This window comes from Haemaphysalis longicornis, unplaced genomic scaffold, assembly GCF_048455015.1.
Source record: "Haemaphysalis longicornis isolate Haplotype H1 unplaced genomic scaffold, Haemaphysalis longicornis Haplotype H1 scaffold_1, whole genome shotgun sequence".
Lineage (NCBI taxonomy): Eukaryota > Metazoa > Arthropoda > Arachnida > Ixodida > Ixodidae > Haemaphysalis > Haemaphysalis longicornis.
The window spans coordinates 133,886,736-134,030,914 of NW_027526203.1; the positions used below are offsets into that span (position 1 = coordinate 133,886,736).

Genomic DNA, 144,179 nt, shown 5'->3' on the forward strand with positions numbered 1-144,179 from the left:
AAGCGCAAATGTTTATCTACTTATCGTCTGTAACGCTACCGCTTTCTTTCTAAGGCACGTTTCACACAACGCCAGCAGCAAAGTACAACATATATGCCTTTTCAGAGATACACTGGCAAAACTAATAAAGCCTGATGTTTCATTAGTAATAATGTTGAGATGCACAATACTCACGAGGCAAAGGCGAAGAACAAGGTGGCGACGGCAACGGTCTAAATAGTGTTTCATCCAGTGACAACTGTCGGCGCGCTGTCGACTCACTGAACTCTTGCAGACGAATTGAGCTCACAACATAATTCACGCGGCTGCACACAGTCTTCATTCATTCACAGTTGTAACAGTAGGCATTTGAGAAAAATTCAAGGCTCTCATCCTGCTACACGTTTAAGCTGAACTGCGCAGAACACGCCTGAGAGTTGCACATGTTGCACTCCGAAGGTCATGACCAGTGGATTGGATTGCTCATATGATCGGGATTTATAGAACTGTCGTTTTTGCGGTCGGGCAGCTTGCGCAGAGGTTCAAACACGATTTGCAACATGCTTGCCGGAGGTGGCGACGCGCTGCGTGGTAGCAGCATAGTGGTGCACGCCGCCGTGCGTTCGCTGATCAGGCGAACACTTCCTGAGACGCAACAGAAATGTGTCATTACCGAGAAGACTACAGCTCGCGCTGCGCGCAAATTTTATATTACGGAGTATAGTAATCGTCGGTGCATTTTTTACGCCCATCCGTGCTTCTATTTTTTTTTCGCAATCATCTGATAACCGCACTACCGCCGTTAGGTCCCGACTGCGCAACTTACCAAAGGGGCATCGTTGGAGGTGAGGGGAAAAATAGTTATGAAAGAGGTGTCAGCGGTGGTGAGGAGGAGCCCCGGAGCGGCGCCGAGTAAATAGGTGACACCGGAATGAAAACTGGGGGGGGGGGGGGGAAGGGGGGTTAGAGATATTCTGCTTTGCAGTAAAAGGGGGGTAGAGTGCGGGCCGAGTCGAAGTGTATCCTTTCGGTTGTGGAGGAAAGCCTTGACGTAGTTGAAGGTTCCATGACCGCAGTGTGTAGTGGCAAGATTGTCCAGAATTGCAGAATGGTAAACGTTATCGAATGCTCCCTGCACGTTGAGAGTCATGATCATTTTGGGATGGCTGCGGCTAAGGGTTTGGATTACATGCTCTGAGTTGTAGCAGCACGTGTTGAGTGGATAGTCCGGTACGAAAGCCGAATATGGTGTTGGGATACCGTCCGGTTGTTTCAAGATGCGTGGTGAGACGTCTACGAACCAAGTGCTCAAAAATTTTGCGAACGCAAGACGTAAGAGAGATAGGTCGGAGATTGTTGAGTCCTAGGGGTTTGTGGGATTTCGGCATGAGGATGATATCCGATCTTTTCCACGGTTCAGGCAGAGTTGCGGTTTCCCAATGTTGATAGAAAAGGTCAAGAATAACTTGAATGGTTTCGTCGTCGAGATTGCGTAGTCGTCGGTTAGTTATTCGATCGTGTCCAGGGGCGCTGTTGCGTTTTAACATTTGTAGCACCTGATGGAGTTGTTCGATGGTGAACGGGGAGTCTAGCTCGGTATTGTCGTTTCCAGTATATTGCTTATAATCATTTTATGGCGGGGATTGGGATTCATGGCCAAAGATCTTCCATCGAAATGATTCTACGAGTTCCTCAGGTGTTAAGTCTGAGGTTTGTATTAGGCGGTGACTTTGGTTGGACGTAACGGTGCGCGTCTGTTCTTTGTCGATGAGAGAGCGTAGTATGTGCCATGTTTTCTTGGTGCTTAGTGTACCCTGAAGCTGGTTACAGAAAGATGCCCAGTTCTGTTTCTGTATCGTTTTGGAGTAGTCTTGGGATTGTTGGTTTAAGACAGCAATACTTTGCTTTAGGCGTTTATTGTGCTTTTGCTTACGCGACCGCCTGGTAAGACTGTCTGGTGAGCAGCCGATTTTTGTGGTGAGCAGCCGATGCCGAAGGGGATCACGTATGCCACTATCCCGGCTATCGCCTGATGCAATTGGTTGGTTTTGCCGTCAATTTTACCGACGCTCGCAGCCATGGTCAGATCCTAGCCTGTAACCGCTCCTCTGAGAATTATTGTGACGTGTCCTATCGTCAACAATGGCTACACGCAAGCCTCAAGGGCGCACTTGGCCCTCTCCGGCGGTGTGCCACCCAACTGCAGTGTGCACGTGATCGAAGGGTTGTTTGCACGAGTAAGCGGCTTGCTTTTGAATGAGCGGCATGAAGTGGTCGACAGAATACGCCACTGTTGGAGGCGGACGGGTCTCTGCGTTTCTTCTTGTGACGATCTGTGACGCGATCGTGCAGCCTACTCTCCTCCGCACCTTCCCCGTTGCACGTTCCTCCCCTCCACGACGAGGCGCCCTGTTCCTCTGGGCCCGTTTCCGTGACCAGCTTCGTCACTTCCGGCCCTTCACAGACGGGGCACTTACGCTAGCGCGTAACAGTTCGGACTTGAGCACGGAGCAGAGGCTGTTCCTCCTGGGTCAAAGAATGACAAAAGCAAGGGAGAGTAGCTTTTATTATAGTCAGAGGAGCGCTTGGTTGGCGGAGTTGCCGCAAGCAGTTCGGGGATGCGTTGGAATGACAAATGGACCACGACGGTACTACCAATGGTGGAGAGCTCTTGCCCGCGTAACTCATGGCAGGACTCCTTGGTGAAGATTCCATTCCATGTCACTTCCGGGGAGCTCGAACTGTTCCTGCGTGCAAGTAGAAAACGCGATGTTTTACGAGAAAATTCAAGCATGAACACTACCACGTCTTCTCTCTCTCACTATTAAAGGAATCAACTTGGCAGCCTGCAGTGCCGCCTGTAGTACACCACCATCGCCAGCATGTTTGTGTCTACTGCAAGACCACAGCCTCTTCATGTGTTCCTCGAACGGATTCTTTTTTGCGATGTCCCAGTCCACTTACATTCCTCCATTCGGTTAGTCGTCTCCCTCCACTTCTACTCTTATACCCCGATAGCCCACGGGTTGTCAGTTCTCGTTACAAGCCCAGCCAAAGTCCTCAGCTTCTTACTGTAAATTTGAGCCACAATGACTTCCACCGAATTTTTTTCTGTTATCTAGGATTTCTGCAATCCTCCTTTTCATTGTTCATTACGCCTGACCGAAGGTTTTCTTCAAGGTACTCAAGTAGACGCCAGTTGCCTTAACGTTTCCCATCACTATCGTGCACCTGGCTTTTCCTCATTCATCGCAATTCGACCTACTCGCAGAAAGCCAACATCCTCGTCATCATATATAGTTTCGTGCATAGGCTTTACTATATTTAACCTGTACCTCTTGCTTTGCTTGATCACAAAGCTTGCGACTATTATAGCCAATGGTATAGAATTCGGCATTCCTGCAATCTCTTCGTGTATCAAGAAACTGACCCCGAAATCCTTCCTTTCCATATAACTTCGGTAGCATAAAATACGCTTGGTTTCATCACTTATAATCACTCGCCTGTTCTGATAAACTCTGTTAATTCTGTGATATCCAATCAATCCATCCTTGAAATCTCCTTAACTAGCATAGATACGGTACCCTCCCCAGGTTCACGTTACAGAGGCTGCTTGTCCGTACCACTCAGTGTGGGTTTATTTTACCCTCTTTATTTTACCCTTACCCACAGCGCGGGTTTATTTTAACCTCTCGACATTCCACAGAAAAGGGACAAAATCTGTCGATAGCAGCCCGGGAGAATTGCATTCTCCTGTCGATAAAAATATGAATTTGAAGTCTTTCACTCCCGCAAGACTGAACACAAATCACGAGGACACCGAAGCGCACCCCTTGCGGTGCAGTGGATGCGAAAGCAATGGTGTCCAGTTGCCCAACGAGTGTCATCCTTTTTTGTCTGAGTCTTATTATCTCCGTTGCTACGGCCAAAACCCTCGGTCAATCGGACTGGTTATCCCTACTTATTGAGAACTGTAGGTACCAGTTGACGACGTTAGAGCTCAAAGCATAACCTGACGCCTAACGTCAGGCTGGCAGGTCTACACATCCGTTAGCACTGTTGGCATCATGCCATACACTCGCATGTGTTCGTGGGTGCCTCACGATAAAGCTGCATGTCAAGCAGGCATTTGCACCTGCATGGCGAACCGCATTCGCATCGCGAATGTATGTATGTATGTATGTATGTATGTATGTATGTATGTATGTATGTATGTATGTATGTATGTATGCTGTATGTATGTATGTATGTATGTATGTATGTATGTATGTACGTACGTACGTATGTAGACAAAAATAAGGGTTGGCCGTCAAGAAAACCTCGGAAAGGAAAGGGGATGTTGCGACCGTGAGGGCCGACCCGAGCCGAGCTCCGTCGCCTCCGGCATACGTGTGGTAGCGTGGTGTGACGCGAGCGGCCAGCCGCTGTTGTAGCCGTGAAGAAGTCCAGAAGCCGTAGGCTAACGTAACTGTTTACTTCATAGCGAGAGGTGAGCCGTAGCCAAAGAACAATGCCCCGACGGGCGAGGTAACAGTACAGGACTGGAGCAGAGTGACAGCAATGATTCGCTGCTCAAACAGGAATGTGTTACAGCGCTTGGGCGGCTTCTATTTATACCCAAAGCGGTAACGGTCAAAACGCCAACAAGCGGCAACACGCCACGAACGTCACAGACACACACAACGCTCTTTCCAGAGTTCGTGAGCACTCGATAGCATCGGCCCACATTGAGTCCGAGAGAGAGGAGAGAGGAGGACTCCGCTGCGATTGCGGGGCCTCTGTGTCCTTGAAGAGTGTTGAGACGAGCGTCGCCGGCAGCCGCCGAAGTTTTGAAACGTGCCGAAAGCGAAGCGTCTGGCCCGGGCTTGTCGAGGTATGAAAACATGATCACTGACAAGAGGGGACCTGTTTTCAAAGGCGCACGCAGTGGCTTCGCCGCATAGCCGAGGAGTGATGCGGGAAAGTACGGCGGCGGGCCGATTCGTAACAGCTTCTTCGCCGGGGGTCCGAGATCCCGATGGATAAGGGCCTTTAACCGTTGTCCGGAGGGATGCTTTCGACGTGAAGTGCTCGGCAGACGCTCGACTCCAGGCCTCAGCTGTACGACACCGTGCTGGAGCTTCACCGGGCCGGTCACTGGACGAGTAGTGGCTTCCCAAGAACGTCTCTGGCTTGGTCAGGCAAGCAACGAAACAACACAGGAAGGCACAACCGCATCGCCGGCAAGTGCGAAGACAAATCCTCACTGAAGATCTACCAGGCTTTTTGTTGCGAAAAATACGCTAATAACTAACTACTCTAGTTATATTCTAGCCCAGCACTACTTTAGACAAGTGCACAAACTTGAAAGGTGACATATCGTGTGATTGGAAATGTCCCTCACAAAAAGAAATGTAATCGTAAAGGGCGAAACCTGCTTCAGGAAAAACAATGAAATTGAGAACGTCAGGCGTCTACAGGCCACTTCTCACGCTGAGCTGCGATTTGAGCTCTGGTCATTGCCCTGAGCTTTCCCCTTTTTGTACCGTACTTTAGGTGCCCCCGCTCTCTGAAAGCGACTGCGACCGGTCGAGAGGACATCGGCCGTCTCCCGAGACGTGTCTCGAGCGCGCGGAGAAAACTGCCCTACTTTCCACCGCTCGAGCAAGGCGTGCGCTTTCGTTCTCGGCCGCTTCGAGGTCCGTTGAGACCCGGCGCAAACCGAGCGTGCGGCGCTGCCACTCAGCAAGCGCGCATAAGAGCTCTTGCCGCATTTGTTTGCGACACTGTCGGCAAGCGAACACCGCTGGGTGTTTTCGCTTTCCTTTCCGGCTGTCAAGGCCAAATTTCGCACGGGTGGTCCGGTCTCAGAAGACGACTCAACCCCAGGCGACACCGGAATGGCTACGTGCTGGGCTGGCCGTTGCCTGACATCGAGTATCTGAGTTTCAGGTGGAACGCTAGCGGCTCGCTCCGTTGCGGCGCCGTCACTACGCTTAGCTGCACCATGAACCTCGTTCAGTGACTCGACTGCCGGCTCTGCCCCAGCGTTGCTAGGTTCTGAACTCGCGTCCGGAGAAACACCCTTCGTTTCAACGGACTCGTGTTGCCTCCTTCCGCTAACGTCACGGTTTAGCCTTTCCCGCGGAACGCCGTTAGCCCGCGAACTGCTCGCGTTCGGGTCTACAGCCGTTTTCAAGGCCTCCCGTGAACCTGCGCACTTCGAACATGGCGACGAAACATCTCCACTCACAGTAGGGGCCTTACACACAGTGTACTTACGCTGCCCTCTGTAATGAGCCCCCGGAAATGCCCCATCATCGCTCTCTGTCTGAGTCTCGCCATTCCTCACAGAGGTGGCGATGCTATCGTTACATGAGCTCTTCGCAGCGAGCCCAGCTGGTTCTTTCCTCGGCAGTTTCTCGCAATTGTACCCTTTGTCGCGTAACAGCTGATCCGACCTGTTCGAGAATAGGTACCTGTATTCCGGAAGAAGTTGTGGGGATACTGCCGCCTGCGTGACAAGTTCACCAAACGGACCTGTGATGCTGACCTTAGCAATCGGCAGGCGCACATTTCGTGCTGCCACAGCCGGCTTTACCCAAACACACTGCCCCGTCAGCTGATCCGGTTCAATGTACGAAGGGTGGACCATGTCTACCATCGCCGCGGAGTCGCGAAGAACTCGGCATGGTTTACCGTTGAACACGAGCTCACGTACGTACGGCTCTAGAAACTGCCTGCTGTCCTCACTCTGATCTAGCACGTGAAAGACGAGTTTTCCCTTCTTGCGACTCGCAGCGAAATGTCCCGTCTCGCCGTAGTTGTAACACGCAGCCTGTCTGTGCGTTTCAAAAGCTTTCTGCGCAGCTCCTCAGCGTCTGCTCTCTTTTCGTTTTCGCGGCCAGTTTCCCTATCCCCGAAAACGACTTCCTTTGCTCCACCGTCTTCCTCGGAAGCTCTGCCTTTAGGCCCTGATATATCAGGCCTCGGCCTCAACTCTTTTTGGCCGTCTTTCGGCCCCTGCGCACCTCGACGTGCGACGAACTCGTCGGCTAGCTGAGCTGCCTGATCCACAGTATTTACCCCTGGCCTATCTTGCACCCAGAGTCTCAGGTTTTCTGGTAGACGGCGGTAAAGCTGCTCGAGACCGAAGCACTCAACTACCTTGTCGTGCTCTCCGAAAGCCTTTGCCTTTTTGAGCCACTCTTCCATATTAGCCCTCAGCTTGTAGGCGAACTCCGAGTACGACTCGCCCTTAGCTTTCTCGGCTTCACGGAACTTCTGGCGAAACACTTCTGCTGACAACCTGTACTTACGAAGGAGGCTCGACTTGACTTTCTCGTAGTCCTCCGCCTCCTTTGGCAAGCGGGCCATCACGTCGGATACCTCACCTGGCAAAAGCGTAAGCAGCTTTTGCGGCCATGGAGCTCGGCTAAACTGGGCCCTCTCACACGTACGCTCGAAGTTGACCAAAAAAAGACCGATGTCTTCTCCTACCTTGTAGGGTCGCATTAGGTCACACATTCGCAACGTAGGTCGCTCAGTCACCGCAAACTGCACGCTTCGCGCGTTGCTGTCACTCTCACGCCTAGATCCAGATGCCTCGATGTCAAGACGCTTCATTTCCAGCTCATGCGGTCGCTCCTGTTCTCGCCTTCTATCCTCGCGTTCCTCTTTCTGCCTCTCGAGCTCTTGTTGTTTTATTTCCTCGCGTTCCTGTCGCTGGCGCTCAGCCTCTGCCTCTGCAGCCTGACGATTAGCGTTCTCCCTGTCATTGATCAGCTCAATGCACTCAGACAGCTCGTAATCGTCAGCCCCAACAGCGAGTATAGCCTGTATCAACTCTGGCTTTTTCAGCGCGTCCGTAAACATCCAAGCATAACTCTTTTGCAAGCTCCAACAACTGCGGTTTTTTCAACGCCTTCAAATTCATGGTCGATCTGGAGTACTGCTTTCCCACTGCTCCAAAAATGTTTTGCGCGAATAACCCACGCGACAAAAACACACGCCCTACCAGCTATCCTCAGAAGCCTGGTAAAACTCAGTGAAGGAAAGTCCCGCACTCACCCTTGACCGCCAAGAATCCTGCGAAGTCCGAAGCCGCTATGACGTCCGTGGTGTTGGGTCTCGCACCGCTGGCTCCAGATGTTACGAAGTTGCCATTCGACCGCTGCCAACCAGTTGTTGCAACCGGGTGGGCCGACCCGAGCCGACCTCCGTCGCCTCCGGCATGCGTGTGGTAGCGTGGTGTGACGCGAGCTGCTAGCCGCTGTTGCAGCCGTGAAGAAGTCCAGAACCCGTAGGCTAACGTAACTGTTTACTTCATAGGGAGAGGTGAGCCGTAGCCAAAGAACAATGACCCGACGGGCGAGGTAACAGGAATGGGTTGCAGCGCTTGGGTGGCTTCTATTTATACCCAAAAGCGGTAACGGTCAAAACGCCAACAAGCGGCAACACGCCACGAACGTCACAGACACACACAACGCTCTTTCCAGAGTTCGTGAGCACTCGATAGCATCGGCGCAGGTTGAGTCCGAGAGAGGGGAGAGAGGAGGACTCCGCTGCGATCGCGGGGCCTCTGTGTCCTTGAAGAGCGTCGAGACAAGCCTCGCCGGCAGCCGCCGAAGTTTTGAAACGTGCCGAAAGCGAAGCGTCTTGCCCGGGCTTGTCGAGGCATGAAAACATGATCACTGACAAGAGGGCACCTGTTTTCAATGGCGCACGCAGTGGCCTCGCCGCACAGCCGAGGAGTGATGTGGGAAAGTACGGCGGCGGGCCGATTCGTAACAGGGAGTATGTGGTAGGTCATTGAAACAGACAAAGAATTTGGATGGACAGAAAGAAAGTGGAGGAAAAATGCCCGCCGGGTGGGATCCGAATCCAGGACCTCCAGAATACGCGTCTTGTGCGATGACCACTACGCTACCGGTGGGGCTATTTTCCCCTCCACTTTCTGGGGTATTTATGTTAAGGTATTTTTGTTTCCTGCACTTCGGGGTGGTAGCCAGCGCCACTCGGACTACTCGGGGTGAAGGGGACCTTTTTGGTTGTATGTATGTATGTATGTATGTATGTATGTATGTATGTATGCATGTATGCATGCATTTGTCATTAGGAAGAGAGGAAGGTCCACCAGCAGGCGTAAATTGCCTCGCCTTGAAACGGCTACTGGTGTGGGGGAGGTGTAATAGGGAGGAAAGAGTACATAGAAGCTTAACGAGGTACATGGGACATATATAAAACACATTAGGGATGTTAACAAGGATCATATATAAACGATGTGGGAACGCGACCTTAGCGCGTTCCCTTTGGTTCGGCTTCGCCACACCGCTTGCTCCTCGCGGGAACTTGCTCGGCAAGACGTCGGCGAGGGGGATCTACCTCCTCGCCGTAGAAGTGTCTTTAAGCCGGCGAGCGCGCGCGGGATGCGAGCTGCGGGGAGAGTTGGAGCTCGGGAAGCGAGGCGAGAGGACGTGCCTAGCGACCTCCTTCCTTCGAGGATCGGGCAAAAAGGAGGGCGACAATGGCTGCCATCGGCGTCCCAGCGAGGCAAAGGCGAGCGCGCTGAGGCGCCCCCGGAGATGACTGTTGTCGCGGTGAGTCGAACCTCTCGATTCCCTTAAATTGCCCGGGTGAAGAACTAGATCCTCGCCGTCAACCAGCTAGCCTGCATGCTCTTTGAATGTTTATTATCCTGTAATAAATGTCAATGAGCGCAAACACTTTTCGCTTCCTTTGTTCCGTCGAGCCACGGCCCGCCGCGGCTGGCGCGGTACAGCGCGCAGCCGCGGGGTGGGGGCAGATAGCTTGCTAGCTGGACGAAACGAGAAGACGAAGACGGATTAGTCCCTCTCGTCGCCGGTTTTGCTATTGCAGGGAAAAGTAAACCAATCTACTTTAACCCCTCTATAACCCCACAACACATACGGGAAAAAATGAGTTAACCAATTGGGCAAAGTAGCAATACAGAGAGAAACACTATATATATAAACCAAACGTGAATGTAGAGAATACAGTAGGGTGACACGTGTAAAAGGGACACAGGCACGTACCCCCCCCCTCCCCTCACACACACACGCACGCAGGCACGCACGCACACACAGAAAAGCTGCATCCGCAGCAGCACTCCACTACAATCTGGGCGGTTAGAGGGTGTTGTAGTGGAGTGCACAGTGCAGCCCCGAGCCACCAAGGTATGCACCCAGGGCCTCGAGCACTTGGTACCGCTCCATAGCACTGCCCGTGGGCCAAAGGTGTTCATCGAGTGACCGCACTTCTTGAAGCACAGCCAGCAGCTCCGCCCGCCCTGCCGCAAACTTGGGGCGCTCTTCAGTACGTGCGGCCGGGACTGCACGGGCGCTGGGCAGTGACGGCAGGCGGGGCTGGCCACCTGCCCCAGTCGGTGTTTCCGCTATCTGTCCACGCGTCCCCCATGCGGGGACGCAGAATGGCCGAGCGCAGTCGACGTGGTAGGCGTGAGGGTCGCACAGAAGGGGGGCCCCCTCAGACACGCAGCCGCGGGTCTGGATGCCACGGCATTTATCGGAAACGTACGTTGCTCCAATTCCTAAATGTTACTTTTGTAATCACCAATCTGATACAATTCATTTATGACTTAACAGACACGTCTAAAACGTGCTTTTAGTTGAAGGTCACGATGCCCACATTGACAATTTTCAGAGCATATTATAGGCACCTAAAGCCTTAACTGCTTAGTGCGTGAACTTCCGGTCTCTACTTATCACACATGTGTGTCCATATCAGGAGAGATGGTGGGCTAATAGTTGAGCGTAGCTCTAAGCTCCTCGATAGCCTTGTTCATGCCCACCCCGCCATTAAAGCTATGGTGTGCTATGAGATTTGCGCTTACGTGCTACTCCAGCATGTTATATATTGCATTTCATTAAACCGGTGTTGCAACACCGCCCAGTTCCGAGATTTATTTCCCACTGAAAGCTATTTTGAGGTAGCGTGTATGCGGCTAAGGCGTTGTGCTGCTGAGCACGAGGACGTGGGTTAGATTCCCGGCCGCGGCGGCCGCTTTTATGATTGAGGCGAAAAGCAAAAAAGCCCGTGTGTACGAGATTTCCGCGCACTTAATGATCCCCAGGTGGTCAAAATTGATTCGTAGCCCTCCACTACGCCGCGCCTCATCGCCAGCGTTGCGTCGGCGTGTTAAACCCTACAATCAATCCAGGTAGCCTGTATTCAAGAGAAGAGGAAGAGGTTGTGGTTTATGGCACAGCAACCTTTCGGTTATAATGCGCCAAACACGAGGGGAAATGTATCAGTGAAGACTAAACAAATTAAGGTATTTTGAAAATTAAAAGCGTTTTTCTAAGAACATTCAAAGATTTAGGGAGCTAAAACGGGTGTATAAGGCCAGTGTCTTCCAAAAACTAAAAAATTTTACTAAACTCCAGCATTGTTTCGTCGCGATGTAAAAACATTGTTTTTTCGCCAGAGATGGCACAGGCGTGTCCGGTCGACATCTTTAATTTTGACAAACATTTTATACATAGCTTCTTGTGCGTGGGGGAAAACATAAGTGAAGTTGTTTTGAAGAAAAAAAAAATCCCTACGTCAAAAAAAAAAAAAGGCCGCGCATCTGCTCCTTTAGTTGCAAATGACGTCGACAGGCGATAGTCGACTGATGCTCCTGCCAAGTAAAGGACTCCCTTCTCTTTCCCGCTCACCTCTCATGCTGTTCCTACCCCATCTCGTTCCTCCCAAGATAACGCGCTAGAGGTTTGCTCAAGTCAATTAAAATTTACCGAGTTCTACTGCTCCAAGCCGGGTGTCTCGATGCCAGCGCTGCCGTACGGCGAAGACGCGCGTGAATTGAGGCAACCTACTACAACATTTATAAAGCCACGATGCGCAGAACGTGGATCCCATCTAGTGGAACAGTTCGTTGCTATTGCCGTTTGATTTCTTAAATGCCGCCAGGAGGTAGCCCTGGCAACAGCAGGCGACAGTTTTCTGCCATTGATGTAGTATTTCATTTTATATCGGGAAAACAAAGCATCCATGAATTAAATAAAGGAACCCTGCAAATGTCTCTTATGTATTGATTTTCTGCCTTATATTTGCGTAATGTCTTGTTGTTCAACAATGTTGACAAGTATGAATACTGACACCGGACTTAGAGGTTTAGATTTGGCTGTGAGTATATAAGACTATTGTGCAGATTTTATTTCACTTTGGCCGGGTGGCATATTCGAGTCACAGACAGACAGACAGACGCAGAGAGACATACAGACAGACCAAAATTTCTGGGTTTAGGTACCCCAAGAAAGACTTGTCGTCTTTAAAAATTCTCAAAACCGGCTCGGGTCACGGATGTGTTGAGCGGCTCACGGAAAATTTGAAACATTTACCTTTGTAAAACAAAAACTACTGCAGCTATCGCACTAGTTATTTTTATGTAAATACTTTGCATACCTTCACATAATTTAGCATATTCGTGTTTGGCTTGCAGAGCGAATTAGTTTTAATAAAAATTCTTAAATTGGAAAAAAAGTGATTACCTCAGTAGTGGTTTTTTCTTCGGAATGTAGTTATGCTATGTATTTCAAATTTTTTGATGTTATTCTTCTGTCTTTCTTCAATTTTCGCGCGAATTTTAGTTTAGGTTCTCAAGACGATTCAATTTGAAAAAAGCACTGTACTGCAGCCAGGTAACGCATTTTGGTATATTTTGAAAGCCAATTAAAAAAAAGGACATCTTCGATTTTTTTTAGAATTTCACAACTTAAAGCCAAGGTCGCTCTCTATCACCTACATCAAAAAACTGCTGCACTATTTTTGTTGTTTGGGAGCTACGAAGCGGGAAATATGGCCTAGTTAGCTGTATTGCGGTGACACTGAAGTGGTTTGTCAGAAGCCTACGGCCGCAGTGTTAGGCGAGAAATGGCCGTTACAAAGAGAAAATCATAAAAAAAAACATTGCGGTGAGCATGCCGTGTTGAAATTAAGCGTGAGCAAAGTACCCAGCATTTTAACAAGTTGCAGAAAAGGACTTCAACTGGATCGTTCAGGCTAGCGCTCTCGCTCTTCGGTATGCATCTCTTTATGCACTGCCCACTGTTTTTGCGTGCGCTGTGTAGGCCCAGTCGCATATACCGAGTTGGTAAGATGAAATTCGGACCAATCGGGAGCGACCCACTGTTTTTCCGTGGGCTGTGTAGGCCCAGTCACATATACCAAGTTGGTAAGATGAAATTCGGACCCATCGGGAGCGACCCACTGTTTTTCCGTGGGCTGTGTAGGCCCAGTCGCACATACCGAGTTGGTAAGATGAAATGCGGACCCATCGGGAGCGACCCACTGTTTTTGCGTGGGCTGTGTAGGCCCAGTCGAGTTGGTAAGATGAAATGCGGACCCATCGGGAGCGACCCACTGTTTTTGCGTGGGCTGTGTAGGCCCAGTCGAGTTGGTAAGATGAAATTCGGACCCATCGGGAGCGACCCACTGTTTTTGCGTGGGCTGTGTAGGCCCAGTCGAGTTGGTAAGATGAAATGCGGACCCATCGGGAGCGACCCACTGTTTTTGCGTGGGCTGTGTAGGCCCAGTCGAGTTGGTAAGATGAAATTCGGACCCATCGGGAGCGACCCACTGTTTTTGCGTGGGCTGTGTAGGCCCAGTCGAGTTGGTAAGATGAAATGCGGACCCATCGGGAGCGACCCACTGTTTTTGCGTGGGCTGTGTAGGCCCAGTCGAGTTGGTAAGATGAAATGCGGACCCATCGGGAGCGACCCACTGTTTTTGCGTGGGCTGTGTAGGCCCAGTCGAGTTGGTAAGATGAAATGCGGACCCATCGGGAGCGACCCACTGTTTTTGCGTGGGCTGTGTAGGCCCAGTCGAGTTGGTAAGATGAAATTCGGACCCATCGGGAGCGACCCACTGTTTTTGCGTGGGCTGTGTAGGCCCAGTCGAGTTGGTAAGATGAAATGCGGACCCATCGGGAGCGACCCACTGTTTTTGCGTGGGCTGTGTAGGCCCAGTCGAGTTGGTAAGATGAAATTCGGACCCATCGGGAGCGACCCACTGTTTTTGCGTGGGCTGTGTAGGCCCAGTCGAGTTGGTAAGATGAAATGCGGACCCATCGGGAGCGACCCACTGTTTTTGCGTGGGCTGTGTAGGCCCAGTCGAGTTGGTAAGATGAAATGCGGACCCATCGGGAGCGACCCACTGTTTTTGCGTGGGCTGTGTAGGCCCAGTCGAGTTGGTAAGATGAAATTCGGACCCATCGGGAGCGACCCACTGTTTTTGCGTGGGCTGTGTAGGCCCAGTCGAGTTGGTAAGATGAAATTCGGACCCATCGCGAGCGACCCACTGTTTTTGCGTGGGCTGTGTAGGCCCAGTCGAGTTGGTAAGATGAAATGCGGACCCATCGGGAGCGACCCACTGTTTTTGCGTGGGCTGTGTAGGCCCAGTCGAGTTGGTAAGATGAAATTCGGACCCATCGGGAGCGACCCACTGTTTTTGCGTGGGCTGTGTAGGCCCAGTCGAGTTGGTAAGATGAAATTCGGACCCATCGGGAGCGACCCACTGTTTTTGCGTGGGCTGTGTAGGCCCAGTCGAGTTGGTAAGATGAAATTCGGGCCCATCGGGAGCGACCCACTGTTTTTGCGTGGGCTGTGTAGGCCCAGTCGAGTTGGTAAGATGAAATTCGGGCCCATCGGGAGCGACCCACTGTTTTTGCGTGGGCTGTGTAGGCCCTGTCGAGTTGGTAAGATGAAATTCGGACCCATCGGGAGCGACCCACTGTTTTTGCGTGGGCTGTGTAGGCCCAGTCGAGTTGGTAAGATGAAATTCGGACCCATCGGGAGCGACGCACTGTTTTTGCGTGGGCTGTGTAGGCCCAGTCGAGTTGGTAAGATGAAATTCGGACCCATCGGGAGCGACCCACTGTTTTTGCGTGGGCTGTGTAGGCCCAGTCGAGTTGGTAAGATGAAATTCGGACCCATCGGGAGCGACCCACTGTTTTTGCGTGGGCTGTGTAGGCCCAGTCGAGTTGGTAAGATGAAATTCGGACCCATCGGGAGCGACCCACTGTTTTTGCGTGGGCTGTGTAGGCCCAGTCGAGTTGGTAAGATGAAATTCGGACCCATTGGGAGCGACCCACTGTTTTTGCGTGGGCTGTGTAGGCCCAGTCGAGTTGGTAAGATGAAATGCGGACCCATCGGGAGCGACCCACTGTTTTTGCGTGGGCTGTGTAGGCCCAGTCGAGTTGGTAAGATGAAATTCGGCACCATCGGGAGCGACCCATTGTTTTGCGTGGGCTGTGTAGGCCCAGTCGAATTGGTAAGATGAAATTCGGACCCATCGGGAGCGACCCACTGTTTCAGTAACTCACGATGTCACCCGCGTTGTCCCGTCGTAGTCCGCACCGTCGTTGTCCGCACCCCTCCCCCTACACTATATAAAAGAAAATACTATCCGGCGCCTGGTTTCGATCCCTCGACCCTGCGGGCGGAACGCAATGTACATGGTGCTCTACCCACTGCGCCACAAAGCCGACACAGAATGGGACGCTACGAACGCGCCTTATATCGTTGACTCATTCAAATTACTGCTGACGAGCGCTCTCTCGTCAGCAGTTGCCACAAGTTCAACAACATTAACGTAACGCAAACTACTTAACGTCGTGCGCCCCCGGAAATGCTCTGCATTTGATCGTGCCCCTCGCGAGGGGGATGTTTCACTGCGTCGCCATGCGAACAGTTTGCCACGCTTTAGTTTCAGTTCTTTCTTTGCTGGGGTGCCGACGAGCGGCGCCACCTCCTCGCACTTCGCCGCGGGAGGATCCGCGGCGGGGGCGAGAGATGGCGCTGGCGTCTCCGCGGCCGCGTCTGCGGCCTCCGCGGGCATTTTGTTTTGAATTTTAAACATTCTTTGTCAGTGCCAGTTTTTATTTTCGCTAGCTATGGTAAAAACCAACAGAACGAGCTTTTTGCGTGGGCTGTGTAGGCCAAGTCGCACATACCGAGTCGGTAAGATGAAATTCGGACCCATCGGGAGCGACGCACTGTTTTTGCGTGGGCTGTGTAGGCTCAGTCGCATATACAGGGTTGGTAAGGTGAAATTCATACCCCTCGGGAGTGACCGGGGAGCACAGGCTATGCGCGAGCTGAGTCTAACTTGCAGCGTCGAAGAAAGCGTTCTGTCGGAAATAAGTAATGAAGGGTGGCCGCTGAACTTGCTGCTTAGTTTCAGTAAGATATGATCTCATGCTACCCAGAAAAACTAAAAGTATCAAAGAGAACATATAACCATGACCTTAGCCACCTCGAGCGATAACAGGAGGCGGCTTGAAAAAAACCGCCCCAGCTAGGAAGAGTTTCTGCTTGCCCATAGCCTGCTGTGATTCACACACATCAACCAGCCCAAGGAGGCTCGATGGCCCAATATTAGTGAGGAGCGCGAGCTATGTGCTGATTATTTAAGATGACATAAAAAATTGCCTCAAAATGGAACTTTCCTAGCGTGAAAGATCTCGACACTGGAACAAAAGATCACGTTCAGCTGACTAACACAGCCTGAACATCCTTGCCTGTATTTAAGAAAGACACACCTGACCACATTCCTATGGGACTTGCTATTTCATGACCAACGGGCTTAAAAAGCATCGTGTACCGATACAAAACGTTTTACAGGTATATGGAAATGTTCCTAACGGCCTAGTTTGCTTCTTTGAGAAATATATCATTTCTTCATTGAAATAAAAAATAAACAATAGACACATATTGGTTTATCAATTTTCACCGGATGGCGCTAGCTGTCTAGCAAGCGACAGTTTTGTTACTTTATTTTAGTACAGTAGTGACATATGTCCAAAATAAGCAAACTAGGCCGTTTGGAGCCTTTTCATCAATCTGGAAAACTTTTCGTATAGGTGCACGGTGGTTTTTAAGCCCGTGGTTCATGAAGTAGTCAGTCCCATAAAGAATGTTAACAGGTGAGTCCCCGTTAAGGTCACTAGACAGCTACCACCCTCGTACTTTTAGCATCTAAAACACTTTGGTTGCCGCTAACCGCTATTAGCCACTTGGATCAGCCTCACTGCCCTCTTGCTTCATGCTCAAGCGAACGACAGTAAAGACGTATGGCATCGTCGGTGCTGAGTGCTCTGCAGAAGCATATAGTGTGACAGATATCCGCGGTAACCAGTTCATATGTACTCAAATTTTCTGTAAACAGACAATTGCGCACTGGTTCTATTCCTATAATTTGAAGAAAGAAAGAGTACGAGATCAGACAACTGAAATGCATATACAGTGCTAACATAAGGATAATTTTCAGTGTTGGTTCATTAAAGACTTGTTATTATCACTCCATGACTTCGTTGGGCTTCATCCAAAATATTATGGCAATCATTTTAAGCCCAGCGGTCTTAAAAAAAGGCCACTCCTCCAATTGTATTTCAGTACTTTCAGTTTTTCAGTATTTTCAATTTTCAATATCTAAGTTTCAGTATTTAAGTGCCGTCATGCAGGTTATTTTGAGTCTCTTTACGTATGCTCCAATGTTAACATTGAGCCATATATGATGACTAAAAAATCTTGCTCACTTTGTACTGGAACAAGCATATCTCTGATTTTTATTTCAGGTTTGCTATGAATACCTCCTTTTCGCGTGGAATACACACATGTACAGCCGGTAAAACGCTTGTCTATAACAGCGATTTCAACTTCGACAAGCTACATCCGAAAACTGCCGAAACATACTCGTTCCAAACATGTCGGAGGCAAAAGCGAAGGGCTAAGACTTCAGAATTCCGCAGTATTTTTATTCAAATCCCGCTCCGGCGGGGCAGGATAGGGCTGAGAGTACGAACGCTGTGTTATAGACAAGCCTTTTACCGGCTGTACACTTCTCAGGAGTAAACCGGAAATCATTTTTCTGGACTTGCCTTTCACAGACTGAGATGTTACACGCAGAAAAAGAAATGTGCAGGTCACCGACATAAAAGAAATACAAAACAGAGCAAGGGGATAACCTTTGCCAGAGAATTCGTTTTAATGCCGAAATGTGTCACACTGAGCACACTGCCCTGACCAACTCCATTTTCCTCACTTAAATACGGGAGAGTGTATTGCCAAGCCTCACATTAAAGGTTCGTTCATTAATAAAATCTTCAAAAGAATAAAACGTTCTCCCTCCAGTTCCCATTGCAGTCATATCCTGCAAATTCTATATCGCCAAGTTGTATCATACGCTTTGTCATATCCAGAAAGATGACAATAAAGAACTAATTGTTAACGAAAGCCTCTCGTATCACAGTTTCAAGCCTAAACAGGTGGTCAGTTGTAGACCAAAACTGCTGAAAACCACATTAAAACCTATCTAAGTAACCGGAATGTTCAAGAAGGAAGACCAATCTAAAATTTACAATTCGCTCAAATGTCTTGCACATACAGCTAGTCAAAGTTATGGGTCAGTGACTTGATGAAAATTCGCGTGGCTTGCCGACTTTCAATAGTGGAATAAGAAGAATTCTTTGTCATACTTGGGGCAGACTACCTGTTTTCCAGATTTTGCTGAACAACTTAAGGAGTACTTCTAATGAGCTGTCATTTAGGTGCTGCAGAAATTCGTAGTGAATACGGTGAGGTCTGACTGCAGTAGCCTTGCACTGAGCTAATGCTCTTTTGAGTTCGCACAATGTAAATTCTTTATTATAGTCCTGAGAGTTCTGCTACTATTTTTAATCCTGAGCATTTCAGCAACAGTCTTGTGTCTCAGGAGCTCTACGGTGTACTTTGTAGCACTAGAGACTTCCGTGACGTGTGCGCTTAAAATATCCGCTTGCTTTTAACAGCGGAACTGTTGTAGCTGGCAGTAATGTGTGGCGGGTAGCGCGTTAAAAATACCAGGAAAATGCCGAGCGCTCGTGAGCACGTGCCCCGCGGCTTCCGCCGACTGTCCCAGGCACACGCACTGGCTTTAGTGAAGAAAAAAATGGCGATAACTCCGAGGAACGAGAAAATGCCCAGCGCTCGTGAGCTCGTGCCTCACTGAGACCGCCGAGCGTCCCAGGGTCGCACAGCGTCCCAGGGTCGCAAAAAAAAAAAAAAAAATCTTAGCGAGAACCTTGAGGAGCGCCTCGCGTTGCCTAGCAACCTACAGCGCCACAGCTGGCGCAACACCTGCTCCCCGGAACCTCGACGAGACTACAGGAAAGCCGCTCATGTGTCGCGCAGATACGTGCCGCCGCTGCGCCCTAGCTGTCAAGCTCTACCACGCATATACTGCGCGGAACACGACCACATCGATGCATGTGTCGATGACTATACTACTAGCACAGTTCATTGATTGTGGGGTTTAACGCGCCGACGCAACGCAGGCGATGAGGCGCGCCGTAGTGGAGGGCTCCGGATTAATTTTGACCACCTGGGGATCTTTAACGTGCGCCGAAATCTCGTACACACGGGTGTTTTTGCTTTTCGCCTCCATCAGAAAAGCGACCGCCGCGGCCGGGAATCGAACCCGCGACCTCGTGCTCAGCAGCGCAACGCCTTAGCCACTGAGCCACCGCGGCGGGTACTAGCACAGTTCAAAGCGACGACGGAAAATGTAAACAATGTCAAACCTGTACAGATGCGTGGTGATGTGTGCCTCAGTGCTCACGTAGAAAGAAATCCTTCAGCTTAGCTATGGTTCTTGCAACAAATTGCATCCATTGTCAGTAGAGAGAAGGGGTACAGTAAACCGTCTCTGGCAGCCTCTGAGTTTCCATAAATAGTCCCAAACGTTTTTTGTGATAGTGGTAGTGTTTATTATGCTTACAAAGCTTTGCTACGAGGTTCTTTTGGGGGCTTTTGCGATTTTCCTGGCAGCAGCTGGGGCGACATTAAAGATCAGAAATTTTTCCATAAGATGTCCACCCCAATGGAAGCTTGAAAAAGCAGAATGGAAAATATTTACGGAGTTTAGTGGTTTTTAAATAAACAAATAAATAAATAAATAAATAAATAAATAAATAAATAAATAAAAACCAACCAACTTCGTTAATTTTTTCCCAGTCTGCTTTTTTGAGTTTCAATCGGGGTGGACAGCTTTTGAGGGCAGAGAGAGAGGCTGCACTTGCCGCAACATGGCACGAAAGTGGTCACTTCCATATGGGTGATTCACTGCACGCCACTCGAATTCCATCTGGAGGTCTGGCGACCCAACACAAAGGTCTCATGCAGAAAAGCTTCCCGGTAACCGCAGAAAAGTGTGTCTCGTCTTCTACGTTATTGAAAACAGCAACTCTGTTAGCAGTTATCCAGCGTGCGATTAGTTGTCTCCGGCTGTCGAGTTTTAAATGCGGAGCATTTCTTAGGCTGGCGATGTCACTCGTCGATGTTGTCGGCGCCGCCCACACGCTCACTGCGCATGCGCGTCGCGTCGAGGCGCAGGTGCGCGTCTCTCCCCCGTACCCTCCTCGCTCTCAACAACAGGTGCGGCGGTGCGGGAGGAGCGCGTGTACCCCGTGCGCTCCGTCGCTCTCAACAACAGCTGCGGCGGTGCGGGGGGAGCGCGTCTGTGCGCGCATGCGTCGTAGCTACCCGTGCGCTGCGTCGCGCTCAACAGCAACGGCGGCAGGGCGTGTACACGTGATAACGGTGTGGTGGGTGCGTGGAAAGTTCGCGCGCTTGTGTACGGAAGTGTGCGCATGCGCGTCTCTCCCCCGTACTCCTCTCCCTCGAACGAGGGCGGTGTGTATATAAGCGGCGGAGCGCGCGTTCGAAATTCAGTCAAGGGCGTCTTTGCTTGGCTTTCGCTTGACTTGACGCTTTGCTTGACGGCACCAAGCAATAAAGACAGACTTTAACTTTACACTCCTTCCCTTCGCTTCTCCTTCATTCAATAAATAAGAACAATAAAGACGAAATAACAATTAAGCATTCCCAAACCATACCCAATTACGCAACATTCACGCGATACCCCCACCACTCTGCGACGCATTTACTCGAGTTCCCCCCGTGGGAAGATGCGGGCGGGTTTTTTTCACCTGCCCAGGCAGTGATGTGCCTTAAAGGGGCCATGCAGACAAAACACATGTTTGGTTCATTCGAAAGATTGACTCATTATAATCATACTGACACCACTTTTAACCCACACTTCGCTCAAATAAGCTATATAATTAGAAAAAAAAGGGAATGGCCATGCGACCCACTTGCTCATTTCCCGCAACAGAACCTATGATGTCAGACCAGCCAGCTCTGCGATTGGTGGAGGCAGGTGAAACCAAACGCAATTTAGTCAGAGCTTATAAGCTTGCCGAACGAGCTATTCGCGCTTAAATTTAGGGCACATTTTTTTTAGAAAAGTAACAATGGTGGGGTAGACAGTGGAAGTAACGAACAAACACGTAAACACTGAAGCGAGTAGTGCGGCACTTTGCCGGCTTACACTGCCTAACACAGCCGTCGGACGCGTTGCACTTGATTGATTGATTGTGGTGTTTAACGCGCCGACGCAACGTAGGCGATGAGGCGCGCCGTAGTGGAGGGCTCCGGATTAATTTTGACCACCTGGGGATCTTTAACGTGCGCCGAAATCTCGAACACACGGGCGTTTTTGCTTTTCGCCTCCATCAGAAAAGCGGCCGCCGCGGCCGGGAATCGAACCCGCGACCTCGTGCTCAGCAGCGCAACGCCTTAGCCACTGAGCCACTGCGGCGGGTCGCGTTGCACTTGAATGATAAAACACTGACCAACGGACATTAGCGTCACGGTCACTTACATGGCGATGTTTGTAGAGTCATAGCTTATGTTTTAGGAAATGATTAGTATGAACCGTAACAAAAATGCGGTAGGTATAGAAGTTCGGCCAGAGTGCGAACACTGCCACTTCAGTGGTATTTCAGCTCCATCTATGAAAGTGGGCGATAAACAAGATATGTGAGATAAACAAGTCTGTGAGATGGTAGCAGCCCTGGTCAAGGCACTGCTCTGGTACGTGATTGTCGACGTCACGAAAATACGATTTAGCGGAAAATAGAAATTTGGCTGAAAATGTTTAATTTCTCAGTGAATAAAGCATCGTTTGCTGCCGGACAAACGTTATGGGCACTATAAAACACTAAACCTTTCGAGCAAAACAAACGTGTATTTTGTCTGCATGGCTTCTTATAAATCTCTCGTAACTAACGGCGCAGGAAGTTGTTCAACACGGTCGTTCAGTTCCCCCAACGACACATTATCTGATTGTGGCAAATAAAGTGAGACAAAGGTGATCAGGTCGATGACGTAAACTTGTACCGCAACAGCCTCCAGTGTAGTGTTGAGTTGTATTGACTTTAAAATTATGCCTTGTGCCACAACTAAAGTCACAGCCCCTGAGGCACAGTTCCAGTCCTCTGTCCTTTAGGAGAAGGTGGAAATTTCGGAGAATGCTGTCAACTTTTTTTGTTAAAATTGTTTCCTGCAACGCCATTACTTGGAGTTCCTATTCGTCTAATAATGTGTGAATATCGTCTTTGTTGTGGACTAGACCGTTACAGTTGCACTGCATAAAGAAAACTGTCGTATTGGTATTGGAGTGAGTCAGTTACACTTAAATTTTTCTTGTTTACGTCACTGCGCCAAAATCAGGGCCAGTTACTCGGGGAGCTTGTGGCTTTTTGCCGCGGCCAAGACTGCCGCGCTGCTGCTCTTTGGACGACGGCGATGCAGGCTGACGTGGCGTGACATCCACGCCGTCATCTGAGTTCTACGGCGTTGACGAGATGGAGGTTTTTATACGCCCACCACGCAACGTGTTTGATGGAATGGCGGATAATCGCTGACCACCTGGGTCGAAATCTCGTGCGCCGAAACGTGCCCCGAAATCTCGTACACACCGGCGTTCGGCGCACGTTAAAGATCCCGAGGTGGTCAAAATTAATCCGGAGCACTCCACTTTGGCGCGCCTGATGGGATTGCTTTATCAGCTGAATGCATTATTAGGAAGCGTGGAAAGTTGTCTGGGTTGGTGAAGACAAGGTTGAGATTGGATTGAAAATTCTTTCGTTGCGGGCCCTTTTCGGGGCCCCATTATTTGAAGAGAGGGGTTTTGAAAATACCATGCACCATGGCCAATGAGGTCCTGGAGCTCTGTCTGGTAAACAGACAGGGAGCCCATAGTCTGGAGCTTGACCAGGGCTCCGTGGCCACCGTTCGAGGCTTCTATCATCCACGTCTCAACATATCACCATGGTTGGTCACGGCTTATCTACGGGGGTCGGGGTCCGCAGTGTCGCCAGTCACGGTCACCATGGATTACTCGTGGATGAATACTCAAGGTGCCCCGTGCGGTGTGTATGAAAGACGCCAATAGTAATGCCATTGAAACCGGTACAGGTATCCGGAGGACAGCTGTGTTGACCTAGGACCAGAGCTTTTGGCACTTTCACTTACAACACTCCCCATAGGCTTCACGTATCACAAAACGTCACTGCGACTGCTCCACTGTTTGGATTTTTCCAGAGTTCATATATGTAGTTCTAGGAGCGGGCGCTGTATAGAGGAACCCTAGACTTTTTGTATTGCGGAGCTATCGGCCTACGACACCGCAAACTATATTTTTTCACACACCACGGGGAGGAGGTAGTAACCAAGGCTGAGTGGCTCCATGGAGGAAGGAAAAGCTCGACGGCTGGCCACAGAATACCGTCAGCTGTCTCGGCAACGCACTCTGAATATATTACACAGCCCGTAGCTATTCGTCGCAGTCATAAATTTTGGTTGGAGGGACTAAGTTCGCTAGCGGTTTAAGTAAACCGAGTAGATGTGTTCAGTTTAGTTTTCATTGCCAGCAGGTCGCATCGGTCTGCCGAACTCGACGTTGCAGTTGAGGGCCTGTCCCGCCTGATGAAGCAAAGCCTTTGCATTTATTACCGTCATGTGTAGTAACGACAGATTTCCCTTCTTGGATTCCCATTTTGTTTGTCGCTTGGAATTACGTAACATGCAGAAGGGTCCATATACCCGGAACTGAATTTTAAAGCAAATCTTTCTGCCTCTACCAGCCAACGGTTCTTTCGTGGCGTGCGGGCCAAGAAACTCCCAGCGCGGCTGGGGAGGCGGAGGGCGCTTTTCACTCACGGAGCAGCGTAGGTGGCGCGGCGATAAGGCGCTATTACCCAGCGTTCCCCGTGTTCGCCCCGCGGGCGCGTCGGCGGGACCCTTCCGTCGGCTTCGTCGTCTGCTTTAGTGACGGTCGTTTTATGCCTGTTTTAGCGCAGCTTCGAATCCATTGAGCGCTTCCTTCGCATGGCTTCATTAACTTGTTCGACAGCACCTCCTGGGTAACCCGGACCAGACGGGATTAAGTGGTCGTACGGCAAAAATACGTTAAGGGTTGTTTTTCACGGTGGGAAAAGAAAATGTAGAGACAACTTACATCTGGCCGCTAGAGAAACGCCAACATTTGCGCACTGCTTGTCAGGAACAGGACTGCGTTTACTAAATAGCTGAATACCAATTCGATTGTGTTTTAACAGGTATTAAAAAAGACGAATGGAGCAATTGGTTCTCACAAATAGCCATTATAAAAGTTCCGTCAGCTTTCTCGGAATTCTCAAGCTTACGAAACTATTTAGTTTAAATCTGCATATATAGAAATCACCACGCTCACATGCCGGATTGTTTCGGTGTCTGCGCTTGTGGCGCGCGGTGGTGTAGCCCCGAGCTAGCACATCAGGATGGCTAGGTTCCGCTGTCTCATTCTTTGAAACACGCTCCTCTCCGTTTTCTTTCTTCCGGTGCACGGCCAGGCTACAGCAGCGGCGACCACCGCTCGAGCGCGGCCGTTGCCGACGCTGCTGCGTTCGGGATGGCGCCCCCGCGAATCCCAGGTAACGGCTGACAGGATCGCCGGTTTCACTCTTTCTAGAGCCACGTGTGCGAATTGAAGTGACGTCGCTTGTGGAATTGTTGTGGGGGTCATTCACAGCTTTGCTTTCCAACCACCTTCACAGCGTGGATTGGAGCCAATTTTTTTTATTTGGCTAACTCTGATAAGCATTTTCACGCCCGTATACCCTGAATTAACGAAGAAGAAGCAGGAGAATTTTGTCTTTGGTGCGGCTGTTTTTCTTGTGTGCATGTCACGCCGTGGCAATATTTATTGTTTGTGTTTTTTCAGCGTCAGAAGTTCTTATGCACGGAGCTTCAATTTAAAGCCCACTGTGGGGCCCACAGCTGTATGTTGGGCAGTATATTTAAATACCATATGCATTTTCTTGATTTATGAATGCGAGAAATACAGAATAATAGAATTAGAGCTGTGTAGTTTTAGAGAAAACAACACTAGTACTTAAGCAAAACACGCGCGGCGGCTGACATTCATCCTTATTGACTTGCCCAGATTTACTTTGAAGCGACGAAAAAGCGGAACTCCCGTTAATTGCCTGTGGAAGCGTGAGCAAACGGTCATTAATAAGACCGCCGCAACATCGTAAACGTTTTGAAAGTTATTTTACACCCGCCGTCAGCGCTCGTGACGCAGCGGCGCCGGTGCAGCCAGGAGGAGGCTGTGCGCCTTCTCAACGCCGCCTGTATCACGTCCGCTTTCGTGTCAGCCGAAAATGGCGAACAGTCGATGTCCTGATGCTCTCTTCTGCCTTTTCCTCGTTTTAGCCTCCACGCGTGCTCGTGTCTTCGGGACGTATGACAGCGCTGCTTTCCGGAAACAGGGTTTGTCCAGCCTTTGCGATATGACGCTGCTACGCCTCCATATTTTCTCGGTGTCTTCCAGTCAAATGACGGGGCAAGCTTGGCTGTCCTGGACTGGAAAGGACTTTATTCGCATCGATCCTGCAGTGGGCGGGGGTTTGTTAGGACCCCCCGTCCCGACGCGGCCCGTCGTTGCATCTTCTTCGCTACCCTACTAGGCGTAGGCTCCTTTACGGAGTCCGTGCTTTTCGAGTGCAGTAAAGACCTGCTGGATGGCCCACTCTTGCTTCGTCTTTTCTCTCGATTCGATGGCTTCCTGTAGTTACCTCGACTTGCGTTACCTTTGGCGTCGTAATCTCTCGATCCAGTATTTCGTTCGGGGCTCCTCCGTACCCCGGTTGTTTCTTGGTTTCCGTTTGCGGCATGTAGTTGGTTTTGAGCTTCTTGATCAGCTGTTCCTTGCCTAAGGACTTTTCAGCTGGAGCAGCGACGCAAGGCGGGCCGACAAAGTGTATATAGCTCCGGCAGGGAGCTATATATGCCGAATGTTTCGCGGACCTATAGGGACGCCAACTTCGGCACGCCACACCACGGATGAGCGGCTCAACCACGGAGCAAGATATAGAGGAGCGCCGACTGTGGCCCAGAAAAAATCATTTGCTCGGGCCGATAATGTCCCCGCGCCGCCAGCCGCCCAGCTTTCCCTTTGCTCTCTTCCTTCTTCGTTCGCCCTTTCGTCGCTGTGCCTCTGTACATGGCTCTTCCCTTCTTCGCTCTCCCCAGAGGAGTCTTTTCTTTCGCAACGACGTCTGTCGTATGCCTGTCCTACTATGCAGGAGGAATGCCTGCACGCGCGGAATTTAAACACCCGTGCGCAGCCGGAATAGACGGCGTAGATAATCGCACGCCACCGCATACATGGCGATCGCTTATTCCCTCCCTATCAGGGGGCATTTATTCTGACATTATGAAGACACGCTAAAAATATTGTACTAACCCAGCAGATGTAAGACGCAACTGAACGAGCACCAAAGAATGAGCAAGAGTAATATGAAACGCCGCAGCATGCAGTCTAGCGTGATTCTGCTTACGACAAATCGATGCAGCGCAAAAATTACCCTCTGTTGTTGGCCCGCTCTCCGGCCGCGTGCTTAATTATTTATGCCGCTTCTGCGCACGAACAACGCTTACAAGGGTCGCATGGAGTCTCCATCGGCAAACGGCAATGAAACACATTTCTGTGCCAATGACTGAATTGGACGGCTGCCCTGTTGTAATAAGTATACAAAAACACTGTAATCTTGATAAGGCACCCAAAAATATCAACAGCAACCTTCATTGCAACTCATACCGCAACTTACCGCCCGATGTTCACTGTCGCTCTACGGTCGTGTTATTTCGTCGATAACGCCGTGGACTCCAAATAAAATGCTGCGATTTGTATGGCTGCAATTTTGAGCCTATCAAGGTTCCCGGCGTTTTTTTTTTTTTTTCTTTAAGCGGCTGACCAGCAAAACAACCGGCTCGTCAAACCTTTTCTTTTGGCGAGTCATCACCACAGAGATATAGGGTCCGGACGAATTCAAATATCACGAAATGAAGGATTGTGAAAAGACCGCACTGTCAGGGCCTCGATGATGATGATGATGGTTGGTGTTTCATGGCGCAAGGCCAACGAGGGCAAAGAGCGCCAGAAAAGAAGTTATATAATGAAGCGAGGTGATTACCACAAAATGGTAGGTATAAAAACATGTAGACCGAACTTAGTAAAATCAATTAAAGGTAATGGTGATGGTGATGGCTGGTGTATAGGGCCAGATTTGATTATGCGTGATATGAGATAAGGTTTAAAAACTTAACATCTGACAAATACTCAAACACACGTCTCAGGGAAACCATGGCATTGTCACCAAGAAACAGCGATGGGTGTAGGGGAATATGTTGTCTGTAGAGTTCTCTGAAGTGTTTGTGTCGTGTTGTGTGAAGTGCCTTGCATGTTATTAGTATGTGTACTACGGATAGGGCCTCTCCGCACCTGCTGCACTGGGGCCTAGGAGATCCCGTCAGCAGATACGAGTGAGTTGCATGCGTGTGCCCTATCCGTAGCCTACCCAAGGCGACTTCCGTATGTCTGTTGTGTGAGTCAGATGTGTACCGTCCCAAGTGTGGCTTTATTACGTGTAGCTTGTTGTCTGTCTGTTCGTCCCAGTGTGTTTGCCATGTTCTGCGCAGGTGTTGTCTTATGTGTGGCTTGAGGTCTGTGTAGGGTATCGTTGTAATGTCTACAGTGTTCCTGAGTGCAGCAGCACCGGCCCTCTCGTCTGCCAACTCGTTCCCAGCGATCCCAGCGTGTCCTGGGACCCAGCAGAGGAGCAGCCGATGCTTCTCCGCATACACCGACATGATAGTGTGGAATACAAGATTAATTATGTGGTTTTTGGGGAGTTTATGCGATGATAATGCGCGAACAACGCTCAAAGAATCTGTGTAGATGATAGAATTGGGAATTTGATTTTCAAGGATATGTCGTACAATCAGTAAAATTTCGTACGCTTCTGCTGAAAAAATTGTTGTGTGCACGCTCATGGTTCTGGCTGCATTGAAATTTGGACCATGAGCAGCGCACGACACCATAGTGGAGGTTTTAGAAGCGTCACTGTAGAATTCAGCACGTGGGTATTTGAACTGCAAAGAAAGAAAGTGCTGAAGTATTGCAGCTCGCGGTACCCGATTTTTGTCAAGCTTTATAAAAGAAAGGTCACAGGACACAGGGCGAACTTGCCAAGGCGGTAAAATGTTTAAAGAGGATGACCTGTACACGTCTAAAAACGAAGCACTCAGATCCGAGGCTCGCTCTCTCACTCGAAGTGAAAAAGGCGGAGTAACGGACGGGCGATTTACAAATAACACAGATGTGGATGTATCGTTAAGGACCGGATAAAAAGGGTGGCTATTGTGAGATGAAATTTTAAAAGCATAAAGTAAGTCCATGTACGCTCGCTGGTTCTCAAGGCTCCACTTATTACATTCAACATATAGACTCTCGACAGGGCTAGTGCGAAAAGCACCCGACGCAAGCCGTAGCCCCAAGTGTAGTACTGGGTCAAGCATTCGCAATGCTGTTTTACTCGCCGACCCATATACCACACTGCCATAGTCCAAACGAGACCCAACCAAAGCAGTATACAAGCGAAGCAGGAGTTCTTTGTCGGAACCATACGAATGGTGGGAGAGAACCTTCAGGATATTCATTGTTTTAAGACATTTATGTTTAAGTTTCTTGATGTGTGGAATAAATGTGAGTTTCTGGTCAAACACAACACCTAAAAACTTGTGCTCCTTGTTCACAGGAAGCGACACGCCATTAAGTGTGATGTCTGGGTCTGGAAGGATCCCGCGCTTCCTAGAGAACACAACGCAGGAGCTTTTTGCAGGATTCAATTTAAAACCATTCTTGTCTGCCCAGCTGGCAAGTTTCTTGACGCCGAGCTGGACTTGACGTTCGCATATTGACATATTACAAGATTTAAACGATATCTGCACGTCATCTACATACATAGAGTAAGAAATTGTGGGCGGCAGTGCCTTCCCAAGGGAGTTCATCTTTACTATGAAGAGAGTGCAGCTTAGAACTCCACCTTGCGGCACGCCATTTTCCTGCACGTGTACCTTTGACAGCGCAGAACCAACTCTGACGCGAAAGGTTCTCTCCGACAAATAACTAATAACGGTATTTAACATGTTACCAGAGACTCCGAACGACTTAAGGTCAGTAAGTATTCCATAACGCCATGCGGTGTCATAGGCCTTCTCTATGTCAAAAAACACCGTAAGACAGAATTGTTTGTGAATGAAGGCATCCTTAATGTATGACTCTAGTGCCACAAGTTGATCGTTTGTGGATCTCCCTGCCCTGAAGCCTGCCTGGCAGCTCTCAAGAAGACCGTTGTACTCCAAAAAGTACACAAGCCTCCGGTTTATCATCTTCTCGAGAAGCTTGCACAGGCAGCTGGTCAGGGTAATGGGTCGATAGCTAGCGGGAGAAGAAGGGTCCTTCCCTTCTTTCAAAAATGCTACAACTATGGCATCCCTCCAAGACTTTGGAATGTGCCCCGAAAGCCATATCTTGTTGAAAAGGTGAAGAAGTGTTACAAGAGTGTCTGTGTGTAAGTTCTGTATCATTGTATATGTAATGTTATCTGGGCCTGGAGCTGAGGGTTTACACGTGCTCAGAGCACCCCTCAGCTCATGAAGTGTGAACTCAGAGTTATAAGAAGTGGCTGACCTGTCATTGTCATGTAAAGGCTTCTTTTCGGCCATTTGTTTGTGTTTCAGGAAAGTGTTTGTGTAGTGTGCTGAACTGGACACGTGTTGGAAGTGTTGTGCGAGTGTGTCAGCCTGGTCTTCCAGAGTGTCCCCTGTTGTACTAACCAGGGGCAGGCTGTGTGTCTGTTGTCCTTTTAGTTTTCGTATTCGTGTCCAGACTTTGTGTGTGTCAGTGTATGAGTTGATGGAAGTGAGGAAGGTGCGCCAACTCTCCCTTTTTGCCTCACGACGCACTCGCTTACCCAAAGCCTTTGCCCGTTTAAAAGAAATTAGGTTATCTGACGTGGGGTACCGGCGAAGGACACCCCACGCCTTGTTCTGGGCCTCTCGCGCCCGCCTGCAGTCCTCGTTCCACCAGGGCCTCCTTGGGTTGCGGGACGCACTGGAGGCCTGGGGCATGGACTTTTCGGCGGCGTCGACTATGTGCGCCGTGACGAGTTGGGCTGCTTCCTCCACGTGTAGGTGTTTTATGGTTGTGTGGTGTAGTTTAGATGTTTCTGTGAATGTACTCCAGTCTGCTTTTGTTTCATTAAACCTGTTATGGGCAGATGGACTGCATGGGCCTTTACCTCTGTATGTTAGGGATGTGGGGAAGTGGTCACTACCGTATGGGTCCGTGCCCACGCCCCACTCAAGACATGGAAAGAGAATTGCAGAACCAATAGCCAAGTCGAGATGTGAGTACGTATTATGTCCTAAGTTATGGTATGTAGGCTGTTTTTTGTTGAAAAGGCATGCTCCTGAAGATGTAAGAAATTTCTCTATCAGGCGACCTCGGGCATCCGTTCTGGAGGAGCCCCAAAGAGAGTTGTGCGCATTAAGGTCGCCTGTTAGGATGTATGGTTCGGGCAGCTGGTCGACCAGCGCCTCGAAATCAGAGCTCGAAAGTGCATGATCAGGAGGAATGTAAATGGAGCACACCGTTACCAACCTATTAAATATTATTGTTCGAATTGCTACAGCCTCGAGGACAGTGTTCAGAGTGATAGGGTGGCAGGCTAAGGATTTCCGGGCGACAATTGCCACACCTCCTGAAGAGTGTGTGCAGCCAACCCTGTCCTTTCTGAATACCATGTACCTATTTAAGAAATTTGTCTGTTTGGAATTGAGGTGAGTCTCTTGGAGACACATGAGACTTGGCTGATTGGCATGGAGGATATCATACACATCATCAAGATTTTTAAGGAGGCCTCTGCAGTTCCATTGAATGATGTTTTCTGTTCCCATTATTTAGGTTTAAGAATGAATGGAGTGTGTGTATGTGTTCATGTGTCGTCTTTCGGGGCTGTTACTCTGGGGTTAGGCTTTTTAGGCCTGTCTGTAGGCTTGGAAGTCGGTGGCCGCTCCTTGCGCTGCGTTGCAGGCAGGAACGGCCCGACATCCATCTCGTCGTCGGATGTCCGAGGGGTGCCCGACGGACCGGGCCCCCCGGACTTGGCCCCCCCTCGGGAGCCCTTCGTTTGAGCCGCCACCGCCGAGGGCGTCCGGGGCACCAGAGGTGGCACGGGCGGTGCGGTGACGGTGGGAGCCGGTGCGGGGCCCGTGGTGTCCATCACCTCGGTACCCTCCAACGGACTGGAGGACGGGGAGACAGAGGCGGGAGCGGCACCGGTCCCGACAGAAGTGGTTTGCACCACAACCGCTGCTGCCTCAGCAAGCGGCGTGGTGCCGGGTTGGGCTGCGTGAGGCAACCCAGCGGGGGGCGGGGGCGGGACCAGGTCAGACTCGCTGAACTGGGTCCCTGTGGAAACCAGACGCCGCTCCGCCCCCTGGCGAGCCGCGTCTGCGTACCTCCCCAGAGGGAAAGAGGCGAACCTCTTTCGCGCCTCTGGGAAGGTGATGTTCTCCGTGACCTTGATGTTAATTATCTTTTTTTCCATTTGGAATTTTTCACACTTGCGGGAGTACGCTGGATGCGGCCCCCCGCAGTTTACACAAGTGAGAGTTTCGGATGGGCAGTTCTCGCTCGGATGATCGTGCGCCGCGCATTTTGCACACGTCGTTCGGCCACGGCAAGAGTTCGTACCGTGCCCGAACCTCTGGCACTTAAAACAGCGCCGCGGGTTCGGGATGTAGGGACGGATGGAGCAACGGATGAAACCTGCGTTTATGTATTGTGGAAGAACTGCGCGGTCGAAAGTCAAGATAATGTGTTTGGTCGGAATCTCCCTGTCGTCTCTGCGGATAGTGATGCGTCTCACGGCAGTGACGCCCTGATCCTTCAAGCCGGCAAGGAGATCCGCATCCGTTTCATTCAGGAGGTCTGTCTCGGATATCACACCCTGTGAGCTGTTGAGGCTCCGATGGGGTGTGACCCGGATGTCGAGATCAGCCAGTCTAGTCTGAGCAAGAAGCTTTGCAGACTGCTGCTTGTCATTTATTTCAATTAGGAGTTCACCAGACTTTTGTTTTTTGCACTTATACGATTTTCCTACTATGGCTTCAAGATACTTGGCAATCAAGAAGACTGACTGAGATGCAAGAGGGTGGGTTGGATTGATGGATTCCATGACAAGAAATCGAGAAAAATTATCTGGTTCAGGAAATGTCAAAGATGGCAATAAAGGAAAAGATACTTCGGTGCGGCCCCTTTTCAGGGACCGATTACGTTTGGGGGGGGGGGGGGTTTAGAGAATGCCATACATCATAGTATAGAAGCAGGGGACGGGGGTTCTTTCTTCTCAAACCTTACCCTGATAGCCTGAGAGGTCCCGGAGCTCCCTGCCTGGTAAACAGACAGGGAGCCCATCCGCCGGAGCTTGACCTGGGCTCCGACGGCCACCGTTCGTGGTTTCTAACCCTCCACCTATAAACACATCGCCACGGTTGGATCCAGCTTATGTTTGGGGGCTCGGGGTCCGCGGTATCGCCAGTACCGTCACCAAGATTGCTCAAGGTGCCCCGTGCGGGGCTGTCAGGGCCTCGATCTTGTTCAGATTGCTACGTCGCGGGCAGTCGCGGGTGCTGTTATCGCGTTTCTGTTATTTTCTGATGAGCGTGTGAGTGCCGGTCTGTGTTGTAGGCACACTCTGTTTTGGACGTAAGTTGGAGAACGGCGAGAAAGTTGAGGCAACTTTTATAATCGCTAGTGATCAGAACCAGTTGCTCCTTTCGCCTTTTGTAAAACCTGTTAAAACACAGCCGAAATGGTATTCACCAATGTAGAAAACGGAGTCCGATTCGGGGCAAGCAGTGCGCAAAAGGTAGCGTTTCTGTAGAGGCCAGTTGTTTGAATGTGGTCTCTACATGTTTTCCCGCCATGCAAACCAATCCTTAACGTATCTTTGCCGTGCCGTACGACCACTCAATTCCTTCGGGTACGGCTTACCCAGAAGGTGCTGTCGAACAAGTTAATCAAGCCGTGCGAAGGAGGAGCGCAATGAACGCGAAGCGGCGCCAGCGCAGGCCCAAAGCACTCCGTGCCCAAAACTACCGTCGCCGAAGCAGACGACAAAAGCCGACGGAATGCGTTCCGCCAACGCACCCGCCGGCGCACGGGGAACGCCGGCCGCTTAGCCGTCGGAACATTCGCTGCGCCATCTACATTGTGCTCCGTGAGTGATAGACATTAAGGGCCCGCAGGAGAGAGCGAAGTCGGCGCTCCTGTTTATCTTGCTCCGTGGGCTCAACAAAGCATCCCTACTCACGGCGAGGCTTGAGCGGTGGCGCACGCACTCTCCGCTCAAGCCCAGCCACTGTTTTAATTGGAAAGCGGGTGACGCGACAGGAGGTATACAGGCGGCGTGGTTCGAACCACCATTCCTTCATATCAAATCCCAGTTTCAGCTCTGTGGTGCGCCACTGTAGTGTTGCGCAGACCCCCGAGGGGCGGAAGCTTGTGCACACGGCCATTTGTGCTCTTCGCCCCTGCCGAAGAGACCGTCGGCGCGACAGATCAATAATGGGCAACTTTGTGCCCACCTGTACAACTAATCGTCTTTGTTGTGTTCTTTTGCGACAACAGCGATAAAGGGTAGGGTTTTTAAATCTCGAAGACAAGTATTATGGTATGCACCCGTAACGGTTGAGGTGTGCGGTTCCTTTCATTTCTGTGTTCTGTATAGGCTCACTGACGTTGGCCTTATGCGATACATATGCCACTGACAGTTATTCTTTTCTCGTTTATTCTTGTGCTTCAAAATGAAATCTTTTTCACAGAAGTAAGTATGCAAGTCGCAGTTTAAAGATTTTCTTTCTGATGAATTATGTACTCTTGGCAGCTGTTCAACTGCTAGAACGCGGAGTCGTATCCTTGCAGTTCCAACTGCTCTCGGAGAGAGATATATATATTGAGCGGAGTGGCTTGAATATAGCTATTGGTGTATTCACACGGGACCGAATAATATATTGCAGAGTCCCACTATCTAAAAAAAAAATCCCCCGCCTTCCCGCGAGGGGAACACGAGTAAATGCAGAGCATTGGGGCCTCAGTACCGATTGAAGGCAGTGTTGCTTCCATCGCTTCTTCCGTGATGCTGGAGTAGCAGAAACGAGTAAACGTGGGCACGAGCGTCAACCAAGGAAGGAAGGAGCAACGCAGTGACTGAAATACGAGCGACCGCTAGCCGCTATATTTGCAGCGTGCGCAGAAGAGGGAGAGCAGTACGGGGGGGGAGAGCGCGCATGCGCAAGCAGCGCGCGCCCTTCCACGCCCCACCGCGCTGCTATCACGCACCTGTTACGCCGAGACCGCGACGGAGCGAACGGGCTGACTACGACGCATGCGCGCGCCAGCTGCTGTTGAGAGAGACGAGGGAAGGAGGAGAGGCGCACCTGCTGCGGACGCGGAACTGTTGACACCGTCCGACGCAGGAACAGGCGAGGCTAAGAAATGCTCTGCATTTAAAATTGGCTCCAATCCACGCTGTGAAGGGGGTTGGAAAGCAAAGCTGTGAACGAGCCCCCCAACAATTACACATGCGACGTCACTTGAATTGAATACGGCTTGTGGGCGTAGTGATTCCTATTTATACAGATTTAAACTACAGTTTCGTAAGTTTCCGAATTGCGAGAAAGCTGGCGGAACTTTTATAATCCCTACTTATGAGAACCAGTTGCTCCATTCGTCTTTTGTAATACGTGTTAAATCACAACCGAATTGGTAATCACCAATTTGGAAAACGAAGTCCTATCTGTGGCAAGCAGTGCGCAAATGGTGGCGTTTCTCTAGTGGGCAGATGTGAGTGGTCTCTACACTTACTTTTCCCGTCCTGAAAACCAACCCTTAACGTATCTTTGCAGTACGACCACTTAGTTCCATCGGGTGCGGGTTACCCTGGAGGGGCTGTCGAACAAGTTAATCAAGCCGTGGAAAGGAAGCGCGCAATGGACGCGAAGCTGCACCAAAACAAGCCCAAAACAACCGTCGCTAAATCTGACGACAGTGCCGTACAATAGAATCAACAGCTGGGCTAGTTGGTATCCGTCCATCCTAAATAGCGTTTAACAAAACAACGACGAGAAGAAGGTGTCTCGTCGTTGTCTTGTGTCCCTTCTTCTCGTCGTTGTTTTGTTAAGCGCTGTTTAGGATGGACAATGCCGTACCGCTGATGCCGCCGACGCCGCCGGCGAGCAGGCACTTCCATGGCGGGGAACGCTGGGTAAATTCGCAGCGCCATCTCTAGTGTGATTCATGAGTGAAACCCTCCGCCCATCTCCCTCCCCCCGTCGCCGACTCCGACGCGTTGGGAGTTTGTTGTCCCGCACGCCACGAAAGAACCGTTGGCTGGTAGAGCTAGAAAGCTTTGTTTTAAAAAGGCCCTAAGACAATTTCTTGGAGAATTTAGCAGGACTCGCCTATGACGGTGCCTGCTGAGGCGGTAGGGGCACCGCAGACACCAAATACGACTCAATTGCCTGCATCAGGTTTGCCTTGTGGGAATTGGCGGGCGCTGGAGGACAACCGCTGGGACACGAGGGCGCCGGGAGTGGAGCTGCAGGTAATGGGAAAAATAGGGCGCTGCTGCTCAATGTTATTTGGCCACTGAAGGGACATGTGTGGGAAAAAACACGTGGTTTAGAGTAACTGGCGCTGTATACGCACAATGGCATTAACCAACCTAAATAGGCCACAGCTCTTAGGAACTGAGCATGAAGAAAACGTGGCCGTCCACAAGTCTAGTGGCCTTCGCTTCTCCTGTCCGCTGTCCTGCTCTAGGTCATCAGGCAGACCTCCACCAATGCTTTTGCGACCATATTCACCGAGTGCTGTCTTCGCTTTGACATGCTTCCTTTTAGGCGTGTCTCTACTATGCCGGTGACCTTCCGTCACGGGTCTGCCACCCGGAATGGCATTCACTGGGAACATGCAGTGGCTATGACGGTATACTGCCGATTGCGAGCAAGAGCGTTCGATGCTGCCCGCATAGCAACTTCCTTCCGATATGCTGAAACGCTCGAGTGTAAAGACCTTTTGATCGCGAATGGTTTCCTCGTACATATGTTGAAACAGAGGTTTGGAGCTGCTAGCAAAAAAAAAAAAAAAAGAGTTCCCGGACGGACAGTAAACGTGAAATCAATCCCTTTGCAGTACTGAGCCCGGTTTTCTAACATTTCACCGATCAAGTGGTCCTTCAGGCACCAAGATTTTAAAAAAGAGCAATGGCGTTACTCGAAAAACACCTACTGCATAATGTTTGCAGCACTGTGGAGAAGCGGACAATATTTTTTCGGTAATGAGACTTAACTGTAATAATTATCTAACTCGAGAAGTACTGTCCTCATCACTAAATTGTCACTGAGGCACTTGTAGGTACCCACGAGAGGTACCTAACTGCGTTATTTTCTGCGACGAACTAATTGCGCATTCATTTATTCTGACTGATAAAAAACCCGCGAAATATGAAAAACACCATGTGACGACGTTCCCGCCCGCCTCTCAAAGCAGCGTCCTTAAATAAGCTGATTGACAGCAACTGCTTCGCCTGTCACCCGCCCAAAGAGACAGCGCATCGCCTTGGTAATGGCATGCAAAGAGAGCAGCAACAGCAAGTTTCGCATGGCGCGCGTGGCAGATAACATAAAGTTTTATACTAATATATACTAGAGGGAAATCTGTCGCTGCAGTCGCGGGACGCCGTGGGTGGCGCCGTTGCCGCTAGCGACTTTCCTCGCCTACTTGGCTTAGCTAGCCATATGGCTTCTTTTTTGTCTCGAAGCCAAAATCAACAAAAAAGGGGAACATTTTTGTCTTGTTCATCGTGCATGAAGCTTCTACCTAATCACTGAAAGATGAATTTTTCTGGAGGTTCAATTTTATAATAACAAAACAAATTTGATGAACCTTCTACAGTAATATATTGTTGCTTTTTGCAGCCAGAGCCAACTTTTCAGCCAGTTCATGAGCCATGTCAAGGACAAGTGGAACGTGCCCGCCCGGTACATATGACGGAACGCTCGCCGAAGCGCGGCTCCCGTAGACAGTGGCGCCAGATTTCCCTATAGTGTATATTAGTATGAAACTCTACGGCAGATAAGGCACAAACTCGGTTGCGATTTCTTTTACATTCTTGCCTTTATTTCTAACTAACTCACAGGCAGCCTGTTTGAGGGCATTGAGTTACGAGGCGGGCGGGAGCGCCGTCACGTGGTGTTTTTCATATGTTGTGGGGTTTCTTTATCAGTCAGAATAAACGAATACGAAATTAGTTTGTCGCTGAAAATACCGCTGTTGGATGCCTCTCGTGGGTACCTACAAGTGCCTCATCGACACTTTAATGATTAGGACCGTACTTTTGGCGTTAGATAATTAGTCGCAAATTATTATGCTTCATTAACGAAAAAATTACTCCTCGCTTCTCCAGAGTACTGCAAACATTATGCCCTAGGTTTTCTTCGAGTAACACCTTTGGTTTTTTTTTTAAATCTTCTTGCATGATAGCTGGCACACCCTGTATGTATCGAACAAGTGTCGGCCCGTCATAGCTAAACTTGCAAGTTTTAAAACAAAGAGCTGTGTCTTTCAAAGCGCATACACTTTAAAGAAAGTGACATAATATTATCCGAAGATTATTTATCAAGCACCCATATCGCTCGAAGAAAACTATTTGAATTCTGAAAGAACCACACCGATCGCCAGATTTTCAACTGCACTACACTAAATTGCACTTCAACCGCAAGATCTACGTTTACAATGCAGCTACAGATAGTATTGAGCAACGTCTTTGAAGTAGGCGAAGCTCTGGTCATACTGACCACGTTCTGCCAGCTTACATAAACGCGAGGGGCAGTGGCCGAGCAACGACGCCTCGTGTTTTCATGCTGTTCCCCAACATACGAAACATTTTAATCCGACACATTTTGTTATCAAGCGCAATAAACGCATGTTCTGCCCACATAATCGCACTATGTGAAACTTGGCTTCCTGCGCATTTACGCACCTCTGAAATTTTTGTAAACGCGTCGCATTTCACAGTGTATCTGAGACAGAATGGAGCTCCGAGGCTGCGGAGTCTTGCTAGCTGTTTCGAGAGATATTCATTTCTTCGTCCAGTTCAACATCTCTCGAGAAGTGGGGAGATGTTGAACTGGAAAATATTTCTGCACTCTTTTCAGAATAATTAAAGACTCAAAAAGTGCCCAAGGCCTGGGAAAACGCCAACATAATGTTTATTCATAAGAAGGGAGATCCCAAAGACCTCAAGAATTACAGACCCATCAGCCAAGTCTCAGTTGTTAAAAAGCTGTTTACCAAAGTTATAGTTAGCCGCATAGGTGACAGCCTGGATTCCCAACAACCCAGAGAGCAGGCTGGGTTTAGGAAAGGGTACTGAACCATGGATCAAATCTAAGAAAAATCCACGGTGTACACTAAACCCCTTACATGGCATGTATAGGCTATGAGAAAGCGTTTGACTCTGTTCTCAGCGGAACCTTTTTGGAGCACTAACAGATCACGAAATAGTGGAAACCTAAATAAGACTTCTAGAATACATATATAAGGGATGCACGGGCAGCATAACCCTCCACAAGCAAAGCGATAAATTTGCGATCCTTAAGAGCGTAAAACAGGGAGATACCATCCCTCCAAAACTGTTCGCAGCCTGTATGGAGGAGGTGTTGAGAAAGGCTGAATGGAGAAACACGAGGTTAAGGATAAACGGAGAATACTTCAGCCATTTGAGGTCTGCAGACAACATGGGCTTGCTAAGTGAGACTGCAGAACACGTGCAAAATACGCTTGAGGAACTACAATTAGAAAGCACAGACGCGGGGCTAAAAATAAATGACGAATAAACATGCCGAAGGGGCCCTCTTCAGAATATGTAAGGAAACGCTAGAACAAGTATAAGAATGACTGCCTCCGACAGATTGCCAGTGCTGACGTCAACCACAAGAGAGAAATCCGGAGCAGGATAAGTATGGGCTGGGGTACACGCGGGAAGTACTCACAAATGAAAAGTAAGCTATCTATATCTCTGAAAAGGGGAATATGCAACCAACGCACGCTGCCAGTGATAACTTTGAGAACATATGAAGCGGAAACTTGGCGCCCTACTCTACAACTGGAAAACAAACTTAAGTCTGCTGAACGGGCCATCGAACGAAGAATGATAGGAATAACACTTCCAGGAAACGAGCTTCCTGGATCAGGGAACAAACTTGAGTAGGAGACATCATATTTCAAGTAAAGAGAACGAAATGTACTTGGGCTACCACGTAATTAGGCGAAACAACAGCTGGCAGACCACCAGGATAGCAGAGTGTATACCAAGAGTCGGGTCTAGACGAAGGGAATGGCGAATAACATGATGGAGTGATGAAACAAGAAGATTCGAGGGCAAAGAATGGACTCGAGCAGCGCAGGACAGGGGAGGTTGGAAGTAAGTGGTAGAGGCCTTCGCCCTGCAATAGACATGGATAGGCTGGTGTTGCTGTTGAGGATGATGATGAGGAAATACGTACAGTGTGCACCTTCGCGGTGTCGGCTCTCACCGATGCGCACTACAGCAAGTTTCAGGAGTAGTCAGAGCGGCACCTACACTTGAAAAGGCAAATCTAATGGTTCATAGCACTTCGAGACTGTATGGATGCTTGTGATTTTCTTGCGCAGTCTTGCAGCGCGACCAGTGGCATCTCTTTTCTCATGTGGTGACCGAGTGTAAACCTGTTTATATTCCTGGGAAGAACCAGACAACGCAAGTCTGTAAGCCATCATGAGTCAGATGGCACGTCAAGGGGAAACAACCGAAGTTGCATTTGCCGTGCCTTAAAGCGCATATGCGAACCGTTTCGTCTTGAAGCGGCGACCGTTATTTCCCTCTGCAGTTCCGTTTCGGTCTGCTCTCGGGGTGCTAAACAATAACGAGTCGGGTTCAGTTCCGGAAAAAAATTACGGGTTCAGTTCTGTTTTTTCATTCGTGTTTGTGTGCGCTGCGACATCCTGTCTCTTCCTTTCAAGCCTATTGTTAAAGCGAAATTGATTATGTGTGAAAAATATCTTTTTATATTTTAAGGAGTAAAAAACAAGGAATAAAAGAAAAGCTTTGTGCTAGAACTACTACAGCGGGATCTTCTACCTTAACAGCAAATAAAACGGCCGAGGTAAAGAGGGCGGAAATAGCAAGGAAACGGGAAGAATTTGCTGCCGTTCAAACTATTCTGGCGTGATGGGCAGTAAGCCATCGCACCAGATGGAATGAGGAACTCTTTAGAGTCTGTGTTGTGGTATAGTAATTGTTCTGCCACAGGAAATTCTCTCCTCTTCTTTATCTTTGTATATTTTGTAAAGGGTATAGGCATGTTCCCCGTGCACGAAGTTGGGCTGCCCAGCCCGTTCACAAGCATCATTGCTTAAGTGGGCTGGAATGTAATGTGTACTTTTCCTATAATAAAGATTATTTATTATTATTATTATTATTGTTATTATATAACTTTATATATATTGAAAGGGGGTTCGGCTCGGTAGTGGGGCTCGGAGGCACACTGGGCGTGTCGTTACCGCCAGGAATGGCCGTTGGTATGGTGCGGCTGCGAAGTTCCAGGGCTGGGTCAGGGACGCCGACCGACGCGGACCGACGCGATCCTTGAGACTTGAGGAGATTGCTTCAGGAACCCAGACGGGCGTAGCTGGAGAACCGCAACATCCACCAAAATGAAAGGGGGTTTATTTGCCGGTAGATGCAGATGGTCGCAGAGGTTAGAACGTAGAACGTCTTTTTCCCAGCGGCCGCACGTTCTACGTCTTCTACGTCGTTCTACGTTCTACGTTCTACGTCTTCCCGCGGTGGTCGAGGGGCGGCGCTACGTGACCGGGCTCTGAGCAGTCGTAAATACAAAACCCCGCGCTATAGTCGAGAGAGAAGTCGCCGCGGAACTAGCTCAATGGTAGAGCACCGCACGCGTTATGCGGAGGTTGTGGGTTCGATTCCCGCTTCCGGAAAAAACGGCGCATTTTTTCTCGACTTGAATTTTCAATTATTTATTCCTGCATAATAAAAAAAATGCAATCATAGCTCATTCGGCACTATAAAACACTGTTAAAACGCCAAACAGCACTGGCAATGAGGACTGCAACTTTGATATGTGTCCTTACGGAATCCCTCGTCCCGTACGTCTCTGTTCTATATTATATATATATATATATATATATATATATATATATATATATATATATATATATATATATATATATATATATATATATATATATATATATATATATATATATATATAACACAGAAATAAGGGTTGGCAGTCGAGAAAACCTCGGAAAGCAAAGGGGAGGATGTGGTAGATCATTGAAACAGTTTGAGAATTTGGAAAGAAAGAAAGAAAGTGAAGAAAAAATGCCCGCCAGGTGGGATCCGAACCCACGACCTCACGAACCCACGACCTCACGAACCCACGAACCCACGACCTCCGAACCCACGACCTCCGGAGGTCGTGGGTTCGGATCCCACCTGGCGGGCATTTTTTCTTCACTTTCTTTCTTTCTTTCCAAATTCTCAAACTGTTTCAATGATCTACCACATCCTCCCCTTTGCTTTCCGAGGTTTTCTCGACTGCCAACCCTTATTTCTGTGTTATTTTCAACGAGCCCCTCATTTCCTATTCTGATTCGCTATATATATATATATATATATATATATATATATATATATATATATATATATATATATATATATATATATATATATATATATATATTATAACATTATAACGTTGTATAACATTATTATATTACTTTATAATAATATATATCCTATATAACCTTCACTCCGGGGAACTTGATATGTGTTGCCGTCCCCTTGGGGGGTTTTTGGCCGGGCTGTTAGCCGTGGCGCACTAACTTCATTTCGACAGAACTCGTGTTCTTCAGTTATTTTCCCCATGGGTGCGTTGTTTTCACAGAGTTTGTTCTCATTTGTTCGTATATGATGTTGGTGCTGCGGGCGTAATCGTTGTATGTACTATGACACACTTCTGTACTCAACTCTTCATACATAGTGGCTCGGGCAGGCCACAGTAACAAATGTTTCTATAACTAATCACTTTCTGTGAACAGTTACAAATATTTCCTGTACTTTGTTTCATACATTTTTGTGTAATTGATGCTTCATCCTATTGCTATGGTCATTGTACGATGTATTTTTGTAATGTACCATAATTTACAGTCTCTGTTGGTCGTGTAGTGTAGATTGGATACCACTTTTAATATTATTCTCTGCAGTGTTCCAGTTTTTTGTTCTTCACTCACCCATCTTTTTTCCTGGCTGTTTATGTATCAGCCGCTGATGTATTTCAATGCGGCCTTTTTTCCCCCTCTCAGTGCGCCAGCACGAAGGCTTCGGCTGTTCCTGGGCACTTTAATAAAGGTTGATTATTATTATTCTTATTATTCCTATTATTATTATTATTCCCGGATGGATGCCTCATTTATTTAAAACAAGAGGGCTAATTTCCTGCAATAGAGACAAATATTTCGGAGGAATCCTTCAAAAACGGGAAGGAAAGGGAGTCGAAATATTTTGAAACCCGGTTAATGGGTCTGCCTCTGCATGTATCCGTATGCGTGCCGAGGCTCGAAAATGGATACAAATGACTGCCGGAGCGTACAGTCCGGCGTAATAACAAAGCAAGCAGCGCTGGATGGCAGAAAAAACAGCTCTTACCCTTCCGAGCATTTTGCACTCTCTCTCGTGCTCCAACGAGCTCCATGCCCTCCAGGCTCTGGTGATCCAGCAAGCGGACGGAGGAATTAAGAAGCCGGTTCGTCATGGAGTCCAAGCTGCTCGCGGCCGCTTCCCCAGCGGTCGTTTGGGGCCTCGGATGGCCGGTGACGGCACAGAGAATGCTGAACAGGTGCGGGCTGCTGGGACACTTGTACATCCGCCCGTCGAAAGCACCGGCAGGCTCCTTTGGGATTTCAGGCATCCCGGACCATGGCTGAACACAACGAATCCGACAAACAGAAGCTCAAGGAAACCCCGGATGATTATTGAGCGCCTTACTGAACATAATGAACTTTTTTGATACAGCAAACTATAGAGTAAGCCAAACTGGAGCTTGGGCCTGCAGCGGAAAGCCCGCAAGGAGCGTACTGTGACGGGAATCAGCTTGCATTCAGACGAACACAAGAAGGACAGCGATTTCAATGCACAATGCTTCATTATTGGCTGGGATCGAGGCTACTCAAGCAAGTGTCTGAAGCGCAGTCAAACACTGCTGCAATGCAGCCTTGTACCGTCGCTACACCAAAACTTTTGACTGAAATGGGGTGGTCAATGGTGCAAAGCGTCCCTTAGATCTAGACCGGGCGTTCCCAAGCTTTGGCCTTTTTCGAGAGTTGCCCCTGTCTGAAGAATACCCGCGGGAACTTTGAAGCGACGCTTACTACTCCAGCAACGCTTGGTGTTGGGCTAGTTGGTATCGAGACAGGGGGAAGCACAGAGCGCTGAAGTTTACAGGACGACCACAAAATAAAAAGAAATTTTACAGTTGCTAGTTGCGGATCAACAGTTACGTTTGTCCCTTTATTCTGTGGTCGTCCTGTAAACGTCAGCGCTCTACGCTTGCTCATATTACTCCAGGTTCCCTGGAGTAATACTCCCTGGAGGCGGCTCGTTCATGGTAGCGTCAATCTGACCCACAAGTTCGGCCAAAATAAAGCCAGCGCCTCGTGCGGTTGCGCAGTGTAAGCGTTTAATGCGTCGTTAGCATCGAGGAGAAGGGTGCGGGGAGACGGATAAGGGGAAAGAGTAAGGGCGCATGCCATCAGAAAACGGTACGAGTTAGGCAGGCTGTGCTTTGTTTAGCGGTGCAACAGTGCGCGCATTCACTGCACGCTTTTGTCGACAATAACCACGGTATTGTTCAACAAACTCGGCTTCACTGCGTTCAACAACAGCAAATTTATACCTAAACTGTGTATCACCACCACCTGGTGTGCTCAAAAACTTCGCGTCCTACAAAGTGATAACAGAGATCCCAAGAGGACGCCACCTATTCTGTATTACTCTTTCGGCATTCTTTCGCTCAGGTTTGCTGTGCAGGCACGTTCACAGCTTGCGAAAAGCTGGAAACAAGCGTCAGTGATTAAAGGTGTTTTCTTGTTAGAAAATAAAAGATTGGCGATTATAATGTTACGTCTTCATTAGGTAAGGCAGAGTGTGTGGCGCGGGTTAACCACTTCACCCCATTTTACATTCGTTATGTTATTGGAGTACTTAGGTCACGCCGTACTCTCTCCTCGGCTGGCACGAGAGGTTCACGCGAAGGCTTGTAACAGCTGCGACGTGCCACCCACTTGGTGCCATGCGTTTAACCAGCGCTTTTTCATGAGCTGCCTAGCTGTGAATGTGACTAACCATTTAGAATTCACATGGTTCATCGCCTCCACCCTACACAAAAGTGTGAAGCGCTACTCAGTAGGCACGAGAGGATCGCGCGATGCTCTTGCCATTGCTGCGAGGTGTTGTGCGTAACTTTCACTTTGTAATGTCTCCTGTTACGTTCCGTGACACAGTGTCCTTCCCATAGCTTTCCGCAGGCGGAGAAGCATCAGCTTTTTTCAGCCGGTAAAGTATTGAAACTGCCTCCAAGTCTCCATCTACGATCCCCCCCCTCCGTTCATCCTGGCGACCGAATCAAGACGCTAAAGCTCCTGCCATGTTCTCGTCGCTGCCTCTCGCGTCTAAATCCGACGTTACTGTGAATCGCGGCAACGCGTTCTAGCAATCCGCGATATGACTAAACCCGCTCGCCACTCCGGAAAAAGAAAAAAAAAACTGTGGTTGATTCCTCTGTCATCGGAATCGGTAAAACAGGAAAGTGAAATGTGCAGCGAAATCTGCAGCTGAGCATGGTTTCCGTGTCGGCGGCTTCCTTATGGGTGTGCTTGGCGAGCGACGTCCTGCTGGCGGGTCCCTTCGGCAATGCTGTACTGGCGTCATTTCCGTGCCGGGTATGACATCAGTGAAATCTTGGGGTATGGCGGCATAAAACACTCTCGTGTTATAATATAAAATCAGAAAACGAACAACCGTAAGCATAACGCACTCTTTAGTACTAAAGGTTACTTCCCCGCAAGAATACCCTGCGTGCACCCTTTACAGGCCGCTTGCTTTGTTGTACTGGCGTCATTTCCGTGACGGATATGACGTTTGTGTAATTTTCGTGTATCCCGGAACAAAACACTTTCATGTTAAAAAAGCCGTCTTCATCAACAGGGGATATACTGGCCTGAAACTGTCCGAGCCTCACTGGTGTGGGTCCAGAAAGCGACTGGATGGCCGCAATCAGCGCCGCCTGTCGGGGGTCAACAGGAGTAGGCCAACATTCGCTGCGGTCGCTGCCGGCCACCGACGTAGCGGCCGCACGCGGATCACGTGGCAGAGGTGCACCTGCTTGTGGCGCGAGCTCTGGAGAAAACAGAATGGACACATAATTTTAAAGCTCCGAGCTTTAATTCGACTCCGTAACGTTAGTAATGAACTTTTTCGCTTTTAGGTGTGGAGAACCTTAGGACCGCACAATGTCCGTCCGCGTCCGTGCGCATAGCATTTACAATCGCAAAACATCACACAGGCACCGGCAGGATTTGAGCCTGTGTCTGGTAGACCAGACAGAGTTAGTGGCAGTCGTCTCACCCATTGGGCTACGACCGTGAGTTTGTCACCGAGATTCAAATGGCTTACTCCCTTGCCTGTAACGGTGCGGAGGACCTCCCAATGTCCGTCCGTGCCCATCCGTGCGCACTCCACCATCAAGCGAAAATCAAAGTAAATTCTATTTGAGCCGTGAGTTGCAGTTTCATTTAGGGAATTATCAAGGTGCAACCCACGGCTCAAATCGAATGACGGTGGGGGCGCCAATCGGATGTCACTCGGGGTGCAACTTGGATGTAATTGCGAGTCCCCGTACTCCGCACCCTCGCCATCATCCACGGAGGGAAGATGCTGCCATTTTTTCTTTCCCGCCTGACCGTACTGCAAATTATAGTTATCTCCAACACAGAACGGAACTCAGTGACTAGATCTCAGCGGCCACAACATTTTATGTGCGGAGAATATCTTGGCACACACCGAATAGGTTTTAAAGACAGTTTAGGCTATGTAAAGGCAAAGTTCCGGTATGCCAGTCAGACAGATTCAGACAGAAACGTTGCCGGTGGGTCTGCTCCCCAGTGGGTGATGGACCCACTGGCGGCAGGTGGGGATATGACTGGTGAGTGGGATAGGAGTCTAGAAGGGGAAGAGGCCTTCACTCCCCCGAGGGGAAAAGCGGGAAATAGAGGACGGGGAGTGACAATAGGATGGGAGAAGAATAGAGGGAAGGTGGTGGTGGGAGGAATGCTCAGAACGGAATAGTAAACATAAAGAGGAGGACGACTGAGAGCTGACTGGGTGAGGAGGTGAAGGGGGGAGCGAGAAATAGAGACAGTAATGGAATTCAGCGGGAGCGAAAGTAAAAAAAAATTGTAGCGGATGGGGAACGCCGGTAGGAGGAGCGCGATAATGAGTGAGAAAGGAAGAGAGGAGGAAGGAGATGAAAAAGTGCAGCGGCGGTGGCGGGGCAGAGGAAAATAAGAGAATAGGATAAGAGTGTACAGTCAAACCCGGTTATAACGAGCAGTGCAATTCAACGCGGTTTGTTCGCTGTAAAAATTAATTCGATATAACGGAACCCACTTTATAACCGAACCGATATAACCGAACAGTTAATAGGACACGCGATATGAAAGCAAGACCATGCCTCTCACCATGAATAACAATTTACTCAAATAGAAATTTATTGCAGAGAAATGCACCCCTATTCGCAGTTGGCAGTAATTTTTGTCTGAACACTGCTTTTAGCACCATCAACGAGAATGATAATGATGGTTGAGTTTTAATGGCGCACGACCAACTGGGACAAAGTGCGCCAACACAGTGGTTATATGTGATAGATGAAGACGCAAACAGTAAAACCGCTCAACAAGAACACAATTAAAATAAGTCGAAGACAATGAGGACGGCTGGTATAGAGGGCCAGGTTTTGATTACGCGTGGCATAAAATTAGGCCTAAAAACTACGTGGGATAGAAAATGACGTGTAAAAATTTGATTTCGGTAAGAAACGTAAAAGTTCGTTGTGGAGGAATCATGGGATCGTCCGCTAAAAACAATGCCGTATGTAGTAGAATGTTGTCTGTATATTTGTGGGAAGTGTTTGCGTCTTGTGTGGAGTGCTTTGCATGTAATTAGAATGTGAACTACGGATAGGCCCTCCCCACACCTGCCACACAAACTCTTGGGGATCCAGTGAGCAGGTGGGAGCGTGTAGCATAAGTGTGGCCTATCCGTAACCTAGTAACTTCAATGTGTCTGTCTGTGTGAATCAGAAGTGTATCGTACTAAGCAAAGCTTTATCTGTAACTTGAAGGTCTGTGTACTGTTTGCCATGTTTTCCGAATGTGTTTTCCGCGCGCAGCACATGACACGGCAAGGGCTGTTTTTGACACGGCACTAAAAACTTCTGCAGACTTGTATTTCTCTCGCAGAGACAAGTTCTGCTGAATTGCAGTTGTCATCACTCGTTTTTTTATCCGTTGCTACAAACGACAAGTCCCATGATACGGGGAAACGCTGCCATGGCGGTGAAAGGTCAGAAAGACATGATATCCAGGTATCTGTAAAGGTGGCGGCTAGTTCAGACGCTTCCTTCATCTTTAGCTCGGTGTGAGAATGAAGCAGGAATACATAGGCAGCTTAAAAGAATTTGGGACGTAGTGGTATCAGAGATGACAGGTTTAAAAGGAGGGTGGGCCATCGATGAAATCTTAAATGCGTATAAAAGATTCATGTATGTTCGCTGGTGATCTGACGACCATTTGTCGCATTCGACATTCAGGCTGTGTATAGGGCTAGTGCGAAATGCATCCGGTACAAGGCGAAGCCACATGTGCAGCACTGGGTCTAGCATGTTCAGCGTTTTTTTTTTGCCGGTCCGCAAACCAAACTCCTTTAATCCAAGCGAGACTCCACCAACCTGGTAAAAACTCGTAGGAGTACCTGCTTGTCCGAAGCATAAAACTGGTGTGAGAGGACTTCCAGGATGTTCATTCTTTTTAAACGTTTATGTTTAAGTTGCTTAAAGGGGCACTGACACAAAATTTTGAAGGCGAGATAACTTCGGATATAGATTGGTGGGAACACATATACATCATCTGCAAAATATCAGCGGCGAATACAGCCTAGAACATATTTAAAATCAGGACCACGCGCAATCGACATCCCGAGGATATTGTGAAAATAAACAACATCCTAACACGTCAGGAGTTTGTGTTTGCCGCTTCCGCACTGCCGGCGTTTTTCGCCGGCTCGCCCGGCTCGCCGCTCCAATCGGAGGGCCGGAGGGCGGAGCTTCTGCTTTCGAGAACCAACGACCGGATCGTTGGCGGCGGAGGCGCCATGATTTCGTCAGCTCATCGGGCAGCTGGCCGCGACCAAAGTTCTACAGCGATTCCAGGCATTCTGTTTCTGTTACTGTTTATTACCATTGGATGCGAAAACGCCCTGGAAGCACTAAAAGCCCACTGAGCTAGCCGCACGGTCGCTGTGCAGGCGGCGGCCACGGCCGCGAAGTGGCCCAGGCCGGCGCAGGTAGCTCCAGTGACAGCTTGTTACCGCTGCACGAAATTGTCCCCAAGTCCCGACCATGGTGGCTTACACGAGAAAGGAGTTAATGATGCGATGGCGGGTTGCATTATAAATTGTCATCTGCACCGCTTACGAGAGCGGCACTCGAATATCCGCCGCAGTGCTAAGCCGCACACATCTGTAGGCGGACCTGTAGGCAGACCGGCCAGCTGCTCCCAGCGCGCGTCTTGCCACTCACCGTCTTGAGCGTCGCGCGTCGTTCTTTAGCCGCGGTAGCATTTGCACTCGCAGCGCCTCGGTCCCATCCACGGTCGCTTTTTAATTAAGCGCCTCACGAGATCAGTACGTGGGGGCATTCGCAGAAACTGCCGTCGATGCGGATTCGACAGTGCTACGGCGGCTCTGCTCTGTGATATCCCTCCGACGGTCACGTGGTCAGCTTTTTTCATACAAAATCCACAAAATCCATCGTTTCGCGGCACTCGCTGAAACCGAAGCTGCGACTGGCCGCATTGAAAATGCCTCTAATTAAACAACCGTCGCACGCTGAAGCAAATGAGGTTTCTACAGGTTATAAGTAGGTCACTAGCTACTTATCGCAACAAAAAAAAAACAAGATACAAAATTTTTGTGTCAGTGCCCCTTTAATGTGAAGCATGAACGTGAGTTTTTCGTCCAGCACTACGCCTAAGAACTTTTGTTCCTTCTTTACCGGAATTGAGCCACCATTAAATTTTTGTCAGGGTCCGGCAGGATCACACGCTTCTTTGAAAATATGACGCAGGTAATTTTAGTGGGATTAAGTTTACAGCCATTTTGATCTGCCGAGCGAGCAAGGTTATTAACTCCAAGCTGCACTTGGCGTTCACAGATGGACAGATTACAAGATTTGTAGGATATTTGCACATCATCCACATACATAGAATAAGAGATTGTTGGTGGCAGTGCTTTTCCCAGTGAGTTCATCTTTACAATAAACAATGTGCAGCTCAAAACTCCCCCCTGAGGCACACCGTTTTCTTGTACGTGAGCCCGAGAAAGCGCAGAGCCTACTCTGAACCGAAATGTTTGGTAAAACATGTAGCTTTCAAGAGTATTAAAATGTTAACTGATATTCCAAAAGATTTCAAATCTCTAAGAATGCCATAACGCCATGTCATATCTTATGCTTCTTCGATATCGAAAAATACGGTCATGCAATATTTCTTATGTAAAAACGCATATTTTACGTATGATTCTAAGCTCACAAGTTGATAGTTGGTGGATCGCCCCACCCTGAAGCCTGCCTGGCAGCTGTCGAGAAGACCATTTTACTGCAAAAAGTTCACCACTCGTCTGTTTAACGCGCTGACGCTACACGGGGGATGAGGCGCGCCGTAGTGGAGCGTTCCGGATTAATTTTGATCACCTGGGGATCTTTGTAGTTGGCAACATATTGCAGAAAAAAGTCAATTTGAAGCGATTTTGATATTCACATTTTAAAAATTTAGAGTCTTTCCAATGTTGTGAAGACGTAGACCAGCGAAGCTTTATAGGTGAATAGCTATATTGAATTATATATGGTTCCTTACTATATTGATCATATGAAGACACATACTCATATTTTTTTCAAAGATACTGGGACCTGAGTTCGTATCCTGTTTCCTGCTGGAGGTTATCTGTCACCGTCAGTAGCAACCATCACCACCAGTAGCTTGCGGGTACCGCATCATCTGCTCTACATACTCATCATCATCGGCACAACCTCTTCGGCTGATCATCAGCAATGGCGCTCGGTCTCAATCTTGCTGTCTGCTGTCTCGGATTCCGAATAAAAGAGCGTGAACGTAACGGCCTGCCATCTCCGACTATCAGCCTTAGGCAGGGTTCAGACTGTTGCCGTAACTGTCGTAATAACTGTCGCAATAGAAGCACGTCATTTTATGTCTCAGCCAACCGAACTGCGTGACATGCCGTTTTTTTACGTCCATAGATCACGATATGGCTTTTGCGTCAGCAGCCTGAACATAACCTTACACTGCCTGTATTAAGTTGAGAGCTACAGAACATTGTAGCGTAGCGATTTTTTTTTTGTCAACGCTACCCGATGGACTCACGTAATTTTGGCCAAAACATTGCGCAAGACAGCTTGGGTGTAAAAGATTCCAAGATTAATCGGACTGAAACGAACTGGAATGGCGATCGGCCTACTGTCACCGAAGAAAACTACGAAAAAAAGTGCTCACCGGGTCATTCAGGAGCTGTTTACTTCTCCTCTGGTATGGTGAACAGACATGGGAGGTCAGCATGCACTGGGTATTCTATGCGAGGCTTCTTTGCGGGATGTTCCCAGTCACAAGCTTCGTCGTCGCCTTGGCCGACAGGTGTTTGCGCACTGAAGAATTGATCCATCGCTCCACAGCCACTGCGCTTCTCACCTGCCCTCAGACCCGGAGGTCTGGTAAAATCCTACTGATCCGACCTTACGGTAGTGTAAAAACTTCACGCGAAGACACCCCGCCAACAAGCACTAACAAAAAGCCCAGAAGGGAATAACTGTTCTTCTTCGGCTGCTGCTGCTGCTGCTGCTGCTGCTGATAACGCTGCTCCTATTCCTCTTATTTTTACAATAGTGGCTGATGACGGCGGGGGACTGGACTGGCTTTGAAAATGGTCTATTCAGTTAAGTAAGCTTCCTTAGGAAGAATCAAATTTAAACCGTTGGAGTTAGGGGAGACAGTAAGGGAAAGCATGTATTAACGAAGGAGTCCTCAGGTGGCTGGGAATTAATAGTGCAGCAAAGCGCAAATTTTTAGGTACCAGAGCAAGCAATTCGTAAGAAAGCCTGGCCTTCCGGAACTGAAAGGCCATAACGACCTCCTTCAAGTAGCCTCGCGGGGCTCTTGGTTTCAGTGCACTGGACCACACAACAAAGTGTGGCAAATAGTTCAACAACCTCGTGTGCACCACCATCCGTAGAAAAGGGTCTGTCTGGTCTCTCAGGAAAATAAACCTGGAAACAACCTGAGAAATCGGTGTACCAGTCCGATACCCCCTTTTTTAGCGGAAATAGAGAGATTCGTGTGGCTCATGCGCTCCCATCCTGAGCGCCAAATAAACACAGCAAAAACCTTGTGAACTATTTGCCCGTTGATCCTTGACATGCACAACGCCTGAAGCGCATACCGCATTTTAGCAACCAAAAACACGTTACAGACAAATGTGCACGAAAACATGGACGCAGCATGACCCCCCCCCCCCGCCCCCCTTATTTTTAGCGTTTCCCTCCGGACTCTTCAGTTTCTTCAGACCTGAACTCAGTGGGGTTCTGGTACCCTTGTAACTGCACACCAAGGCACTTAGTGGGCGAGGTGCTCCAACTGACGTTTGCAAATTCCTCTGCCGTGCTCTCCCAGTCTCCATGACAAGTGCTTGCCGATTGATAGCGCTTCCTGCCTCCTCACAAAATTCCGTCGCTACTCGAACCGCTCCACTACTTTATGTTTCCGTTCCTGACAGCGCTGCCTTGTGGCCGAGGGGAGCTCAGTCACAAGCCAGTGCTGTCAGGAACAGAAATATGAAGTATATGTTGTATAGCGTGTTTACTTTTTTGCTTAGTTTTAGCATTCTAAGCAGCTTAGATGACTATTTCTTGAATAAAGCTCATGAGTAAGCATTCCCCAAATTCCCCCAATTATCTCATCACTAGCGACTGCATTCCTTAGTCAGAAAAGCAATCGAAAACGTGTGGTCGTGCTTCCGACCGCTGTGCTTGTTCACCCAGCGCAAAACGTGCTTCCCGCATCTTAATTTTACCGCTTTAGAATAAAAGTTTCGGTTGACTTTGTTTCGTTACTATCTGTATTAACTTGTACAGTCAAACCCGTTTATAGCGAACTGCAATATGCACCGCGATTAGTTCCATATATCCCATAGTTCGATATAGCCGAACCCGCCTATAACGAGCTCATTGTTACGAGTTCGCAATCCGCGGGAGCGGATTGCGAACTCGTAACAGTATCAGTGAAAAAATGTCCAGAATACATATTTGCAACTTAGTAGAGGCCCTGTTTTGAACTCAGCAAGAGTTGCATATCGATGCCGGAATCAGGCAGACGAACCCGTTTTTTCGTCAGCACTTTGTTGGCAATGTTGAAGAGCCATTCTACCGAAGCGTTTGGTGGTACGGCCATGTTGTAGGTGAGGAAATGTTGGTTCAGTTCCTCGATGGTCTTTAACTGCGACCGCAGGTACTCAACTGGTACCAGCAGGTACCGCGACAGCTCATCCTGCGCCTCGGCTGGAAGGGTTCGGTTCCTGAACGAGAAGACGTCTTCGGAGCGGACGAGGAGGCAAAATCTGCTCTGGCCGGTTTGGTCACCGCACCCAGCTCTGTATTTATGTTGATGGTCGCCTGATCTCGCATAGAATTCTCTGGAATCCATGATAGCTCCAACGTTGGGATTAAGCAACTGGCCACATAGAGCTCGCGCGTTCTTTGAGATCTCCGAGCTTGCAATCTCGAACAATTCATTAGAAAAGCCGCATATTCAATCCCAGATGCTGATATTGCTTACCGCTTTTCGATCCCGGCGAGAACTTCACTTGACAGTGGGCCACAATATGTCAGTCGCTTCATGGCCTCATAGGTAATTCGCCTCTCCAGGACGGTCAGGGTGAATAGCGTGGAAGGTTGGAAGTGTCGTTTTGCGCCGCCAATTGTGGTATGGCGCGGCGCAAGTTCTCGCTTCACGCGTAGCTGAAGGGTCTGGCCGCTAAGCCTTCATGCACAGCTGGGTGAGGAACGTTCATGCGTAGACATGCCTTTTTGGGGGCGCTAAGCATTCTCCTTCGCCCCCCCTCCCCAGGGCAGTGAAGCGAAGCGAACATGCCTCAACACGCCTCGGCACAAGGGCTGCATCGGGACTCGCGGGGGTAGGCGCCCTCGAGAACCCACCTGCGCGTGCGCTCGCCGGCGTGTGCCAGCATGCTACCCGCGCTTTCAACGGACAGAATCTTTGTTTTGAGTGTATTTTGTTCGACGGCCATTAAAACTGTCTCTGGTGCCATGCTCATAACTTGGACCGTGGTTATTTGCTCCTGAAATTCTCGCATGCGCGAGCATCGGAGCCAGTGCTTCAACAACAGAGCTTCTGAGTGTTAATCTGCCGGATTGAGAAGTCATGTTCGCCTTTTTGTCGCAGCCTTGTCTGCTGTAACTTTATGCTCTTCACTTAGCCATACATTATACAGTTTTTAAGTTCGGCCTCTGGCCTCTCGTCCAACACGCTACCACAACTCGGCCCGCCAGCGGTGCCGCGCTGCAGCACTGTGCGGAGCCGGTCCGTAACAATGTTACTATAGGCCTCGAGCTTCGCGATCACTGCGCCGCCTACTGCCGCTTCTTCGCGGCGTTTACGGGATGAGCGCTGCGGGGCGGATAGGGGCTCATGCAGTGTTCTGGTTCTCTTTCGCTTCTTTTGACCTTTCAGCGCCCAGAACAACTTGTTATTGTAAAGTCTGCGAGGAGATAGTACGCTTAGGGCACCTCAAGAATCAGCTGCGTCTTGGTAGATTGCTCGAACGCCAACAAGAGCTATTCCGGGAAGCCGTTCTCCGCTTCTCCACCACTGTCACCTCCGAATGCTTCGGACACAAATGAATTCTTTTGTCACCTTGTTTAAACCAGATACTGGCACGTTAAGGGGTCAATTGTGTTTTGGAGCGCGGACAGCGAATGCGACTTCGGTTTAAATATATAAGTCGTAGGAAAACATGCTTCCCGGATGTGATTACCCAATACCTTACAAGAACTTGCGCCTTATAGCCTTTTACCAATTACCCAGGGGCTAATGGGTCGCCTATAATTTGCAGCTTCAGCGCACAAAAAACAACACGCACAAAAAAGCGCTTGTCCTTGCCTTCTTTGTTGGGGCTTTTTCTTTCGTACGGTGAAGCTCAGAATTCACCAGAAAAATGGTCGCCGCGACCGATATCGAACAGTCGCCCTTATGCTGTGCATTTTGAGTATACGCCATGACGTACTTTCGCCGCGAACCTGAAATTTTCGTTTCAAGTCTAGACGGTGCTGAAAACTCTCAAGTTCGTTAAAAAAACGAATATTCAGGTTAGCGGATACTGCAGTGCAAGTAATTTGAGAGGCGACAGGAATTTTGCGTGTTCTGGTGCCAAATACATGCCCTGGCTTCAAGTGACACAGTTCTGAAACGCGGTTCCTGCATCCCAATGTGCGACGTGCGTGGTCGGCGGCATAATATAACTTATGCAGGATTAAAATCAGGCCCCGCATGCCACGAGCATGCAGTATATTGTTTCGAAACCCCTAGCACTAAAAACGAAAACACCAGCGGGTGGCTCATAAACACGTAAAGTGACCTTAGTCGTCGTCGGCGCCAACACAAAGGGTGCCAACATCGCCGCCGCTGTAAAGAGAAACTAAATTTGGTTGGTGTGAGATTTGGATGCGGCCCGCCAGAGCCACAGCCGAGTGCGCCAGCCCCAACAAGAATAAGCCTCGTGACAGGTGCACGTGCCGGCAAGTGCGTAGAATGGGTGCACGCGGAGGAGAGCTCCGAGTCTCCGACGGTGGGGCAGCTGCGGACAGTGGATTGCGGCCAGTGTGCGTGTCGGAGTAATTAGCCTCGAAAGAAGAAGAAACGAAAGCAAACACGATGTAGCAGTCCAGAAGTCTTTGATAAGCGCTAGGTTTTGCCCTATACGCCTCGAGCTTTGCGATCGCTGCGCCTGCCGCCGCATCTCCGCGGCGTTGATGGGATTAGCGCTGCGCGGCTGATAAGGACTAATGCAGTGTTTAGGTTCTCTTTCGCTTCTTTTTGCCCCTCCGCGCCCTAAAAAACATTGCTATGGTGACGTCTGTAAGTAAATAGTACGTTTAGGTCACTTCAAAAGCCGCTGCGTCTCGGTAGGGTGCTCAAACGCCAGCAATAGCTATCCGGGAACGCAGCTCTGCGTCCTTCTTGGCCGCTGTTAGGGACGTCGGCGACGGCAGTAACATACCACCGCTGTCACCTCAGAGTACGTCCGGCCGTGAATTTTATTGTCGCCTCTTGTAGACCTGATACTGGCACAGTAAGAGGGGTGTTTCGTTTTGCAGGACGGACAACGAATGCGGCCGCGTTTCGAATATATACGTCGTAGAAAAATATTTCGGGGATGTGATTACCCAATGCTTGATAATAACTTGTACCTTTTATAAGAATATAAGCCATGCGAAAATATTAAGTATATTCCAAGGCTCCTCGTCGTGAACGATGTGCACTCATGCCTTGTAGCAAGAACCAAGAAAAGTGAATTAAACCACGGAAAAATAAATCGTCTGCAAGTACGGGAGAAACAGAATAGCTCGTACGGAAATGAAAAAAATCAGCGCTTCTTCTCCGCGGTGCTAGCGGAGGATATATGTAGCATATATGAATGTTTGCGGGCGCTCAGCCCCCGACAAGACACCGCAGCATTTTTTTTTTGTCGTGCGCTGATCCCGGGATTAGAGGGATTTTGGATTATCCATCGTACTTGTTTCGTAGAATGTTAGTGAAATTTATGTCCAAAGTTGTGGTCAATATCTGATACTGGCAAGCATAACTGGTGTGCTGTCAGGTATGAGCGCTTTGCTAGGTTGTATAAGCGCACAAAACTGATTTACATCGCAGTGTATAGCCATAGCATGACCATCTCGGGAAACTATGCTTGCGGAGACACTGTTAGTAAATTTCAGGACAGTGGAATCACAATCATCACCATACGCATATCCCGGTTTCGCGACGCCGACCTGGGACGCATACCTAGCGCTTGCACAGACCGAATGTACCAGACTAAGATCGCGTCAGACAAATTTACACTGTCGTAAATGTGCCACATTTGCGAACAGAGTGACTGCTCCACATAAATATGTATTTCCAACGCCCACAAACGGTAAATCTCAGTCGTGAACGGGCCCCGAAAGCAACGGTGACAGTGGAGAGCGGGCCGAAGACTCCCGCGGCTGCTTTCGAAAGGGGCCGCTAGGGGGATTTCAGTGGTGTCCCTACTAAGGTCCCTGAAATTACTAAGGTAGCGCCATCTTTAGATCTCGCCGCCTTTGGCCCTCGCCCGCGCTCCTTTCCTCCTTCGTTTTTTGCCATTTTCTTTTTCGCCGGCGAACGCCGCGCGCCATTGGCGAACGGCCAGTGACGTAGTACCTCGTCCCCGCGTTGTTTGTTTTTTCTTCTCTTCGCCGCCACTGTCCATTTAAATTCGCCATTTTAGGCTCAGCTGCCTCGGAGCAGGCCTTATCGGAGGCGCCTGCGTATAACAACCGATAACAACCGAAGAGTCAGCTGCTCGTTTCAAACAAGTGTTGCGTCGGCTTCACTTTATGTAGCTTCGCGATGCCGAGTTGTTGTGCCTTCGGCTGCTCGAATAAGGTCAGTGCAGTCGCGGCAAGCTCGGCTGTAGCAAGCTGTAACCCACACATGAATCAATATTAGCTGTACAGCATAAAAAGGATTCACAATTGTGCTTGTTAGCGCGCTTCTGGCCTTGGAATACGGTAGTTATTATACACTCTAATCCTGGTAACCCATAATGTAACTTCTAAAGGGATGTAACCTATAAAATAAAGGTTACAATGGATCCATTTTGATGTTTTCTTCATCCCAGTCCATTCTAAGGGTTACAAGCGGGAAGTTAAAAGCGGTTTATAGGTTACATTAATGATTTATAGGTTACATCAACAAAATCTGTCATGTAACCTTTAGGTTGTAACCTATAAAACGCCCTGTAACCTATACGAGATGCTCGTCGCACCTTCTCTCCAGGCGGCCGTTGATTTCTCTGTTGCATGACGGGATATAGAGAAATGGCGGCGCCCGCAGGTCCGGTGGCCGCGTTTTCGCGCCACTCGAGCCTTTCTACCGCTGTGATACCCCTACGATGAAGCGAGGATGGCTGTTACAAGACTTATTTGTCGGCGTGAGTCGCGGAGGCTGCGGCGAGCCCATTTGTGACTGGCAGCGCTACACGGCCAGTTCTTCTACGACCAGCGTCAAGTTCGCATGTTGGACCGATGCCCCGGCGCCAGTGAAAGCGAACTCGGTGAGTATACTCCCGTAACGGTTTCCGTGTTTTCATTGGATGTATCTTTTCGCTGGGGGCTTTTCAATTTGAAATTGCAGCATTCGAGAGGGATTTTCGTTACCCGACTGGTTGCTTCGCTGGACGTTTTCTGTTGCCCGCGATGGCAATTGAATGAAATCACGGGCTTGCGTTCGCTGCGTCAGATTAGAGCGGACGATCGTGAAAGCCCGTACATTATAACGGATAACGGCGCTCGTGGCCTGCTTTCTGCTCTGCGCGCCTTCGTCGTGTGTTGAGCGTTTTGTTTACGCTGTTGGCTGCATCGGGCGCACTTTTTTCCCAATAAAGTCTTATATTATCGCGCTATTCTCTGGGTATTATCATTTTGTTTCAGCCATCGGGAAATATTCATTTTTCTCGCTGCATATATTCGGAATGGTGTCTAGTTTATTGGTCTTATAGTAATACATCCGGATAAACACAATGTGTGTGCTGCAGAAAAGTAGTCCGCTAAATGCTGCCCGAAATTTCTAAACTCACTTCTGTCCAGCGCAAGCCTCTTTTTTTGTGAAAGTTTGCCTTACCGCACAATAAAAAGTTTTTATATCTACAACATTCTTCATTTTTGTCATTCTTTTCCTTGAGTGGGTAAATTTGGCGTTAGTCATTTTGAGGTAGCGGGGCATTGTCACCATGTTAAGTGGGTTTATTATTCCCATTCGCACAAATCAGTCGTTTATTTATTCGCGTGGTATTGCAGGGCAAATGGTTGTCTCGCGTTATACTAGTGTAGTGCAGTAAAGCGATTTACAGAATGGTGGCATGTATGAGCCAGCATGCAGGCTGCTTGATTGTTGTTGTTTTTCGATGATACAGAAATTGTGACGAATTACACAGAGACAAGTGCAGGTGTAAAAATGGGTGCTGCACCCTCATCGGTTCCTGGCTGTAGGAAAAGTGTGGTTGCATCTGGCTACCTATGCTATGACTTATGAGCACTATTGTTTTTCTTGCAGGCAGTGTTCCTTGAGCTGACAACCAGAACTCCCCTGCACATGAGACAACTTGAAATGCAGTCTGATTTCCGTGGAAACAACGGTATGAAAATGCAATAACTAAAACTCATTCATTCAAATATTCTTTGTAAAGATGGCACCCAGGCCTGCGCAGACAAAAGTATGATTCACTTGTAAAAATGCGAGGCCTTACTTCAAGTGTTATGATGTTATATTTCGTATCTTATTTCGCCTCATGTTTAATGACTCTTTCTATCAGTTCGTTACTACATGAACTTTATGAATGCACATAACGATTTCCCCAGCATGGAGCTTTGTAGTTTTTCAGTTTTTGCAGAGCCAACAAGAACTCTTTTTCGAAAAGAGCTCTTTAAGAAAGCTCCAGTTGTTAGTGAGGGCTTGTGCTGTGTTCTTTTCTTCGTCTTGTCAAGTTTGGGGTCTTCTTTCATTATGAATGTATACCAACTGCCCAGCTCTAAAGCCTATTAAATTTTAACCCAAGTAACCCTTTGATTCATTACAGGTACAGACCTCCCGGGAATGCCACTTGAAGATCGGCGCAAGTTCTAGATGTATCCTATCCCACAACACATTTCAACGAAGAAAAAATGTAAGTTGTCGATTCCTTTTTACGAATAGCCGAGGAAGAAACCACCGGTAGAAGAACACCTTACTGAAGTGAAAAACGTTTCGGCTTCCACGTGGGATCCTCGTTCAAAATGAAACTGCCAGTACAAGGGGGGGAGGGGGGGGGCGGAGGCAGATGTTTAAGTACAGCGAAAAATGTGACGCAGACGGCGTCAGCATCGTGAAAGCACGTTTCCTGGGTTTAGGGCGACGTTCGCTCTGTTGCGTGTAGTAGTGATTCCACATGAAGGTGCGGAAATGTTTTTGCTTTCTCTTTTGCAAACGTATGTCAGTTTATCTCGTAGCCCAAAGTTTCTGCCTGTTCTGGGTGAGCATGCAGAAACATTTCGCGAGATAAACAGGAACACGGCACGATTAAAATTCGGGAAGGTTGGCCGATATGACTATAGTGGCTTTGCGTTGTTGTGAACAATGAGGCCAAATTACTCTGTGTAACGATTACTGAAATGATGTGAAATTATTTGAAAGGCCCTAAATCACTCCTTCTCTGGTGTGACCTTTCATTTCATTCTCTGGTCTCCGTCTTCATTTTCGTGCAATATAGTTTTCGTACTTCACATGCCTGTGATTTGGTTGAGGGGCTTATGGTACACTGGATTTTGTTCTTTTTCTGAAATTTTCTGTAGATGGCTCTTCAAGGTGGGGAAATCCAAGTGACGGCCCCTCACATATATACCTCCATCTGCGGCAGCAGGGAACAAGTCATTCAGATGACCTCGGGGAAATCTTCAGCGTGCCCTGATTTTGTGCCTGCTTGTGTACTACGTAAATTGCGAAGCTTATCTCTGAATGTTTCCAAGCGCCTTTTTTCATGCAGGAAATTATAGATCCCATTTAAAGTTTGTCCAAAAGACAGATCGCAATTGGCCTAGAAAGTTGTTAGTGCTGCATAAAAAACCATAACTTGGCGTGGGAATCACAACTCAGGTGGAACTGTAAAGAGGTACCTAAGAGGGAAGTGTAAAGATGGATTCGTAAAGACAAGTGAATTCCAGTGTAATATTAGACTCTCAGTGAAACAGAGAATGCAGGGAACATAGCCATAAACACTGCTTTGTATAAACAGTGAATTTGTAATAAATGTTCTTTCTACTTTCCCACATTCTGTGTTTTTTCTGTGGGGAACCATGACAATAACGCTGTACTGGGAAAGTGCACCTCTGAGAACCATCTTATATATGTAGCTCAAACTCGAATTCGTCTGAAATTGTTCAATTGCAGTACCAAACAATTTGAAATACTTTGCATACATCAAATATTGAGGTAAAGAATCTGTATATTTGGCCATGTTTGTGAAGCTGTTCACGTAACATTTATTAAATAGGTTAAATAAGGATATATGAATAAACCGAGTTTTACCTGGAAGTCTAAAGCAATATAGGAAACACCAGTTCGCCCAGGAATCCGCACTCGTCTAATATTCATTAAGGAACGATAATTACATTATGGTGGTTCGCAGCTTTGCTTTTTAATAAATAGCCCACAGGTGTTTCATAATAATAAATGTGAATGTTCAAAACTACTGATGCCAAAATTTTTAAAATGTGCTCCTGTTAAATGCGCAAATATGTGTGCATGTACTTCAATTCTCTTTTGATAATCATGGCCTAAGTTGTCAGACAAGAATTTTGGGCTTAAGGCTATGTTATAACTTTGGCGTCCTTTTGAAGTATGCTATCAAGAGCATGTTTCCACTAAAGCTTGGTTTCACTAAAGCCTAATGTTGTTTAACTAAAGCTAAAATTCATACCCGCAATTTATTAAAAGACCTATCATGCATGTTTGATTCTGGTTTCTTAAACGGCACAAAGCTGATGCGAACATTAAATTTAGTTATGCCTGTTTATAAGACTTAAGCGTTGCCAATACTCACAAAGATTTTTGGGTGACAACTTTGGTAACGATTATCGAACAGGTAATGCAATGCATATATATTAAGACAACATTTTCCAGCTTTTTAGTACCGCAATTTTAGGAATTGTAAAAGTAACCTCTCTTTTAGCCGCAGCAGTGTGGCCGGAAGTTTGTTCAAGGGACGGACAAAAGACACCCGGCGCAAAAGTTTAGACGGCGCAATGGACAGCATGGTCGCACATATCGTCTTCCACTAACGCGATATTTGTTTACCACGCGGGAAAGGCGCCTTTGGGGCGTCGCCGCAGCGGCGCCGGCGAAAGCGCGCCTGGCGCGCAACATGACACCTTCCAGGTGTGTGACCTTGGACGGCGGTAGATGTAACTTATATAAAGGTATACATGCTGAAAGCGGCAAAGTAACCGATAACTGAGTAACCCTTACGTGTATACGTATATAAGGGTTACGAAGGTATAGGTTACATTTGTACCTTATAAATTATAGGTTACAAAAATTCGAAAATGTATACCTCTATTAAGGGTTACCCAGCTTAGAGTGTAGAACTGGGCACTACAACTAATTGTAAGCTGAGCGCATTCTTTAACTGCGCGTTCTTTGTGCGAGCCTATTCCAGATATGCCCGACAGGGCCCTACTCGAAGTAATTGTGAACGCCAATCGCACGAACATTGCTATGCCACGGACGCACTGCCAAAAGTACAGCCGTCTTGGGCGAGGCCAACGAGGAGACGCGAGAACTTTGACCTTGACAGCAGCCTATAACGACGTGAAGGTGACATATTTTGCAACAGCGTCAAAGCACCGGAAAGTGCACGGAATAAAGGTGGCATGAATGTCAGTAGCTAATGCGGGACGCATATTGAGCGCTGCCTAATGATCTACAACTAACGCAAAAAACGCGAACGCAAAAAAGCCTGCGCAGCGCTCGAACTGCCGCGAACCATGCGCAAGCCCTCTGTGCAGCGCTTGCACGACCCCAACTTAATCGCGCAAATGCAAGAACGGAATTACTGTAACAAAGCAATTTGAAACGTCCACGTTCGATCCTTTCGCGTTCACGAACTATCCTGAGCCTGCCGCACACGTAAACAAACACCGCGCTGTCCGTATGCGCCAGTGGCATCCATCCCGCAAATATCCCCTTCTACACAAAAATATACAACAAAACAGCCTCATTAGGGCGTGTTGGTAATACGGGGCTCTAGAAATACTATGTAACAGAGCAGTTTGAAACGTCCACGTTCGATCCTGTCGCGTTCACGAACTATTCTGAGCATGCCGCACACGTAAACAAACACCGCGCTGTCCGAATGCGCCCGCGGCATCCACCCCGCAAATATCCCCTTCTAGACAAAAAATATACAACAAAACAGCCTCACTTAATGCGCCTTGGTAAAACGGGGCTCTAGAAATACTATTATTGCTACCAAAGAGCGATTGCGGCGCGAAAACAAGAGCAAACTGCACGAAAAACTGCAGCGAGTGGCCCGAAGCGTTGCGAGGGCGTCTGCTCTGAGGAAGCCAACAAACATGGCGGCCCCGCCGCGGAGTTAAAGGGACCGCGGTGCCGCGGGTGAGGGGAGAGAAAAAAGAGGAGGGCAGCGGAGAAGGAGGGAGCAGTTGGCGCTACCTTAGTAATTTTAGGGACCTTAGCCCCTACAGGCCGCGCTCGAGGCGTATAAAGCAACTAAGCAGGCCTTGCGGGGAATTAATGCGAGCTGAACTGTGCGATATGAGAGAGTTTTAGCTGACCGTTGCTGGCGGTTCGCTTCGCCCCGATAGCAAGTGGGAGCGCCATTGCGCACTGCCTGGCGCGCTAGGGCCCTAGCGGCGATACCGGAGCGGGGCCCCGCTCCGCTAGCCGGCGCCATAGTTTCTTACAACATACATTAGAGAGGAATCTGGCGCTAGCGTCTATGCGGCTCACATCAAGGCCGTTTGTGTAGTCATGGGCCGCCATTAGATCATGCGCTGGCCTTAGTTTCATCATTGGCTTGGGTTGAAACGTTTTAGTGACCGCGAATTTAAACAAGGTATCACAAAAATAGTCTGCAATTATGGAAGTCGAAAATAAAACAGGCTGTTTTAAAACTGAGGAAAGAGGAAGTAAAGCGTATTTTTCCGGAATGGTTGTGCCTGCTATTCTGCGGACAAGGTTGTAGCAGAGTCCTTCAATGCTTCTCTGATCATGAAACTCCCGGCCAAGTTTTGTACGGGCACAAAGGCTACCGCGAGTGGCGCCACCCCAGATCGAAGGGCATCGGGCGGCCGCCGCTGCTCTGTATCCAGACCGGCAGGCAGGAACGCAGTAGCAGTATGCCCGCTCGCACCAATTTTTTCGCCACTCACAAAATGATAAGTCGATTTGACCGGCCCCCGACACGTAAAGCGAAAGCGCATTGCTGATAAGGCGGCGCGCGTCTGTTATATCTTGCTCCGTGGTCCGTTCCCTGCCAAACGCGCTCTGACCACGCCCCCGGCTGCCCTCCGATCAACACCAGCGCCGCGGCGCGCAGCGTACGAAGCTCTCCCATAGCGTGATGGCGAAGTTTCACGACCAGAAAGGCATTGAAGGACTCTGGTTGTAGTTACGAACGATGTTAACATTTGTGGGGGAAACTCATTAGAGATAAACAGTCTTATTTTCTTAATTTTATCATTATTTCAAATAATATGTTGTTTGAAGAGTTCGTAAAGTGTTTTGAGCATGCCCATGAAAACGTCACCTTCGTGGTGAGTCGGTGCGCCGACCGTCAGCTACAGTTTAACAAAACTTGCTGCTGAGCGAGTTGGTTTATACTTGAAGATAAAATAAAACGTGGCGTTAAATAGTCGTGGACGGTGACAAGATAGGACGGATACAGGCGCCCGTATCTGTCGTATCTTGTCTTCGTCGAAGTACGTTTTGTTTCTTTTTTTTTCGTTAGCTCCAAATTTCGCGGCGGCATACTACCCGTTTAGTCATGAATCCTTCGGCTGCGGCATGAGCAACGTCAGGTACGATCACGCACTGCCTGCTGTTTCACCGAACACGGCTACCACAGAACAGGAAGGATTTCGGCTTCCTCGTAGCTCGTAAGCGTGTTAATGCATAGTGAAGAAAGCTAATCCCCCCAACCGCTTAAGAACCAAATTGTCATGCCAAGCCGAAGCCAAAAGCGGGGGTCTTCCCATAAACCCCCACGACGACATGGCTTACCAGGCGCAGTTTCCTCTCTAGTATACTTACTAAGAAACTCTATGGCCGGGGCCTGTTAGCGGACCGTCGCGGCAGCTTACGCTACCGCGCAGAATTCCAACATGGCTGGCCCAAGCAAGGCCAGCGCGCTACAGCTAACTGTGTTTCTTCAGTTGAAACACGAGTGACCAAACCGCGAAAGCACCACACACCGCAGCGAGCCTTAGAACGGAAGCGAAAAACGTCGACCGAAGTGAGAGCTTGCTTCTATGCAGTGCCGAGAAAGACAGCCTTGTCTTGGCTATTTCAACGATGAACGGCTTCTTTAAAATTATTTAGGACCATTATACCGTGTCAGCGACTACATTATATAAAAGAGGTGAAATAAGGAATTAAACAACGTATTTTACTTTATTTGAGTGACCAAAATAGCAATTACATTTCCTTTGGATGAAGTTTTGGTGTACACACGCACAGGGCACGAGCAGTGACGCGAGTGATTCCGCGTCGGGGAAGATACGGTTATCGTTTAGCTAAAATGGTTTTGCTGCTGACGCTCTGGTCGCGCTGAGCCGGCCGCCGGCAGCGGAGCGGATCGTCAAAAACGGTAAGCTAAAACTCTGTATTGTCCGACTTGACAGAGTAATGGAAAGCTCACCTTGTCCCACTTGTAAAGCAGATTGCGCTTGTCCCGCAAAATGACGCTCTCCCTCGTCTTCCAATACAGCCAAGCACGGGCACGCTGCGCCTTGCACTGTGTCCATCACGATTCTGCACGAGCAGCAGCACAAATGGTAGCGCAACCCCGCACAGACGCAGATGTTGATGGCCAAAGAAAGAGCCGTGTCGCGGTTGTGGCTGCGAAGAGATATAGCAAGGCTGGCCGAGAAGCGACGTTCATATCAGCTCACAGTTGATGCGCCTGTCAGCATCGTACTGATCGTACTGTCACTGCACCTTTCACACGACGTTTGTATGCGCATGCGCTTGCAGGCACCGCCGTTACTTTTGGTGCCTCGCCCAGCTCGCTCGTATCCAAGTCATGTCCAAGTAGCCACTTCTGACAGATGCCGTGGGCACGCTGGGTCGCCGAAAGATGAAGACATGACATTTTAATCTAGTGGCTTAAAATGAACCATTCATGTAGCGCCCCACCGAAAAGAGGATTCATCTTCACTCATTTCCTGAAATAAAGTTTAAAAGAGGTTCATCCCGGGCAGTTGCCACCAGCACCCTAGAGTAGTATGGTGGAAATACACCCCAATCTTTGCTTTTGGGAGGTCTCTTACCGAGCTGTCGACCAAAAAAGTGAAAGTCTTTTTTTAAGGGGGCACACTGGTCTTAAACCAAAAAACGTGGTTTTTATAGTTAGGACGATAAAAATCGGGGGATGGATGTGGTTTTTCATTGAAACTGTAGATATGAAATTTGTTGGTGTGTAAAACAATTATATTCAAATTTATTTGGATTTTTATGTTAGATTTTTTGACAGCCTTTGTAAAAAAAATTGCTGGAGCGATGCAGCTGGACAAGGTACCGGTGAACTGTCACAAATGAAGGACTGACTGCCATAAGACAAACATTATCATTATATATGGTCTGTCGCAGAAATTGGACGTTTTTCTTATATGATCAGGTATTTAAGCATTTAGAAGTAGAGGTATCCTTGTCAGGTATATCTTGAGTACAAATGAGTAGGCGTATTCTGATTTCTATCATGCTAAGCGTCACACTACGAATGCTCCCCATGAGCACAAACGAATTGCAGTGAATGAATGAAGATAGCGCGGAATTTTTCATCACCATTTAACCGCCTAAGAGTTCACACACTTGAGCACAATCATGGGTACCTTACATACATGGCATAAACTTTTTAGTGGTTGCCCAGCAGTTGGGCAACACGCCACTATTTAAACTAAATGCATATGCTACTCGACAGTTTTCCTCCTGCTTAGAGGATGCCTTTTCTGTGTATTTTCTAGTTCATAAATATACCATGGAATGCTTGGTTGCAGCAGCTCTCATAAACTACAAAATGACAAATAAGATGGGCGTTACTTCCACAGATGATCTTTTTATATCATTCATGACATGAAATTGCCAACTCAGTCTTTGGATCTTGGTAACAAACTGTTTCTAAGCACAATGCAAACTGTGATGAACAAACAGCATTGCGTCAGGTGACACTGTGCAGGTGAAAAAAATTAATAGTGGCTTAGCTCTGCTATGCCAGGACTATGCCAGGATATACGTAGCGTGAGCTAAGGTTCAGGAATCCAGTCCAGTCCAGTCCAGTCTAATTCAGCCTTACCCAGTCCAGTCCAGTCTAATTCAGTCTAATCCAGTCCAGCCCTGTCCAGTCACTGCTTCTCGCGCATGCTCAGCGCGGCTCTTCAGGAGCCACGCGAAACGGCTATCAAGCGGCTCCGGTGCAGCGTCAGACTTGGCTACTGCGCAATTGAGGCGCACACCTGGGAGCGCACCGGCGCCAGTGCGTCTGCCGCGGCTATGACGTAACACAATCCAACACAATCCACTTTAATCCAAGCCAATCCAAATCCAATTCGATCCAATCCAATCCAATGCCCCTCGCGCTTGCGCAGAACGGCCCTTCACGGCACACGTGAAGCTGCTCAATCTCGGCCAGTGTAGCTTACGCTACAAAAATTCCAAGATTAACTATCTATATGTCTATAGATATCTATAGATGAATATCTATATATATATCTAGATATACCTAGATATATCTAGATGTCTAGATATTATCTAATCTAATATCTAATATCTAGATGTATCTAGATATATATATTTAGAATATCTATATCTAGATGAATATCTATGGACGAACTATCTATATCTGCTTCATTTTCCTGCGTCTACATATAGAAAGCGCCTTTATTAACAATAAAAGCAGGGCGGTAGAAGGGGTGTAAAACGTTTAATGATCGCATTGCGAAGTAATGTTCCTTAAGCTTTTTTTAACGCTATGGATGAGCTGCTTTACATAAGAGGCGTTTCTTACAACATGCTTAGCCCTGTATGGCTTTCTCGCACAGCTTAGACGTTGTGCGAAAAAGTCAACTTGTCTAACAGCTCAAGGCGAGGTAGGTGCACCTTCTCCTGTTTGCACTCAAGAGTTTACGTGAGCAGGCATTAATTAACTGCTGCATATTCGAGTAAAACTGAAGGCACTTGGCACTATGAGGCACAGGGCAGCATAGTAGAGCTCTCACTCGAGGATCTCTAGCGTAAACCAAGACATCGCGTACAGGAGGTAGTTTTTTTACTTTATGAATTCAATGCAGCCTCGGCAGCGAGGAATCGAACCCGAGACATTGTACATTCCTGCGGCAATAGGAGACCATGAGAGATCTGAGCAATCTGGCACCTTAGAAATTTCATTAAGACGAATAAAGCTACCGTGCGATATTATTTAGAGTGTTTACAATAACCAAGGATAGAGAGCAAGGGGGCATTACATACATACTTGCTTACTAAAACTAAAAAAAAAAATGACGCGTGCAGCCTACAGCGGACATGGTGTTGATCAACACCATGTATTGTGCGCTGGCCGACCACGTAATTTCTGTTCCTGCCTCCATTGGAAGCTGAAAGGCGCCGTAAACGGCCCTGTCTTCAGCCATATCCCATTACACGCCCAAGATTACAGTGCAAACTTTGTCGTGACAAAAACCACGTAAGATGCCGTTCGCACGAAGGTCACGCCAGCCCTCGTCATAGATGGCGCTATATCGGTAGTGCATATAGCATCGTTCATAAATTTTCGACAGTAACAAAAATGAAGGTAGTAAATAAACAGTGCATGAGCTATCCCTACCTCTTCATTGTTTTACTACTTACTGCAAGGCTTATACTTGAACATGTCAGGCTGGAATGGATACGTAGACCAGGTTGGTTTCTTGACATTGGCTTAAATAGCCGAGTTTGATTTTCAGTACACATGCTGCTGTCTTCGTGGCTATCAACTACCGTGTTATGTAACCCTCGCTTGAAATGTACACAGAGTGAGTACGCACTGGTGGATCTAAAGTATACCATTCATTACAAGCCAGGCAAAGTCAGGAACCCGTTTGGTTGCGAAAAGTGGCCTGCAAACATCAGTTCCCACTAGAATGGCAGGATGAGTGCTGCAGGCAGGCTAGGGGCACCGTGACTGCAGTCAGAAGATGCTGCAAGAGAAAGAAACAAAACATGGAGAATGAAACACCGTTGAGGCAGCACTAAATAAACAATCTAGGATGACTAAAAAAGGGCAAACGACAGAGAAGACCACACAAACAGTGCTCTTTCCCTGCGTTATCCGGGTGGTTCACGCGGAATTTCCATTGGTTATTGAACGCCGATTGGTTTTACTATTAAATATCAAAACACATAACGAAGTAAGAATTCGATGGCAGGCACTCCTGGTAGGCAAAAGTTGTGGATGCAGTAACGACTGCAACAGGCTAAAGCAGTGTGTTACAACGCCCTCACGAACCACACGCACACACGAAAACCTTGCCAACAGCGTCCTGCCACGCTCCTAACTTCACCTATCGATCGTACTGCAAGTTCATTTGCGTTACAATATTGAGATCGGTTAGCACAAGGAACGTTGTCTAGAAAAAGCGTCGAGGATAACAAGTGATGCTAATGGCGCCACAGTAAAAAAGAGACAAGGAAACACCATGGGCGAGACAGGTTTGCATGCGAGCGAGTTTCCGGGCCGTGCAACAAACCGTCGACAGCTCGCGATCGCCGACAGACGCGAACAGAGCAGCATAAACAGCGACAATAATGCAAGACGGTGAGAACGCGCCGTTAAGAATTTCGTTAACATTGCTAATATAATTGCCGCGAGCAGAAAGCAAGCTTCTCAGTAGGAGATATGCGAACTGATTGCAAACCCGCCAAAAAGGAGCGCTCACCTGAGTCGGTCGATGGTAGACAGTTGAACGTCCACAGCTAACTGCAAAGCTGTATGACCAGAAGACGCTGGAGCTGTTGAGCGACGACTGACAGGGCGACAACCATCGACACTTTACGAGTTCTTGCGTCGACAGCAAAAGTCCAACTCGACTACTTGAATCACTACGGCGCGCACGCCGTGTAGGCAGCACTCGAAAAAATGTAAACATACCACGCGGGAACACTGGGAACAAACGTGACGTCACAACCGCCTAGCGCTTCTCCTCACCCACCGAAACAGTCGGTTAATTCCTTCCCTGAAGGGCAGGTGAAAATTCCCTTTGACTCACCGGACATCCTAGATAAACGCAGTCACCAATCAAGGCATGCGCAATTCAACACGGTGGGTGCTGTGACCCACGCTGGTGGCAAACAACAGCCAATGCAAGAACGGCCAAAAGGGGCCGAAAGGCATTGCCGTACCGTGCGTGCGCTGCGGGTCCGGAAGTCGGTCTCCACGGGAATTTCTCTCGCGCGTCTCCCGTCCCCCGTAGGGAGAGGAGAGAGGAGCGCGGTGATTACCCTCGCCCTACTAAGGAGGAGGGCGTGGCTAGCGCCTCCTTGCCCCGAGTGGAGGAGTTTGCATCCCCACACCAGCGAACGACACTCATCCGTCCCAATGCAACCTAAAAGTTCAGTTGCGGATAACGGTGCTAGCGCAATTATCAGCCCATCGTGAAACTTGTAAATAACGCATCGGTGGTGGAGTGGGGAAAAAGTTGCAGGTGACATCTACGTTAGGTCCAAAGATGTATGATGCAATAGCGTTACTTCGACGTGGAGGGAGCGTTTCGAATTAGAGTTCGTGCATTTACCATTTATGCTTTCGAAGAATCGCAGTTCAGCGGCAAGAGCAAGAGTAGCAGCAAATTATTTTAGGTCACTGCGTTAGAGGGAAGGCAGAGGCCATGTATGCTTTTGATGCTTAAGATTTGGGCGTGAAAGGTGGCGGATGAGATTTGTTGGTAAGTGTGAACAACAAGGTGGCAGTGTTAGTGTTTGAAAGTGTGTTCTATAGCGTCATGGCCTGGTTGAACATGTCAGATTTTAAAACAAACATACTTAGCGTTTTAATGAGAAAGGTTTAATGGAAGTTTGCTAATGGAAGTTTGCGAACAGATGGTTAGGGCAAGGTAGACTTCAAAGGTAAGGCCGAAGTCCAGGGCCATAGCATCAGCTGATGCTGACCTTGAGATGACAAGTGGCCAGGACAGCTCCGTATGTGTCGATGTACGGGTAACAGGCAATGCTTTGAGTTGTTGACCCCTGAAAATACCGTTCCATATGAGCAGGTTGCGTAAAGGGAGTGGGGGCTTCTCTGTATTTAGCACAGTTTAAGATTAATGTCGCACGTTTCCTGCTTAACACCTTCGCACATGTAGACTTGTAGATATATGAGTTGGCTTGTATCCTGCGCACAGTTTGCAATTTTCGGCACGGGGAAGGATGGTGTTCCTAGGCGCAGGCTGAGGAGACGTTCTCAATATTTCTAGGGGATGGAAGTCGTCGTGAAAAGTGTGGCAGTCATCGTCAAAAGGGAGCATGTTATACGAGTTTGCGTGGATCTTCGTCGGCTGCGTCGTACCCCTTCAGACACTTTTGTATTGGTGTTGATGTGATGGGAACTTTTGTCGTTGTGGATTTAAGGATACTCCTGAATCGTTTAAGTACTATGCCTGCAGCCAAGAGATTAATGACCTTTTGAGCAAGTGTAACGATGTTTAAGCGTTTGTTTGGTAGCTCCGTTGCCGGAACGCCAAGAGTATTTCGCTTTTCTGCTCCTGTGTGTAGGAGGGTAATGAAGACAGAGGGATTGCCACGGTAGTCCACTACGAGAATTGTTGCCGTCGTCCGTCCCGGCGTCTGCATAGGCTGTGTTTTCATAGTTTTGGAGCTTTTCTCTGCGGAATTTCATCCTAGCTCTTGTGTAGGTTTAGGTCTATGTTTTTGGTAGCACGAAGGCTTTTATGGGGAGCCGATGGATTGGTGACACACCCGTCAAGGCGCCCAGATGTTTTCTGGCTGCCGGTGAAGCATATTTTCCATTGTATGGCGGGTCCCATTTTTTCCCTTTTGTGCTAGTGGAGTGGCAACTGTGATATATTCGAAGTTATTATAGGACACAATTTGGGACCTGTGCAGCGATCATGAAATTTGAGAGCTATGGCTGCCCTATATGTTGTTGCAATAACGGTGCTTATTTGGCTGTCTTCAGTGCGAGCGAGTTTCAGGTACGGCAGGCTGACCGATATCCGGGTGATTATTAGCGCCAGCATAAATTTTGTCGTTTCCTCTTTTCCTCCAGCTGCACTTTCCCTGTACACTTTCCCTCTTTTACACTCTGGGCGAAATGCTCAAATATTTCGATTATTTTGTCAATTGTGCGATCGGCTGTGCCTCTTCTCTGTAGGGGGATGCCGATGATTCTTGAATGGCTGTTTTCTGAGATCACATGCTGACCTATTTTTCGGATTTGCAAATTGGCCGCACGTCATCATTCATCGTTTGCCGGGCAGACTTTGCGGCGGTGCCATGGCCGCGAAACGTTTCAAAAATTATTTTAAAATTGTATTAATCAAAAGCTATGTACTCGCTTTTATTTTCGTTGGGACACATTTAATTCGTTTCTGATTTTAAAATACGTTTACATCGGTTTTAGAGAGCCTGGTGTTCATCTTTTGCACCCTTTTTTATGTAGGTGGCAGAATGTTAGCTAGCTGCGGCATTAATATTGTTGGGAAAGCCGCTATAGTTGTGGCGTAAGTTGCGAGCACGGCTGGCGACCGTGTCTGCCGAGAATTCGACTACCCATGGCGCGTGGGACGAACTTCACCGCGCAGGCGCGGCGCCTGCTTGAATCGCGCATCTTTTCGTTCGTCTCGGCCTTAGTATCAATGTTCTTTCCACTATCTAGTTACCGCTGCTCTGTAGCCCCGATTCCGGCGAGCCCTCGTATGTATCTGCCTCAGTTGTAGTTTCCTGTTAGCATCGATCGCTTGATGAGCCATAGAGTTTCTGTGTAAGTATACTAGAGAGGAAACTGCACGTGGGAATCCATGTTGTCGGGGGGGGGGGTTATGGGGAGACCCCGGCTTCTGGCTTTGGCTTGGCATGACAATTTGATTCTGAAGCGGTTTTTTGATCTTGAAGGTGGAAGCGCTCACAAAACAGGGACGAAAGTAGAAAGAACAAAGACGACACGGCGCTACGTTCTTTATTTCTTTCTACTTTCTACTTCTTTCTACTTTTGTCCCTGTTTTGTGAGCGCTTCCACCTTCAAGATGAACAGCTACCAACTAGCCCAATTGTCCGTTATACGGTTTTTTGAATTTGCTTTCTTCACTATGCATTAGCACGTATGCGAGCTAAGAGGTAGCGATATCCTTTCTGTTCTGTGGTATCAGTGAGCCGTAACAACTTCGTGTTCGGTGAAGGAGCAGGCAGGGCGTGATCTTACCTAACGTTGATCATGCCAGAGTCGAAGGAACGCATGACTGAGCGGGTGATATGCAGCCGCGAATGTTGTAGCTGACGAAAAAAACTAAAGAAATAAATCAAACGTACTTCGCCGAAGGCAAGATACGACAGATACAGGCGCCGGAACCCGTACTATCTTGCCTTCATGACCGACTGTTTAACGCCACGTTTTATAAATGTCTTTAAGTATGAAGCAACTCGCTCAGCAACAAGTTTCGTTAAGCTGTAGCTGACGGTCACTGCACTGGTTCACTACGAAGGCGACGTTTTCGTAGGCGCGCTCAAAAACATTTCCAAGCTCCTCAAACAATTTAATATTTGAAATAATTCTAAAATAATACAATAAGAGTCTCTAATGAGTTTCCCCCAAAATTTTAACATTGTTGTTAACCACCAGCTTGGTCTGCAGAATAGTAGGCCCAACCGGTCCGCAAAAATACGCTTTGCGTCCTTTTTTCTTAGATTTTAAACAGCCTGTTTTATTTTCCACTTATATACTGACACAGCATCCTTTGCATTTTTGTGGCACTGTGTTCGAATATACGGCCACTAAAACATTTCTAACCAAGTCAATGACGAAACTAAGGCGAGCGCGGGACATAATCGAGGCCCATGACGACACAGACAGCCTTGATGAACCGCATAAACGCTAGCGCCAGATTCCTCTCTAATGTATTCGCCGCGAGATCGACATGTAGGTGGCGACAGCGTCGCGCTGCTAGTGTGGATGCCCCGCTGAGCGGACCGGGAGAACGCACACTGTGGGCGCGCTTCGTGCCTTTCTAGCGCCTTATGTGCGCAGGGAACGCGAACACAAGAGTGGTATGCTGTAGTTCGGTTCCTCAACGTTCAATGTGTAGCATGGAAGCGGCAATAAGTTTTCATTATTACGCCAAAAAAAGCGGTGACCAATCGGGAATCTCAGAACGGCCGCAATAATGACAATGCACTTGTACGCCGTGGCTCGTAGCAAGCTCGATCTTTCCAGACCATGGCTTTGAGCCTTCAATAAAATCATAAATAGAAACAAATCGGGAAGCCTCGATTTCCGGAATCCAGTTTACAACAGCAGTTTCAATCACCTTTACTCTTTGCATATCGCATTCTTGCATTTGTGGGATGCCCTGAAATGGTAACACCACTTAACTGCCCCGACATTTTTACTAAAAGCTTACAATATTTTTTGTGTGTTCGAAAGGCAACATAAAATTACTGATATTTAGTCAGCGCAGTTCGAGATATAAATGCAACCGTTCTAACGGGTCTTTTGCGCACAGCTTTAATTAAATAAAATTTAAAAGACTGTGAAGGCAGGTTTGATGAAAAAAGCAAAAACGCCCGTGTGTACGAGATTTCGGCGCACGTTAAAGATCCCCAGGTGGTCAAAATTAATCCGAAGCCCTCCACTACGGCGCGCCTCATCGCCTGCGTTGCGTCGGCGCGTTAAACCCTACAATCAATCAAATCAAGGTTTGATGAAAAGCGATGTCGAATCACTTACTTAAGGCTTCCGTTGCAAGTGAACTGGCGAATTAAATTGCTAAAGCGGGCAGTACATTCAACATCTTATGTTTAGCTAGACTTGCAAACGGACATGCCTGGGACCTCACAGTGAGCCCAGATTTTCTCTTACGGCTGTACCATTGACCAGTCAATTGCGTTCCTTTTAAAATCTAGCGGGTGCCTAGAACAGCGAGATGTGTTTGCATTCTTGCGTAATGTCGCTTACGAACCATAAAGATTGCAAATGAAGTTGCCCTGTTGCAGATGTAGTAAAACGTTACCTTTTTATTTCTCGTTACAAAACAGCGCAACGGGTTCCCAGTGACTACTTTGTTTTGTAAGCTAAACCTCGGTTTTGTCTTAGCATTTAATTCTTGAGGATTTGCTAAAAAAGGCACGGATAAAAGTTTTGTGTGCATTTCGTTTTTTTTTCTTGGAAGAGGGGGGGAGGGGGCTTCTGCCAACGTTCCAAGCGCAGGGAGAAGAGAACGCATGTAACGCGAAAAACCAAACGTTGGTTATCAGTATTACTTGCAATTGAAAGTACGCTAGGCGTCGTGTTCCGTAGCACTGAAAAGGCAGTACTTCAACGAGTAGACGCCAGTATTTTCAAAACTGATTAACCCCCCTTTTGGCCCGCGATTGTCCAGGAATTGTGGCTCGCCTTTTTCAAAATTGTATTGAAAGCGAGCATTGTGGGAAGAATAAAAAATCCAGCGATTCACGGCACCCACCCTCCACACGTGTGGGCAACAACATGCGTTATATTACGCAATTTTTCCTCCTTCTTTAAACTTAGGTCCTCCTTAAGAGGTTAAGACGTGACAATCTTAGGCATGTGGTTATGCTGAGTGAAACACATTTCTGGACAAGGTTATTCATGGCATTATTTGAAAATGGGATATATGAAAATGACACGAAATTCCACAGGACAGACGCAAACTCACAACTGCTTAATTTTACCGAGAAATCCCGCCTGAAATACTCTTGCGCATCCACAGAAACGTATTTTAAATAATACGTAAAATTAGCAACACAGTATAAGCAACGACTGTCCAAAAATGGTATTTATTTTCGACAAGGTACGTGAAGAATTCGATTACACAGGCGCTTGTGGGTGTAAAATACGTCCCCGGTGATGTATGGGCGATAGCGCACGGGTTGTGGGCAGTGTACTTGTTTTCGTTTGTTTCTTCTTTCTATAAGGAAAGAGCGTAATTTTACAAGGGTGTGGAAAATGCACGGGTCTTGTCGCTTCGTATCCGTTTCGTGTATTAAACTTTTATCTTTTAAATAACCACCGCACCACCTTCAAAAAGCCCCTTTGACGTTCCAGAATCGGCAGACGACTGCACTCATCAATCAGAAAAGTGCAACGTGTCGAAGCAATGTTCATAACACGTCACACGAGTATAACACGTTTCACCACGGCGAAGGTGTTTCGTGGATTTAAACCAGCGCATTAACCCGCAACGGCCGCTGATTATTGCGTCTCTAGAGGAAAAGCGCAATCAGAGGTAACTATGTCAGTGCTTACTGCCAAACAAGTGCACATATTGGTTGTTTTATCGTGTGCAGCACGAGTCTTCACCGCGCGCAACGTGAAAGAGCAGACAACGCGAGAGCGCCATCCACACTAGGAGCGGTTCGTCCCGCCGCCGCCAGGGGCCGACTGTGTTCGATCTCGGGGCGAATATTGTAAGAAACTTTATATGATGAGCACGGCTGATAGCGGACGGCTAGCAGGCACGGAAAAACAGAGAAATAAGCCCAAAAACGCTATCGCATCACTAACAGTTTTGAAATAGGGGTCGGTGGTGGCGAGGATGAGCATCGGAGAGGCGCGGAGTAAATGAAAATTGGGGGGTGGACATACCCGGCTTCGCAGTAAATGCACGCTAAACAAGCTAGGGGTGGACATGATAATGGGAGGTATCCTTTACCGATGAAGAATGCCACTTGGGATCGTTCCCAATACGTGCACTCCAATATAATATTTTTACAGTTCCGCCTCACGTTTACAATTTCTTACGATTATTATAATTCCACCAAACACTGGAATTGAAATAACCACTTCGGTGAAAGCAAAGGGCGCTTTTAAGATATTTACGTGGTGTTGGGAGACTAGAAACGAGAAGCCCCGTGACCAGCATATATTGTTGAATTTCGCACGAAAGTATGCAGATTTAGAGAACCCACTAAGGTCATTCATATTAAACACGAAGATGCATTTCGATAAATGGGGCTCACAGTGACTATTTTCATGCGGTCAATTAGACACGATACTTGCCCCTAGCGTATGTCTGGAAGACCGCCCCTCCTACCGATTTCTTGTCGATCGTGCACGAAAGCTGAACGCAGAGTTTTTTCACTCCATGGAGGATGCTCTTTTTGGTGTTACTCGAACTTGATGGCGCGTGGAAAACCGTTGTTCGAGGCTGGTAGCAGTCCCTTTGAGTGCACGCAAGATCCTGAATGTTGCGTCCACACCAGCAGCATCAGCGGTCCCGTATACGACCGGACACTAAGAGTTTTAGCTAGCCGTTTTTTACGGACCGCTCCGCTCTGGTAGCAAGCGGGAGCGGGAGCTCAACAACGTTTAGATGGCAAGCGAAATACGTCGACTGAAGCGCGGGCATACATTTATGCAGCTACGAGAAAAACAGCCCTGACTTGGCTATTCGAAAACTCAACGGCTTCTTTTAAATATATTTAGGACCATCAACGACTACATTGTATAAAAAGCTTAAATAAGGCAATAAACACAGCACTTTGCTTTATTGGAGCGCGTAAAATATCAATTCTTATACAGTAATCCCTCATTATAACAAAATCACTTTATTCGAAATATCGTCTGGTCCCAACCCAAACGCATGCATTTTAGGCCGCATTACTCGAAGCGCACGGAGAGCTGGACCCGCTTACAGCGAAGTGGCGAGCGGAGGCGCCACCTAGTGGCGGCGACCCAGCGCCGAGTCAGGCGGTCAATATGGCGGGTTTACAAGCTGGTGTTACCCCGGCGATTTTCTCGAGCCAGTCATGCTCAATTTGCGCCATCCGACTTAAGACAAACGGTTCAAATATCTGCTAGGATGATTGAATTTTGTTCCTGGACATTCGTCGATGGCGTGGACGCCACGGTGCCCGAACACTGACACTCGAAGCGTAGAATTAGAAGTGTTGTCGAAAGCGGGGCACCGAAAAACTCGTTTTGCAAACTTCACGGCTGCACACCTCGAGAAAAAAATTGCCCAGAGATAATGCAAAGCCCCTAGTGCAAAACCGGTCAGTTTTCATGATTGCGCTGTTTACCCACAATTAGCCATTAATTGTTTTTTTTTTTTGAGCTCAACAAACGCAACCTCACAATCAAGCCGTGGAATTTGCAGCGCTTTCCAGCGCGAAACTCTCGTAGCAGTGCGTGACGCCACCACCCCTCCTATAAAAGTGGCCACTGCCTTCCCCTCCTCATTCGCTATGCACTCAGGGAGGCGTTCGGACGCCAGTCACTGCTTGGTCAAATTGGAGAGGGAGTAGCTCGCGCCCGGCAACAACATGAAACAGCCGAAGTCACTGCCTTTTGTGCTGATGAATAAAATTTTACTTCACTGAATACATTGTGTTTTGATTCGTCGCAGTTGTGGCGCAATTAAAGCTAAAGTACATTAGTTTTCTCGATTGGTCGCTTATATCAAAATACCGCTTATAACGAACATTTTCTCCGCCCGCTGACTTCGTTATAACGAGGGATTACTGTATTTCCTTTGCATAAAGTTTTGGATTACGCACGCACAGGGCACGAGCAGTAACGCGTATGATTCCCCGTCGAGGGAGATACGGTTATCGCTTAGCTAAAAGTGTTTCTGCTGCTGGTCGCCTTGAGCGGGCCGCCGGGAGCCGAGCGGATCGTCTTAAGCAGTTCAAAAATAGAACGGCTTCTTTTAAATTAGTTAGGACCATTAGCTTGTGTCAGCTACTAAATTATAAAAAGGTAAAATGAGGCAATAAGCAAGGTACTTGACTTTATTTTGGTGAATAAGGTATCAAGCCTTATATTTCGTTTTGGATGAAGTGTCGGTTTAGAAACGCACAGAGTACTATCAGTGACGCGACTATTCCACGTCGAGGGAAATACGGTTATCGCTTCATTAAAAGCCTTCGTGCAGCTGACGCTCCGGTTGTGCTAAGCGGGCCGTCGTGAGCGGAGCGGACCATCGAATACTATAATACTCTCTCTACTCTCTGCTATAAACCAAAATCCTCTCTACTAAAAACTCTCTACTCTAAAAAAAAAAAAAAAAAACGGTCCATCTCCACTAACGTAAAACCTGGTGAGGGGAGAAGCATGCGGCCTGCCGTTTTTGCCAACAGAGATGGAACCGTTGGGGGTACAGGTATACAGCTTTACTGTAAAAGTCTCTTGACTCTAAAGCACGAAACGTAAACGAGTGTCCCGGTGTTTTTTTTAGAACGCGTTACCAAGCGCTCCAGGGCGAGGCGTAAACGAGTGTTCCGGTGTGTTGTTTTAGAACGCGTTACGTTCTAGCGCGAGGGGTAAACGAGTTTCCCAGTGTTTTAGTTCCGTGGCTACATGAGCCGAACGACGATTACGACGACGACGACGACAGGAGACGCCAACAGCCCTAGCCCCTAAGGGGCTTCGCCCCTAAAAGTCTGAGCGACGCTGAGTCGGCGAGTAGCAACCGTGCATGTTGGCGTCTGTGCACGGTGGCTGGCAGCCAGAGAAGGTCAGCGTAGTTCTTGCCGGGCGTCCGAGCGAAGGTTATTTGGCTGGCCCCGCAGTTTCTAGAAGTGTTCCGCCACGCGCGCTGCGCTGGTAATCCTCCGCTGACCGACGCCTCTGGCTGCAATCCGCAGCCTCCGCCGCGCAGAGATCGGGCCCGCCGATAGGCCGCCTGCTCGCTCCTGCGTCCGAGCAGAAAAAAACGCAATCGCCTCTTTTGCTCTGTCCGTACAGATCGAGCGATATTTAGCGTGCTTGAATCTTGATCGAATGGGAATCTGTGAACTTTTACGCGAAGGAGATTTAGCGATATCGTGACATTGTTTGCTATTGTACTGAAGCTGGCGTGTTGTTCTTTTTGCCAAGGTGCCTATTTATTTTCGGACTTTTTGACTTTGGAGCAGTGAACTCAGTCCGTGGTTGCGCAGCTCACCCGACATACATACACGAGGGTTAATGTTAATTGAGGACAGTGTCTGCGCTTGGCGGCCACGCATTCACTGTAATGGCGGGTTCAGTTACATACTGTTCTCATCCGTGTCTTAATACAAACAGTAGAGAAATAGCGACATACAAGCGTATTGAAGAAAAGGAAAATTGAACTTAGCTTGAAGCATTCATGAGTGAGATTGCAAGTGCGCTTCATACTTCTATCTTTCCGGCGATACTCATTTTAACAAAATATGCCCACTGTACATCAAAGTACTTTGCAGCACCAGTCGCGGCATTGGATCGTGCACTCAACAGTTTTTCTTTCTTTTGCCGTTCCTCGGAACTTGACAGCCGCGCCTGGTTCGATTCATAGAGCTGCTGTGGTGCTTCCACGGGTGCTGCAACGGAAGTTCAGGAATAAAACTGAAAGCAAGTGTGCTTAACAAGAGAGAAAAAAGTAAAATATCCGAACACAACATCACAAGAGAAAAGATTAGATACATAGTGCACTTCTAAAGTAAACCAGTGAACATGTTTCCGGAATTACACCCTTTGTCAACAATTCATTTAAAAGAGAGATTATGGTGTATCGGAGCATTTGTTGCCCGTACATTGTACGAGAGAAATTTCTTTTTTGCCAAACGAATATTCTGAGAGGTTTGGTCTGGACAGGGCCTTTCAAGAAAACTAAGCTGGTTGTGTAGGATACATATCGTTTATATTTTAAGGCTAAATAATGTTCGTACGTGGTATTATTCCGTGATATGTGGAAACGATTTAACAGTCCTTCAGGGTGAGCAAGGGAGTCTACGTTTGCAATATAGCGAACGGCTTTCTTCTGGAGCACGTATGTTTTATTAATATTTGTGTTAGTGGTGGTACCCTAAACCAAAAAACAGTAGAGAGAGAGAGAGAGAGAGAGAGAGAGAGAGAGAGAGAGAGAGAGAGAGAGAGAGAGAGAGAGAGAGAGAGAGAGAGAGAGAGAGAGAGAGAGAGAGAGAACAAACTTTATTGAGCATTCTAGGGCCGTTTAGGCGCTGGATGGGGTGGTTCCCTCTTCTCGGGCAATTTATGCGCGATACGAGAAGTGCATTATAAATTATTAATTTTATATGCTCTCGCGGAAAATACCAAAATCTTGCCTGAATTTCGGTGCACTTTGCCAAATTACCCAGTATGAAGGGAATCTCAGTGTACCTACTCACGGTCTAATTCAAAATACTCCTAGGATCTTGGCGCTATGTACAAACTCTAACCTGCGAATTACCTATGTATATACACATTTGACTGGGGAAATGTCTTGTACTGAAAAGTATAGGTTTCGTCTTCTTTGTGTTCATAAGTGATGAGTTTTTTGCTAAGAGGAAAAGAGATGGAGTTCGGGGTTTCCAGAAGTTCTGATTGTAATTTTGGTCCCATGCGCGAAAACACGATAGTTGCAAAGCATGCCGCAGTGAAAGGACGCAGTGAGAAAACCAAACGCGGTGTTTAGTGTCACCGAAATACCGTACATGGGACACGTCTGTAATCCAGTAGAGTTTCACTTGACAGCCTACTGGAACCTTCTCGGTACTTTGGGAAAACCATTTGCTTCGTGCATTGCGAACACCTCCAATTAACTACTCATTATTGCTGCAGAGAAAAGCCCTTTTTGGAATGGGGGGGGGGGGAGGAAAATAGATTGAGTTCGGAGTTTTCATAAGTTCCGATTCTGATTGTGGTTTCATGCGTGAAAACGCGTGAGTTACAAAGCTTGCCGTAGCGGAAGGCCTGCAGTGAGGAAACCAGAGGGGGTTTTTAGTGTCACCGAAATGCCGCACACAGGGCGCTTCTGGTTAATACCTGCACAAAAGCATTACAGTAATCTGTCAAAAATAATCACAGCAACCTGCATATGCGCAGCTGTTCACGCATGCAGCGATTTCGATCAGACCAATTAGAACGAAATCCACAAGGTCGTTTGGCGCTACGAAAATATTTTCATTAAGTTGCGAGTTTCATGGCGAGTTCAGCATCTTAAGTTATTGTCAATTAACCTTTGTCACACCTTTGTGAGTTTCCCGAGAAGGTTGTATCTCGCACCGGAACTCTTTCGCGGTTGTTCCGTCTCCCATTGTTTTGAGCCGACATTATCATTCCGAATCCCAGAGATCCCATTTCCCTGCGCTAGCAACCGGGCACGCTTTAAGTGGCCATGAAAATGACCTTTAGTCGGTCATGACACCTACCCGGCCACGCATCAGCTTTCCCCTGAGGGATTCCTTGGTTCTCGTCTGCGTTTGGACTTTTACTTTCCGACAGTGTGGACTTGGGAGTGTTCGAGCGTCGACGTGGGCTTTCACCTGCAGTATGTGCGGACTTTTGATCCCAGCGGCTTTGAATTTGAACCAGTGCCATTTGATTTTGCACGCAGAAAGCTTCCCGTTCTACCATCGTCGTCGTTGGAGCGAAAGGTGCAAAATTTTTTTCTGGGGAACTTTGGACGTCCATGCACCCGTCTCGAAATCCAAACTGCTTCAACAGGGCCGGGATGGCGCAATCGGATAGACGTCGGCTTCATACGTTCATACCGCGAGACAACCAGGGTCGATTCCGTCCTCGCGAATCGCTTGCATTTTTCTTCACTTCACCCACGATCATCGTCATCGTCAGAGAAAGTGGGCTTTCGTGCAGTGCGTTTTCGACACGACATCCGCCCGCAGTGATACATAGGAAGCTTCAGTTTAAACCTCTCTGGCTATACGTCCCCAGAGGCCCCACGCGCAACCAATGGGCTCGCAATTTCATGCTCCAGTTGTACAAGCGGCGCACAAAAGCGGACAAACCAGAAACAGCAGGTAGACGGAAAACCGTTATCCGGTATCGTTTTTTCTTTTGTTTTTGAAGTGCTTGCAAAGTCGCACCTCTCATCGCCGAACTCGATTTAGATCCGCGGAAGATCGTAGTCTCTAGGATAGGCCGTGCGCGCACGCATAGTTTGCCGCTTGCGAGCACAGAGCGTTGCATGCGGCACTCATCCGTAGGAGCGACGGCGACTCTTCTTTTATCTCCTCCGGCGCATGTTGGGTGTGTCAGTAACGCTGCCTGTGGTGCGCTTCCACGATCTTGGAGCGGCGTCGGCATTCGCCACGAGCACGTGCGTATGCTCCTGCGATCCGGCACCGCTCGTCTCGCGTGCCTGAGTTCCCTTAGAACAATTGTACCTGTTATATGCACTGCACGGGCGATTACGTGCGCGCCAAGGGCTGAGTTTTCACACCACCTTATCAGCTGCTCGTGTGTAAACAATATGCTGGAAGTTTGAAATATGGCGTTTACTACTTTTCTGGTATTGCCATGCTCATGCGCGTTGTTGTTTCACACATGCATTGAAAGAATTCGCAACTAACTTAGGCGTCCGCTTTAGATCTGACATAAGTTCGAGCGGCAATGTTGACTACTTGCGTATTAACCTTTGCTTGATACGCTGATTACAATATCTTTTACGCCAGAAGGTTAAAACCTCAGCTATACATTTTTCTAATTCCCTCCCATCTCGTGTACTGCCATCTCATATGGGGTACTTGTAACAAAACTAATTCAGATTGTGTCTTTCCACTTCAAAAGAAAGCCCTCAAATTGGTGTTTTCGCCAGTATCTGCTTCTGTAAACGACCTATTCCGGTCAATGAGTGTGATGCCATTTTGTGACCTGAATCTGCTCTGCTCATCAACTTTAATTTACCTTGAAATAAAACATGACTTCAAATTAGTTTCCAATGATTATTTACTTAGGGGTGCAACGTACAACTTGAGTACCTGTCTATAAGTTACGTTAAGCTCGAGAACAAATTTCTGTGATCAAATAATCGATCACTAGATAGTAGCTCTTTGTAACACTTTTCCTCGTCCAATTGAATACGAAAAAAGGTTTATCAATATTTACCAATAACTATGTTACAAAAAACAAATCAAAATATGTCTGTATTCAAGCGGAAATAGCGCGTTACCACGGTCATTCCTATCGGTGGTAAACAGCTGCCATTCCTATTGCATGTCCCGTCTTCTCCTTTTTGTCTGCTTTACCTGTCCCATTTTCGTTATTCCTAGGACTGCTCAATATTTGTCATAATAATTGCCTTCGTAGCAACTGCATAACGCGTATCTTTTCCTTTTTCGCCCCGCTACCTATGGTTTCCGCATGTGTTCCGTATATGTTCTTTCTACTGTTTAGTTATGAATTCTTTTTATTATTGAAACTGCCATGTATCGCTGGATTATGCTTGTACTAAGTACCGTAGCCTTTATCAAAGTTCTCTAGGGCATGCGTAAAGTGCACAGAGAGAGAATAAACGTTTAATAAAGCAAACGGTGGTAATTGAGCCGTCACTCGGTGGCGTGGGTTCGCCTCGGTCCAGGCACCCTCGGTCCTTGGTTGCAGCCCTGGCACGGGTGACCAGAAAGATCTGGTCAGCGTGACGGGAGCCCGTCAGCAGGTCCTCCCACTGCTTTGGGGAAGGGTTGGGATTGGGGGTGAGCGAGAGGGTGTTATGAAAGGCCCACACCGTGTGGTATAGATAGTATTAAGAGAGGGGCAGAAGTGACAGGGTGCGTTGTAATAGTTGTTTTGTAATCGTCGCCAGATGATTGCTTCTTCCTCAGTTAGTTGAGAGTGAGGGTGATTCAAGGTGAGGCGAAGGTTGGGATAATGGTGCAGGATGTCGTGGTAGCGTGATGGAACAGCGGGAGGTGGAGCAGGCTGGACCCCGAGTTCTGACGCTGAGGGAAATGCCCGGTGTGGAAGGGCGCAAGCAGCGGCGTCAGCCGCCTCATTTCCCTCGAGGGACGAGTGGCCAGGGGTCCAGGCGACGTAGAGCTCGAGAAGGGGATTGATTGATGCGAGTTTTCGTAAGGCGGGAAGTGAGATGCGTCCACGTTCCCTCTCTGATCGCCAGAATTCCCTCTGATCGCCAGAATTATGCTGCAGTCGCCTCTGACGCCAAGTTGTGCCTGAAGTTATGCCGCTGCTATGTCGAGATACTGCGCGGCCAGCGACTGCCAAACGAAATCGAAGCAAGGCATAACTTTTTACCCCTTTACTCGCGACTGGCAACGGTGACTGAAGTGGACTGAGTTCGTCCGTAGGAGCGGACGCGGAAACAGCTGGACGCCGCATCCTCAAAGTCTGCTGTGCTCGCTGAATTTTGCACCGCACCGCTACGTTCATAACCAGGCATGCCTAAGCCAGTACAGCCCGCAGGCGTTGGGCATACTCGACCATGGGGCCTTGACGATGATCTGTGCATCGCCGTGTGGCACCACGGCGGAGAGTGAAGCAACGTCGCCAAAACCACGTCGACTCGAGGTTTGTTGTTCTTTTTCCCTTTCGCTTGCGCGACGTACTCCAGCCCAAGCAGATTTTTGCAAAACCTTTCCTCACTTAAAACGCCGCAGTCATCTACCAGTGCAGATTATGCGCCTGCTCATTCAGAGACTTCGGAAGACGTGCACTACAGTACAAGCTACGAAGTACCTACGGCGTCCTGTTCTACGAGCTCAGGTTTGTGCTCTCTCAAGGCGCTGTTTGTCCGGGCTTGGTCAATTGCTCCCCGAGCATACCAGGCAGCGTAGGCTTTGCAGGAGGTGTTGCTTCTCGCGCTGCGGTGAGGAAAACTAAATAACTGTTTTCTTCTACGACGGTTCGACGTGCAGTCAGGCGAATCTAGCGTTGCCACTTCGTCATTTAGTTTAATGCTTCGTTGGTTTTCTGTTCCATGAGACTATGCTAACAGTATAGCAATACTTCTTTAACCCAAGCGGCGGCATTTATCGACTGTCAAAATAAAGTGGCCACTGAAACGAGGGCCCCGCGCGTTTACCAAGTTTTAGGGCATACACAGATGTTTATGCCAATTGTACGCTCGTATTACCTAGCTAGCTGTGAGCACTAGTGCTGTGAAGCGAAATTGACAGAATTCACTTGGAAATGCACACTGTTTTGTAGCAAATCTAAGAGGCCACTAAAAATGAACTGTTCTGCGAATATCAAATAGCGATTAAGTATTTCACTTTTCTGTAATTGTGGTGTTGGCCGAAAAGCACATTTGGAAGCTGAGATATCAAATAATCCAGGTATTCGGGCTCATTACATGTTTCTGTTCTTGTTTTTCATTTCCAGGCGCAGATGTTTCTTTGGGAGCTGCTACTTGCATGCCTGTGGACGTAGCACCAGGAAGGGCAAATTTTGATGCCCAAACTCGGTCCATGGCGACTCAGGCAACACTGAAACCCCACACGAGGAGCATTCTTGTTCCGGCAGCATGCGCGACGAGGGAAGTCGGTACGTTCCATTGACAAATAGCAAGCAGTTGACACGAGCGGTTGGTTCATTTCAGCTACAAAGGCAATGCAGATTGTAGACACCTCATCTGACAGCAAAAGTGTGTAATGCAGCTTTTCTGTGAAACTACTGTGTGTTGCACTTATTTGATGTTTTCCGTTTTTGGTTGAGCCCAACTGCAAGGGCTACACTTATGTTGCATTACTATGTCTGTACAATAGATTGCGAGGTTAACGTTGCATTCAATTGTGGTAATGACAGTTCATCACTTGTGAACCGCTACTCTCTCGAATACAGTGTGATCATCACATTTCCTGAAGTAAAGTACGTGGAATAACTTCCGTCAACATTAGTGCTAAAGACCTGACATAACACCCAAATGTGCATTAAGTCAATCTGTTATCTTGACTTTTTCGTATTTTCAGGGTGCCAGATTGAAATGGGGATTCCAAAGCTTGTCCTCATAAAGGAACTGCGGGAACAGTGCTCATCACCGGTGCCATCGGAACCATCCCTTGCATTTAAAGATGACCCGTGTGAATCCAGTTTCGAAGGACCTACTTCAGACAGCTCAGCCATGTGAGTGCACACTTGAGGGGACACTGAAGACAAAATACAATTCAAGAACACTGATATATCGCTCTTATTCATAGGTTTTCTAACATAACGTAGAAAATAGTGCAAAAGTGAAGGCAGGTATCACCGCTACTGGTCATACTGTGCAACTTTCAGTGAAAAGGGTTAAGACTGTGGGACAGATATTCTAAAAATACGCCTTCACCTGGACGATTTTGTTGCGTAATGTAAAATTAATGAAGAAAACAAACAAGCTAAAATCACAATCATAAGAGCCCAGCCAATAGATCATAAATACCAAAAAGTTCTTTTTAGTTTTGGTGCAACACTCGGCCGCATAATTGTGCAACCGCTGTACAGTTCTCTGTGCATTGCCACCTTTATTTTGACCCTCTGTGTGCTTTGGTTGTGCTGCTCAAAAAAATGGGAATGCTTCTTTCGACTAAATTTTCGAGCGTATGGAACGTTTTCCCTGGCTGCCGCTTGATGGCACTACTTGTCCACACTTGCGGCTGTACCACTATGTGAGGAGACAATAACGCCAACAATCGCCCGCCCTAAAAGGACGATGTTTTTATTCAACAAAGCATCAATACTGATGACAGGTCCCATGAAAGAACATTTTGCTTAGTGGTCCAAAGCAGTAAAAGATGTGGAAGTCGGGGAATGCATGACTGATTTGACCAAAACTGACCGAACCGCTTGGTATGTGGTAGCATTATAGCCTGCTAACCATCACTGCTGCCGCAACTGCTTCCGGTTTATCATTACGCAAACAACAGCTGCCGGAGCCGCTGTTTGCGTCATGGAATTGCTGAGAGGAGAGGGAAATTAGAAAAGCAAATGCGTTGTTTCATTAGCAATTTCTCAGCAATTGAGGCATCTTTTGGCACCGAATCAGCGCTAAAATGGCTATGGGAAGGGCAGACTTTCGGTCGCAACCAACTTGCTCGTTGCCTACTGTGTCTCTTTAATGAATTTGTTGCTGCCTTTGTGCGCATAATGTATGCAAGTGCTGTATGTTTGACAAAGCTTACAAACCCTCCAAGGATAACAATATAGATGTATGGGTAAGATGAAGTGTAATTTTTTTACTTTGCTTTATTTTCTTCTGTTTTTCAGTGCCATTTCTGACAGCCACCATACCGTAAGGAAATTTGTGGTTTATGAAGACTGCCTCGTACGGCTCTTCAGCTCCTGCAAGCACTGCGGCTTTCGCACAGTTCCGAGCTTGACGGTAACAAACAGCTTCAGGAGGCTTTTTTTGTCTTCTAACTTGCCCTTCCAGTATTGCTGGGCACTAGGTGTGCGTGTGTCTTTGTGTGTATGTGTGTGTGTGTGTGAGAGAGAGAGAGAGAGAGAGAGAGAGAGAGAGAGAGAGAGAGAGAGAGAGAGAGAGAGAGAGAGAGAGAGAGAGAGAGAGAGAGAAACCCAACAGTCTGGAATGCCGTAGTTTCACTCAGTAATAACAAGAGAGGAATGTGGTGCTGCGATCGTGTGCCACAATGGACATCATGGGTATAAGTGGACTCAGACTGGCAGACTAGGTAGGTTACGAAAAGTATTGTAGATTGTAATATGCCGCCAGCTTAGTTTTCATCGTGGTTTTGTTTGCACGCCTTTGCCAGTCTAGGTAATATGCGGCGTGTTGGAAAGAAGCGGTCATAAATATTTTTGCCTTTGTACTTACCATCGAACGCATGCTAGCGCCACGGCGAGTGGAAATGTTCTATATCCGAACATGCAAGCTTGGCGGGTTGTCATCAATTAATTGCCCACAGAGCGTGCTTGCAAGCACGAATGACGGTGCTACATGCGACAACTTCGCCTACGAATTAGGAGTTGCATTGCCACTTGTGCGGCAGGGTGTTCTATTTTCGGAACTGACAAAAGCTGCAAAAAATACGTGGCACAGCCAAACTTTTTCATCTGTGGGTTGCAGCTTAGTTGAGTGCCCCATTTTTGGGCTGAAATTACTTTGCAAGCGTAAGGATGTTCCTTCTTTTTAGGACAAAATCCTAAAGGAAACATATGTGCACATATACGCTTCCAACATAACATAGTGAACATGTCTGGCAAGATTCCGCTCCACACATCCCGCACAGCCTCAGAACAGATTAGGAAAATGCCAACAAACAGACATATTCTGCACACAGAGGTTGTGCCCTCGCCTCATGATTGCAACCAATTAAGGAAAACTTTTGGTCCGTAAATAGACACGTCAAACGGTCCATAAAACTCGCGTTGATTGATTGTAGGGTTTAACGCGCTGAGGCGCGCCGTACTGGAGGGCTCCGGATTAATTTTGGCCACTTGGGGATCCTTAACGTGCGCCGAAATGTCGTACACACGGGCGTTTTTGCTTTTCGCCTCCATCAACAAAAAAAACTCACGCGTTAATATTCTAGCATTCCTGAGTAGCTTGTGTAATCAAGAATGTAAAGTATAGTTGAAAGTCACTGATCGTTTGTTGTCTTTATTAACCTTTGTCTCGTCCTCATCACGCTGCTTAGTCAGGGGTACTTAAAGGGACCTTGCCGACAAAATACAATTTTGCTCTATTCGAAAGATTTTGTGTTTTATTGAGCCACCAGTGCTTGTCCGGCAGGAAATGATGCCGTATTCACGGATAAATTAATCGATTTAGGTCAAAATTTTTATTCTCCCGCCAAACCGCGTGTTTTCGTGACGTCTACAATAAAGTCATAACTGTGCATATTCAAACGAACTTCCAGTGCTTCATTCGGCTCCACACTTTGGGGGCAGGAGGAGCAGATGGCGTCATGTTGATGCCGGCTGCGAAAGGGCATCAGTTCTGAGCTTCCTCGCGAACGCAGATTAAAATGGATTTAAAAAATGTTATTCTGAATGGTTCCTTAAATGGTAAAAGGCTTCCTTTGTACTGAAATACCAAGGAAGCCTTTGACATAATTGTCTCGGCTTTGAAATTTCGTGTCAGCACTTCTTCGATTTCCCTGATGCAAAAGTGCTTCGAATTTCTCTTTTAAGACAATTGGCCCCCTTGCCTTAGTTCACACCATGTGCCATTGTGGTCCGAAGGAGGGACGCAGCCAGCCGATGCAGGCCAAGTATGCCATGGCGAACGTGGAGCTGGCTGCAACCATAGTGTTTACTGGCTGCAGCCCCGTGCAGACCATACGATTCCTGCAGATTGCTGGAATATGTAGCTTCTGCCCGAGGATATTACATCGCCTGCAGGCTTGACGCTGTACACCAGGTAATATAGACCATGATTTATTTGCTCTAACTGAATGGTGCGAAAAATGGCTGATGAAAATAAACGTTGAAAAAAATGAACATGTGCGATTTTCTTCCACGACAAGATCAGAAACTTATAATTACTTAATGTATAGCGCCAAAATTTAATCAGTTTCACCCTTTAAATATCTTGGGAGTTCCATTCACCTCCGATTTAAACTAGGCCCCTCATATAGAAAAATCACATCCAGGGCGTGTAAAAAGCTCGGCCTGCTCAAGCGTCGCCTATATTGGCTAATTCCGAGACACGGTTCACGCGTATAATACTCTTGTCCGTTCTTTACTAGAACATGCGCAAATGATCTGGCATCCCCATCAAATGTGTTTGACTGAAATGCTCGAATCCGTACAGAACAAGACCGCACGCTTCATTCTGTCGTCGTACTCAAGATATGAGAGTGCATCTGCCTTGAAGGGCCAACTTAATATCCCCCCTCTCACCCGACGTATGCAGTTTTAAAGATTAACTTTTTTCAGCACCCTGTATGATCATCCAACACCGCTCGCTCGCAAATTCATCCTTCCGGCATCCTATATGTCCGCACGCACCGACCACGCTCACAAAGTCAGCCCAATTTTTTCCCGAACAAACAAATATCGGAACTCACCCCTTGTATTGGCAATCAATGAATGCAACTCTTCACCAAATAACCTAGTGGATTTAACAGACGCCTCTTCTTTTCAAACCGCACTCCTCGCATTTTTAGCCATTTAGGGTCACAGAGTGGATCCCCAGAGAACGCAAGCCTGGCAGGGGCTGCAGAAAGTTAGATGGGCAGATGAGATCAAGACGTTTGCGGGGATAAATTGGTCGCAGTTAGTACAGGCCAGGGACTATTCGACATCTATGGGAGAGGCCTTTGCCCTGCAGTGAGCGGAGACAGGCTGATGATGATGAGGAGGAGGATGCTGGTGAGGAGGAGGATGACAGTTCAGTGCATTTTTCGGGCCTAACGACCCTGTTTGGTTAATTAAAGTTTTTTGTTACCATTTAACGTGATATTTTCAAGACCCTCATACAGCTAAACTACTGTCCACCCCTGAGACAATAAGTATAACCAGGAATTCCACACAGAGACCATTTCAGTCCCACCGCTTACACGAACGCAGGCGGTGACAGCACTAAAATGTGGCCGGGCGATGCGACTGTTGTGTGGAACAAACCAAGAGAACAATATTGCGAACAGTACGGGATACTGTACGCGAAATTACGAACCGTAGTGAAAAATCACATCTCGAGGCTACAAGAAACAAGTTCAACGCCAACCTAGGTGGACACTACCGTGCTTTTGTATCAAGAGAATATACACGCACGGCCTACTCGTTTCATATGAAGAGTAACCACGTCACACGTTTAAGCAAAAGACCAAAAAACCGCTCCCTGTTGGTGTGCGCTGCGCCGCGACCTCTGTCACTTGCCGGAGTAGTAGCCCTGGTAACGACACACTCTGGTATCCCACTACCCTGCGGCAGGAAGGACCCATGGAAAAGGCGAACACCACGACACGGACGCAGTTCGAGTATTTTTCCCTGATGTCAGCGACGCGTACGAACGAAGACTCCGTTTCTGCCCACACATTGGAGGCTTGTGCAATTCACCCCGGCACGTCACTCGCCTTGTCCTCCTCGCGCCCTTTTTTCTAGGTTTTCTTAAAAGTGCTTGTAACTACAGCCTCTAACAGTACGCCGCCGGCCTCCACAATGCAGGCGGCCGTGTTGCCTGCTGAATGAGTTTTCGTGCTGTGTGGCCGGCATACGCCGGGATAGATGAAGGTCACTGACAAAGCGAAGGCGTGGTCGGAACGGAACGGCCAGCGGCGCCTCGGACTGCGCGTAGCTTGCTCGCGTGCTGCCCCCTTCCCTCCAATATCTGGGCGTGCCGACATCAGAGCCAAGTAGCCCAGTTGCCGAAGAAAGCGTGGCTGCAGGCGTTGGGTCGAACCTAACGTGACCGCCATAAGAGTGATGTATAGCGTCAAGGCAGGTGGGGCGCTTTTTCATTCTGTAATTGGAGCCGTTTCGATAATATATTGAGCTGCGAAAACAGACTCTGCGCACAGGTAGCTTGGAGCATTGTACTAAACAAGAAGCAATCGAGATATCGTAGGTATCCACAAGTAAAACTACACACTGTGTTGTTTCAAATGCTGTGAAAACCGCAGTTAAACTGAAAATATTCCGGGGAACTTTTGGCCGTTGTTTTGAACAATTTTTACTCTTTCTCATTACTAAAAAGTCAGCAGTCCCTTCTGAACTATGGCATGCCACGAAGTGATGCATTGTGGCGTGCATATTTACCCAGTGGTACGATTGTGGAGAATCTTCAATGAGGAATCCATAATTTTTATCGAAGTATAACAGAAGAATCATCTCTCCATCTTTTAGACTGTTTTTTAGCTGTCGCATGTCCAGTATTCGTCAAAATTTTCTAGGCCAAGCCGAAAGTGCGCTGGCCGCTAAGAAGTCTATGTACCAGCTTACGTACCCAGCGAGGCTAAAATGTTTTATGCCGGAAAGCTAGAGAAAACACCTTTCTTTCTTACTGCCATAAAATGTTTTTTTCCACGCTTAAAGGTAAGGATTATTCTTTGAATTCTTTGTGGTCGAGAAGACTTACGATTGGCCTAGAAAATTTTGACAAAGGGTGTACTTTGCATGCTCTTGGCTTATGAAGAGGGGAATATTGAGGTCTCCTATAGCGCCTAAATATTTTTCAGAAAATGTGTCAGAAAAATTTTTATCTGTAATTTGCAGTGAAAACCTGCGATTGAGCGTTCAACATAGAATTACTCAACTTTGCCCACATCTAGTGAGCTGTTCCAAATTCTCGGAAGGGAATCTTTGCCGGGACACGCCACACAGCGGCTGCAAATGCAGTCTTCATCGCTGGGGTTACATTCAGTTCCTGATATCAGTTCTTCTGTAGTTCCGCTAAAGCCTGCGGAAACTCGACTCAAACATGAGTTGAGTTTGAAGTTTTGGTGCGCCATGAACTCGCAAACTGTGTGGGTGCCCCTTAAGCCGGCCAAAACGCAGTGTGGCGCGCGCGCAGAGCAGTGATCGAAGGGGACCCGCACTTTACAGGGCACGTTTTTTTTTCACTCCTCGTAAACTTTTCTCCGATATAGCAAGACCAATCGTTTCTGGTGACCATGTATTACGTCTTTCTTTTGGGGCAGACTGTACCAAATGGAATTATCCTGATGAAATCTTATTGACCATTAAGATTTCATGAGGACAATAAGGATTGTTATCAAAGTGAAATCTTCTTATTGAAGCTTGGGGGCCTCCTGGGTTTCTTGGAGGTGCGCCAATAACCCTGTATTTCCTTCTAATTTGCATAGCTTCGCGAACCTTTCGCTCCGAAGCGTGCAGCAAAGTCGCAGAGTATTTGGAAAAAAGAGTGGCCCAAACAAGTTATTCATACACTCGTAATTCAATGAACTGAGTGAAAGAACAACAAAAAATAAACAACATCCTTCGTCTGCGGCACCGCGGAAGGCATGAAGACGCAAATCACTTTTACGAAGCCGGGAGGATCGTTAGAAAGCGACGAAACATGCGGTATATCGAACGGCGCTGTCGCCGCACCTCGCTGCTGCTGCTCAGGAGCGGTCATTGCAGCGAAGCGCACTAACGGTCCGCCGTATGAGGCCCTGGTGGGCGCTCAATATAAACACCATTTTCTTGGTTAAAACAAAAAAAGTATTTATATTACACTTTGTGAAAAAAAATTCCCTTTTTGCGAGTTTTCAAATGAGCCTAAGCCTGTGTTTTTACATGGACCGCCACACATCCCGATAAGCGTCCGAACGTGAGCAAAATTGCAAATTTTTCAAAATGTATGTCTTTACCACCCTTAAACTACCCGCTTCCCGGCTCGAACGTTTTTTTCCGCACCTACCGTCGATAATATAACCAAAGTTTAGCGCTGAATTGTCTCTAAGAAGGTTTTAAGAGCTGTAAAAAAATGTGTAAAAATTGCTCAGACACGCCGCTTTGCTTCACCGCAAAGCCCGCTTTCAAACACACCAGCAACTGTCAGTGCATTGCACAAGAGAAGCGCTCTTCTCTTTCTATCATCTGGAGTGATTTCACTCTGCTGCGCATAAATTTGTTTTTGCAAATTTTGTTTTCACAACGTAGGTTCTCTTCAGCAGCGCGATTTTTTAAATTTCTTTAAAAGACAGAAAAAAAAATTTCGCTGAAAATCGGGTACGAGAACTAATAGTGTAGAGAAGTGATCAACAATGAGTTATTAAAATGTAATCGGAGTTGGTCGACTAAACTCTCTGGGACGTTTGGCCTGGAATGACCCATACCTAAGTCGAGACACGCCCATGCGCTGGTGTCCTACTAATGTTGACGACGTGTTTCCCAGGTGTTTTTTCCCGCTCTGCCAGATTTCGCGACATCCCACAGAGGTATGAGTTTAGCAGAGCTTCGCGTGATCTCTAGAACGAGGGCAAAAGCTACTAAGTCTGGCTTAACAGCTGAAGAATCGCCCTTCTACCTAGAGCAAAAGCTATTTGTCGCGTCAAACTTTGTCTGAAGGTAACAATGGGACAATTGAAGTCGAACTCAACAGTTCGGAACACGATATCGCATCGAAGGCTGAACTGTTATCGCCGTGAAGCGGGCGGGCAGGCGCGCCATTTCTTCAACCCTACGAACGCAAGCAGCATACAGACCGTTGTGTTAAAATCCGAATCTTACGTACAGTCGCGCTCACTATGACCTACACCGCTCATTAGTATTCACAGCTTTATATGACATTTGTCTGGCACCCGGGGTTAAAGACCAAGTGCGCATTAGGAGAACAACGTCCTAATGAATCAAGCCTTATCCTAACGTATATGCCCATAGTCATTGTTTTGACGATATAATCGTCTGAATACTAATGAGCGGTGTAGGTCATAGTGAGCGCGACTGTACGCCCGTGAGACTCACGCACGCTTTTTGCGTTCTGGGTATGCGCAATGGTCCCCCGTGAAAGCTCTAGTGACATGAAGCTTCTACCTGCGTGAAACTGAAACTGTCTAATGGCTACTGACACGATCGTAACATTTCTGCCAGTCGTCGGCGCCGCAGAAAGTTTCTTGCTCACGGGGGTGAGAAGGAATGAGCATTGTTCGAGAGCTAAGATGTCGGTGGTCGTCTCCGACGGACTAAGCTGGCATCCGCTGCAAAACTCTGCCGCCTTACTACAACAATTTAGCAACCAACACCAACATGATAAACGGTTGAATGAACTATTATACAGCATACACAAGTATACAGCCCCAATCAGCGGTGGCCGACCGGGCTGGTTGCATGGTGGTTCTGTAGGCCAGGCGCGCTCAAATCGTCGTCGCCTTCACGTTTTGCCTTGCAGCGTGACCGTCTATACTTCCTCTGCTTCAGTAATTTGCGCTCCAAGATTCTTACACCTGTTTTCTTTTTTTTTTTTGCCGGACGGTTGAACAGGCAGACAGGCAGACCAAAAGTTTCGAGTTTAAGTATCCAGGGAAAGACTATCGTCATCGAAAACTGGAGCGTCCCATGTAGCTCATAAAGCGATGGGGATCGCCCACTATAGCGCTCGAGCCCCATTTGGGTTACCATTCTTCTTGTTGTCGCATTGGGAGACTTTGCATACGGTGCCAGTCTAGAAATAGCCGCCCGAACAGGTAGAGCAGATACGCACGCTGTTTCCGTACTGAGATGCGTTCGAGTACGTGTTAGGGAAAATTAATGGTTGTGGAGCAGTCACGCGCTCTCTTGACCTTTGCGGCTTAGCGCAAGTGGGTCCACGCCCCCCCCCCCCCCCCCCTTTTCCTTCGCCGTTGGAAACCTGCCAGCGTTGCACCGTTGTAGGCGAATCTCCATACCTACAGTTTTTTTACCTTTAGCTCCTTGCAGTAGCAAGCGATTATACGCTGCCTGCTTATGCAAAGCAGGAAGTATTCGCTTGTGGAGAAGAGTGCATCGTTAATGGTAACATCCGTGCGGGGTTTAGATTGGCGGTAAAGCTTTGAGCAAACCATGTCTTCAGTATAATTACCGTCACTATAATGGATGAAAGAATCAGGCTGCCGCTTGTGTGTGTTGCTTGCGCCCTGAGTTATCTTAAAGGGCCACCAATGAGTGTAATTTTGCTGTCATTAGCTATGCTAATTTTTGTGCTTCCCTTCATAGCTCGGCAAGTTTTATCTCGGGGCGCAACTCTGCACCAGCCACGTGCATTCCGTAAAATTTTTAAACGTGCATCTGTATGATGACACCTTCAAAACGCGAAACACTGAAAAACGTAAGACAGAGAGAACAACAGGACAAGCAATAGTTGTTCTACCGGTCTTATGTCTTTCAGTGTTGTGCTTTTTTAAGGTTTCATCAAACATATATACCAAGTAGCCCAGCTCGCCATTCTGCTGCAGCGGACATATATAACCTGCAAAAGAAAATTCTGCATCCTTCTGAAATGCAGACGAACGGCTACAAAGTTAAGCAAGCTATAGAGCTTTCTCAGAAACTTGGACTTTGAAAAAAATCTCCCTGGTGGCCTATTGTCAGGCGTATGTCGAGTTTCCCTCAGGAAAAACTCTCTTCACATTGCGCATTTCCCCTAAATCTGGTGGATTAAAATCTCTAACCTGCTTTTCATGCTCTTCGGGACAGAATAGCCCCTTTCGCCTTATACCCGATTTGTAAAAAATTATCAATGCCTCGGAGCGTGGGCTGCATTTCAGTGGCTGACGAAGTTGCTGCCGGTAAAAGTGCTGCAGGGTCATTGACACATCGGCCTTTTTGTTCGATGTAGGGTCGCTCACAACACAGATGTATTGCGTAACCCACACAACCCTGGCAGTTAACGAAGCGCTTCGGGTGTTTATTTTTCTGCCACCTCCCTCCTTTGTTTACTTGTGAAGTCGACCATTTACACAATTTGTGTAGCTCGTTGGGCGCTGAAAAAAAAGCGTGGGCCAATCCACCCTGTGGAGTTGGTTGGGAAGCGAAGCTTTCTACACCACCTACTACGGGCGAACACGGCCCGCTTGCATTAATCACATGTTACACTGTACTTGTAACACGTTTTTTGGTATTTCACTTCAGTACGGCGTTCATAACGGCCTTATGATTGGTGTAATACACACCCACACTTGGCGTTTTCTCCGCAGTTATATTCCTCGTGAAAGTTAAGTCAATGCATGTTCTAGGCATGGTAGACGGATGTTTGGTATCGGTGTTTCACCAGAGTCCAAAGTTTTCAGGACGAAATGGACGAACCACTGCCGTGCCTACGGCTGCTGCACGTGCCGTTGGCGGAGCGCACAGCGGCGCGAGAGGTCGTGTAACGTTATCACGTTGCATTAAGCGAGAAAGCAGGGGGTAAACCCGCAGCTATGCTCGGTGAGTACACCGTCTGTCTCCCCGGTCTCCGCGTGCACTCTTAGCTCATTCGTAAGACAACGGAGTCTCGCTCCGTTTCTCTATTCGGTACAGGTTCGATTCCTGGAGGTGCCTCTAATTTGTTTTATTTGTTCGCGCGAGTTTTCTGTTGACGCCGAAGGCCGCGACAAAACCCTGGCTGGGAGAGGTACACAGCTTCGTTTTAAAAACACGTGAACAGGGGCCTGTCCGCTAGCTTGTTTTATCCTGTGGGCAAAGCCATGGGCATATAGCAACACCGCTATTTCGTCAGTCTTGGGTCTTTAGCTCGTCTACTTGACGCGTGACTCCACTAAAAGCTTCTCGCTAAGTCCCAAGAAAAGATAGTGAAGAAACCCTGCTTCATTCAGCCGCTCAACCTGGGAACTGAAACTCGCACCAGCTTGGCGTGGCCACGGGCGCAGCAACGTATACTCAGAGGTGACGTGGCGAACCCTCTTTCACTTGCTTGGTGTGTGATGACGTAAATGGTAGCAGCCTCTTGTTGTATCCGGCAGTACAGCTCCAGAAATCATGATTATAGGTCATCTTGAGCTGCACTCGAGAAACTTCATCAGGCTCCTACAGGTGCTGCCATTTATGGCGAGAGGACATGAAGGGTAGAAAGAAAAAGGTCATAAATTTCTTCAACTTCCTGTGAAGTGGCGTCTGAATTGAGCTGCTACAGTACCACGAAGTTTACTGCCTCGCTTGATGAATGCAGCGTGGGCTATGGGGCACTATTCCAGAAGGCCTGAGATCAGCGTACTCCCGAGTTTCCAGCTGCTTGGGATCAGAAAGTAGTGATAGCGGAGCATCCGGTACACCTCGAACGAAACCGATGGAATCGCGCTAAGAACGCTTGCATACTCAGCGGGCCCTACTGTGCCGCTTAAGTTGAGAAAGCACGGCTTGTGCTAACATCCACATGCAGCGCCATCTGAAATCGAGCTGCAGTATTAACTCCATAGCATAAAGTAGATTGCCCGACTACTTCTATCAAAACTCCAGCCTGGCCGTAGACCAGGTATACGGCCGGTGCGGGGCGGCCCGTTTTCCTCTGCGTTCTGTTCTCTCCTTGAATTATGTTTGCTACGCCCCTCAAGGGTAGCTCCAGTGCAGCTCTGTTCAAGCACAAACCAAGTACGTAATGCAGTTCCCTGCCGCGAAGGCAACGCGCCCTGCTCGCGACTGTACATTATGGCATTTGTTTACACTTTGGGCGTGGGAACGGCGGGCGATCATCAAAAATCGCCCACATTCAGCGAGTAAATAGCATACGTAAGACCGTGCTGCTGTGTGAGTTGGTGTGAACTTTGCGATATGGCTTCAGCGCTAAAAAATGGACGAACACAATAACAAGGATAGGAGAGGCGCCTATAGCGCCTGTCCTGTTTTTGCTGCAAAGCAGTATATGTCTCACCCCCACAGCTTTTATTCCGGTGAAGCAGATTTACTCGGCGGTGCTCTGGGGCTCCTCCTCGCCACCGCAGACCCCTCTTTTACAACGGAACTTATCACAACGATTATTCCCCTCGCCACCACCGATGCCTCTTTCACAAGCTGCGCAGTCGGCTGACAGCGGCCGCAGCGCCGTTATCAAATGATTACGGAGAATCAACACCAGCGCGAATGGGTGTAAAGACACAAGAAAGCCGCCGCCAACGCCGCCGCCTAGAATGTAGCCGCGGCCGTTGCTACTACAAATTCCACCTCGCCCGCTAGCTGCGTGCCCCTGCCGGTTGAAAGCAACTTGCCCCGTTGGAACGCCGGCGTGAGCACACTATTCGTCTTTAGCTTGCAGGCCATTCCGAGCACCACTGTCGCGTCGGCGGCCCTCGTTGACCAGCTGGTCATAGTTCTTCTGGTGGAAGAATAATAATAGATCTTAGTCTGGTCGCCTATGAAGTCTTTCTCTCTCCATGAGCTAGTGTTTTTCACGCCTAATTAGGCACCTCTCCACCGTTGCCGGTTTAGGCGTGCATGGCTTGAGGGTGCACGCACAGTAGCGGTTAAGGCCACTAACGATGGCATACCCGTTGGGGTGGTGGGAGATTTAAACGTGGCAGTCTAACGGCTCAATGCGTCCAGTCAGCTGTCCTCCGCTATCGAGTGATTTGGGTCTGGGTTGGTGTGTTGCACAGACAATAAGATGCCTAGGAATGGGCTGCGAAAGGGACACTCACGTGTGTGTCCACTAGTATAGAGGTGAAAGCCCTCGAAGTGTTAACTAGCCATGGGACGGACGCATGTAGCTCGTCCCTGCAGGAGGCATCTGCTAAAGCAGATGTTTGCGTGTACTGTGCGACACCCCGCACCACGAGCACCCACGATTAGCCATGCGTGGCCGCGCCGTGACCGGGGATCGAAAAGAGGGTCCTGGTGGTTTAGCCGACGCCGAGTCCTTGGACCTTTAAGACCCCTTGGCGAAGCCAACACTTCTCGCTTCTCCTCTCTCGGTTCTCGCTTCTCGCTTATCCTCTCTCACTTCTCGCTTCTCCTCTCTCGCCTCTCTCGGCCTCCGCTTCTCGTATACGTCACCTCCGGTCTGACCCGCCCGGGGGAATCGGCAGTCGCCTTTTTCTGTCCTCCTCTTCACATTTGTCTTTCCTGTCTTCATTCTAACAACTTTCCTGTCGTCTTAATCTTTCTCAGTTTCCTTCTTTCCTGGCGGCTAGGGTTAACCTTGTGTGGCGGACGACCCTGAGTTCAGCCATATTAGGTTATAGTCGTGGTGTACAGCTGGCGTGGGCAGGACTAGCTCGCGAGTTTCTGTCCCATCCCCTTGTTGGGCTCCATGGTGGGCGGCTGGCAACACGGCCGAAAAGATTTTTCATTTCATGGCTTCTTTTTTTCGCGCAACTGATCCCTCTCGTAAAAGAGGGGACACCGACGCAACCCCCAAGTTTTTCGCAAAAAGCGTCAACTTCCCTCGGTTCCACGCAGTGCACAGCAATAACGCTGAAAAAACTGCACGACTAGTCTCACCATTTCTAGTTACAAAAGCTCTAACATCCACCGTAGGTGAAGCCTACAAAGTCAAGAAGCTAGCTAATGGAGACCTCCTATTCGAATCGCTCTACAAACACCAGTGTGACAAACTGCCAGGACTAAAGTCTTTTGGTGAGAATCCTATAACTGTAAGCGAACACCAGTCGCTCAACCAGGTCCGCGGAGTCATCTCCGATGTCGACCTAATGTACGTGTCTAAGGAGGAACTTCTGAAAGGCGTAAAAGAACAGAACTTCACAAATTTCTATAGGATCAAAATCAAACGATAAAACAAAAAAATCCAGACTAAGCACATCGTCCTGACCTTTGCATCCAGCATACTTCCAGAATCCGTGGAGTTAGGCTACACAAAAATGAAACTGAGACCGTACATTCCAAATCCCCGCCGATGCTACAAGTGCTAACGATACGGTCGTGGCTCGCTAAGCTGCCGGGGCCAAGACACCTGCGCCAAATGTGCCTCAAATTAACAATTTGCCGAGGCCTGTGAATCGGAACAACAACTCTGTGTGAACTGCAGGGGCAACCACGCAGCATACTCACGTGTTTGCCCAGCGTGGAAAAAAGAAAAAGAAATCATCACACTGAAAGTGACTGAAAACCTAACATTTCGCGAAGCACGGAGGCGACTAACACCCGCGCATACCCGATCCTACTCCATTGTGGTGCAACAGGGCGCGGAATCACAGCGGACTTCGGCGCCTGCTGAAGCCACACAGAGTGAGGCTGAAGCAAGGCCCCCCGCCGCCCCGGTGGAACCAGTTAGCGCTGCTCCACCATCCCCAAAGCGGGCTGCACGGACCCCTGATTTGGCAGTCCCGAAGGCCTCACCCCACACGGCGAGGTCCAACTCTTCAACACCCGTGAATCCTGCACGAACCTCCAGCGTCTCTGAAGAGACAATGGACACAACTGAGGGAGCTTCTCGGCCATATACTTCGCAGGTGCGGCGGAACTCCCTAGAAAACTGAAAGAAAGGCAAAAACCGTATCACGGGGCCGAAAACTTAGTTTTCACCTGATACAAATATAACATGGCGTTCCTAGTCCACTGTAATTGTAGATGACTTTTAACTAGTTGAAATGACGCCAAAGTAATATTCGCAACTCACTCGCCTGTGGCCTTGAGCGTTCAGGAAACGAACTTGCGTACTAAACATAAGAACATACTGAAAGAATACTAGCTCTTTCGTTGCGACCGAGAGCGGGCGAATAGGCTCTCTGGTGGCGTCGCCTTAATTGCGCAAAATGGTATTGCAGCTCAAGAACACAAACTTAAAACTAGGCTAAAAGCAGTGGCTGCCACCTTGCTTGTATTCAAAACAATCACAGCGTGCTGTGTGTACTTGTAACCATACGTTACAGTAATACTGCTTGATCAAGAAGACTTAGTAAATCAGTTACCACAACCGTTCTATTAAGAACGGTCTATTAAGTAGGCGATTTTAATTCCTACTCATCTTTTTGGGCAAGTGAAAAAACTGATGTAAGAGGGCAGATTTTAAAAGATTTAATTTTGTGCAATAATGTCTGCCCACTGAATGCTGGCAAGCCTACATACTGCTCCCCAAGCTCAGAAAAGATGAGCTGCTTAGATTTATCCTTTAGTTCACCATCTGTTTTTAGAAATTTTAAATGGGATATCTTAGACAACCTATATGGGAGTTATCAACTACCTGTATGCATTAGCGAAACATCTATACCAACCATTATCCCGACGAGACCCTCAGGTGGAAACTTCAGTTTGCCGACTGGGGACTTTTTACTTCCGAAGCAAAGTTAGACCAAGTTTTTTTCGGACACTCTTGGTATTGACGAATTCAATGAAGTGTTTACATCCCACATTGTAAATGCTGCACGCGTAGCTGTCCCATAATCCATGGGAGTGGTGAGGCAAAACCACAAAGTATGGTGGACCCAAGATTATAAGGAGACAAAAAGCAGCAAAATAACGCATTAGAGGTCTTTAGAAGCTACCCAACACAGGAAAATCTAATAAATTTTAAAAAGCTAAGAGCTAAAACGAAGGTACATTCACCAAAAAGCTGAGGAAGCCTCATGGCAAAATTATGCCTTGTCCATGAAAAGCTCCGTATCATCAAAGGAGGTATGGGAGCGAGTTCATAAGCTAAATGGGACATACTCCCCCTACACACTTCCCCTTTTAACAGCACCGGATGTGCATACAAGTTTATATATATAGAGAGAGTAAATGTTTATTGAAAAGGAGAAGAGGTCGGCCTGAGAAATTGATCTTGGGCCTGCTACTTCCCTCTGGGGGGAGGGTACTGGGGACAGAAAGAAAAAGGAATGAATATGGGGAGGTATGGGAAATGACAATGAAACCGACAAATGAACTATCTACAAGCAGTAAAACCAATAAACGTCTCACGTACAACGGGGCGCTGAATCAGATGACTACAGTTCATTTTTCAGCACATGACTATCATCCATGAAAAAAAAAAAGAAACTGCTCAGACATTATTTCGCAGTCTGTTCAATTTTGTCGCAACCTCGAGGCGAGAATCCAAAGAGGAGTCACCAAGAAATGTAAGCAGGCTTTAACGGCTAGGCTTTGCTTCCTGTTGTCAGCCCACGTGGCCAAAATCTTTTGTTCGGACAGAGGGCGACTGTCCAAGCGTAGTAAAGCTGTCTCAAGGTTCATTTGCTCACTAGAGCGCTTTGGACAAGCACTATAAGCAAATGTTCGATAGTCTCAGGACAACCGCACAGAAGGCAGTCTGGGCTGTCCTCTCGTCCGATTGTGTGAAGCTACTTCCGAGTCAATGCTACTCCAAGACGCAGCCTGTGTAGCAATGTCTCCTGACTTCGGCGAAGACGAGGAGCATGACTGACCCAGAACGTCCGCTCTGGATCGAGCTTGTGAAGGCGTTCATGTCGATTCTGCGGGTCCGACGAATGCAAGGCTGCAGCTTGTTTACGTGCTCCGTAGAGTATCGCGTTAGCATCCTGCCTTGTGATCGGTATAGAGAGGAGAGTTCCATTGTGGTGTGCCTGCTGTGCTTCTGCATCCGCTAACTCATTTCCAGCGATGCCACAGTGACTTGGTATCCACTGAAACACCACCGTGTGGCCCTTTTCATTCAACTCTAAACAGGATAGCGACATCAGTTGTCAGCTGATCGTACGCGCCTCGCTTCATTAGGTCCCTTAGTACCTGCAGCGCTGGTTTGCAGTCGCAAAAGATAATCCACTGCTGTGGCCTTTCACAAGAAATGGTGCGGAGCGCTTCGCGTAAACGGACCAGTTCTGCTGCGGCAGACGACGTCCTGTAAGTAATCTTGAAACGTTGGGTCAGGTCCTTCCCAGGCATAATCACTGCCGCTGCCGACGAAGACGCCGTGACTAAGCCGTCAACAAAAACATGCGACGCCTCTCCGTACATTTCACTGATGTAAAATAGTGAAAGTTGTCTTAAGACCGAAGACGCCATGTGGGATTTTTTTCCGATTCCAGGAATCGACAACCGCACCTGTAGATCAGGTACAACCCATAGAGGCACTTCTGATATTTTGGCCACTGAAAATCTCAAGGCAATCAAATGTTGCTGCGCCGAAATACTTCGGGAGTAGTTTGAATTCGGCCGGTCTCTGAAAACACTCGACAGTGGATGGCACTCATGTCTTGTCACATGTCGGAGGTGCACACGAAGAGGTTCTTGAGTGAGGTAGACTTGAATTGGGCAGACTCGCGCTTCTGCGATCATTCCACGTGTTGATGTGCATTAAGGCAACCCAAACAAGTATAGAAGAACTGGCAGATATACTAGGTGAACACTTCGCCAAAGTATCAAGTTCCGCACACTACACACAAGCGTTCTTGAAGTACAGAAACACGGCAGAGAAACAACGACTGCCAACAGGCGGTGGCACAAATTACACTCCAATTTAATTACACTCCAAGAAGTAAAAAGGGCCCTATTGGCTGGTAAGCAGACCGGCCCCGGGCCAGATGATATACATTATGAAATGCTCGCTCATCTATCGGGTTCTGCTGTGGAAGCACTTCTGAAGTTTTTTAACAAAATTTGGGTATCGGGAAAAATGCCGGGAGCTTAGAAAAAAGCATATTTTGTAGCATGCTCAAAACCCAGAAAGCCGCCAACCTGCCCTAGTAGTTATACACCAATAGCCCTTACGAGCTGTCTGGCCAAAACTTTTGAACTTGTTGATTTGATTGATTGTAGGATTTAACGCGCCGACGCAACGCAGCCGATGAGGTGCGCCGTAGTGGACGGGTCCGGATTAATTTTGACCACCTGGGGATCTCTAACGTGCGCCGAATCTCGTGCACACGGGCGTTTTTGCTTTTCGCCTCCATCATAAAAGCGGCCGCCGCGGCCGGGAATCGAACCCGCGACCTCGTGCTCAGCAGCGCAACGCCTTACCCACTGAGCCTCCGCGGCGGGTTTGAACTTCTTGTGAATACCAGGTTAAGTTTTCTCCTACAATCAAATGAACTTCTAGACATTCACCAGTGTGGTTTTAAAAAAGCGTGCTCAACAACTGACCATGTTGTAAACTCGAAAATACCGTCCGATAAGCATTTATATCCAACAACATTGTCTTGCTGTCTTTTTCGATCATGACAAAGCTTACGACACAACATGAAGGCTTGGAATAATGCGCGATCGAGTAGAATTAGGCATCCGTGGAAGAATGCTGAATTCCTTGAACGACTTCATGGCAAACCGCTCATTTCAAGTGCCCAGCCTGAATACGTTCAAACACCCAAACTGAAGACGTTTTCTTTGAAAGTCAAAATTAAGGGGGTTCACAACTGCCTTATAGGCGGGCGGCCCTGGTGATGGTATTCCTTCGGATTTGTTGGCTGTGGTCAAGTTTGTGGTACTACAGGCCATGGGATATCCGGCTCATGGTCAGTGCCTGAATGAGTGTTATCGTTTTTGCTCTTATTCCTTTGCGTTCGCTGGTTAGGAGTTTTACAATGCGTACCAAATAGAGGCTATCTGTTTTTTGACGATGCTGAGATCGGCTTTCCCGCTTCACTGTATGTTAACGCCTGGGATTATTGCTAGGCTGTTCTCTGGGGTAACATCTTGACAAAGGTTTAGGGTGACTTGATAGCTGGCCGACGTGACGCCATTAATCGTTGTACAGGGAGAGCTCACGGTGATGACAGGGCCGCGACAAATTGGAAAATGTTAAGAACTGTGTAGCGCCTGGATTTTAAATCGGGAGGCTATGTTAAATGGGGTTTATTTCTTATTAGCACACATTTGGATGCTTTATCGAATGTAAACAGCGGTGGTCTTCACTACGCAAAAGCTTTGCGTGGTCGTATGTCTTTACATTCTTTACATGCCTGTATTTTTGTCTGTGTTTTTTGTGTGCCTGTACTATTGTTTTGCTCTGCCCCTCATGTAATATCCCCCAAGGGTCTCTTCAGGGAAAATGCAATGTTGACGAACAATGATGAAAAACTCAACGGATCTGCATGTGAAGTGCAAACATGTGGCACCGAAAGACCACCTTCTATTGTACGGTTTTCTTTTTGTTTTGTACTGTATGAAGGCCCACCTGCCCGAGCCTCGCCCGAGACTGGCAGTATTGGAATCAGAATAAAATAAAAATAAAAAAAAATTTAGTTAGCGTTCCTTTCCTTTTGTTGTTCAGAGCCTGGCGTTATTCTTCTGCTACCTTTTTGAGCTAGGTGACACAATGTTGGCCCCGGCATCAATTATGCTGGAAGAGGTGCTTTAGTGTGCCCGCGTCAGTTGCGGTCAAGGCTACCGATAGCGTCTGCAGAGCATGCAACTAACACAGGGGCATAAAAAGAACGGCACTGCACACGCGCAGCGCGTGCTCAAATCCCGCATCCTTTCTTTCCTCTATGCCGCAGTATCACTTACGTCCTTTCCACCCACCAGTTGCCACTGCGCCGTGTACGAGTTTCTGGCTTGCCATTGATAATTAATGACTTTAGGAGTTTCCGTTGTAACCAAAGCTTTATTACTGGGACCGATGGCGTTCAGTCAAAAAACTCATGCCCTTCCCCATTGACCGGTTGCTCGCCCGGAAAGCCCTGATAAGATCTCTGGACAAACGACGCGTGCGCAACACCGGGCTTCCGTTGCGTAAATACGGTTACTTGAAAACAGCGAAAAAGGAATGGTTCTTGATAAGACAATACACGCATCGATCATAAAGAATGAGTACAATAGTGTGCCTTTATCGCATAAATCATGTATCAGTATAGATTTAGATCATTTGTAGATGCGTTGACTTAATACAGGAAAAATAGTCGCGCGGGTTCATTCTTCGTCTGCGATTTGGGTCTTTGTATGTTTGACGCTCCATTAGACGTACTTTCAGTGAAGTTACGTCCCTTCTTTTAGCTTTCGTGCTTCCCTCAACTTTCTTTAGGAAGGGATGGCAAATTTTCTTGTGGCGAAATTCTCAGGGCATTACAGAAGACTGGACGAGCTGGACGCATCACGACTGTCTGCGTACGCGTTGTTGCTTGAAGCGAGAGACACATGGACGACTGGAGCACGTGATTGGCATGCGACTGACCGTTACGACTAATCAATGGGACCGGTCTTGGCGTCGTACGCTCGTCGGAGGAGACTCATGACGTGCGACTAGCAAGCCAGATGCAATCGTACGGTCGGTGCGATCATCGTGCGGCCGCAGCCAATGAGAACCCGAAGGTGTCGTCATAATCACGTCACATGTAAAGATAGAGAGAGAGAACAGCAAACGGAAAGGCCGAGAGGTTATCCAGGCTTAGAGCCCGGATTGCGACTTGACACTGGGGAAGGGGTGTACAGGGGATGAAAGAGAGGGCAGGTAAAAAAGAGTGGAAAGGAGCAGAATCGCGCACACACTTTAGTCCCTTTGCGGGCACTATAGCCTTTCGGCTAAGCCTGTTTCCTTCATAAAACGCAAAAGGGCTATTGTTGCCTTCTGCGAAGTCCATTGTAGGGGTCGGTGTTCTAGAATAGTCTCTAATGGAAACGGCTGATTGTCCAATCGGTTGAGCTCGGCGGCCAAAACACGTCTTTCTGATGAATACTGCGGGCAACGACAAAGCACATGTTCTATTGTCTCTTCAACCTCGCAGGCGCCGCACTGGGAACTACTGGCCAACCCGATGAGGAAGGAGTAGGCTTTTGTGAAAGCCACTCCCAACCACAGTCTACAAAGTAAAGTAGACTGTGATTGAGACAGCCCACACGGAAGACGGCGCTGGAGTAGAGGGTCCTGCTTATGGAGGCGCGGATGCACAAAGTCTGGTGTATTCCACTGAGTAATGGAGGTCCTGCGCGCGAACTGACGAAGCAGCCTAGCGGCATCAGTTCTTCAAAGCGGAAGTAAGATGGTCCTTTTACTGTGAGGGCCTGTCCGGGCAGCTGCATCAGCCGAAACATTGCCGGTGATTCCACAGTGACTTGGCAGCTACTGAAACAAAATATTATGGCCCTTTATATCAGCCTGGTGAAATAATTCTCGAAATTCTGTCATGTAAAAGTTTCTTTAAAAGCCACGAGGAGGCGCTAGTGGCCATTCTGGGTATTTTGAAGGGAGCAGCGGGCTTGCGCGGTATCCGCCGACCCGCGCGCTCTCCGCCGACAATACATAACCTGGTAGACACATGTTACCAGCAGCACCAACAGCATGGGGGAGCGGAATCTTTGGTGCTTAAAGTGCCCACACTGATTTGATTGATTGATTGATTGATTGATTGATTGATTGATTGATTGCAGTGTTTAACGCGCCAACGCACGCAGGCAATGAGGCGCGCCGTAGTGGAGGGCTCCGGATTAATTTTGGCCACATGGGGATCTTTAACGTGCTCCGAAATCTCGTACACACGGGCGTTTTTGCTTTTCGCCTCCATCAGGAAAGGGGCCGCCGCGGCTGGGAATCGAACCCGCAACCTCGTGCTCAGCAGTGCAAAGCCTTAGCCACTGAGCCACCGTGGTGGGTACACCGATTTACCGAACATATATAATGCAATGCATAACGTAACAGCACTATTCATTTTTGCTTCAGGTTGATAAATGTTTTATTTCCTGCTCGGATTTCTCTTGCATATATCTAAATCATCCGGAGTGCGCCTGAACAGGGAGGCTACCATGGAGCGAAAACAGTGGGCGGAGCAACGCCAACGCCGCATCGCACGCGCATTTCGGAGCATGTTTCTCAAATCCACGCGTACGACTAGTCGTGGCCACCGTCGTAACGATAAGTCGCATGGGTACCGCATGCACCAGTTGTCCATGTGCCTCGCGCCTGGCTCGGATATGCGAACCAGTCAGACGTTTGACAGCCGACAACTAAAACCAGCCAGTTCCATGCCGCCTTGTTCTAAGGACGCATGAGCCCTCAACAGCGCGTTGCCGTTTGTCAGTTTATCATTTTGTTTAGAACTGGGCACCATCACAAATTATCGGAACCCGCCATAATTATAATATGGCGTTCCTCTTACCTGATTTTATCTTCTCTGAGCGTAAAATTTGCTATTATAATAATTTGAGATATCTGACTTCACGTTAAATTTTAACTGCATGCACTATAACCTCTTAAAATTTGACATTTTCCCACTTAACTGCCGCTCCCAATACCATTCACTGGGTGCCCTATTGCATGCGGTGAAGTACTTGCACCCAACGGCGAGTTTGCGAAGACTTTATTCTGCTGCAAATGACAATAGTAAGACAAACTTACGGAACTAAGGCTAAACTCCTCTGTGCTCGCTTAGGACTGACACGCAATTAGATAACCGTGCAGATAAGAAGCGCTCCAGTGGGCGATTCATGCCACTGAAAAAGTTGCCGCATCCCCACCCTGTACTCCTGGCAATACCGCTTCTGCGAGGCTCCGGGCACCCTCTACCATATAATGTGGGGCCGTGATAAGAAGCCCAGCCTTTCACGTTTATTCCTCCTCCTCCTTCGACGCAGTGACTCAGTGGCTATGGTGTTGTGCTGCTGAGCCCAGGGACACGGGTTTGATTCTTGGCCGCCGCTTTTCTGACGGAAGCGAAAAGCGAAAACACCCATGTGTTGAAATGTCGGCGCACGTTAAAGATTCTCGGGTGGACGAAATTATTCCGGAGCCCTCCACTGCGGCGCGCCTCATAGCTCAGGTGCGTGCTAAACCACGCAATCCTTCGAAAAAGCTGCCACGAAGGAAGGCGTTTTTCCTGAAGCCGTTACTCTTTCCTCTTTGCAGCATTCTGAGCATACCATGCCGGAGCTTATCCGCGACGTTCAGGGCCAGCGGGCATTGAGATTGCAATAGGGAACGGCCGCCGCCGAGTGCACGCAGCTTCGTCGCTTTCCTGGGCCCCGTACAGTGCCGCCGTCGCCGTCCCCGGGGGTCTATTCTGGGCGGCCGGCACTCATCCTGCAGCCGTTGTGGTTTAGCGCACCCGGCAATGCGGAAAACGGGAACAAGAGATCTCACGCGACTCTGATAAGATAGTGAAGAGGAGGCAACTGCTCTGTTGGAAAGTTGTTCAGCGCGCGGTTCCTCTTCACCCGCATGTCTGTGCAAGCGGATCCGTCTTCGCCGCCTTTCAGGGCTAGCGAGCATCGTCCGCACGCGGCTTTAGATCTACAGGTTACGTATAAATGAGAGCCAGTCACGTTTCATGGTATATGTGCTTATTCCATGAAGTTGCCTTTTTCAGAAACTCCGGAGGTTGATTAATTACGATTGATTATGGGGTTTAACGCGCCGAAACAACACATGTTGTGAGTCGCCGAAAATCCAGAGGTGGAAATGTCTATTCTTCCGTTCTGTACTTTAAGACGGCTGCTGAGCAACTGCGCAGTAGGACTGGTTGGGGTGCATTTTAGGTGACGTAGGTGTCGTAAGAGTGTTCTAAAATTACCATGGTCGAGAAAAACACAGATACTTGCCTTATGTGGAATAATAGGGGCAGCGTCAGTTGTGACGCTTGCGATGGAAGGGTTACGAGTGCCACTTTGTATACAATCGCTATTTCGTGCCTTCAACAAATGCGAGAATATTGTCCTCTGGTAAGCGGCATCACCCTTTCCGTGGTAAACATCAAGTGGGCATGGCTCCATCTACGTTTTAAAAACACAGAAATAGAAAAAAGTGTGGGCAAATTCACCCTGTGGAGGTGGTTGGCAAGCGAAGCATTATGCACCAGCTACCACGCTTCATTACAACAGGCTTGTATTAATCACATGTTACAGTGAGCATGTCACCCGTTCTTCATTATTTCACTTCAGCATGACGTTTAGAACGGCCTTATGGTCGGTGTGATACACACTGACACTTTGCGTTTTCACCGCAGTTATATTCTTCGTGAATGTAAAGTCAATGCACGTTCCACGGATGGTAGTCGGGTGTTTGATATCGGTGTTGCACACGCGTTGAAACTCTTCAAGGACTAAATGGACGAACCACTGAAGCGCACATGGCCGGTACACGTGCCGTAGGCGGAGCGCACAGTGGCGCTAAAGGTCGCGTGACGCTATCACGTAGCATTCAGCGAGAACAAAGGGGGTAAACCCGCAGCTGTGCTCGGTGAGTACACCGTATGTCTCCCCCTTCTCCGCGTGCGCTCGTTGCTCAATCGGTAACACAACGGGCTCTAGCTTAGTTTTTCTATTCGGTCGAGGTTCGATTCCTGGCCGTGCCAATAATTTCTTTTGTTTGTTCGCGGGAGTTTTCTGTTGACGCCGACGGCCGGGACAGAACCCTTGGCTGGTAGAGATATAATCGCTTTAAAACAGACAGGAGGCCCGATCTCACTCATTTTCTCAGAACAGTAGCATGAATTTTCGGAAAGCTTTCACTTTGTTCGGCAAAACAGAACTGCTACCTCTCTTTGCTGGCAATAATCACAAGGTTTTCCGAGCGAAATTGATTTCCTGCTCAATATCTTCCATCTTACGAAAAACAGCGCGCAAACAGACGGGACGAATGAGGAACACAACACGAGCGCTAACTCTCAACTGATGGTTTATTATAACGACAAAAGAATTTATACGAGAAATGTGCACATACGTATGCGTACTGGCAACAAAGAATGGAATGCAAGGGAAGCATTACGCAGGAAAACACACGTGCGCATGCGGGCCGGCAAGTCATTCGAACATGGAGCTGATTATACAAGGTTCTTTTTCGTGGAGAGCCATTGAACTTCAGCTGACGCATTTTTCATTATCGCAGTTAATGTACAACGCTTCCACAAGCTCTCTTGACGTCTGATTTTTGTGTTTAAAAGCATTTCGGTGCTATCGTAAAGTGGCTTGCACCCATGTGGCTTACACGTTTTACAACGGGTAGGCAGGTTTGGAGACGTGCCATTTTAAGTGCGAATGCACTTCTTAAGCGAGCCTGAAGCGTCCGCCGCCGTCCGCATAGCAACAGCTGCGGGTGCGCGCGCTCCTCGTCTTCCTTGGCAACGGGGGGAGATGGGCGCGCGCTGCCTGGCCGCTGACATGGCACATACCCACGTGGGGGATTGGCCAGGAATCTCCTCGTCTTCCTTGGCAACGGGGGGAGATGGGCGCGCGCTGCCTGGCCGCTGACATGGCACATACCCACGTGGGGGATTGGCCAGGAATCGGGCGTGAGAAGGGCTAATGCACCCGCTTAAAGGAGTACTGACACGAAATTTCAAAGCTGAGATCCGCTCTAGCAATCAAGTACAACGACAACACAAATAGGTGTCTGTGCATGGCACATACCCACGTGGGGGATTGGCCAGGAATCGGGCGTGATAAGGGCTAATGCACCCGCTTAAAGGAGTACTGACACGAAATTTCAAAGCTGAGATCCGCTCTAGCAATCAAGTACAACGACAACACAAATAGGTGTCTGTGAATAAATGCATCTTTCTTTCTTTGTAGTTGTGTGTGTGTGTGTGATCTCTCTTTCGCGAACATTACCGAACCGCGCAAATTCAACTCGTGCATTCGCACTTTCACATTCTTCCCCTCGGGGAAATGCGGGGAATTTTTTTCATGGTCCCGGAATGCTGCCTCAGATATGAATATTTGGGCAGCGGCCCGTCTTCCCTGCGTACGCTTCCCTTTCAGGACAGGGGTATTCGGTACACAACACAGGTTTTACCCAGTACAAAGCCTGTGTGTGCTTGATAGCGCATTTGTTAACAGCAAAGCGGTTTAGCAAATCGTTATTTTGCGTGTCCGAGGTTAAACATACTAAGAAATGCCGAGCACACGTGAGAGCGTGCCTTACGGCAACCTCGCGGCAGTTAAAAAAAAAAACAAGAAAATGCCGAGCGCTCGTGTGTGCGTGCCTCACGGCGACCCTCCAGCGTTCCCGGCACACGTTTGTCGAGCAAGCATACCCACTTAGGGAGATTGTCAAAGACTGGCCAGAAAACTTTGGCGTTCGCCGTAATCGTGGCAACACTTGCGCGGAGCGAGAAAGACACGTCGTTGCGTACGCCGCCCCAAAGTGACGTCCAATGAGTATCACTTTCAAAAAAATAAATTACGCTCACACTTATAGCAACGCTGATGGAGCAAAGGTCGTTGCGGCAGCGAGGAAGAAGCAAATCGGCTGCAATCGTAGACTAAAACCGTCGTGATGGTAGTGAAGGTTTCGTACAGCTTCGCTACCTTCAAATGTTATGCGTTAGTGTGAGGTCCCTTCATTTTTTGGGTTGGTCCCTCTTCTGCTGTCTTTTTTGTTCGTCAACGAGCAGAATCTGCCTATTTTATTTCGGGCTGAGCCAATACTTCTACGCCGTATCGGCATCCAACTTTCTTTAGCCCGTGTGCCATCTTGTGCGTGTATGGCATGATCGCCGTTTTCTTTGCCCGTTCTTTTTGCGGTTCATTCTTACCGTACGTAATATTTACCAACATGTTTTACCAACTCTCCCACCGTTCAGTTTTGCTGCGATGTGCTAGAAATGGGCGGACCATGGGATATTTGCGCTAACCGAAAACAAAATTAATTTTATTTATTTATTTTGCTACCTTAACGTTCAGACGCGTGTATAACACGCCGATAAACTTCTGCAACCATTCTTCCTGGTGTGAATATAGCCAACCACTCAATACTGTTCTAAAAGTTAACATAGGCTTGGCTAGAAAAGCAAGTGAAATGTAACATACGTACGGCTGCAAAAGATTATTCACCGAATGGTTGAAGATGGGAGTGCAGTGCAGTTTGAAATGAACGTGTGCCTGTCAGCAGAGATGCCGGCCGGTAGTAGACGATATTCCTGGATACAATGCGATAGGGGGAAGTACTGATATTAATGGCAAAGCGTGAGTTACCTTTGTTGGTCGAACGTATGGAGACAATTGCACTCAATATGGCCGATGAACTGACTAATGAACAACATGAACTGACTAATTGATTATGAGGTTTAACGCGCCGATACTACACAGGCGATGACGCGCGCCGTAGTGGAGGGCTCCAGAGTAATTTTGACCACCTAAGGTTAACGTGCGCCGAAATCTCTAACAAACGGGTGTTCTTGCTTTTCCCCCCATCAGTAAGAAAGGCACATAAAACTGTTGACTGCTAAACGAATACGTACAGGTCAATGAATGTTCAGTATCACGCCACCTTTTACACAGGTTGGAGTAAGGAGGTAGGAGATAAAAAATCCCGGGCTTTCTCCACTAACGTGAAACCTGGGGAGGGGCGAAGCATGCGGTGAATGAGTATATTCTTGGAGCCTTGGTGATTTTTCCAATGGAGATGAAACCGTTGGTGGACATCCCACGGAGATGAAGCGCTCTAGCACGCGGCGTCGGACAAGTGTTCCGGTGTGTTCTTTTAGTACGCGTTACGTTCTAGCGCGAGGCGTAAACGATTGTCCCAGTGTTTCAGTACCGTCACTACATCAGAGATGACATGAGACGACGACGACGTTCTAGCGCGAGGCGTAAACGAGGAGGAGGAGGAGGAAAACTTTTATTCATATCAAATAAGAGCGCTGTGAGTGGAGTCCTCAGTCCAGGACCCCAGAAGAGCTTGCTGCCGCCTTCGCCGCCTCGATGAGCCGAAGCGGACGATCAGGATCTGAGTTGGCCAGCTCTCGCTCCCACTGCTCTAAAGTTGGATTTCGTATTCTGCCGATATTCTTATTATGCTGATAAGCCCACACCATGTGATATAAGGTTGAGAGCTCTCCACAGTGAGCGCAAGTGGATGTATACATTGTAGGGAATATAGCGTGGAGCCTGGTAGGGTGCGGAAAAGTATTGGTCTGTAGCTGCCAGTAAAGATTGTTGTGGTTCGTTTCCCCGAAATCCGGTGTCGATCGGGAACCCAATCGCCCGGGCTCCGGTTGATCTGCAGGAGGCTGGCAGGGCGATGGTGTTGAAGTTCTTGGAGACGGCGGTCGAATCGACGAACTCGAGGCGTTGGGGTTGATTAAGTGAAACGAAGAGTTTATATACAGCTATTCACAGTAGGAAAACTGGGTACATGAGTAATGAAAAGAAAAACTTCAAACTTCAGCTAGACGCTAGCTCCGAGTGCGCAACAAATCACTCGAGCTCCTCAACTTCTTCTAACTGTCCTATTCTAGGAGCGTACACAAACCGCTCGAGAAACGACGCCCGGGACCCTGTCTCGCCGCAGAATCCGTCTAGTTACCCGGTACGGCGCTGCACCCTAAACTTCCGACGCGATCCTAACCTTTATCCTAGGGGGCTCACAAATCCCAACCTAGCTTCAACGGTCGAGACTCCTTGTCCCGCCGGGGACTGCCCAGCTCGGCGCTCAGACAAGAACGATTTCTAACGGCCAAGTTCGGCCTTATAACGCCTCGAGATCACACTCTCTCGGGAACGCCCCTGTAGCGTTCGTACACGCGTAAGGGAGTGCCCAAATTCACGTAGACAGCTGTCACTCAGCACGCTACGGAATATTCAACGAGGCGCCGCCATATTTGGGTCAACGGCACGCTCGCAGACGAGCAGGTGCGTGCGACCCCGTAGGGTGAGAGCGAAAGGCGGCGACGGTGCACTGTGCCGGCCGGGGCGCGTTAACAATGGTGTCTCGCGCGGCGCGCGCTTCGACGCCGGTAATCCCACCACCTCCGCGCGTCATGCAGACCGTTCCCGGAATCCGGCGGCGCCGTCTGCTTTCTCAATGGGGGATTATCCCTGTGGTATGCGGTGGGCCAGACAATCCGTCTCCCGTGCGCGCCGTGACGAATTGGCGACGGCTGCTCTGCAGTGTTGGCAGTGGTACGTCGTCAGACAGAGTGGCGGGTTTTCACTCGCCGCACGGGCGCCTGGCCGCTGATCTCATAAGTGGACCTTACAACTGCCCCCTTTAAGAGGGTTACTGGACCTCTTGGTTCAGTCAATCCGAAAAGAATTTAAAAGGGCCACTCGTTTCATCTCTCCTTCAGCCAGAACAGCTGAACAAACAAACAAAAAAAAAAACACGTTGAAGGAGCTAGGTATAACCACAAATGAGCCCCCTTCCATTTCTGAAGTTGATCCGAACCCTCTCTCACCTAAACTACAAACACAACCTATTCACTAGCCGTTCAAACGGGACGGAATACTCTAGCAAAACGAAAACACAAAAAATGCTGAAGACACTAAGTGCAAGTGAAAAGAAATTGAGTCGTGTCTCCGGGGCGCGTAAACGCCACGACAACGAGACAACTCAATCTATAACACTGATGCGCGCTATAACTGCAAACACGCACAAACATTCCGGCACTCGACAACAAGAACAAATGGAATAAGGACTGGCAAACAACACGGGCAATTTTGCAGTCAACAAAAATAAACGTTAAGAAAGTTTGCATTGCCACTATGCGCACGCGCGCAAATGTCCTCCTTGACGGCGTAGCCTGATAACGTTCCTTCAAGAATGTTCGGCTGTGCTTTCGCTCCCTTGCGGTGCACAGCAAGTTCGGTTCGGTGCGCGGATCGATCAATTCGGTGCACGGATCGAGCACCCAAGGCCTCTCGGCGCGCAACCGCGGCACACACACACACACCACCACAACCAACGAAAAAGGACGGGTGAACGGGAACGTTCACGTCCGTCGTGGCGGTGTTAAGGCGGTGTTAAACAACATTGAGCTCACCGTGTGATCTCACACAACGTGATCTAAACGCGTAATTAATTGCATTGTTTAAACAGCGGCGAGATTTCGGGCGTCCTAAGTTCATTAGGACGCGCGCGCAGCTTCTCAGAACATTGGACACCGGCCGTGAGTTTGACAACATCGATTCGTCTCCGCTGCTTCGTGCATGGACTTACCCCAGTTGTGCAACGTCGTTTATGACGAAGAAAAATCAGCGTACTCGCCGTCAGTTTAATCCATTTCACAAACTGCCTACTTTCCTTGTATGTCGGGGCGTAGTTCCGGCAGCGGACGCTTTCTTTTGCCGCTGCTTGTACGGAATAGATTGGGGTGCTGTAGACAACGGTAAATTCGACGGCGCTGCATTATTTGCGAGCGCGCACCTCTTCGACATTCAGCAGTACATCCCCTCAAAGCACCAAAAAGAACCCTTTGCGCAACCGCATTCTCAGAAAAATGCTGACCGCAAGTAGCATAATTTTCTGCTGGGGATGGCTGCAGAGACGCATTCATTCGTTTAGGATCGCAGGTAACGTTAATTACTGTCACGTTCTCTTGACATCCGTTGCAGTGCGGACTCAATAAAACATTCGCACCCCATTTTTTCTTTGCGCAAACCTAAATCCCTTCGGTTTAGTGTTTTATACCTTCTTTTGATTGTTACCGACTAAAAACACATGCTTATAACACGTTGAAACACTGGGGCGATCGCAAAGGCTTTCGCACGGCTTTCTTCAAATTATCGTTGGCACTCCCGGCCGGCGGGACCAACCAAGCTGCGGCGAGCAAAAATCGAGCAGGCGACCGGTTACGGAAGCTGCCGAGAAGGCCCGACAAGGAGCCGAAGAGATCCGAACACCTCCGAGTGGGCGGCGCTCGGGCAGCTTCTTTTCTCTGCCGCTGGCGGGCGCTGCAATCAACGGTCTCAGCGGCGCCAGTTTGGCGACTTTATCAAAACGAAGAGCACACGTTCGTTTTGTAAGATGTGTCCTCACCTAATAATATATCTTACACCGTGCGGCTGGTTGACCCTCTGCTGGTCTTCTTGTGGAGCCCGGCCGGCTAATTCTCGGGCACTCGTGTGAGTGGCGAGGTTTCCACAAAAGCTGGAGTGGGCAGGTGTCCAGACGATAATCACATTTCTCCTAAGAGGGTTTTGCTGGACGATTTGAAGGGCGGTTTTGAATATTCGTCGACCATTTATATAATTCCTGCATGCTCCCGGTGTGTCTGAGATGACAGTTACGGCTTCAGTTTGAGTGATGGCAAGCACAATGGCTGTTTATTCCGCTTGCAGTGTATTGGTGCGTCTGAGTGTTCGCGCCGTGTCGGTTACCACTGCCGTCATAGCATGCTCTCGGGCGTAGTCTGCCGCGTCTGTGTACACCACCCTGCTTTGTTCCCCATATTTTCTCTCTAAGTTTTCGGCTCTGGCTGTTTTGCGGCCCTCATGGTGCTGACTGCTGAGGGTGCATATTTTGAGGTAGAGGGGAAACCTTGAGGTTTTCTCTGATTTCTTCAGGAATATCTTCCATGGCAGGTCCCGAATTCACTACTGAATGTCCGAGACGGCGCATTTTCCGGCGTTTTAGTCCCGTGACTCCATCGACGATGACATAAGACGACGACATGAGACGCCGACAGCCCCAGCCCCTAAGGGGCTTCGCCCTATTAGAAACATGAACTGAATCTCTCATATGGTTGGCCTTACCCGGGCTCCTGCGGAATGCGAGACGAACGCGGAAGCCCTGGACCACCGCATGACTGGTGAATCTGAGTAAAGGTAAAATTAGTGAAAGGGTTGTTGCCTTTGACTTGTGAACATTTGTTTCAGGTATAAATTTCGTACATTGCTACAGGAGAAATTTCAGCCTGGTAGCCATTAGGTGAGTAGACAGGCACGGCCCTTTCAAGGGCGTATATGTGGGAATAACAAGCACGGTCGGCAAAGTGTCCCACTTGTAGCGACGAGAGCATCGCAAAGTAATGGCAATGAGCGGACGCATGAGCACCACTGCACACGTGCCACTGCAGGGAGTACGTAAAATTTCATCGCTTCGCTGAGTATGCAATGGACTCTGAAGAACATATCAACAGCAGCTGTGAAACGTCCACTCGGCAATTCAACACCAATTCTTTCGCATCCACTACATCATGAAGAGCTATTATGTTTCCTAGAGTTTTTGTCGCTTGCGGGAAATTTTCGCCTACCATGTGAGCTTGACTCATTTTGAGCGCGCGGTATACACGTGACCATGACACCCCATCTGACAAGCTATCCGCAGCAGTGCTAAAGTTCCGAAGTATATATGGGCAGGGTGAAAGCGTAGTGCCATATCGTGCTCGTCTTGTAGGTTATCACCGCTCATTGCATCTCTAAAATAATCTTTTTACAGCGAAGCTGTTTATTGCTAGGTTCTGGGGAAAAAATGTTTCCGCGGGTGTTAATAATATTGTCAGGTAGCCAAGGACGACGCATATTTTTTAAAAGAACACAGTTTCTAGGAGCGAACGTGTTCTAAGCTAAAAACTGAAGAAAAACTCCAGCGGCGAAGGAGCAGTCAACTAAGTGACGTACCGGACTGTTTGCCCGGCGATCATTAATTTCTCCGCTTTATTCCTTCTGGAAGAATCGAATTAGACCGAGAACCATGGTGATCAGAACATTCTGGTCCAGCGACGGCAGTGCCAAAAACTCCCCATATTTAACAAGATAGCCTGTGCGGCATACAAAAGAGAAGGAAAGAGAAAAAACACGTTTTCAGCCGTCCAAAGTTGTTAAACAAGCCGTGCAGACGAAACACAAGTTTGGTTCATTCGAGAGACTGCCTCTGAGAATCATACTGACACCACCTTTAAGGTAAATTTCGCTCAAATAAGCTACATAATTAGAAAAAAAGGGAATGACCATGCGTCTCACTAGGTCATCTCCCGCACTAGAACCTATGACGTAATATGCACAGCTGTGCGATTGGTCGAGGCCGGAAAAAGCAAACGCAAATTAGGCAGGGCATATAAGCTTGCAGAACGAGCTATTTTTGCTCAAGTGTAACGCATATGTATATTGTAGCAGTAATAATGGTGGTTGGAAGTTGCAAAAGTAGACGTAAACATAGACGTGTCAGTTCTTACTGCTGCTGGTACTGCGCGCACTATGCTTGTTATAGCAGCACAGCAGTCTGGCACTTCGGGGTTGTCTCACACAACACTGGCCGAGTGGCGTAAGCGACATCGTCTTACGTGACCGAGTTTGTCGAGCATGCCCAATGTTTCACGGAACGATTACTATCTACCGTAACAAAAACAAGCCAGGTGCAAATAAGGTCTGAAAGAAAGCAAAGGCGGAGAGCGGTCCTGTGCAGTATGAGTGGCGCCATCTAGGAGGACTGACTGTAAACACGGCGTTCCCCAGTCCGCTGCAGGCTAAACAGCGCCCTCACGTTCGCTTGAAGACCTGTCGTGAAGACCTGTCCATCGCAGACATCACGAAACGCACGAGGTGGCGGAAGAATCGCAAAATTTAAACGTAAATTGATTTATTTCCCAGTGAACAAAGCATTGTTTGCTGCCGGACAAGACCTGGCTGCACTATAAAGCACGAAATCTTTCGAATAAAACGTACGTATTTTCTACGCATAGCTCTTTATGTTCAAACAATGGGTGGGGACCTCCGTCCAATGCTTCAGTATCATCAGCTCCTCTCCAGGCCCTAAGGTTCAGGTCCCTCTGGATCCCTGGGTGGGAGCTGGGCCCAGCTACTTCCCATAGCACAAACGCATTGCCGTTATGGTCTGCTGAGCGCCATAGTGGGTGAAACACAAAGTTATGGCTAGCCGCCTAAGCAGCAGAAATTGCCAAGCCCATGCATGGCCAATCATTAGTGGTTAGTGTGTCGGAGCTTCGGAATAACTGGGCCGCCATTATTGCCCGGTGTTTGGGAAAGGTGGCAATCCAACAATTACCCAAGCTCTGGAAGGGCAATGTTGGACAATGCTTGGCAATGTACATTCTCATGACAATGCCTGTGCGTAGACCCCATGGTATTTTCAAGCATATTTCTGGCTTTTTGGCCAGCCCTTATGGCCAATACCTATTCTATGAGTTGCCTCGCGACCCGATTTCCCCTTTATACATGCCATTCCAAACAATTACTTAATGCGCTGGCATTAAAAATTTTTCTGTACAATGAAATGCATAAAACAAGTCAAGTTGCAATGCACAATAAATGAAATGCATCAACTCTGGGTGGCAATTACGTGACTTCCCCCCAAAAATTGAGCACCACAGCAAAGCAGGTCTCTTTGCATACGTTTTTATTGTGCACAGAAAATTTACAACAAGAAACCTGACTTAACACTACAGTATTAAGAAAAAAGTTTGTTCAAAATAAAACACGAAAGCACAACACAAACACAGTAGCATTCAAAAAATGACAAAGGTCATGACGTGCAAACCGATCCATGCTTCGTTTAGCTGTTTGAGATGCCTACAAAACAGAAGAATTCAGGAAAATGAAAACAAGACCCTCTTTTTCGGTAATTAGGTGATCCGCCAAGATCACAATATGTAGTTTAACAGCACTATTGAAGAATAGTCCAGCTTGGAAGACTTATTTTCTCTGCTCTATCCGCCACCTGCCACGGGAAACACCTTTACGTTGTAGCGCCTGGAATAAGTAGAAAAAAAAATCGTTCACTACAATGGTAAACGCACGCTGCTTATAAACACAGCAACTAGCACCCTCCTTAACGCATGCACATGTGACAATATTCAGCCTAAACTTTCAGCTTGTTAACACTCACTCTCAAACATGAAACATAGTGTACTTACTGCAATTTATTTTACAATACTACGCTTTAGAATAGCAGTTACTTGTCTCGTTCTTGAGAAAACAGTCCGGAAATTCACCGAAAATGGGCTTCACAATATAACAGTCGCACGATGTAATAAGAGAAAAGTGTTGGAGACAAAGCAACACGCCAGCGTTTGCGTGCAATTTTGTTGTGCCTACAGTAGTCACGCCAACAATTAATCGCAACAGACAGTCGCAAAACGAGCCATCAACACGTCACTGAGCGCAGGCGCTAGCAAGAGGCAATGCAAACCCCTTGCTTCTGCTAGTAGTAGGCTCCTTAGAACTCCACAATTCGAACTTGAACTCCACTCCACCAGAAGTAAGGAGTCTTCTGCTTTCCGCTTCTTCCGTTCCTGCGTGTGGCAAGGTCATGCAGTCAGAAAGGTTGCCACCGTAGTCGACTGCAATAATTGTTGCCTTATTATAACTTTCGTACAACTCGTTGTCAGTATACAGTTTTCATGGGTTTGGTACTTTCATTGAAGGAATTTTATCATGGCTTATTGCCTTTCGTTGCGTAGATTTGAATCCAATGACTTCTGTAGAGAGGAGATTTTTTGGGCGGCCGCGGTATCACTGACATGTCAATTATGGCTTCTAGTTGTTTCTTTTACGGATGCTGACATATCTTGCATGCGCTTTGTTTGCTTTAGGAGAGTCGCGTGCCTGATTTCTTGGAAAGTTTAAAAACAGCGCGGACGACGGGACTTAAGAAGAAACACATGACAGAAGCGCTGACGTACAATTGTACGCATTTTAATGCTCAGGAAAATATTCATGAAAACGAAGAGATTAGAAGAATAAACGAAAAGAAGCGAAATAAAATTATGACGTAAAAAGTCGCATCAACAGATTTGTTAGTAAGAAAACATCATTTTTATCCTCCGCCTGACAATTTGTATAATACCTAACATGACGACATATTTTGTTTCGCCTTTTTTGTCGTTTCTTCTTCTCTTCCCTTCGCTTTTCATGTGCATTTTTCTGCGAATTAAAATGCGCACAGTTGTTCATCAGCACCTGCGTCGGCTGTTCTTTCCTTGGTCCCGTCTTCCGTGCTGTTTTTAAACGCTAAAATGTACCTTCAGTACACCGTCTTGGAAGGTGTTAAAGAGACGCGATTTGGGGTCATTTTCGGCTACCGTGGAAACTGGGATTTTGAGGTCTGCTTTATAGGCTGTTGAGATGCTGCCGCTAATATGATTATCTTCGGTGTGGCTAAGTTAGTGGCATGGCAGGCTGTCCGATTCGTGGCTAAGTTAGTGGCATGGCAGGTTGTGCGATTCCCGGCTCATAATCACTGCCTGCATGGTCTTATCCGTTCTTCTCTCACTCCTGCTATTGCGCTTGTTGGGCGTTCTACAAGGCAGCCCAATCCGTGAAAGATTTCCTTTACTACGATTGTTAGAATGGCCTAGCCGCTTCTCACTAGCACCACGCCGATTATTTTTGTTGAGTGTTCTCTTGTATCATGTTCACACCTATTTTGGGGGGGTGATTTCTTAACTTGGCCGCGTAGCACCCTCCATCTCCTGGCTTAGACTTTTTGCGGGAGTGACAGGGCCGCATAAAAATGGAAATTTAAATTATTTAAAATAAGCGCTATATACTAGGTTTTATTTCTTACTAGGATACATTTTAGTTCTTTTCTTTTCAAAATACAGGGTTTCCCTGGTTTTTACACACTAGCAAAATCTTTGCTTGACAAAATGTTAGTGCAGGAATCAGTTCTGATGTGAGAGCTGATCTAGTATGAGTGCGCAGTTGCAGGCACGGCTGGCAACTGTTTGCCGAACATTCTACCGGTCACAGCGCGTACAGTTTACTTCACTGCGCAGGCGCGGCACATGCTGAATTCACGCGTCCTTTATTTCGTCTCGGCAGTGCTATCATTCTCCTTGCTTTCACATTCCACGTTTTCTTGCCAGATTAGGTAGGGCCAAATAACCCGCAGCTCATCGCACCTCGGGAAAGTGGCAGTCAGTAGCATGGAGTCTACTTCAGTCCTACTTTTTCCGAACCCGGTGACGTACAGTCATTGTTACCCCGGACTATATGAAAAGAAGTGTAAATTATGTTCAGCAAGGGCCGACCTCGAACACATTTTATGGGCCTGCCCCCTTAAAGCGATCACCACACCTCAAGCACTTCACATCACTTCCTCAGAGCAGTGGGAGACCGTGCTGCTCAGTTCAGACCCGGACGCTCAACTCCGGGCCGTCCAGATGGCCGAAGACGCCGCCAGGACGCAATGACTCCTGGCCGCCGTCTGATAGGGGAAGAATGAAGGGGACTCCCATCTCACTTCTTCCCTTACCCCCGTCTCAGTCACAATAAAGGTATGCACTCACTCACTTGCGCGTGTTCCAGATACAGGCGAGCTTTTGAATCTGTCTTGGAAAGTCGTAGCTTCCGATGTGCAACGATCACGCATTTCTACGGACGCTTGATCAGGACGGCTGATAGCCGACGGCTAACAGCCACGAGTAAACAAAAAAAAGCCTAATAACGCTATGCAGTTAATAATGGCAGTGGGTAAGGTAGCCTGATTTTTAGGAAACTTCAGCGCACCGGCTACTGTTTGTTGCATAATATAGTAACAAAGCAAGCGGAAATAATTTGTCTTTCTAAGTAAAGCTTTCCCTAGCGCTATACCTGTTAACTTGCGTGTTTTAAACACCCAATTTACGGAAGACTCCATGATAGCCTCCAGTTCCTTCACGGAGAATGTCTTCTTGTCTCTGCGAAACACTGGCTCGTGTTTTCTGAAACGTAGGCCAGTAAACGAGCGCTCCCTCGCGTCAACATTTCCCTCCCCTCTTAGCGCCTACCCGGGCAACTTTCCGGGTGAGGCAACGCGTGTTTGTCTCTCCCCCATTTCATCACCTGTCGGACCTCTCTGACATAAGTGCAGCGTCTACAAGCGAATACACAAGTGGCGAGTGTTGCACAATAAAGAAAACGCGGCAACAAAAATGCAGCCGCGTGACCTCAATAGGGGTGTCGACGGCGGCAATCCGCGGTACTACGGTCGCACAATAAGACACGCTGATTTCGCCGCGTACCGCGCCCCGCCGTGGCAGCCAGACGGGGGTCGTTTGACCGGCCGCTAAAGCACCAGGCCTGGCCGCGACCTCGTATTTACTGTACGCGCCGCACCCTCGGGCTTCGCCGGGCCCACAGGCTGCTCGCGCGTGCTTACCGCTGCCCTCCTGCTCTGGGGTGCCCCCGCTTACGGATAAATTGAGAGTGACGTCGTCCAGGAAGCGCTTCTAGCTACCGCGTCCGCGGGAACAATTTGCGATGCGCGCGAGAGGACGGAAGTTTGATGGCCCCGGAAAGGCCGTTCACGCCACACGCGAAACACTTGTGCTCGGAGCTTTCGCACTGGGTCGCTGTGATGCGGAACCGACGCTGCGGGGAGGTGATGCATGAACGTGGAATGACGGAGCCAGTGTCGTCGCTTTGCCGTGAGAGTCTTGCCCTCACGCTACCTGGATGGTCATCAAACGTAGATTACGCGTAGCAGGGAGGCCTCACGCTCGCCTGCTGCAGCCGTGCCTTTTTTTTGCGCCTCGTTGCTTTTTGGTTCTCCGCACGCTCGGTTACCCGCTGATGCGCTTTTTCGTTCCTTGCATCTTCATCCACGAAACAGGTAATGCGTGTGCCGCCTCTGAAACGTAAACAGGCGGGCTTGTGTGCTCACCAAGCCAATCGAGCGTTGCTTGCGTTCTCGCGCTGCTTCCCTGTTGGTTAATCTTTACCAACTAGGGCACGTGCACCTTTTCTTCTTGCATGCTTTAAAGCACTCGCTGAGCTGTGAAAAGCAAGTTCAGTGGACTCTCGTTAAACGGAACCTCTAGGGACCGGGAAAATATGTTCCGTTTATCAAGAGTTTCGTTTAGAGAGAGAATGGATCCAGCATGGTACAATGGTCTTCACGACGCTTGGTCCCGAAGTGACGTGAAGAGGCGACCTTTCACCGCATGCGAAGCCGTCTAGGCCGAGGTGGAGGACAAATTCTCCTTTCGCACGAATGAGTGGCCCGCTTATGGGGATGCTCTCACTGCGGGCTCTCCATAGCCTAACTACCAAGCGCTTCACAAAATCTTCATGGTCAGACACTCGCAGTCTTTTCCGTTCAGGACCAAAGCCTGACTTTTCGAAAGCCTCCCGCAGCTCGTTCTTGTCCTGTAATATTCTCGTCCGGCTACTCTCCGGGACACCGTACATCGTCGCGAGCGTCGCTTTTGTGGAGCGGCCACTCTCGAAGTCGTTGATCACCTCCATCTTCCTGGACAACGCAAGCGCAATGCGCGGCCGTTTTGCGCTGCCATCATAGGCTCGCTACATGACGAAATTTCCCATTCGACATCGCACGAAGTCATAAACTGCCCCACAAAGTCAGAGAAAATCAGAAACCGCCGCAGACAGAAACCGGAAGATATATGGAACGAAAGGGGAGGACAGTGATGCGTACCGTAATTGCGCTGCTTTGAGTCAGGTGCGGTTTTGAGTCAGTTTTCAGTTCCGTTTATGTGGTGGTCGGAAAATTTAAGTTCCGATTAACCAATTTTTTTTTACATTGACTTAATACAAAACCAAGCAATTGTGAAACGTTTGTTCCGTTTAAACGGGGGTTCCGCTTAACTGATTTCCGTTTATCGAGATTCCAGTGTATCAACGTATGCCTTTGGACCAAAGGCATTATGGCTATTAAGGCGATACCGTTATTCGGATCATTTTTCGATTTCTCCATGGCTGCTAGCCGTCCGCTATCAGCGGTGCTCATCAAACGTCCGCGGAAAAACCCCATCGCTGCCAAGCGGTAGCTGAGGCAGGCTGAGGAGAAAGCTCGTCTACATACGTGGAATACGCGCGGCACCAACTGATATGTGGAACCCGCCGCGGTGGCTCAGTGGCTAAGGCGTTGCGCTGCTGAGCACGAGGTCGCGGGTTCGATTCCCGGCCGCGGCGGCCGCTTTTCTGATGGAGGCGAAAAGCAAAAACGCCCGTGTGTACGAGATTTCGGCGCACGTTAAAGATCCCCAGGTGGTCAAAATTAATCCGGAGCCCTCCACTACGGCGCGCCTCATCGCCTGCGTTGCGTCGGCGCGTTAAAACCCTACAATCAATCAATCAACTGATATGTGGAAAGAAGGACAACGATAGTACCACTGAGACGAAAGAAACATAGATTTTCTTAGTATACTAGAGAGTATAGAGTTTCATACTAATATATACTAGAGGGAAATCTGTTGCTCGCCTACTTGGCTTAGCTAGCCGTAAGGCTTCTTTTTTGTCTCGAAGCCAAAATCAACAAAAAAGGGTAACATTTTTTTTGTTCATCGTGCATGAAGCTTCTCATAATCATGTAGCAAATTAATCTTTCCGGAGGTTCAATTTTATAATAACAAAACACATTTTATGAACCTTCTGCAGTAATATTGTTGCTTTTTTGCAGCCAGAGCCAACTTTTCAGGCTGTTCTTGAGCCATGCCAAGGAAAGTGGGACGTGCCTGGCCGGGACCTGACGGAACGCTTGCCGAAGCGCGGCTCCCCTAGACAGTGGCGCCAGATTTTCCTGTAGTATATATATTAGTATGGATTTCTATGCTAGAGAGGTAACTGCGCCTGGTAATAAATGTCGTCGTGGGGGTTTATGAGAAGACACCCACTCATGGCTTGGGCTTGGCATGACAATTGGATGCTTAAGCTGTTTTTTTTTGGATTTGCTTTCTTCACTATGCATTAACACGTCTACGAGCGACGACGAAGCCTAAATCCTGGATCAGAGATCAGGGAGCCTGGGGTCAGGGATCAGGGATCAGGGGGCAGGGAAGCCCCCTGGATCAGGGAGCAAGCTCGAGTAGAAGATGTCATGGTTCAAGTTAAAAAAAACAAATTGACTTGGGCTAGCCAGGAAGTCAGGCAATATGATAACCAGTTGACCACCAGCGTAACAGACTGGATAACAAGACGCACTTACAGCTCGGCAACAAAAATCTTACTGAGGCTCGCAGAGTCGGCGGCCTTTATGTGGTTAAAACACCGATATCCCTCTACACCTATATCTCCCTGGTTGAGCATTGCAGCATTTTTCGTATGCGACCACGGAGTCTTCTGCGTGCCTGTGTGACTTCTCGAGAGTGCGCGGCTCCCATTCAGTTACCGCGGATTCGCTTTGGGCAAAGAAAAGGTTCCGAAGAGCCGATCGATCCGTGTTAGAGCACACAAATTCAGCTGCGCCCTTTTTACGAAATTACAGAAAAAGAGCACTGAAAACTAGCCGGGAAGCATCTCGAGCAGCACCGAGACAAGGGGGCGTACAAATCGGGGAAAGAATTCCACGTATAACCACCTGTAACTACAGCAACAGAGTCGGGGCGAGAATTGTTATCACAGAGGATGAAAAAAGGCACGAGAAGAAACTTCGCTTACTGGGGCGGCCTGATAACACCACAAGCACTTCGCGCAGCTCGAGCTAGTGGAATCTATTGCGGGAGAAGAACCTGCGCGCACACATCGCTCGGTATTCCAGTGCGCATGCAAAAGGTGGCGTGGCCGCTATCATCTCGTGTGTCAGGTGATAACCTCCTATATAACCGATTCTGCCTGCTCTATCGCCCCGAAACCCATTGCAGCAGCCCATTCACTGTGGGGGCGCCAAGTTCCCAGGTTTTTCGATGGCCATGCCGATGTGAACTGCTGTTTCAGGCGAAGGTGAACTGAAACGCACGTCGGCATCGTCTGCTACACAAAGGCGTCTTCCGGCTACAAAAGTCACCTAAACGGCGAGCTTGGACTTCATGAGCCAGTATTAAAGATCGAAGCTTTATGCGTGGCGTCACAGAACTACTAAACTGCGTTCAGTGTACTGTTTCCGCCTGCACGCTCGCCCTTTTGGGTTCGCTATGGCAGTTTCCCAACAAAATGTATACATGACCTCATGGTTGTCACCGCGATAAGAGCCAGTTAACATTTCTCCCGCTGATAAGTGATAAGTGAAAAATAATGATTCTTGATTCGGTGTTTAGTGATAATTGAGCCTTACTAATTAAATTTTGTTTCAAGAAGTCCAAACAGTTGAGCTGCCCTTTTTCACTTACGAGTTCATTAAGTCTTGTTCTGCGGCTAATATTTTTTACGGTCCCCGAAAGGGTACGCGCCCACCATCCTGCATCCCTTCCCTATTTATCTGTCGCCGCTGCTCCACGAAATGTTGCCATCGCGCATGTCGACGCGGTAATCGGCAATGCCTGGCTGCTGCGCAAAGAATGACTTCACGCTTTAGCTCAAGGCGATGCTCAGTATTTGAAAGCCCCTATATACGCTTAGAATAAATATTCAACGTGCACTTAGGTTGTTTCTCTCGCTACTTCTCCTCGGTACATTAATTCTTCGCAGTGTCTAGAGTGCCGTCCGACGGCACTCTAGCTGATCGCTGCAGGCATTGCTAGAGTGCCGTCCGAGGCCATTCCAATATTTAAGACTAGGCTAGCACCCTTCAAAGCGTCTGTCGTTGCAGTGCAGAGGATCCGTCTTAGCTTCGTAATCGAAAGGACGGCGGTTCGAGACCAGCTCTTGCCTCGGTTTTTTTTTTTCATCTCTAAATTGGACTATAATTTTTATGCCTTAGGTTCGTTTTGGTGTTTTAAATTATTTGTTTGTGTGCGTTAGGTTATCTTATGTTTAGGTTAGGTTGACTAGCTTTACGTAATCTAGAGCGATGATGTGCCAGGCGCGGCCATTTTGTCACAAAACGCCGGTGGACGTCGATATAGTGGAATGCTTATAATACCGTCGGACGGCACTCTCGACACGGCCTTAATTCTTCCCTCACCAATCACATCCCTAATAGCCGATCAATTCCCAGTGGCTCACAAATCCACCAGTAAACTCACCCGTAACATTTCTGGCTGAATCAAGGGAAACGCAGAAAAAAAAGTCTTTTGCGTTAAGTTATTTACGAACGAACAAGGTAGCCCGAGAAAGACCATCTCTTTTATAATTACACTGTTAAGTTCTAGCGTCACCCTAGCTAGGTGGTTTTATTTCTGGCCTCGTGAATTTCTACACCTTTTTTGTTCAAACAGGAGTTGCCCGTCACTGCTATAGAGCCAGAGTCGCCTCTATACAACATGTATTTCGTGTTTGCAAAGGGCCAACCACTCATTGTTGCCAGATATGTAGACAAATGGTTACCGTACCCTCACCAACACAGGACAACCTGGGATTAGGGCGCCACCAGAGAGAACGGCAGAATTTCTGGCACGGAGCAGGGGCAAGGCGTTATAAAGGAGGCTATGGTCAGGTACCCTACCATCTCTTCGTCGGTGCCGCTGCGAAGTCTGGGGCCCTATTCGAGACTGCACAAATTCACAGTGAACTGTGAATTTGCCGGTAGTATTTTCTGATTGGCTTTCAGTTTCGGCCACCTGCTTCCGGTTGAGGAAGCGGTTGTGTGTGCTTTCGTCATTTTGACGTTTCATGGCGTTTACGCGCACCCGTTCTAAAGTTTGCCTTATATCTCTTTACTGAAAGCGCATAATTATTGACCGGCAATGAAAAACTAGACTAGATTCAGCGGACATGGTAACGACGCCTGTCTTTGCCATCCAACAACAATAAGGCTTGTATGTCACGCACTCTATGAGATTCGCTGTGAAGGCGTGACGTAATGTGAACAGCTAGCGGGAACCACCACGTCCCACATTGGCAACTTCAGCCTGCGTAAAAGTGAGGTAATGTTACGTAACATCTTGAAAACGGCGGCTGCTGTCGCCGTGAAATAGGGCAAAAAATTTCACCGAACTTCGGCGCCGTGAAAATCCCGTGAATTTGCAGCAGGCTCAGTATCGCATGACGCGTGGTTTAGAGCATGTTTTATACCAAAAGAAATAATACGTTTGACTGTTTCCAAGTGACCGATCACGGAGCATACAAATAATATGCCTTAGTTTGCTTTTGCGTGTGGCAATAAAATGAAAAAAAAATGTTTGGCGTGACAGCAGCATGACAGGGCAGTACAAGCTTCTCAATGACGAAGAGAACCCAATGCATGGCGTTTGCCACAAGCCTTGATCATACTTTGTAAATAGTTCAAATCATGTTCGTTCCTCTTCATCATTATAATCATCATTGTTACCGCATTCATCTGGCGTAGCAAGCCAGGCGGCTTTGCTCGGCTGACGTCGCCAGACTCATTAAAGATTGTTCTCTCTCTGTCCACACTCCTCCTAGTAAGCTGCTGGGTCACAGAATCGAACTCAAGAGAAAAATAACAAAGAAAAGTTACTGTTTTATGCATTACTGCGCTGATTGAAGTCGAGCTTGACGAATGAGTGCATCGGCGATATCGGTAGGCTCCGCCGTTATCAGGCCGTTATCAGGCTGCCCTTATGCGTCTTACAAGCGATGGTCGCGACGTGGTCGCGACCGTCTTTTTCTGTGGTAACGCCATAAACTTGTAACATGGCAGCAGACGATAGCGTGGCGGCGGTTGTGGCCGGGAAGGTGATGAGGCAGCAAATTTCTTGCATTGAATCAGAGAGCTTAACTATGTTACTAAAAGGGAGTGAAAGAAATACATACATACGGTAAAAGATTGTGTGATGTTCTTTAGCTCAACATCCCCCTTTCGCTCGCTGCATCAATGTTACTGAATCGCCTTGTGGTGTTGACGCCAATTTTGACCTGCAAAAATGTGCTTTTCTTGCCAGCCTCAGCTACCGTCTTAATTCCCACAGTCTGTCACCACTGCAAGATCACCCTGGCAAACGATGGATGGCTTGATTGATTGATTGAATAATGATTGATTGATTGATTGATTAATTGATTGATTGATTGATTGATTGATTGATTGATTGATTGATTGATTGATTGATTGATTGATTGATTGATTGATTGATTGATTGATTGATTGATTGATTGATTGATTGTAGGGTTGATTGCAGGCGATGAGGTGCGCCGTAGTGGAGGGCTCCGAATTCAGTTTGACCACCTGGGGATCTTTAACGTGCGCCGAAATCTTGCACACATGGAGGTTGTTGCTTTTCGCCTCCATCAGCAAAAACGATAGATGGCGCCAGGCGGCCACGTTAAGGAATCACCCTATAATATTTCTTGATGTCTTCTTAGAAAGCAGTCGGGTAAGATGGAGCGAGAGAGCTGTTTACGTGGCTGGCCATGCCAGGGGCAGGAATTATCATATGCACTGCCCAGAACTGATCTCACCATCACGATAACACAGAGAAAAAAATTGCATTTTGGCCAGAATAATAAAACTGACAAATGGAAAGCCAGTAATGATGAAAGGCACTCATCACGAGCCAGATATCATATAGCCTGCCATAGAATAATAATGCTACCCGCATCGAAGAAAATCAAATAGACCCGATCATCAGGGTAGCTCTCAACCTTCCAATGTTCACAGCCCCCGAACAGGTCATGAAATTGCATCTTCACAACTCCTTTAAAAACGTCAAAAACGCCATTCTCGTAGTACAAAGGGTTTCGTCAGAAAACCAAAATAGCGTCGGGCCATTCCATGGAAGGAACGACTTGACGACATGTCACCGATTAGGGACTGTCCTTATAAACTCTTCCCCAACCGGAGCGCATCCATCGAAATGTACACAAGGACAGGTGACAAGCCAAGATCAAACTCCTTCGAGGAAAGTTCCAAAACCATGAAAACGCCGTATTAATCGACCCCAAGAGGTACGAGATTACGCAGGCAACAATCGGCGTAGTAAACTGCAGTGACTAAACAAACGAATGGAAGAAGCGAAAGTGGAAACGTCCTCTTGGGTATCCGCCTAGCGGAACTAGCGAATAAAATCTTGAACATCATCACAGACTCTTAAAAGGCGATAGCACTATTGGCTGGAGGCAGAATACTTAGAGGATTCATAAAGATTCTCCCATTAACTATAACGAAAAATTGGCATCCCATGCACACCCTCACACAACAGTCTGAAAGAAAATAAGGCCGTCAGATCAGACCCAGAGCGATTCACATGCCCTGTCCCTTGCGACTTTCGAGTGGTGCATGGAGAACCCCTCTTCGTCCTACAAGTAGGAACACAAACCTTCCCCTATGAGACGGGGCTCTTAACGCTGGAGAATCGCCAACGCCGATCCACAAGTGTAGATGGGTGGAGATGTTCGCTAGCAAACGTCCTACACTAACCTCAAACTTCGCAAAATGCGGGGACATACGCACCCTGTTCTACGTAACATGGTAATGTTGAAGTACATCGTGCGGCGACAACAACTCAAGCATTATAAATTCTGCTTTTATGGAGACTTGTGGGGCAGTGGTGACAAGCCCGTGACCTCAAGACCACCGTCAGCTAATTGATGGAGCAACAGAAGTAGGGGGTACCTCTGAGGTACTAGACTTCGGGTTCCACCCTTTAGCTGCCTACAACCTGTTTGGCCTTTTTCCCCGACTCCAATTACTTTTCTCAGTGAACTTTCTTTTCTCTCTATTGCTTTCTGTCTCACTCAGCAAAAAACTGAAGCATTAGGTCGGGCCACGACGCTATAGAATACACACTTTGAAACAGTGACACTGTCGCTTTGCCGCTCAAACTGACCAACACCCCGTAGCCACAACATTAAAAGCTGAAATCTTAAGGCACACAAGCGTTGATTGCTCTGGCTTTCCTGTGCGGGGTTTCTACAACAAGTTGCAGCTAGTTTCGCTCTCTTCGCTCCGCTCAGTGTTTGGAAAACATAAATGGTAAATGCAGTAACTCCGTTCCGAAACGCCCCTTTGACGTCGAAGTAACGTTATCGTGTCGTACATCTTAAGACCTCAACGGAGATGTTATCTGCAACGTTTTGAACGCAAGGATATGACGGAAGACCGTCTGGTCGGGATGCATTTTGAGGTATAAAAGGCAAGAACGCAGACAGCAAAGTTTTAAACGATTGACGTTTCAGCTGCCCCACGGTACCCTTGGTCACAATAAAAGCGAAAGCGCAAATGTTGGCCTCAAGTACTATTAACTACGCTGACCAGGTATCTTTCGTAGGCTGGTGGTAGATTTCCGTTGTTCCTATCAAGCCTGTGCTCCATCGTTTGTTTGTTGAGTGGCTCTAGATTCCTTTCTTTACAAGCACACGTGCACCAGGCCTGACTGAGTGCGATGTGGTATCGGAGTGCTCGGCGGTGGCGCTTGACGACACGTGTTTCTTGTTCACATAGTTTCGCCTGGAGCAGCCGTTTTGTAAAGCTTCCGATCTCTCTTGTGTACACACGCCTGCTTTCAGAAGCATCAGGAGTGTATGCAAGGCCGGTATACACTGTGCAGGACGGCTTGCACGTTGTGCCCTCCGTATTCAAAAATGCGACATTCGCGTCGTCTACGATCACTTCTTCGTTGGCGCTGTCCGGTACTCTTCCGAAATACTGCTCCACCTAAGACTTAATTCATGAGCCCTTGTGCTTCATTACAACTAAAGTTTCAGTTGTTTCCTGTTTAAATGCATTTGTATCCGCTGTGCGTAATGGGCGTTGAAGTTGTAAACGAAATTCTTGGCAATACGCACTGTGACACAGCGCTTGCTACAGTTTGTATGGATCTTGTTTTTCATACTGCACACCGTATTCTCGTTACAATACTGAACATACATGGTTAACGCTGAAGGACGGGTCGCAGGATAGGAACAGAGGGGAGGAATACCGTTCGCTTTCCAGCTCTGCATAGATGTCTTCAGTGCCCTGTAACGAACTATCCCACTACACCCCCCACCCCCTTAGTGCACCTGTTTGAGGCTGGCAGTTATGCCTAGAGTACATTTAAAATGTTAGCAATTATTTACTGTGGGGCCAACGCGACCTAGGAGTTACACTTGCACTTCTGTTTTTGGGCATAGTCCTCGCGTAATTCATATATTGTGGCGGCAGTAAGATATCACTACGCATGTGATCGGATAGCCAAGTAGCGTTTTTGGACTTCCGCCGGGACATACTACCGCTCCTTCAGTGCATACCGTGCCGAAGGAAGCGTCCCATACGATTACAATCCTTACTCCGGCTAGCACATTCAGATGGGGTGTTGAGGAAACTCATTGTTTCAGTGGTCTTCCCCAGTACTTGACTCTGTGTTGGCTTCTCGAAGCTTGGCAACGTCATTTTCAAGTCGTGCTATTTTGTGTTGAAATGAAAGTCCCCGGGCGTCGTAGATATATTGCAAGTAGAGTGGTTAGTTAGGAAAGCTGGAAACCTTCCACCTTTGACTAAAGCGTCAAACAAATGCCAAAAAGGAGAGCAAGAACAAGTATGAGCGGTTAGAAGCTTGTAACCGCTTTTAAAATAGCAAGCTCGTAACCCCATCGTTCAGAATAATACTGCCTGCACTGTACCACACCGATATTTCGGCGCACATTACAGATCCCCGGGTGGCAAAAATTAATCCGGAGTCCTTCCCTACGCCGCGCCTCGAAGTCCAGGTGTAGCTTCAGTGCTTTGACGCCACAATTATCAACCTTACTGTACTTAACTAATCTAAACACTGGGACTGATGCTGACGGTAAGGTTGCACGTACTGCGGGCTCTTCCTGCGCATGACCTGTTTCCGGAGTTTCTAACAAAACGTAACGCTCATCGCGGACAGAAGTGAACATGTCCTGAAGGCATGGAATGTGCCTTGGATTCCCCCAGCACACTTTTTCACTCCACATTTGGTTGGAAGTTCCGATATGCACGGCTACTCTGTCAATGCTTTCTCGTTGTACTCCGCGGGTATGACGGTGCGAGTCCGAGGACTTTCGTTCCGTCATTTGTCGCTTCTTGCAAGGTAGCAAGTACTGTCCTCCTCTTCTCCTCGCCTTCATTTGTCTTCCACATATAGTTGTCTTCCTGCAAATATTTCCTGTTTTTCTGTCGCCAGGCTCTTTTTCTACACCTTATCCCTGCCGCTTGCAGACTTACAAATGACTTCATATTATGGATATACTGCGTTCCTTTTCCCCCCTCTTCACTACAATACATGGGAATTCAAAACCGAGCACAAGTCACTTCCGTGTGTTACCTGAGAACTGTTCATAAAATGTTAGTGATAAAAAGGAGAAAGTTAATGCATCCGGCTACCCGGATCCCGGGGATCACATTGTCCGCTTGTGCCGTACCGTTTCTCCCGTCATTAGCGTCTGCTCACTGGGCAAGATATAATGCAACGCTGAAGAATACAGGTGCTTTCATTTAGATTCTTCCTTTGATGACTGTCTCGACAAAAGCCGCGAAGGAATCCTGTTGCCGGAAGGAGCGACGAGACCGTAACCAGTCATCAGAAACCAGGCTGCCTGCCGCCGTCTCAGACAGCGCCAGACAGCCAGACGGCGCCAGACAGCCAGACGGCGCCAGAAATATAGACCACGGCGCGAGGGCGTCAAGGTGCGCACAGGCACACTGTTGGTCCTTTGAGCAGCGTTGGAGGTCTCTTGACAGCCCTCTGAAACTACCCTTGGGCGTAAAGACACTAGCGACGTGTACTGAAAGGAAGCTGCGAGCTCTAAGGGTGAATAATTACAGTAATCAAACTACGATGGAAATGTGCCGAGCTCTGTGACGGCGTTTTCGCACCATTTTCTTGGTGATTGCTTTATCTCAGCCTTTTTGCGTTAACATTATGTGAGCCGGCACTAACTGAGCCCTGATCCATGCGGCAGCGGCAGACGACTTCTTTGCTCTAAGGGACTGCATGATTTTGAGGCACCCAGTGGACGTTCGTGTGCAGAAACTAATTTTGGGCACTGCTAGGGGGGTGTGAAATAGCAATGTGACTGCTCTACCAGTTATCACATTCTTTTTCAAGGGACTTCCAAATGTATCGAATTTACTTTTGCTTTGGGCATAAGCTTACCGCTGCGGGGTGATTAGGCCAGAAATTTGTGAACTCTTTAGCGATACGTCCAAGACATCTTTGCATTTTTTAACCACTTTCGTGTTTATTGCCATGAATATTACTTATACCCTCCAAGCATACTTACTGTTACGTCTCGTTTGATCTTTCGTTTGGAATTTAATTTTTCACCTGTAATTGTATTCGTTTCACTTAACAGTGTTTTATGCACCTCAGAATAAAAGCTCGTTGGCATGAATTGATATGAATTGCCAGCGAACCTATTAGGAGCTTGAAATGGGGATAGTTGGTTTTTTACTCGGAACATTGCTGGCGCTAGGCGGGACAAAGACGAGGATTTACACACAAAAATGAGGCGCACTTTGAAGTGCGCTTCATTTGTGTGTGCGCTTCAAATGAAGTGCGCTACAAATGAAATGCGCTAAAAATGAAGTGCGCTTCATTTGTGTGTGTAAATCATCATGCTTGTCCCGCCATGCGCCAGCAATGTTCCGAGAACCTATCCGGTCGTTGAATAAAGAGTTGATGGCGCAAGGAGAACTGGTCAAGCAATATCTCATTTGTTCTCTTCAGTCGCTCTCGATTCACAAGTTCCTCTACTTCCATACGCGCTGCTGATTGACTGAAGACACTGCGCTTGTGTTAGGTGTGATGACGTCAAAGGAAGAGAATGTGACGTTGTAACTACTCTGGACGTTGCAGTCCCGTGCACCTCAACATAACTTCTTGTTTAAGCATCGTTCCCTGCTGCGATGTGGCGTGTCCCGCTAAAGGTCACCACCTGCACGCTTGCCCATCATTGGTACTTTCGAAGCCAGTGACTATGAAAGTCCTTGGAGGCCACTTCGTCTGCGCAATGCCTTGATGACACTGTGGGTGGGGGAATGCCGGTCACAAACATAGACATGGAGATCACAGGGTCATTTTCTGCATCGAACATTAGCGAATCTTCCGTCTCAACGGCGACCGCATCACTTCACTGGTGATCGACGCACCGCCCCTTCTGCCAAACAACAGTGACGTGGTGGCCACAGAAATTGCTAATTGATCACTTTATAGCTTCTCCCTAAAGGAGCCGCACATTTGTAGTTCAGGAGAAAAGAAAACCACGAAGAAATTCAACATTTTTTGGCAGATTGTTTTCTCTTTTTTGGGCGGAAGGAAGAACCTTCCTAAGAGCAGTGCGAATGCCCTGGAGGTGGATTGTTCGGAGGATGCAGCGTTTCTTCACTTGTGTGGCCTTCCCTTGTCCAGCGTGTGTTGCCTGTTCTTTCCGTCGCGTTTCCGTCTCATTTTTAGCTCTTTTCTTTTTCGGGATTTAGGTATGGGCTCACTGGCGAAGCAAGCAGCACTTCTCGAGTATTCTGTTTTGTTCCTTTTGAAAACTACAAAAAAATGGTAACAGGGATTATGTAAATTAATTACGCTTATGTGTGAAAAACGAAACTTGCGAATGCATGATATTTTCAAGAACGTCAGAAAATATTGATAAAAAATATTGCTGGGTAATTTGTGGAATTGGGTCCATCTGTTTTTCAAACGAATAGCACCTTGGCTATTTGGAGGCTCAAGAAAAGATACCAAGAGGCAAACAATTGCTGAATATCTGGCTTAGAGGACTTGCGATAAGGTCGGTCACAAATTTTACTCGACGCAGTAGCATGGCAAACCGTCAGAATATTTACTATTTTCGTGGGAATAATTAAGCGTTCAGATCACTTAGCACTTAGGGGCAGGTTAACGTACTGTATCGCACAACAGATGATTCGTGTGTTTAAAGTTGTGAGTCTTCAACCGCGTGAAGGGGATAACGACGAGTTTGGAACAAACTCCGTGTGCAAGATAACTTACTGACCCAGGCATACTGACTGTGATAACTCCTGTTAGCTGGCTAAACGACTTAATTAGCGCTTCCTAAATCATTATTCAACTTTCTTCAAATTTTTTGCCGCCGAGACATGCTTTACTTGTGCAAAACATTTAATTTAATAGTAGTTGCGAGCGCCCTGAATTTCCATGTTAATTGAAATTGTTACAAAATTTCTTGCAATATTTCTTCTCATGGTCCTGCCTACTAAGAAGTTGGTGGAAGATAGAGAATTTTATATTTATTGAATAATTACAGCGAGATTCGGGGCTGACTGCTGCTGATGCTTGGTTATTTTTGGTTTAGCAAGGATATAGTTGTGGTAGAGCTGATTATGCATTTATGCGTTTGCGAAGACACCCACAAAGCACAGAAACTGAAAATCGTATAACCGGTCAATTCCGATTCAGTTTAAGCTTCAAAGGTTATTAGTTTCGAGAAAGACAGTTGCGCAATCAAATAAACAGGCGAGGGTGCGAGAGTCGAAGACTAGTGAAACGCTTTGTTTATGAAACTATTCATACGCAGCAAATGGACATTATAATACAATATCGACTTATAGATGATTACACATTGCATCACAAATTCCCGCCAACAAGAAAAATTATGACATCAAACAAACAGGGAATAACAAAGAATCTAACTAAGGCTTGGGTTTGAGCTAGTTGGCTATACTGCATATACATCACGGGAAAAAACAGCCCAAGGAGGCGGACGAAAGAAAGGAAAAAGACAGTACAATTGCTGACTAGCAACTGGGCGTACTTTATTGCGTTCAGCAATATATACGAAGACACAAGGGACGTCACAACTTTGCGATCAATCAAAAAGGAAAGGAAAAGAAAACAGGTAAATAATGGACTTCGTACACAGCACTGAGGGCAACATCTGGATACTGCTATCTCCGACATGCTCCATCTATGTAGTGAAGTTCCTTCTGTAGCAATGTAACCCTCTGTCAGCCCTGAGTCAGCCCCCAGTCAGCCCTCTGTTACAATGCTACAGAAGGAACTTGACTAAATAGATGGAGCATGTCGGAGATAGCAGTATGAAAATGTTGCACTCAGTGCTGTGTACATAGTTCATTATTTACCTATTTTCTTATCCTTTCCTTTTCTTTTTGATTGACCGCACTTCACTTTTCACTTGTGTCTTCGTATATATTGCTGAACAAAATAAAGTACGCCCAGTTGCCCAGTTGCTACTAAGTGCTTGTACTGTCTTTTTCCTTCCATTCGTCCGCGTCCTTGCACTTTTTTTTTCAAGTGAACCACAAAGAAGTCACCGTGTGTCGACCCAGTTATTCGCATGAAATGTTTCTTAAGGAATTTTCCAAGGATTTGAAAGAAAGTACAGGATTTTATAGTTGGGGATAAATCATTTCAACGAGAAATTGCTTTGGAAAGGCTCGGAAGCACAAGCTGGCGGGCTTTTCCTCTGTAAGTATATCTGGTCGGCTTGCCGATATATCAAATCGATGCCTGATAATTCACGCTTCATGTATGAGAACGCACTCACGGTTACCTCTTCCGTTCTCGCAGAGCGCGATGAGGAAGCGCTGCGCTCATTCCATGCATGTGATTCCTCAATTTCGCCATCGTTCCTCCACAGGCGAGTGCGCGGGCACAATGGACGGCGGCCTTCTTTTGGCGGGACGAAAATGCGTATAGCTACGTGCCGGGGAAGGAGAAGCCGTTTATCGGATCCTTTGTTTCGCCTCGCGAGTCACGCCTTCGTTTTTAGTGTGTGTGATGAGACTAGGAAGCGTGTGTAAATTCCTGCTCACACGATAAACATCTCCTTCAGCCCGAGCAGTAACGGACAGCGCTTCTTCGAAGGGCCGCCTAGCTGACCCGTGACTCGAGGGACAATGCATGTCCTTGATCCACATTCGCAGCTTTGGTTTCGTCTGACTTTTCCCTTTCGTTTGCAGATTGTTTTCATTACGACAGTGTGGTGCTTGATGTACGTGCTTCGGTGCACACCGATATTGCTACAGCAGTGATAACAGTGACAATGCGGATTGGGCCTGTCCGTGCGCTTTTTGCTTTTCTTGGGGTAGGACTACTTGCGTACCTGCAGATAAGTTCGAGACCGCGCGTGTTGTCTTCGTCTTCGTCTATGCGGCGAACATGGCGTGAGAAATAGTTGTTGACCGTAAACCAGCAGGTCGACGAGCGAACCCGCCCCAATTTCCAGGGAACAGAGTGACCAGGGATCAGTATCATCACTCAGAGACCAGTATCATCACTCGATATCATAGGTGTCGGGGTTGAGAGAAATAAAAAGGAGAAGCCAGATTCCGAGTCTATTTGGACATAGTAAAAACACGCGTAAATTTAATTACTTTCCCAATATTTTCTATGACGTTCGGATTTGCGATCGCGGCAGGGAAAATTGAAAGGTTAAGCAGGTGGCAGTACTTTGCCAAGGAGGGGAATGTGCCTTCATCGGAATGTGCCTTCACGCAAAAAATATAGAAAAGGTTTGAATTTGCGATATAATGACGCCATACGTGCAAAATTGAGGCAACAGAGGCCAGCACTAAAACCCGAGTTTCCAGCTTGTTAATTTGACCTTATATTCAAGTTATACGACCAAATAAAACTAAAGGCCTCAGTACGATTGCTCGCTCAGTTAATTAGGGGTGGCTTTGGTCGGGGGCTACCAATAGCTGAAACGAAATCCTGTGACGTCATACAGAAGTCAAAGGAAAGGGGCTGGGGTGTCGTTACTGCTTCCACTGTTTACCTTATATCCATTACTCGTTTGGAGTTGGCGCTAAAATTTTTTATCGGGATAAAGTCTTTTAAATAACCCAAGCTTGTATTTTGTCTTCAAGAACCCTTCAGTGCTCCGATCGCACACTCAACATGGCGTACAATTTTTAGGAGTGCGATGCCTTAGTCGGCTATTTTGGTTAACCTGCTAACAGAAGAAGCGCGATTGGTAAACTTCGCAGAAGTGAAACGTGTATATGGCGACTGGTTATTAGCTGTCCGGCTTCTCTGCAGCACACGAGGAACCTCCCGACTAGACTGAGCATTTCCGCGCATAAAAATGTCGTACCTCTACTGAATAAACGTTAGTTGCCCGGATTAGCGGGGGTGGCGCTCCTTAGACGGCGGCCAGGTATCCGGAAATCCCCGGCGGCTCTGGCTGCTCGCGTTTAGAGGGGAACGTGGTGGTGCCGAAACCCCAATTCTGAGATTAATGGGTCGTTGCTAAACTGCCCTAGTAAGTGTTCATTACTTTTTTTCTTTTTTGAACTTGGGAACAATGGACTCCTTACAGCTGATTTGCAAAGTGTGTGCACAGATATGGTTCCCAAACAAACAAAACTCTCAATACAGGAGCCTCAAACTGAAGGCGGGGGTGCATCGTGGGGGCCTACACACAAAAGACTAACTAGCAGTCGGATGGGCATTTTTCGGCTGACATGCATCTTCAAACTCGTGGTAGCAAGACGTGTACATTGACGATTTGATGTGGATGTGGTATCCTTCAGGCATCTCGCATAAGCCCGAGAACAGCGAAGCAGCGGCCTTGTCTGACGTTAGGGGCCTCTTCGGGGTGGTCGCGTCCTTCACGGTGCCAACACCCTCGGTGACTCCGACGTCCACAGCAGCCGAGTAACACAGCAGAGGGAAGTCAGTGTGGGCTGCGACGTGCAGCCTTCGGTGTACCATCCTCCTTCGCCACTACAGGGTGGCATGAAGTATTCCGACTAACTCAGGCAGTAGCGACCCGGACCTATGACATCATCAGGCTTGACCAGGTCCACTGGAAATCTCGTGATGCTCGGAGGTACCACAGAAACGCCCGCTCGATCCCGCGTCCACTTCGAATCGAAAGGGGTGGCCATCGACGTGAACGATGGCGTGCCATCGTTCGGTTTGCGATGAATTCACGGCGCAGAGCTGGATTTGGCTTAATTAAGCTCCTAGTACGCTCCGAGCGGCAAACCTTCGCCAAATGTCCGTTTTTTTTTTTTTGTGACTGGTTCCATGTTGCCCACCGTGCGGGGCACTGAGAGCGCGAGTAAGGGGCGTTGCCCCAAAGGTCGTACGAAGTCTTCGGTTCGGCGCGGGGTACTGGAGAGACCGACGGACGCTTCTTCGGGCTGTTTCGCCCGCTGGGGTGGCGGTCATTCAGAGTTGCTTATTCCAAACTGCGTCAGCGTACAGTGCGTGTGGTGGAAACCTGTTCCTTGGCGTCGCCTTTTCTCATTTTCGGCGTCTTGGTACTGACGGGCTTGAATGAGTGCCTCGTCGAGTTTAAGCTCTGGATTGTGGCAAAGTAGTATATAAATGATAGTTAAGCAGGCCCACGATTAATCTGTCCCAAACAAGCCTGTCGTCAACTTCTCGCGACGTTCAATTTCATTTCTTCTCGAGATTTCAGAGTGCCGTGAAAAACTCGCCGAAAGACTCGCCCACCTATGCGTGCGCTTGTGGAGCCCGCTCAATTCGTATACCTCGTTGACGGGGTGTAGAAGGAGCCCGAAGGAGTGTTTGCAACGCCGGAGTACGAGCGATAGTCCTCGGCATCAGACCTGAGAGACGGCGCCTTGCGACATTGGGGACCCATACAGTAGAGAAGCGTGCGTACAGTCTCAACGGAAAAAGATTGACACAAGTGATTCATGACTAGAGCGGAATGATCGTGGCAGGCGGCGCGATTGTCATTTAGCGCTCCTACAGCGACAGCGCAAGGCACGTTCCATTTTCTTAAGAAGGGGTGGTCGGCGCTAAGCACTCCCACAAACTGCTTGCAACTTATGTCGTGTGTCGTTCTGATAAAAATTATTCGAACCACACCTGGTTTTAAACTCTTGCTTTCCTGTGACGTAAGCACTGCCACCCACTGCTTTTGACAGTGCGTCGTCCAGAAAATATTTGCCGGTAAGGTAGCTGGCAGCTCTGGAAAAAAAAAAGAAATCATGTGCATAGGCGTGTCTGTCGATAAGGAATGCACAAGCGTTTATGCAAGATGTGGGCTTTCGAATGGGCCGACAGCAGGATGGGCTGCTTTCTGCCAGCCACCCCTTCTTGGAAAATGGAACGTGCTTGCCACTCTCGCTATCGGCGCGCTGGGCAACGATTGCGCCACGTGTCGAGATTTTTCGGCTCCAGTCATGAAACACTTGTGCCAATCTTTTTCCGTTGAGACTTACCTTGGTTTCTTCGGGTGTTAAGGGTAGCCCTGAGGTGAAGGAGTAATCCTCAAATTTTTGAAATAGAGCGGTCCGTCGTGCTGGGTCGTTGAAGACGAAGTGCGGCGGAGTTCGTAATGTGAAGCTGGCGGTCACGGCGGATGCGGCGGTCGGATTATTCTGTATGTTGTGTGGTTGTAGCAGGCTCCCACTCCTGACACCATGTAGCGTCGTGCCCGGGTGGCGCGGAAGCCACTAGCCGTCGCCGACCATAGGCGGGATGCATCCGATGAATGACACTGCGACGCCCAGTTCACGAAACGTGAATAACCCCTATTAATGCACACCCATCACCTCTATGCGGAGTAGAGGCGCCACCTCCCCGTCACTCCAATCGTCAGGTGCTGTCCTCTCCTCTACGGAACCAGCACTGACCGTAAGCAACCGGGTTGGGGTACGATTTCGTTTGCAGAAGTCGCCAGGCCACGGATTGCCGTTTACTTAAGGTCGGGTGAGGATGGGGGGGGAGGGGGGGGGAGGGGTAGCGGGGCCGCTCTAGCCTGTAGTGATGAGTGATGTCCCTGTAGGACACAAGCCAATCCCTGCCCGAACAGCGAAGCCAATGAGCGCCGTGGTTGTCACCAGCGCGGTCAGAAAATCCTCGAGCGCTATCGTGCACGCATTCGTTCCCGACCAGGCGGGAGTGTGCAGGTGCCCGTAGTACACATATTTCCAGACCGCTGAATATTGTGGAGTCCCGTCCTTAGACCTGCAGAGACCTCTGAGGAAATGCACGTGCACCCGTTGCGTAATTTATAATAGCCGATT

The 144,179-nt window shown here is 48.1% G+C and overlaps 1 protein-coding gene and 1 long non-coding RNA gene across 2 annotated transcripts; one reads left to right on the top strand and one right to left on the bottom strand.

Moving 5' to 3' along the window:
• Positions 1–2,527: 2,527 nt before the first annotated feature.
• LOC144166047 (uncharacterized) lies at positions 2,528–65,810 on the bottom strand. Its single transcript, XM_077695713.1, has 4 exons — positions 65,468–65,810; positions 45,621–45,799; positions 43,052–43,325; positions 2,528–2,726 (listed from the first exon to the last, which is right to left on the bottom strand). Exons 1-4 carry the CDS (start codon positions 65,571–65,573, stop codon positions 2,701–2,703), a joined length of 585 nt encoding a protein of 194 aa, XP_077551839.1. The 5' UTR covers positions 65,574–65,810; the 3' UTR covers positions 2,528–2,700.
• LOC144166041 (uncharacterized) lies at positions 59,114–61,157 on the top strand. Its single transcript, XR_013321552.1, has 3 exons — positions 59,114–59,191; positions 59,633–59,719; positions 60,384–61,157. It is a non-coding gene; the product is annotated as an uncharacterized LOC144166041 (long non-coding RNA).
• Positions 65,811–144,179: the final 78,369 nt, after the last annotated feature.

What these genes read in the sequence shown, in the direction of transcription:
- LOC144166047 (XM_077695713.1), bottom strand. Translation starts at nt 65,573, where the DNA reads ATGGACACAGTGCAAGGCGCAGCGTGCCCGTGCTTGGCTGTATTGGAA. An exon ending in TGCTTTACAAGTGGGACAAG is followed by an intron (nt 45,800 to 65,467) that starts GTGAGCTTTCCA and finishes TGTTTTCTCCAG; the next exon opens with AGCTCGCGCCACAAGCAGGT. An exon ending in AGTGCAAAATGCTCGGAAGG is followed by an intron (nt 2,727 to 43,051) that starts GTAAGAGCTGTT and finishes ACTTGCACGCAG; the next exon opens with GAACAGTTCGAGCTCCCCGG.